At 35.7% G+C, this 118,050-nt stretch overlaps 3 protein-coding genes and 2 pseudogenes across 3 annotated transcripts; 3 read left to right on the top strand and 2 right to left on the bottom strand.

Annotated features, from left to right (window-relative positions):
* Window positions 1–2,273: 2,273 nt before the first annotated feature.
* LOC146168195 (uncharacterized) lies at window positions 2,274–6,391 on the bottom strand (annotated as a pseudogene).
* A 239-nt stretch (window positions 6,392–6,630) lies between these two features.
* Window positions 6,631–23,198, top strand: LOC146168194 (progranulin-like). Its single transcript, XM_083389127.1, has 5 exons — window positions 6,631–6,945; window positions 10,901–10,980; window positions 12,899–13,007; window positions 19,340–19,485; window positions 19,567–23,198. Exons 1-5 carry the CDS (start codon window positions 6,843–6,845, stop codon window positions 19,699–19,701), a joined length of 573 nt encoding a protein of 190 aa, XP_083245253.1. The 5' UTR covers window positions 6,631–6,842; the 3' UTR covers window positions 19,702–23,198.
* A 9,219-nt stretch (window positions 23,199–32,417) lies between these two features.
* LOC146168193 (gremlin-2-like) lies at window positions 32,418–34,804 on the top strand. The gene has a single exon (XM_083388888.1). The coding sequence runs from the start codon at window positions 33,145–33,147 to the stop codon at window positions 33,895–33,897; it is 753 nt and encodes a 250-aa protein (XP_083245014.1). The 5' UTR covers window positions 32,418–33,144; the 3' UTR covers window positions 33,898–34,804.
* A 384-nt stretch (window positions 34,805–35,188) lies between these two features.
* On the bottom strand, window positions 35,189–112,777 carry LOC146168191 (uncharacterized). Its single transcript, XM_083390678.1, has 23 exons — window positions 112,337–112,777; window positions 97,276–97,331; window positions 85,301–85,352; window positions 82,649–82,773; window positions 76,287–76,417; window positions 76,042–76,171; window positions 75,920–75,969; window positions 70,833–70,940; window positions 69,553–70,675; window positions 68,024–68,084; window positions 65,398–65,530; window positions 65,167–65,260; window positions 49,720–49,781; window positions 49,551–49,648; window positions 49,356–49,485; window positions 46,007–46,076; window positions 44,451–44,584; window positions 44,268–44,385; window positions 41,697–41,783; window positions 40,607–40,658; window positions 39,255–39,401; window positions 38,873–38,963; window positions 35,189–35,848 (listed from the first exon to the last, which is right to left on the bottom strand). Exons 1-23 carry the CDS (start codon window positions 112,741–112,743, stop codon window positions 35,789–35,791), a joined length of 3,519 nt encoding a protein of 1,172 aa, XP_083246804.1. The 5' UTR covers window positions 112,744–112,777; the 3' UTR covers window positions 35,189–35,788.
* Window positions 57,353–59,078, top strand: LOC146168192 (uncharacterized; annotated as a pseudogene).
* Window positions 112,778–118,050: the final 5,273 nt, after the last annotated feature.

Raw genomic sequence — 118,050 nt, 5'->3', positions numbered from 1 at the left:
ATTGTTGCGCACTTCAAGGAATATTTGCGCAGTAGAAAATTTTCTTAGAGGGAACACTGACTGTAGGCTACCCATCTTGGAGAAGTGAGGTAATTCATCAGGCAAAGACTTCAATAAGACTCACAATTGACCCACTTGCTTCAGTTTGCTTGGTATGTTTCAGACCGATGTTTGTCCGAAGCTTTATAGAAAAAGTAGACATCGTAGAACTTCCAAATTTCCAGACATGGCGTAGAATGGTATGTAGGTGCGTATTTGAGGAGACCGCACCCCTATGTGCCTCTAAATGGGACAAAAAAAAGTATGAAGTTATCGTTTTAGTTCTTGTTGCACTGGGGCTTGGCCCCTGACCCCATACAGTTGCCCGGCGGGACGCAACCGCGTGAGTTCTTGTTGTTTGCAAAGGCTTCTGGTCAGATATGCTACCTGTCATAACCACAACTAGAATTCCAATCAAAAGTATATTGTTACAACGAATTAAAACGTTATAAAAAGCATTAGTGAACGTATATTAATTTTCAAGTTAATGTGAGACAGACAGCCACCGCCTATTGCAGCGACTGTCGGCTAAGACTTCGCAAAAGACTTCTCTAGAAAAAAGCCCAAAGCCGCTAAGAAACGACATGTATATAGCCAATACGGTACGTAGGAAGAAAAAGAACACGAATGTTACGTCATATTTGGCCAATAAGACTGGCCGGCACTCTGAAAACATGGCTAGGCATTACAACGGCCATTCTAAGGCCAATTTGCAGCGGGAGTCAGACGCCAGCCAAACAAGTGGCTTGTTTTGCAGAACGTGAGAACACCGCCCGCAAGACTGACAGTTATAGATTACGAGATTAAAGGTTACATGTCAAGTTTGAAACGAGGCGAACTGAAGCAGGAAAACTCAGGAATTTTACACACAACAATACGGAAAACTTTGCATCATCAAATGTGATATTATATAACTGAAGAATATATTTGGCAAACGAAAGCTGAAACGCGTAATCTAAAACCCTATTTATCACATCGTAAAATCACTTAATGAACTTTAAGATTTGGCTTATGGCAGTTAATCAATTTGGGTGTTTAAGTGTTGATAAACACGTAACAGTTCTTTTTGGCTATTTACTTCTATCTAGTTCTTTTTTGGTTGGTATGTTCAGACCGTTTTTTTTTCCGAAGCTTTCTACATCATCGTAGATCGTTTTAATTCTTTACAGCTATCTACTCTCACCTAGCGACAGAATAACTTTAATACAGAATTCCTTTAAATCCTTTCTATTTTCAGTTCGCGAAGTGACGCAGTGTCTGGCATCCTGCTGCGCCTTATTGTCCCGCGCGTGCAACGTTCATTGTGCGAAGTGGCTCGTCTTAGTAAAAGTGGGCGCGTGCGCCTTGCCTTTTAGAACGATGTTTCTCTCAATAAAAAAACTTATTGCTCTTAAGAAACAACATATTTTACCGCCGCAAACTTATATGTGAAATCTGGAGGCAGTGTAGGCCTACCCCTCTCTGTTTGCATCTGTTTCGCATGTTACTCCAATCAAACATATCAACACCAGGCCTGCACAACTTAAAATTGTACAAGGGTCGCAGCAAGCAAATTACTAAAGTTGAATGCATTATTAAGAATGACGTTATACAGTCTCGTCATAACATGGCATCATACACAAATAAATCTTTAAGAACACTGTGTGGTTATTTGGTTTAAATTCGCCAAACTTTCGATTTAATAGGTAGCGTATTAGGCATATAAAAGAGTTTTGAATATTGCTCGAAACAACACATTCAAAGTATGTTTTAAGAGTGATTACACAGACCAAGGCATGGTAAAAAAATACCAAGTAAAATTGGCGAAACTGTAGCAAACTGTCACGAACACAAATAATGTGCCGGTTATTTTGAGAAATACTTCGACGTTTTTTCAGTCTAAATACCCAGTGTTAACTTTCGGTTAGCTTGGATTTTCATTTGCAATCAAAACACACGTGTTTTCACTGCCACGTTTAATGTGGAATTACCGATTTTAACAGTTAAGCATCACGCCAATTGTGGGGCATTATGACGTAACACGAAGGCTAGTAGTAAACAAAATAACAAGTTCAACGCATAGGAAGAATGTTAAATACAATTGTTTATATACTAATTTGCGACATCACCCCCAATTCAAGAGAAATTATCCCAATTTCTGTCAAGAGTTAACAAATTAGAAGACAACGAAAAACACTGCGAAACGAAAACAATACAGCACATCACGCACGACATATAGTATACCGTTACATCATTCAGTTAAGGCGACTCATAAAGTCTGCACCAACGTTATCCACACCTTTAATACACTCGTATTTATTACGATAGTTTTGCAGGAACATTGCCCATCTCATAACGCGATCATTTGCAAATTTCGCGCTTTCCAAATACACCAATGGTTGATGGTCTGTCTGGAGGACAAAGCCAGCACCATACAGATATATTCTGAACTTCTGTATTGCCCAAACAATGGCAAGACACTCCTTCTCGATGGTGGAGTAGTTCTTCTCAGCGTCGTTCAACTTCTTCCTGGGGCACCGGAGTTCATCATACCAAACGGCATTTTAAGAAACTCAAAACTTCCTTCGGTGGTCACAAATGCGGTCTTTTGTATATCATCTTTTGCAACAGGAACCTGCCAGTAGCCCTTCGTCAAATCGATCTTTATAAAGAAACGATCACCTCCCATTTTTTGAAAAAAAAATTTTTTTCTTCTTTAAACTGTCGTTTTCTTTAAACTGTAAGTTTCTTTTTCTTCTTTAAACTGTCGCTTAACTTGTATGGGACAGCGTAAGGCTTGGACCGAACTGGTCGTTCATCCCTTAACTTCACTTCGTGTTGAACGAAGTTAATGTTGCCAGGTACGTCGCTAAACACACTGCTGTAATTCTTAGCCAGTGCAGCTGACTCTGCTACCTGAGTGTCCGTCAAGTTTTCGCCGTAACTCACGTCGTCCACAGTTCCTTTTTCGGAAAATGAACACAGCTCCAGTAAATCGTCATCATTTTCTACTTCATCCGTCAGCGTCGCGCAACACGCATCAACATTTTTCGGCTTATCACCTGAGTCTTCAATTCGCGCGATGTATTGCCTCAACAAATTAATGTGAAACGTCTTCCTTTTTCCCCCAACATCGAGCACCTAGTCGCCAAGTCCGGTCCTCTTTTGCACAACAAATGGACCCTTTCACTGCATAAGCAGTTTATTGTTATCCGTAGGCAATAACACGAGAGCCGCATCTTCTTCCAAACTTCTGAGCTTTGATTTTTTTGTCAAAGTACTTTTTATACCTCACGTGTGACTTTTCCAGCTCCGCCTGTGCAGTTTTAATGTGTCCTCCATAGGCTTCTCTAAATCAAAAACATACCTGTAGCTTCTCGCACATTGGGTTCCGTTGACGCGTTCGTCCACAATTCCTTCAGAATAGACATGGGTCCACGGACAGTCCTCCCATACAGCAATTCAAACAGCGCAAAACCTGTAGATTCTTGCGGCACTTCACGGTAAGCAAATAACAGCGCGTTTATGTATCAATGCCACTGCTTAGGTTGGTCGCAGCACAGGCGCCTGAGCATTCTCTTCAATGTTTCATTAAACTTTTCCACCAGCCCGTTACACATCGGGTGATACGGAGTCGTTGTCAAATGACGTATTCTTAACAGTCTTTACACCTCCTTCATGCAGTCCGATATGAACTGAGTTCCCAAGTCGCTTAAAATTTCATTTCGAGGCGACTGTACATATCAACTAAAGCTACCGCCACCGCTTCAGTTGTGATCGCTTTCAATAGAACCGCTTCTGAGCGAGTCGCATAGTCCACTAGAGTAGGTAATAAGCGGTGACCGTCCTCACTCGCTGGGTAGATTGGACCAATCAAATAAACTGCCACACGTTTGAAAGGTACATCGATCAGGGGCATCTTTTCCATCGGTACCCTTCGAACGTTACCTTTGCTCACTGCCCGTTGGCATATGTCACACGACCTACAAAACCGCTTGACGTCATCCTTGAGACCGGGCCAATAGAAATCGGAAAGGATCTTATCAGCCGTCTATTGAATGCCCATGTGTCCTCCCATCATGGCGTCTTGAGCGAGCTCCATTATTTTCCGGCGCAAGCTAACTTGGTACAACCAGCTGTCGGATCCACCTTCCACCATTAACTTTTGGGTGCTGATAATTCCTATACAGTAACCCTTCATCCATTCCAAATACAGTAACCTGAAAAAAATGAAAATGATGAAAAAACTCGATATTACGCATAACAAATGTTAAATTTGAAATATTTTCAACATTAAAAATTTTACTATTTTTTCTTTCTATGGCACTAAAAGGCTTGTAGAAATGTCTTGATAAAATTTCGTTCACTTGCACTTTGAATTGGGCAAGTGACGGGCGTTTAAATATTACCGCGATCGCTTATGAATTTTAGGATCGGTTATCGACGATAAAAGCGTATGGCCTCAACTATCACCGAGTCATGTGTGGCATCGTTGGAAAGGTGTTATCAAGCGCTATGTGATTTTGTTGGTCTCTAGTTGCGTAAAATAATTTTTATTAAAAATTATTGCGAATATTAATTTTGAATATTAATATTTTTTTTAATTTTTAATTTTTTAATTTTTATTTTGTAAATATAGATCATTCTTATTGTTGTGGCAAAATTTTTTTTCTAAAAAAATGAGATTAAATATGTTTTTTTTGCCTTTGAAATTTCTTCGTTTAGCTAGTGTGCTGGCAAGCTTTTGGTCAATGGAAGGCGTACGTTGACGTCACAACCAAAAAAAAAAGTCCGAGTTTTAGACAATTGAATGCACTAATTTGACTTAACAAATGTGCATAAAAAGATTAAGTTTTATTTCAAATTACTTGACAAAACGGCCAAAGTTTTGTAATACCATGAACTAGTTAGAGAGTTATGCCCCTGGCCCAATCACCGCTGTTGAGAAACCCTGGGCTAAACTATTCAGTTTATTAAGCCAAAACATTATTGTAAAATCGAAATAGCACTACTTGTACATATACTCACCTAATATTTCTCATACGCTACCAAAATATAAGTAAACAAACGCCAAAATAACATTTATCGAATGCAAGGTTGGAAAATGAGGCCCGTTTCCCGCTTGGACGCGGTCATAGCTGCGCATTTCATGTAAAATGTGGTCAGCCTCAAGAAAACGCTCAAACGCGCAAAACTCATGTCGCGCCATTTTAAGCCGTGCAAATTTTACAAATAACGTTATTACAGCCGCGCAAATTTTGGCGGAAATGCTATTACAGCCGCGCAATTTCAAGCTGCAATATTGTCTCCCCCGCGCAAAATCCAAAGTTTCCAATCTGGATCGAATATAAACAATAAGGCTAACAAACATAAAAAAAATAAATTGTATAAAGTAGTCATCCACGCACAAGTCACATACAAAGTCCCCATGCCCAGAATAGTCCAAGCACTTTTCAGCGCACCAATTTATACATTTCCTGTGTTGGATCCAGTCCTCTTGTGGGGGATCTTTGTTGGATTCTCCACAGAGCATGCAGTAGTATTTGTTTAGTAAAATATTTAATGAGAGCTTTAGGCCAATTTGAATATTTTCTTTATAAGTTTTGAACAATTTTTTTCCAGCTGAACAATTGACTTTTTCACCGTAGAGCTTGTCAAAATTTCTGATTGTCTAGCATTTTTTTTTAATTTTGGCAATAGGCAGATGGATAAGTCGGCGCTGGTCTAGAATCCTACCACATTTATTTTACCACCAATGAAACTAGATGTTCAAATTGCATAGTAGGCATAAATATGTAGGAATAAACATAATTTTAATACTTTACCCACCCAAACGCTTACTCTTAAACTTACCCAAATATTGTTAGCAATATAATCCCCCAGACTAAAATGTGGTAGGATTCTAAAGAGGGCCAAGAAGTCTACTGTTGAAAGCCTTTTTGGGCATTTTGATGATGTGAAATGTCTAGCATATAGACAGGCTCTAAAGGTGGAGACCTGTTTGTTGTGATATTATGATCTATGGTTGGACTAATATCAACTTTGTGCTTACTGACTGAAGTAAATTCAAACTCAATGGCTAGAATAATTTTGTGGTCAACAGGATTAACATTCTGGCTTTTGTCTGCGTAATTATTTTCTTGTATACTATTGATTCCCATGTTTATCTCTATCTCAATTCTCAGTCATACATGCTGCCGCAAATTCTGTATCTTTAAATACATCAGGGTTGTATCTGGCTCAATCCCTGCTGACCTGAAGCCATTTACAGAATTGGTCATGGAGCAGCTTGTATATACGCTGAGCCAAACAGGGATGTTATATTTGAGTCTTGAACTCGCTGACCCACATGACTTACCATCCATTTATCCATTTCTTGAAAATAGTAAGTTTTCAAAGGTGCTTTATTGTACATCTGCTTAGGGTAATTTGACAATCAGGGATCTGAATTAAAAAGTAGCAATATCTGCATTGAAAAGTAGTAACAAAAAATTAATTTATGGATTTATATTCGGTGACCTGTTTTACTCCAAGCTGGGAGTTTGGTGCATCTTGTCACCCCGATTTTGGGGGCCCCTAAAAACATAAACAACTCAAATAAAATAATATTTCAACCTTGTTGGAAACCAGATTTTGCCAGATGAGCTAGAGCTTTTACGGTTGATATGTAGACCCCAAACATCACAAATGAATTATGTTTGTTTCTAATTTTCTCCCAGTGGGAATACTACTTTGGTAGTGTGCTCCTCACTTTGCTAAGAAATTGAATTTTTTTTTTATACCCAAAAACTTTGTTATTTCAGATTTTAAACAAAAATTGTTCGATGTATTATCTGTTTGTATGTCAACTGTTTTTTCTACCATTTCATTGTGTGCCTGTTCTTTCAAAGAGTGTTCATGTAGTTCCTTTAACAACTAAAATTGTAGGTAGGTGGAAAATGTATTCAATTAAAATTTTCAAATTACATTGTGGTAGTATTGAGAAGTTTAGACAGTGTGAATATCATAAAATGTATTTTTTTTGCAAGTGACTTCCCAAGCATTCTAGAATAATAGGTTTCGCTTGAATCTAGAATAACTACTCCATAATATTGAACCCTAGTATATTTTATTAACTATTTTTTTTATTCTATAGTGACCAAACATAATATATCCTTTATAACAAAAACAACTGTTTGTTAAATAAACCATATTGTAAAAAACATAAAACATAATAGAAACACACTTCCAAACTAAAAAAAATCCTAAATTTGATTTTGTTTCAGTGTGCACTTTTTGTTAAAATATCATTTATCACAAAACTGATTTGCTAATAAAAAAATAAATAGTTTTAAAACCATTCATCTTTTGTACTGCATAACATTATACAAAAAAAACTAAAAAATGATCCGAACCAGGTTGTTGTTGAAACTTACTAATTTTTTGTTGCTCTCATAGGTAAGTGCAATGCACACAATGGACTTTTACAAATTTTGTCTATTTTTTAAAACTTTGTTGTGTTTTCTACTACTATGTAATCTTTTAAGCAAACAATATACTGTAAAGAATACAAATCCAGTACTTTATTACCATTGCACAATAACGCTGTGCGTAACCTTATTGAAAGTTGACCTTGAGTAACCCATAGCATGTTTGGTCTGGGGTCAGTGCGTTTTGCGATATAATCAGCGTTATCATCTGCTAAAACCAAAAATAAGCATAGTGCTCTGTGACATTATTTTGGCTAAATTCTTCAGTTTAATGATTCAAACTGCCAAAGATTGTAATAAAAGCATATAAATATCAGTTTTTCATGTTTAGCATCAAAACAGACAGTTGTTTTGAAGAAAAAGTTAACTTACAAAAAAGTAATAGGTTAGTTTTATTACAAGGCACAAGCTACCACCATGTATGCTACAATAATTTTGGAATTCTCAACGCATTGCTATTACACCATGTGATGCATTGTTAGTATAATCCGGTCAAAGAACTCTTCTAGGATAATTTAATTAAATAAAGTTTTTCGCTAAGCCACAAAAAATGATAAAAAACTTTCTTGGAAACAAAATCAAGCCAAACTAAGCACACACCTCAAAAATAGACATGTTTCTAAGAATAACGTACATAAGTGTTTTCTAAGACACTGAACAAGTACAAATCTTGAAATTAAGCACGGAATGGCAACCCTGATGGATATAATGCTACTTATGCAACTTACATTTTTATGGAAATTGCCAATTTCTGTACCTGGCATTACATGTTAGTCGTTGCCCAATAACACTAAAATTGACATGTAATAATGATGAGGCATAGGTTTATATTGAAAAGTAATTGGCTTCCAAAAAAATTCTTGAGCCGCCATACTTGGCCTAAATCAACCACTATAAATGTTTTGCCGTGCAGCAAAAATGGACATCAATCCAAATTTAGTTGACCAGCTCTTTTTGTTATATAATGCAATTGCATTTGCTCATAAAATTACTAAAATGAACAACTATCTAGTAATTTAATGAATTAATAATTTATGTGTAATAATCTTGTTTGTATTATGGATTGGTACACATCCCACTAGACCAGCGGTTTGCAAAGTATAGGTCGCACACTGCCACAGGGACAATTTAATTTTTCTGAAAATGGGTCTGTTTGATTCCTTCAAAGTTTGAACTTTGTTTATTCCAATAGGGCTGAATTATTCCATCGTAAGCATTTATTTGGGTTGATATTGTTGAATGTAATTATTGCCTCATAAGTAGTTTTGGTGGTATTCAAGTCGCTTCGTTCAACAAATTATAGTTCACAAGTCAAGTTTAAGTTCGCATTCAAGTTTAGCTAAATACAAAATTTCGCAATTTACAGATGTTTCAGCAATAACTCAAGGTGTAAAAATCAAGTGAAGATAAAAGCGATAAAACATAAAAAGAAATGAAAAAAGAACAAAAACTAGCAGCGAAAAAAGGCGATATATGGGTCAGTGCGTACCACTAGGTATTAAAAAGATATAAAGGTGCCGAGGTTGTATCTAGATTAAGTTCTAGTTTGTGATGTTAGATCATCAGAGACTCCAGCAAAAAAATACGATATTTGTCATGCCGTGAACCCAATATTTCCGGTTTGTTGAAATTATCCTTATGTGTAAGATTGGCGAGCAAATGAGCACAAACTTCCAACTTAGGTGACGACTGGTGTTCTTTCATACGCGTGTTTCGTTGCGTTTGGCGGATGTATGTCTGGTTGCAGCTGAATAGTTTAGTAAATGGGTCTTCCCAAAACCATAATTTTGACAGCTTTTATTATGTAACTATGAAAGTTTTTCACTTCTGTAAATCTATCCCATTAATTTAAAAAATTTTCCGGTTATGACCAAATAGATGCAATTTTCTTTGTGTTTTGAACCATAATCCTGTGTTTTATATATATATATATATATATATATTTTGTGCACTAGTGGGTTAAAAAACAACAGTTTTTTTTTTTAATTAAGTGTTTTATGATGTAACTTTGTGACAAAACCCCTAACGTCAGTTAAGTAATACCCTAATAAACCATTGTAAACCGTTTGTTAGGACTTCACTAAATTCACTTTAAACCAGTGGTTCTTAATCTTTTTTCAGCTGTGCCCCCCTTTGTTAGTTTTCCTATGCCTTGCGCCCCCTTCGAAAAGCAATTCGGCATTTTTTAAGTAAATATCACTGAGACAACAAGAAAATAGTGAAGTGTGTTGTTGTTCGAACAAATTTCAGTTTTATTGAGTTGAATTGTCTAAACTCCAGGGGTGACGAACCTATTTGCTGTCGCGGGCCACTTTATCAGTTACCGCTGAGTAAGCGGGCCAAAACCTGTTAAAAGCAAAGGCAAGCTAAGCTTACACTCAACAGCCTGCTACTGCAACAGACTGGCTCATGGTGTTAAATTATTATTAGTATACTTTATGACACAACAATGAATAAACAGTTCAATCCTGAATTGATAGTTACTGTATGGATTTACACAACCGTTTCTACATTTCATACATGATCTACGCATTATTCATTCCAGCTATCAGCCTTTTTTTTTTTTGACATCGCATCGCTAAGAGTAGAAGCGGGTCAAAGAATTCAAGACTGTTGTGGTACACTTGCGGGCCACATGTTCATCACCCCTGGTCTAAAATGTATAGTTTAGGAGAATTTTCGCATTGGACACGCAACAAATTGCTCTACTCGACTCAAGCTGATTGTGACGAACGTGTTGTGATGGCATAGACTTCACAGTTCTAAGGCTGTGAAGTTGAGCGAAAAAATTAAAAATTGCGTTATGGTGTTTCAAAAGATGTAACGACACACAATACAACAGCAATATTGCAAAAACATTATAGATTTGCGCAAAAAAGTTCGCGTCCCCCTGTAGCCAGTTATCATGTATAAAATATGGATCGAAAGGGGGATAATTTTTATCGTTTATCTGTAAGTTAGCAAAACTGTAATTAAATAGGGCTGTTATACCTTCGATGATATGTGTATTACTAATAAACATAAAACATCCAATGGCACTCAAAGAGACTTTCTGCTAAAAAAAAAGTCAACAAAGGTAGAAAATAAAAGATTCGCGCGGAGTTGAGATTTGAATTTTGTAAGAAAAAGAAGCAACATTTATTTTTTTTGGCTTGCATTCACTTACATGAAAAAAGTTTAGTGGTAAAACTGATAACAACTGCCCTTGCATAATGATAGCTTTTAAACCTCTGCCCTTGCGTAATGATAGCTTTTAAAAACCTGTAACCAAAATTAAACATTTTTCAGCTGTTAGCATTACCATGTTCTCAAATTTTGACATACAGCAGACATAACTATATGTAAATACATTTGTTTAACAGAATTTAATAGACCAGTAACATGTTGACAGGTAGCATTTATTTTTACTTTAGCTGCAAATGAAGTTTTTGATATTGGAACAACATGTTATAAGCTGCCATCTGGATTGTATGGATATTGTCCCACACCACATGTAAGTTATTGTTTGTTGTTGTTTTTTTACTTTAGCAATGTTTTTCAATTGTTATATCAAATTTATGTGGAGCTATGTGCTGTGCCACTGTCTATGTTTTTGGCAAACAAAATAAATAATGGGGTTTTTATTTTAGGTAAATCTAATACTGATTTGCTATGACAGGGTGGTCCAAGGTTGTCAGCATGGCGAGCCACAATAATTCTTGAATGTTCTTTGCGGGCCATATACAGTAGGCTACATGCGTGACACTGGCGGATCAACGATACTCGTTTGGTCAGGGCTTGGAACGTTAAATGGTGACGTCACAAAGCTTTTTTTTCAATAAAACGTAACGTTGTAAGACATAATATAAGTTACAGAAACCTGCTTCTCTCTCAGAAATTGTGCGCAAATGTGAAGATGAAATTGATTGTTTATGAGACCGAAAAAAAAGTGCATGCAAAACACGAAAAATGTGTAGGCCTACCGATAGTTGACAAAACTTTTAAATTAGAAGACGTCACTGTAAAAACATTCGTAAAATATAAAAACAAAAAAAACATTTCGTAAAATAAATATTTGCCGAATAAAAGAGCCTAGTGTTTATCTCGTTAAAATTTTAACACAATTGCCAATTGCAAAAAATTATCGTTCCGTGTAAAATATGTTTTTAACTGGATTAATTTGGCAAAAGTTTCTTGGAAAGGGTTGGGGCGTTAGCCTATATCAGGGGTGGCCAACCTCCGGCTCGCAAGAACATTAGTACAATAATATTTTAAAGATTCGTCTATTATTTGCCTTAAAGAAAAGATATAAAATTCATTGTAGTTGTTTGTAATATTGTAAACTGACTAAAATGTCTTTCATTGACCTGGCAATGTTCCACAAAATATAGGTTTCTTTGTCAAGATGGAAGATTTCAGTCTGTAGTGCAAATATTTTAAAATGCGGAAACATGCCTGAATTTTTTGACGAAGGTACAAGCTTACATGATATTGTCTACTCTAGGGCTCTAGGCTATGTTTATTTACTTTCTGTAAAACCACATGGGGTCACATGTAAGAAAATAACCCCAGAGTAATTTTAAGATAACATTTATAAAAGTTGACCTATTGCAAAACAATATAACATTACAAATAGTTAGTTGTTTAAAAGAATGTGGATCTGTCATATTTTACTGAAATGTGAGTTAATGCACAGGCCATACAATGCTGTTTTAGATTACTTACAGAACATAAATTTTTAACTTAAAAATGTCTGTGAAAAAGTGTGAATGAAACGACTGGCAAAATGCAGAAAACTACAATATTTTCTCATCAAACTACAATATTTTCTCAAATGCTTGTTTCAAGTTTGTTCACAACTAGCTGGCCTTAAATATTGTAATAATATTTTATTTACAAGTTAAAGTTGTAGCAAATGCTTTATGGTTTTAACCTAAACCTATTTTAAGTAAAAAAATAACCTCTTTTACATGGGCAGAATTGAATACCACTCTGTTTCTTTCTTACTTACACACATGCATTTGTTCAGCTAGACTTATTAGGAAAGTCACAAACCAGCTATACGAAGCAGGCTACACAGACAATTTGTTATTCAAGATGTTGTTGGTTTAAACTTTGGTTATGCAATAGTACTAATCAAAGCTTCCGATATCTAACAACAGGATTCTACAGATAAGAATAACACCTGCAAATAATGGCAGCTTTTAAACACTTTCCAGGCAGAGGTTTGCCTTGACAGTAGTAGTAAATTGAACAAAGTTCCAAAATTTTGGTATATGTAGAAAGTTGGCCAAAAGTTAAGGCCATAGCCTTGCCTTATTACCCATTGCTTTTGTACTAACATGTCCATGTGGCTTCAACCGTACACAGGCCACATAATAATGCTAATGGAATAAAACTAAAAAACATAGATTTGTTTTTCTCATTGTTAGGCAGTATGCTGCAGTGATAAGATACATTGTTGTCCTCATGGATATATTTGTTTTTCTGGTGGAAGAACATGCAACAAAATGCCAGTTGAACCCCTATTGCATGAGATATGTGAGTTATTGTTATTAATATAAAGTAATATACTGTTTGACAAACATTTTGAATATAGGCAATATCTGTAAAGATAATATTACTTGAAATAAGAAACAAATGAAACACCAAAAAAAAAAAAAAAAAAGTTTGACAAGCAGAAACCTGCTGTCAAAGCCTTCGGGTTTCCTACAGCAGTATGGCAGAAAGCTGGCGACTTGGCGTCTAAGTCGGCCGAAGAATCAGACAGAAAACCGAATAAATTGGCCAAAGGAAAAGTTTTTTTTTTTAAATTATTATTATTATTTTTTTTTTTTAATTTTTTTTGAAAGATCGATTTTCCAAAAAGAACTTGTGCTTGTTCTACACATATTCAATCAAATATGTTTTCAAAATGCTTTATATGTAGGAACATTATGCTCTAAAATTGGCAATAATTAATTTTTTTGTGCCATTCTGGAAAAAAGTTACGAAAGTACGAAGCACGTTGTTTAGCCGGGAAAAGACAGTGTTAAGCACATAGATTGTTCATTAGTTTAAAAAGTACTAAATTGTTGTGTATTTGCAGTTTTACTTTGATTTGACAAAAGTACTTCTTTATTGAGTTAAAAAAGCAAACATGATTTTCGCGCTTGGCGCGAACTCCTGCCTCCTTTCGCTATGGTTGTGTCTCTCAAGAATATACATTTTTACACCATGAAAACTTTAAGCAAGACAGATTTCTTGCAACTTCTTATCAATTTTTGTGCAGTAGCGGCCATTAGAAGGCTGCAGCCGGTTATCGCGTTCTCCTGTTATTCGCGCCTTGTTACCTTTTTTCGCCTCGTTTTGCTACCTTGGTTTTTTTTAAACTAGAACACATAAATATATACATAACAAAAGGTCACATAGCAAATGTGAAATAAAAATACTCTAGGAAAGCCGATTCTTTTTCTGTTTATTTATAAATTGCAAAAATGGAATTTGAGTAGGTCCATTTTAGTCTTGATGCTATCTAAACAAAATCGAGCATTCGCTAACTGCAATTTAGGTTTCCATATATTAACAGAAAAATCTATTTTTTTTAAAACATTCTCAAAGCTGGATAAAACTCATTACATTCCTGCTAAGATTTTCATTTCTGTGGTTAAAGTTTGCGAAAAATCTAATTTTGTTCTAGAGCAGTGGTTCTCAAACTTTTTTGAGCACGACCCAAATCTGAGTTTTATGAGCATCTCACGACCCAAGCCTCAAACATCAAAAAATGTACTTTTTCTGATATGTGTGAAATAGAAAAAGACACAGACAACCAGATGTAGTACACAGTTCTATGAAACAATGATTGATTTATTTTAGTGTGATTGGTGAAACTGAACTTTTTTCCTTTATAATATCAGCGTGGCTTGTTTGGTTACTAAAAGCTTACACCAGTTTTAGCAGCTACTGTAGTTGACTATGGCTATACTGTAGTTGGCTGCCATCCAAACGTTCATAAAACCACTTATGATGCAATAATCCAGGTTACAGATTTGAAGACACGTGAAAAGCTTATGATGCAATGATACAGTTATGGTTGAATTGAAAATATTTGAAAAATAAAATGAAAAAAGTTTGTTTGCGCAGGATTGAATCACCATATAGCGACCCATTTTTTGACCCCGCGCGACCCATGTTTGGGTCGCGACCCATACTTTGAGAACCACTGTTCTAGAGGGATATGGCTATGTGCCCAACCTAACTGCCCCTTGCTATTGTGTTTTGCTTTAGTTTTAAAATTGGCATTTTAGGAGTAAAAAACAACAAACAAATTATGTAGAAGTAAAACTGTGTACAATTAATGAGGCATAATTGAAACTTGTCGCGACACCCAGTTTGAAAAGCTTTGGCCTAGTGCATTTAAGGTCGTTTTGTAAAGCAGCCAAAAAAGTAGTAAAATATTTTTGATTGGTCAAAAAATGTTACATCCCACAGCCAGCAACCACGTGACGCTTAGCTAGCGATTTAAGTGGTTGGCAGATATAACTCCTGTTTCAGGCATAGACACCATGCGTGGGTGTGCAGAACGTTTTAGGTCACCCTGGAATTTGACGAAACTCCTACTTGCATTAGTGAAAACTACAATACAGATATACAGATACGCCTCCAGTAGCACAGTATAGCTTCACCAACAATGTGCGAAGCCTGAATTACAGCATTGAGAAGAACCACCTGCGAGGGTGTTTATTCACACCTACAAATCTATAAACTGAACGCTGAAATGACAAAATACAAATTCTGCGCTAGGAGTTGCTTCTGTGGTAAAATATGCGCCAGGCAGGGGTAAAAATAAAATCATTTTGTTACCGGAACGCATTTAATATTCTGAGATAGCGTCACTAACTAACGTCATAACGGAACGTCTGAAACAAGTAAGCTTAGGAAACCTGAGGTTATCGTTCAATGTTGTGCATGAATATGTTGCTGAATTCCTAGCCCACCTAGACATATTCAAGGAGATAGCTAGATGGCCTGACGAAAAAGAAACATGGCCTAGTACAAAAATGTCATGTTTACCGGTACGGCATACCTGCAAAAATTATTTTGCCGAAACGGCGTTCCGGCTTACTTTCGCCACTTGCGCGAAGTCATCCATTAACCTAAAATAGACAAACCGTCAACCTGTTTTACTGACTTTAAAACGCCGCATAACACACGTAACATTTCATAAATGTTGAAAAGCCCTGTGAGGTTCGGGACCGAAAAACACTGTACCTCTCGTTTTCGTTATTAGATTAACATAAAAATACAACTTTTCCTCTTTTAGGTTTAATTCCAAGTGTTATCTCTTATAATAAATGGCAAAGTTTGTCCGCCAGACGACACATGTTCGCGGTCGCTGACATGTAATCTTAAAGAGTCCGACATATCGCAACGTCATCGTCGCCTAACAAAAGGAGCGGCGACGCCAAAGTGTCGTAAAACTTTTGACGTAACCGCGCAAAACTTTTTTCAAGCGCAGTTACCTGCGTGGACATGAAATTAAAATAGGTATATTGCCTTGATAAAAATAAATTTTATGTTTTCACCTTGAGACTCTTCATGTTTAAGCTACAGCTTAAGGTTCTACGTTTGTGAGTGGTTCCCTAACGATATATGGTAAGGTTTTCGTTACGTGAAATATGTTTGACGTGCTTAGCCGTTGGGTATTTAGTCGTTCCATTTCAAATAAACACACAATATTGCAATTTGGATACATAGTAGCCTACTGTTTTAACAAAATGTAGAATTTATGGAAATTTAAGTTTCCGATTAAATGCCACTTCCACCACAGGCTAAAAGGTATGACTCCCAATTGTGAGGAAGCATTTCGTTAACCCATTTCAGGGACAATCAGCAAAAAATAGTCAAGGGACGACCAACGCATATGCTGTATAACAATTAGGCTAATGTTTCCCATTAATAGAAATGGAAAGTCCGTACGTAGCTCGAATAAACTGATTTGGGGGGCACTTGGAAAACGAATTTTGTAAAGAAACAACATTAAATTTGTTTTGCTTGTGCACTTTCGTGAAAAAATGTGTGCAGCTGCCCATTATAAAAAACACCTTGCGGGAACACTGATCCAGCCATTACTTTTTCACATAATTAAATGACATGTTTAGGTTGGTTGCTTGTTACATAGCAACCCCTTTTCCAGGCCAAAAATAGACGATTCAGGGTTGTTCCTAAGCAAAAATTTACGGCTATCAATCAGCACTCGCCCGGACGAAATAACACTCGCCAAATTTGTTGGCACGCAGTCTGCAAATTTCCATTCTAGCGCGGTAATTTCTTGGGTTATCGTTAACCTGGCGTATGGTTTCTATACGTAAACATTAGTTTTTATAAAAGTCTGGTCGTTTATTTCCATGCATGGATGAACAAATTAATGACCCATAAAGCAGTTTACGCTTAAAAGAAAGTTTTTAGCCGAAATATTTTTTTATAATCTATAATGAAAATAAATAATACTGACAATTTAATAGCCACGACATGCCTGTTTTCCATTTTTTTTTTTTCAAAATGCTTGCGCTCTCTTTTTGTATTTTGGTTTACTGTGCTTAAAGGACGTTTCACCGCAGGTTGCTTCGCGCCACAAACAAAACGCCATATTTCGCCCAACACTAAGTTACTGGCTGAACCGCAAATAATGACTAAATAATTTTAAATTTACAACTAAACCATTCATTCGCAAACTTAACAACCACATGCACCAGAGGTTCTGTGTTGCGCGACGCCCTATAGTGGGTCGTTCGATTTTCCAAGGGCGTCGGCAAGCTTTGGCTTGGTTGACCGCTATGAACTTAAGAGATTGCAACAACATACTTACGTAGACTAATTGCTAATTCTCGGGTGTAGTTAAGTAGGCGGTATTTTGAAATACCGTAGTGTTCAGTGGGCTGTTTCGGTCCCTCAAAACATCTTAAAAAACACTACTTACAAATAAAATAAGACATTTGTATTCGAACTTATTGTTGCCAAAAACTACAGCAATTGCTTATAATATTCCTATATAAACAATTCAATAAATATAGAAAAGTAAAATTCTTATCGCTGGGTACATCGCAGGTTCAGTAAACTCTTCAAAAAGGCGTCAACGACCAGGTTAAAGATTTAAAAATTAACAACGTAAAGGTTAAGCATTAAACCTTTGACTATTTACCACTGCAGCAATGAAGTCTTTGATTGTTGGCCGTCTTTATTACGATCATACAACGGGACAAAGAATCTTTATTACGAGCTTCGAACGTGACTTCGATTAACCTTATTATTTGTGTAGTGTTGAATATATTTGCTCCTTAGTGTATAAGGAAATAACTGGCGCTAAGTAATATTTCGCTTAGTGGTGGTGCTTAACACAAGTTGTCCTTCACCATCTAATTAATTTTTTCGCCGAATCCACTCGCCAGTTAGGCGAGTGGGTGTCAATCAGTACTCGCCAGGAGCGATTTGTACTAGCATTGGCGAGCGGGCGAGTGCTTAAGCCCAACCCTGCGATGATTCAAATTGAAAAACAAGGAAGATGCACCCTTTAACTCTTAAGGTAGATAAAAAGGTGCCATGTGGCAATATTTGTTGGAATTTGAATAGAAAACATAAACTTTTCTAATCTCTATCAGAAATGGTATAAGAAAAAGTCAAGTGGCCTGCTCCCAAGTGTCTCTTTCTTTGAGAGAAAAACGAATCAACAAGCGCGTCGTCGCAATACTTTTTACACATTGTTATACCAATTTTCACTTTTAATCACAAGACGAATTTTTTCACGTTGTACGACATTTGGTACCGCGATTTACGTGTTTCCTGACTACATTGAATATCAAGTCGATACTGCTGCCGCATGGGTCGTATCCTAAACATACTTTGATTAAACTTTAGCTAACCTATACACGGTTATCGTACAACAAACCTTACCAAGAATAATTTGATAGTGATTTAGGCTAAATCATTATGGCTTCTCACAATGTGTTTAACCACACAAAATTTAGGCAGAGTTAAATATATTGCGTTTTTTGCAACAGTTTTAACAATTAGTACCGGGATTACATATTTGCCTGAATGTCACGCAATTATGCAAGTCTAAACAATTGCTGCTACAAGTTTTTCTCGATCAGTAAATGTCAACCGTTTTCGTTACTTAAAAGATGTGTGACCATTTCAAAAACATTACACTACATTCAGTGCCGGATTTACCATTAGGCTACTAGTGCTATAACCTTCGGCGCTGCTGGAATTCGGACCCTTATTTTTTTTAAGGTTAAATTTTTGCAAGGCTAATAGTGATACAGATCCAGTACCTGTGTATGTATGTACTTTTATTACTTTTTGTAGCTTTGTTTGCCAAACTAGACCCTTGTCTAGTAAACAGTCGTAGGCCTACAGGCCCCTAATTCGGCCCTGACTACATTTTACTTTGGTTGCATGTCAAATTATCACAATCTTTTTAAACCTTCATGTGTTTTCGTAGGAAATAACATCAAAGGAATAACATCAAATTTTGTATGTTAAATTAAACATCTTTGCACTAAATCTGAATTTTGACAAGAAATATTTGATATTCATAAAAGCAAATTTAAAAAAATCACACGACTCCGTAGTTTCCAGACCTAACCAATCACGAAATGACACTTGAAAGCTGATAAAAAAATGTGTATATACCCCGATCTGTAAACTTTTGTTGGTGATTGATTAGTACGCATTTTGTTCAAAGTGAAAAAGAACACCCTAAAATTTTAATTTTTACGCCTATGGCATCAATCGAAATTTGCAAAACGACCACATCTGTACAATATCCTCTTATTGCCTAATTTTACAGGAGTAATTTTTGTTACAAATTTCCATCATTTTATTGAATTTAGCTTTAGTTGCTGAAAAGCTCATGATGCCAAATGGTTGTAAGACAATGAGCAAGTGTACCATGTGCCCGGATGGATCAGAGTGTCCTAACTATTACACTTGTTGCCAACTTAATGGAGGTGGCTATGGTTGCTGCAAATATAATATGGTAAGGCTTTTTTGTTGAACAAATATAATTAGAGCCTGTGGTACTGAGATAGTGTAAACCACTAAATATATGTTTGTGTAGGCTATTTGTTGTTCTGACCACTTTCACTGTTGTCCACAAGGAACGCAATGTGATTTAAAGAAGCAAGTTTGTCGTTCTCAAAACAGTAAACAACTATTTGATATGCTTTATCTGCCAGCTGATCAAACGTTATAATCCGACATATTTTTTTAAGATTAAAGTTGTATCTTACTGTAATTGACTCCTGGAATACGATTTTTTAGCTTATAGTTGTAAATTCGCCTTTCTTTGTTAGTACTGTTATTTTTCAGTGTTTTTCTTGGAATACTAGAACGCTTGGCTGAGTTATAATGGTGATAATTTTAATATAAAAATGCTTTTTCACCCTGGTGCGCCGTCTTAATTTTTTAATCGTGTCGCAAAATGATTCGTTTTGTGTTTTATATTATCCCCTGACATCCGCATTCCAACTTATTGTAAAAAACATGTGGTAATTGATTATTTTTTTATGAAACATTAAAATAAATAAATTAACTCTGCTTGGCGTAAAAATTTTTGAAATCGCTTGGTGCGTCGCGACCAACATTATTTTTCAAAGGCGCCACAAGAAAAAATGCTTTATACGGTACGAAACCAACTTTAATGCGATCAGTGGCAATCTGCAAATTTCGCCTAAAATTCAAATTTTGCGCAGTTTCTCATTTAAAGTTTTTACCATGTGCGGCTTAACGCAGTCGGCATGTGACGCAGCTAATACCCAACGCAGTTGCTCTGGTGCTATACAGTTTAACGCGTCTGCTGGAAAATCGCAATTAAACACCGCGATATTAACGCCATACTTGTGCACAAGTTGTTTTATTAAAAGCGGAGCTATGCTGCTTTTTTCTAATTTGCAATAAATCTGTAAGCGGCCTGACAATATAAAGGCAATAGCAGTTTGTTTAGTTTCGATTTAGTGGAGTTACTTAGTACGGTGGTCATTGTCTGTCCCGCATATGAAAAATATCACCCGATCCGTTAGAAATTAGTGCATTTCTAAGCAAAAAATTCTACGACGTGCATCCAAAGGATCAAAAAGTCCGACTTTTAGACTTTGAGGTCTCGGACAATGCACTAATTTGACTTAACAATGTGCTTCAAAAGATTAAGTTTAATAATACTTGACCTACCTAAACCCAAACGCTAACCAGCACCCTAACCCAAATAATGTGCATTGAATTAATAATTGCATAAACGCTTTAGGCTCCAATACCTCAATTTGTGACGTAACAATCCTATGGTACCATAAACGAGAAACTATCTTATGCCCACCCGAGTTTGAGCTTTTTCACCAGCATTCAAATAATTATTACATTAACGCACATTATTTGGGTTAGGGTTCGGGTTAGCGTTTGGGTTAGGGTGGGTCAAGTGTTATTAATGCCATCTCACACTTTTTGTAATCTTTTGTGAATGTTCAACGAATATTTTCAATTTATCTACGCCGGGAGTTTACCTTAAGGTCCAAATTAGTGCATTGCCAGGACCTCAAGGTTTAAAAGTCTAGACTTTTCTGCCATTGGATGCCCTAATTGTCGTAGACCTTTTTGCTTAAAAATGTCGTACCATTTCAAAAACATCGCGCAGTATTGTAGTTTGTTTGCATGTTAAATCCTAAGAGCGCGCTGCGACTTCTCGCAAAACCTCTTGACGTATCTAGGGTAAAACGTTTCCTAACATTTATAGGGCAATAACCTGCGTGACCGTAAAAATCAAAAGTACAATGCCTTGGTAAAAATAAAATTTCGTGTGGCAAAATTTCTACTTTTATGTTGAATAGCTTTTTGTAGTTTGTTTAACCAAGTAAATGGAGACTAAATTCGCAAAATATTGCGTTTATTGCAGCGATTTCCTTAAGACACTTACACAGACAACGTACAGCAACCTTAACCGAGTATAAAATACGCAACATTTCGACTAAGTTTGCAAAATATCGCGTTTATTGCAGCGGTTTGAACACTAAGCAAATTTACTTTTCAAACGGGATTTTATTTCGTTGGATGCAGTATGGTACCTACCAGGATTACGTATTTGCTTGAATTTCGCGCAATTTGAGCAGTTGCTGCTACCACCTTTTTACGTTTGTTAGTGATTTTCGATCGACATATGTCACGGGTTTTCGTTACGTAAAGCCAAGGTTGTGTGTTAAGAAGCTTCATTTAAAATAAAACACACAGCGTTGCAATTTGGTTTGATGTTAAATACTCCAATATTTTTTTTGATCATCGGCTATAACATGCTGCTCCAGGAAGGTTATACAATGCTGGTAACACGTGATTAGTGATTAAACCAGTCACAGTGCGTTCGCGCCTTTCCTGTAGAAATCTTTTTCAGACACAAAACTGTATTTTTAGGTTATACGTTAATTTTTCGTTTTAACACTGCTTTAACCAAATGCAAAAATTTATGAGACTTTACGGAGACCAATAATTAGATCTTTAGAGCCAGGGTAAAGTTTAGGCATAAGTAAACTGTTAAATGCTGCCGTTTAAAAATATGTTTGCATTATTTATGCCCTTAAGAAGATCTCACGCTATCCGTAACACTACTTTTGCCTCAGAGCCATTTTTAGTAGGCCGCGAGTTACTTTTGAATAGTTTAGTTTTATCATGTAGTTGTCAGCCGCGTGATAGCCGTACATTCATTGCACTTTGTTTTAGAAATACATGTGGCTTAGAATTGTTAAATTGGCTCAGCTTGGAACGGCCCACGTGCCAAATGTGGTCCTGAGTTTTACGTCGTGGGCCTTTCACAGCTCTCAAAAGGGTATTTTGGGCTGCGACAAAAATAGTTTGCCGACCACCGTATTAACCAGTTAGAATAACTGGTAAATATTCTATTTAACCTGGGCAATGCCGGGTGTTTCGTCTAGTGTTACATATTACAGTGCTGTTTGTCACTATTTTTTTTTAAACAAAGCGTCGTGAGCACGTTGTTCATTTAAAATTAAAATATCCAAACTTACATCAGCTAATTAGTTTTTTTGCTTAACGCGATATGTAATGAGCATTATTGTCTCTATTATTATTAAAATTTTTGCTAACATAAACTGCTTAACTGGGTTATACAGTTTTTCACGAACTTTAGCGATATAAAAAGCTATTATTAGACGCTTTACGCGAATCTTTATGTTTGCGGAAATGTATTTTTTGTGTGAAAAAGCGTCGTCCATCTTTTTAAATGAAAAGTTTTGCTAACTAAAGCCAGATGCAGGCAATCGGGTTGAGCTTGGCGCACTGAGTTAGGCTGGACAAAGCAGGGTGTTTAACGTCCTTGTGTTAAGATGTCGCATTTTGGTTTAATTTAGTTACACAATATCTAAAAACAGAGGTCGGCAACCTACGGCCCGCGGGCCGGATCCAGCCCTCCAGTGAAAATCATCATGCCCGCAAACTCTGTACACAAGGCCATGTCCCATATTTTTAACTGTTTTAACTATACGAAAATGCACAAAATGAGTCGCGCTAAAAGCACATTACACACCTTGCCAGTAATTATTGTACTACGCTGAGTCGGACGGGGGGTAAAGGGGTTATGGTGGGGCTGCAACCCCAAGAACACATATTGTTGCTAAACCATATTTGTTATCCGAATGAGACATCACAAGTAGTAAAACTCAAGACCCCTTTCAGTTGTGTTACAGAACCCTTTCTCTTTTAACATGTACATAACGCATAACATGGATATGTCTTAATAAATAGAAACACAATGAGTTACTGTGTGTTTTTGTTAGCAAAGCTATTTTATTAAAAACAACTCAAGTATTTGGGTTGCGAGACCTCGGTAGCCTACTAGTAATTTTTGTTCGCGCCAAAAAGTATTTGCGGACCCCTGCTAACTATAGACAAAGCTTCTGTAAGAAATAAGAACATAGCCTACCATACCGTAGCGTCTCGCCTAAATGTCTTGTTGAAAGTATACGCAACTAAATTGAAATGCGAAAAAGATGAAAAAGAGAAGACATTTGGGCATTTTTGAGCGTCCTCGGAGGACCATTCACTTTAAGAAAAGAGGACATATTTTAGGCCTACTATACTTGGAGTATTAACATACAACAATAGTTTTCAAAGTTTATACCAAATGGGAAGGAAAAATAACCATACGCTTGAAATCCATAAAATATCATTAGGCCTACCAATATTATTGGGGGCGGGCGTCGATGATTTTGTAAGGGGCATATAACCTCTTACAATATATAACCTTAGAACCACAACAGCGAAAAACTTTATTTAAACTTGCCACCTAAACCAAAGAGCCACCTCCAATGTTCAAATGAGTTAAAAAAAAATATGAAAAAATACTATATTTGTTCCTAGGATTTTTTGGCTTTGGTGACCGCTAAAATTATTGAACACCCCGCAAGCAGGTTATATAAGTGTGTAGAAATAACTTTAGTTGCTAAAACAAAGTATATAGGCTATATTTGAGAGAATCGATGGATACATTTTTTCGAGGATTTTGATCTCAAGTTAGCTATGTTTCCACTCCTTTCTGTATTCTACTTTTAAAAGTATTGTTATTATACTAGGTATAGGGCCCAAGGGATGTTATGCAAATCGTGGCAAGTTTTCTGGGTAACAGTTGTTATGTGTAAACGTTTCTTGATATAGGTGCCCACTTATTTCCCTAAACAAGTTTTTTACAACTTTATTCAGCAGTGTAGAAAAAGCTAATTAGATAAATGCAATACCGGTATATACTTTGTTGTTGGGTTCAATTATAGGCTCTTAAAGTTCTTCCAATTTATACTTTTTAATGAGTTGGTTGCAATCCATCTAAAAAGTTTCCGAAATACTTCCTAATAAATTATATTTACGCAAAGCTTAAATCATGCGAAAAATCACATCAACTTAAATATTTGGTAATATAGTGTATTTATTTATTTAATTTGTATCTCTTGTGTCCATATATTTTGGAAACGCAGCAAACTTTGGAAAGATTTAATATAACTTGTTGTTCTAACCCGGTGTTTCCCAACCTGTTTTACACTAGTGCCCTCTTGGGCTCCATATTATTTCGTATCGAACCCCTCATCATGCTTTACAGTAAAGTTTTATATTAATCATTGTCTAACATTATACTTTCATTTCGATGAGCTGTCGGTTATGTTTTAGATTGTCTAAAATACATTCAATATAGGAATTTTAGTGAGCATGTGTATAAATTGAACTAAATTATTGGCGTAGGTGCATAATTCTAAAAATTAGAGCATGTAGGTAACAGGACAAATAATTTGCATACAAAATGATTGCGTGCCGGTTTAAACACAGTGATGCAAACTACTTTGCACTACTGCAGTAAAACGGCTGACGATTCAACATACAGTTTCATAGCAATCCGGTTTTGTCGTTAGCTCAACATAAAAGATTAATTCGTAATATACATAGCAAACATTATTTTACAAGGTTATGTTATTACCGGTACCAGAAAAAAGTCAACTTTCTACACCAATACTTTAAATCAGGGGTCGGGAACCTTTTTCTAGTCGCGGCCCAAAACCAAACTTAGAAAGATGTTAACTAAGAATTATGTAATTAAAATTTGAGAACAAGTTCTGTGAATTAGGCGGGCCTCGGATCTTTTTTTGCACTTAAAAACGTGTTTAATTACATTTAAGGAGGCAGTAAAATGTTGGCGCAAAGCGCGAAAATTTGTTTGGTTTAAAATTTGAGACAACACGTCGTCATCCGTACTACAAATGAAAAGTGCAATAAAACTATTTGGAGGAAACGCGATAACCTCAATAGTAAATATAGTTCAGTGTTTGTTAGTGTTTTTAAGTAAGGCTGCACCTGGCGAGCCAAGCGGGCCCGATTGATATACCCGCATTTCTTTTAAATTAAGTTCTTATTACATTGCCGAAAATAAAGAATGAAAAAATGTTAAAAAATATATGTCCAATATTTTTGAATACGTTTTCCGTTTGTCTGCGCACTTCGCAGCCTTCCACGGCGCAACGGTAAGAAAGCGCTGATATATTTCAAAAGACAGCATCAAAACGTAAACAAACCGGAGGTAGAAAGATCAGTCGCGCGAAGCACGAAAATTTTTAGCACTAACGTTGTTAAAATGAAACGTTTGTTAAAAAAATAAGTATTTGAAATCTCGTGTCTATAGTTTGTCAAAGAGGCGGCGAGCCAGACGAATTACATTGGCGGATCCGGCCCGCGGGCCGTAGGTTCCCGATCCCTGCTTTAAATATACAAAATTTGCAGCGTATAAAACGGTGAAACGCAACAACAACCAACAATCTTACATTAGAAAGCCAATTTTACGCCAGAAACTACTACAAGTTCGCATTACTAACGTATGTTTTGGCGTTTCACTTGTACGTTTTATGGTTTCTGCGCGGCAAAACAGCTGTGGAGTTATAGGCTCTGACAATTTATTTGCCAAAAGTAACTTAATGCCATTTAATAATCATTAATATGATTATTACACTGGTCAACAAATTTTCACTTTTTTTTCTAAACCAGAATGCGAGTATTTCATCTAATCATCTTAGATGTATTTTTCGCGCTGATTTCCAAGATACTTTTAGGTTTTCTCTAGCACAGGGGTCGGCAAACTTTTTTGCAATGCGGATCGGTTTAAAACTAAAAACCGGCCTTAAAAAAACAAATGTTTAGTTACGGAAATTTATTTACAACTTTTTTTAATGCGCAAAGAGATGTTCCCATCTGGGAATTATTGAACTTAATGATACCCGCGGGCGGCCGACCTGCTAAGCAATTTAACCCAGCCCGCGGCCCATTTCAATAAAACTTTTATGCCTTTACGCTTTCTCTTAAATTACACTTGTATACAGTGGTGGAATTCAAATTTTGTCAGCCAGTTCTATCACAAATGTCATATTTTTCGGCTGGTTCTGTTATCAAAAGTCATATTATTCGGCAAATAAACTAATTATTTTTTATATATACGGCAGAACTTCGTTTTACGAAGATAAATAGAAGACAGTGCAATAGCAAAATAAAGCAGCAGTCGTCTTATGAGTTGTACTTATTACGCAAAAATTCAAATTTTAGACAAACAATCACAAAAGGAAAATTACTAAAACTATAAAAATTACCACCATGTATAACTGTTACGAGCGAACTTGACCATCGCACATTTTGAATAAAAACACGTGAGCTACTTGGATCTCAAAAATCGGTGTATCAGTCTATCAGATAAGATGCAAAAATCCATTGACAGTAATGCTAACCGGTTGGATGATCTCATAAAATTTTGTGAGTCGATCGGTTCTGTAGAACCGACTGAATCCGACCACTGCTTGTATACCGTTATTACCTATTCCTACTCTTACCAGCTTGTCAAAATAAGGGTTTTTAAAGCATTCTTTTAAAATAAGTTACACGTTGTATTACCGTATATAAAATTGTATTTTGATTCCTTTTTGACCAGACCCTACATGACATTTTGACTTAAAAATATAAAATAATGGCAATATAAAAAAGTACGAAGCACAGAGCAACACCTAAAAAGTATAAAATAGACATACGTACAAGAATGCCAGATTGGCTTTTTTGACAACAAATTAAAAAAATCTGGCATATTTTAAACGGGGTTGATGTCAGAAAAATCATCAGGCCTTTTGGCCTTTTTCTGTCATTTTTATAGAGGCTAAAACTATAGATCAGTGATTCTCAACCTTTTTTAGAGGTTTGCAAAGAGCCGCATAAAAAACAACAGTAGGCATATAATCAAAAAACATTAAGAAAGCAACAAGAAAACAACAAATATACATTACGCTAGCCTAGGCTAATTAATTAACACTGTTTGCCATAGCTTGTCGATCAGGACTAAATATATTGTGACGTAACAAACCACAAAATTATTTTAAAGAGCCGGATGGAAGTACCCAGTAACATTAGTACTTCGTACTCGGTATCTTTGCTGATACAATTCATTAATTCTTGATTTCTCTTACTTACTTTGTTGCAATTCTGCTACTTCTAACTAATTTTTCACTCGGTTAGAGAGCCGCAAAATGTTCAGTTGAGAGCCGCGGTTGAGAATCACTGCTATAGATGCTTAAACTTGCTAAAACTAATTAGAAAGCATACATTTTTTCGAAACTTTTCCTGCTGAAATATCAAAACAATAAATTATTTTATTATAATGGGACATTGTTTGCATGAATTTGGCCACAGCACACTAGTTGTTTTGAACCTCACGAGAACTTGTTACTAATTGTGATTTTTGATCATACCAATCAACCATGGAGCATATTTGAACGAAATTTAGTAATAATAAAGATACATTTAATTGTTTTTGACTTTTTTTCAAGGTGTTTACGTACAGTTCGGGTTTAAATCAAAACTTTAATTTGGCAACCCTGCTACGGACCGGAAGCAAACTCCTCGGCGGTTGCCGACCACTGCTCTAGCACATCACAATTTTAAAATATCCTCAAATTTAAATTTTACGAAAAATCGCATTGGAAACAACTCACAGCTGTGTTACATGGCCCGTACAACGTCTGACATAACTTTTTTATACACATAACTCAAGTTATCACCATAGAACTTCCATGATGGAATTTTCAACTATTCCCCCCTCCTAAAATCCTTGGTGACGGGTTTTATTGCTTAGGTTTTCTGGAAAGAAGTTCAACTACGTGTGCAGAAAATGCACTTGAAGTGACATATGCATAACCCATCTATATAAGCTAAGCAGATCATTAACACCGAACGGAAAAGAATGCAATTTGCATCTTCTAAAAAGTTAGAACACTGTCACCAAATGTTAGCCAAGCGCGTAATTCCACCTTTTTGCAATGTGCATCCTTTAGAATAATATTTTGTTCCATCAAGATTACTTCTGTTTTGCTTAGCTTAGTAGCGAAAACTTTTTGGTAGAGAACTGCTAAGCATAGAACATCACTTTTCTATTCCTCGAGCAAGAAAATTTTAAGGGGCGTAACGTTTGTGATATCAGCTACTTACGGTTCTCTTATAGGCTTGTAGTCGTATAGTAGTGCAACTCGCAGCATGTAGGTTGTCTAACTTTTCTTTTGTGGCCCATTTAAGTTGCCAAAAAATTCTGTGGCCGTATAGTTTTAAGAAATAAAAACTGTAAAATAGGTTTAGAACAAAACACAGCAGAACAGATTATTCATTCAACCGTGCATTAGTGAGATACTTGTGGCTGAACAATAAATTTACATTCCGTTTTAATTCCTCCCAAAGTCGTTATTCCTGTAAAATGAAATATAGTGACACAAATGAAACTAAATCTAGCTTTTTTAAATTGGTCTGTGGCCTTCCTCAAATGTTCTTATGGCCCACTGGTTGAGAACCGCTGTACTACATCAATCTCAAGCAAGTGGATTTATTTTAATCCTAATACAAGCAGTTCTGACTTTTCTTTTGAAAAAAACACGCATCTACAGTTTCAAATGCTGTTTAAATCTGTCTGGAAAACACAATTGGTTTTATACTTTCGTTTTGGTTCTTATTAACTCTATTCAGTCTTCAACTTTATCAGACAGAATTCAAGACTTCCGGAAGTGAAACATGCATTTGGGCATTATGTGGTATAGGTCTCCTTGCTGAATCTAACAGCTTAAGTACAATTGTCAAACTTAATGAAACCTGAAGTGCTTCATTGCTTGGTCACTCAAATTTGAAAAGCATATGCAACAACATTACTGATTAAAGTCTGGCATTACCGAACATTTCGTCATTTTGATTTTTTCTGCTGTAGTACTACGAGAACTTAAACAACATGTACTGTATACTAAGCTCGGATGCTGTTTTTACATCTGGCTACTTAATTACAAAAAATTGTTGATACCTTTTCAGTTTTACTACACTACATTGCTTTTTTAGAGATGCCAGTAAAAAACAGATAAAATGGTGTGTGAGTCACATTATAGTTGGATTATGTCACAGTGCGCAGTTTGCCTATTTTAATAATACAACAATACATAGAAAAAATTAAAATGCGAATATTTAAAAAATCTGATGTGCTAGAAAAAAATTAGAGCATTTTTAGAATCAGCGCCGAAAACACATTAAGAATCAATCTATCACATCTCCGTTTAAAATTTGCTGTTGACCAGTGTAATCTTTTTATCCAGCCATGTGCCACCTCCCACGTCCCTTTGTAACTGAGAGTTTTACCAGTAAACTAAATTTCTATGTGCTTCGCACGATTAGACTTAAAATCAATACCATGTTCGACTGTTCGTGCACTAGTTCAACCGAAAACTGCATATTTTTGTATTAGCGTGTCGTTACTTGTTTTATGATGTTTAGTTATTGTTTGGCTCGCGGTAAGGTAATTTTAATATAGGTTTAACAAAATAACCAATTTCCTGCTAAGCTACTTATGGTACAAATTTAAGTTAAATTGCGAAAACCATTTGTGGATTAATGGTTCAAAAGCCAATGCTTAAAAAATTTGTCATGCACCCTCTTGTTCTGGTGCATGCATATTTTGGTACACCCTGGGGTTCACCGTTTACCCAGGGCCGGATTAACCACTAAGCTACTAAGGCTATAGTCTCGGCCCTGGGAAAATTGGGCCCTCAATTTTTTTAAGGTTACATTTTTGCAAGGCTGTTGGTGATATAGATCCAGTACCAGTGCAGTACAGTTTTTGCTTAGGCTAAAAACGAATGACTGGATCGAATGAATATGGGCCTTATGTGTGAGATAAAAATCGTTTCATATATGCTGCAAGCGCGTTAAGTACTATCTACGTTCTGTGCTATCAAAAAGGGGAAACACACAATAAAACCTAAAAAGCAACAATGCCTACAGAAGAAACATCTATAAATCCATAGTTGGCCTATCAAGACCAACACATAATAAAGCCAAATACGCAGATTACTGTCCAGTACAGAATAAGATAAAAAAATGTCAATAAGACCTAAATCTGTCGAAATACGTCCTAAATTCACTAGAATAAGGCCTAAATGGCCAAAATAACGCCTGAAACTGTATGTAGAGGGTATGGGTCGATCGGGGGATGTAGGTCTGACATAGGACGTTTTGGTGAGGAAGTTTGGATGACATAGTTTGACCTGTGCCGTTAGGGCGCCGCTGTTTTTGTATGGGATGTTTGGCCCTCTTTGGGGTTATTGGTGGTGTTAATGGATAGGGGTTAAAATTATTAGGGGAAAGGATGGGGTTTGAGGTTAGGTTAAGTGTTGTTTAGGCATGATTTTAGGCATTTAGGTCTTATTCCTACGGGTTTTGGACTTTCCAATTTTAGACGGTACCGGTACTACGACTTTTAGGTATTAGACTATATTATTCTGAACTGTGTTTTAGTCCGATGTTGATGTTGTTCTTTTTCAGTCTTATGGTTTGAGTACCTTTTAATCATAGAGAGTGATGTTGTTAAAGGTTGAATGTCGATGACATCATTCATAAGGTTGGTTCACACTAGACGCTTCTGGCGTTAACGTAAAAGTTTTTAAAAAACGCTTTCGGTTGTGGAAGTTGGAATATTTTAACTTTGACGCTTTCGGTTAGGATTTAGGAAATTTGCCGTTAACGCTGGCAACGCTTTAAAAGTGAACTAGACGACGCTAACGCTAGAGGCAAAACGCATCTAGTGGGAACCAATCTATACGTATGCTATACCTGTAATGCAAGGAAAATGTAATTTTAAATATAGGCTACATTGTCATGCACTGTGAGTCTATGACACTTAATTACAATTATTACTTGTTTTTATGTTATGTTTGTGTTATTTTGCAGTAAATAATTTCAAGTTTTCATTTATGTGTTTTTATTACTTTTTGTAGCTTCGTTTGCAAAATTAGACCCTTCAAACAACCTTAGGCCTACAGTAGGGACATCCTTAATCTGGCCTTGCGTGTACCCCAGTGGAAGAGCACTGGTCTAGGGATCAAGACTATGTTCAATCACCTTTGTAAAACGACACTGAATTATATGTAAAACAAACCCAGAGTAATATTAAGATAACATTATTATAAGTACATTTATTGTAAAAAAAACACTACAAAATAGATAGTTGTTTAAAAAAACAATACGCAGTAACAAGCGCGATGGAAGGAAGCCTAAATACAGTATATAAAAATATTACCTAAACAGCAAGATGAAGATGTATAATATCCTCTTATCTAACCCGCTAATCCGTCACTAACTCAGCCGGCAATTCCAACCCTAACCTCAATTCTAACGATACCAAGACCTACCCTTAACCCCAAACAAGAAAATTTTCGTTCGACAGTTGCTTATTTGTGTTTTTACATAATTCCTCTGCAGAAATTGGTGCTTATAAAGGTCTCATTGGTTGTTTGCTTAAAATGTTTAAACCGACATAAAACATAAACAAATTGTGTCTGGCCTTTTACACTTGGATAAGTACCGCTGGGTGGAAGTAAAGAGAAAAATATCAACATGCAACGTTGGAAAATGGTAAATTTGATAGAGTAAGACGTGACGTCCAAAATTATCCTTAATTTGTTAAAATTACTTGTCACCTAGCACACACAATTAACGTTTTGGCCCACATCCACGGATTTAACAATAATGGCATTGCTGAAATAATATAGGCGTATCATTAATATTCTCTTTTTAGTTGTGTTTCCTAGTTTTTAATATTTCATTAAAGGTATTTTTCAGTTATATACGATTTACTATTTTATTCCGAACTTGGTAGGTTAAATTTTAAGCTTGAGGAAAAACGAAGTAAAAAAGAAACTTTGAAATAAATCGTTGTAGTCCTAACGAAGCAACGTGAAACACGGTTAAGTAACCATCACGTTGAAAAAGGCACACTCTTGGTGTACAACAGCGTTGAAAGTAAAATCTGTAAGCATTTTAAGAAGCGTTTCTTGTAAAGAAAAAAGTTAGTTTGGAACACGATGACTCTTGATACGGATGTAATGATCCTACAAGATTATGCAAAAATATTTTATTAACATCTCTGCAGTGTTGTAGATCAAAACAGACTAGCCGGTACAATTGCGGTGCGGTAAAATTTCTTATTGTGTGTAGCAATACAAGATGAATTGGTATTCATTTAATTAAAAAGAGTTCGTTTGTAGGTGTAGAACGAGCCTAGTGTTTAAGCACTTAATAAAAAGTAGTTATTCTATGCCGACTGTAGTTGGCTGTTGCTATGACTCCAAAATGCCACATGTCAATGTCAGAAACTTCGGTGGCACATGTTGGTAGATTAAATGCAATTTCATTTGCATCTTTCTTCAGGACGCAGTTCCATCGATTAAGTGGTCTTGTAAAATCCTAATTCGAAACGTATTGTTGTAGTAGTTGAAAGCTCGGTTAGGCCGTTTTCGTTGCTTCACTGGTTTCAGCTGGCTCCACTGGCGACAGAGTTTCGAGGTCTTGAAGTCGCCTGTCAGTTGAAAACCGATTGTCGCATGCCTGAGAAGGCTTCGGTTACTACTGAATCTAGCTTGTGCCACCAGGTCAGTTTTTGGCGACTCGAGTTGTTTGGTCTTAAGGGCTACATGACTCGACATGTTAACTAGGCCGAAGGTCAGACCGAACTTTATTGTATTTTATCTTACATGTCGCTAATTAAATAACTAATATTCGTACGCACCTAATAAATTGTATTAAATGTTTTAATCGTAGTTGTTGAAGTAAAATGAAATCGTTAGAACCATGCTACAGCGTCTGGGTAAAAGTGCTTCAAACTGGCAAAAAATGTTCTTTTATTTTGCTTCTCGCCTGCTTGTTTCTTATGGTGATTGTTCAACCAACTTCAGCGAAGCGCAATCGCCCACAAAGATCGAATATTCCTTCTCCAAGTAAAAGTTCGGGAACAAACGTGCAAAATGGCGGTAATTCAGAGACGACAAGCCCGCGAAATACACCAGATGCGGATAGTCAAAACGATCTTAGCGTGTTAAAAACTAGCAAACGCGCAAAGACTCTGACGGAGAGGAAGTTTTTGAAGAGTGATTGGTGTAAATCTCGACCTGTACGACAACATATTAAAACAAGAAATGGGTGCAAAGGGGAATTTATTAATCAGTTTTGTTACGGACAGTGCAATTCGTTTTACATCCCGAAAGATCTGGAGATCGACGGGTCGCAAATGACACAAGTGGAACCAGATTATTTTAAATCTTGTTCTTTCTGCAAACCGAAAAGCGAGGAATGGGTGAGCGTACGTCTGCGATGTAGGAAACGCAAACGAAAGCCCAAAAAAGGCAGAAAGCGACGGTACAAGAAGATAATGATCAAGCGAATTAAGGGCTGTATGTGTATCTCCGTTCCTGAACTTGAAAAATTGCAACCACCGACGCCAATTCACCATCCCGGCCTTTCAAGTGTAGTCTCAGCACGCGTCACCAATTCGACAACGGCGACATCGGGCACGATTTCAAATCGCTAGTCAGATTAGATTTTAGCGAGACGCGTTCCACTTGAAGATGCTTGGGTTGAGCGGTTAGGCGCAATGCTTCGGTAATTAACGTAATTTTATTTGCGAGTGCGGGCGGCACATGGAAGAAGTTGAAGTGGAGCATACTCCAGCAAACCTTCCGGAACCTGTACGCCGTGCTGACATAACAATTCGCTTAAAACTAAAGCGGTATTGCGATAAATTGTATTACATTATTCAGTAAATGAATATTTTCATTTTCTAAATCCAAATATTTAACGTTTGCTTTAAATTTTTGAAATAGCACGGTAAAAACAAGGTAAACAAGTCAATTCGATGTTTAAACAAAGTTGAGAATTATTCTCACGCTTCTTGTAGTGCTCTTACATTGTTAAGTACCCTCGGTACTCTCACTGTACCGATTAGCCATATCACTGTTAGCATGTCGAACGGTGACAATGGTAATTGAAAAAAGAGCAACTTTAATTACGTTTGTTGCAAGACAAGGGTCGTTAATATAATATATTTTGTTCGCACGCCGGTATTTGTATCCATAAAACGAACAAACCCACTACCTAGTCATATTGGCGCCGATTAGATGCTACGATAATAACATATCACATTCCACAAATCAACGACTGAAGGACGACTTATGTTTGCTTAAGGTCGTGAAAAGATAGACAATCTTAACTTTCAAAATAAATTCCTGTCAAAAACTTTTTCGACCAGCATTGTCGATTTCGGCAACAGTTAATTTGACGCAAATGTCAATGTCTTTAAAAGCAAACATTACTTTGATAAATGGTATTGCGATATTCGTCTTACATTAGTGTACATATTTTTTATTTGATTATCTATTTTCTTCTTCACTGTCGCGGTATATTATTTGATTTTTGTTTTTAATAAAAGCGTCGTTGTTATCAGAATGAAATTTGTGTTCTCAAACAAAAGTTTAAGACAGTGAATTGTCACATCTAATTGTTAAACGCGCGAAATTATCTATCAACTACATTTGAAGGCGAAATGCATAATTTTATACAACATTACATCTGCTGACCTTAATTAGGGTGCGCGCTGCTCAATCTAGTTTTTGTTTAGCCAGGAATGATTTTAGGTTTTCTTGCATGTTGCAGGACCAATAAAAATCTATACAGCCGAACAGGGTTTTCGGCAGGGCCTATAAGTTGACCGAACAGTTTTATAATAATGTATGGCTGCTAATATTTTAACTGGGTGATTTTAGATCAGTGTTTCGCAACATTACTGCGGTGCCAGGCTTTCTGACACTTAAAAGCATTAAAGGAACAATGTGTTATCCAATTTATTACGAAAAATGCTTCGATAAACATAAAGCGTAATGCCGTTCTGTAAAACCTAAAATACAAATGGAGATCATTATAAGGGAAAGGGATTTTAATACCGTAATTTGTGGGATTAGTGATCCCACTATGGCATGTTTGAAATGAAAAGACAAAAAAACGTTTTCGAGACAATATATGCGAAACTATGCAGCAATATAACATATAAGCAGAATAATAATAATAACAACAATCTAGCTGCCCAATAAACATCCTGACAACAAAGATGTCCAAAATAAAACCACACCAACTGGCAACTGTCATATTACACGAAGTTCGATGTTCGATACTAACGGTAGTAATATTATATATAAATCCGACAAAACGGGAAACATAAAACGTAAAAACCAAGGTATTTCTCCGGTCCTCACCATTACAATTAGAAAATCATTTAATGTTGCCAAACAAAATTAAATAATTCTTAGTCATTCAGATTCACATAGTCAAGCAAAACAAGTTTGAGATACGACAGTGGCAGTACAGAAAACAACAATTATTAGTCGAAGGGTTTAAATATAACTATTTGTCGCTGGTAAAGTTCGAAGTTATTTGTCGCCCGAACGTTGTTTTTGTTCCGCCTCAATATGGGTACCCAGGCGGGATTTCTAAAAGAAAACGTTTAAATTAAAATAGTACACAAAACAACATGATGGTATAAAAGAAGAATAAAAAATATCTGCGTAAACTTTGAATTTTTCGGGCTATTAACGTAATAAATGCGGAATTTTCTAAAGAACCCTGCACACCGCACCGTCAGCTTGGCGATAGATAAACTGAAATTCAAAACAGTTACTAGTTGTGCTCGAGTAATGTTACGAAACAAACAATAATGACTACAAGGGTTAGAAAAGTGTCTCAAATAAAACGTTAGTTATGGTGAAAATATTTAATAGTTTGCTCCTGACATACCCATTTCAATAACAGTGTTGTTGATGTCTTTCAGCAAGTCATAAAGACGTGCAGCATGATGGTTTTAAATGGTGCGCTTAGTGAGCTTTAACTTTTATCTCACATAAACGTATACGCAAGGATTTGTTTTTAATCGCTGATGCGGAAAATCGTAACAGTTCTAGTAAAATTAACTTGCTCGCGTACCCCCGAATTTTTATCTCGTTCCCAGGTTAAGAACCCATGTTGTAGCTGTTCAAATTTAATAATGAAACCCTGGTACATCCTCGATATGCCCATGCCAATGTCGTATGTGTATTTAACAGGAATGGCGACTATCGTGCGTGATTGTTTTTTTTAATATACTCAATATAAGAGTACTTCAAAGTAGCAAACACACAACAATCTATGATCGAAATTGAGTACTTTTTAAAATAATAACAATCTATGTGCCTATAGGACAGACATTTTGTGAAAATGGATCTTTCAAAAAAAAACTTTTTTGCACCAATTTGTTCGGTTCCAAAACAAACTTGGAAAATAAATTGAACCTATAGTGACTGATTTTGACTGAGACAAGAAAGTCTATACTGTTTTGCTACCATTCGAAGTCATTGTCGTCACTAACGTGCATTAGGGCGAGGAGATATCTTCTTTTTCAAATATTCGGTTTGCATAAATTGATGCGATTTTTATTTTAGGGCAATTTTAGTCATCTATTAGTAAAAATATTTTTTGTTAAATATATAAAATTTTTATTGATTTTGTTAAACTTTGGAGTTTGTTGACGTAATACAATAATATTTTTTATAAGATTTGTTTGTGGCATTTTGTCCATGATAATACATAGGCATAGTTTTCTTACATCGATTTGAGCAAACAGAATCCCCATCCAGTCCACATTTTGGGCATGACCGTTAATTATTTAATTCTATGTATTTAAACTCAACCTTAAAGTAAAAAGCTCTATACAACAGATGTGGGTACACTTCTTGATAACAACATTAAAAGTCGTTTCTAGGGTAGTTAAGTGCTAGATTGGAATAAATCCTTGTTTGGGTCTTTTCACTGATTTATTTGCATTATGGGCAAAGCATTTATTTGCCATTTTCTGCTTTAAACGTAGTTTTAAACATCTAGAATGCGTCCAACCAGTGATTTATTTTTGGTGTTATAAATTAAATAAGCTAATATGTTTTCTAGACGATCAATATGGATCGCTTTTAACCCCATTGCAAGTCGGTTGGTTTCTTGCCACGAGTATACTGGTAAAGCATAATGTAAACATGCAGTATAGAAGTTCTGCTCTCCAAATTAGTTTACGCAATAATACTTAAACGACATTTACGTCATTCAAAGGGAATGGTTTGTCATATGTAAAAACACAGGAATAAAGCGACTGTTGGCATTGTTTTATTTTTGGCTGACACTTCAATGCTGTTTGGTTAAAATCTTTCTTAAAATTTGCTGCGGTAGATACATTTGAAGTCGGTGAATAACTATGAAAAAACTAACATTGGTTTATCTCCACTACTTGGCGTTACACCTAAATATAACCGTTCGGGCTTGTCAAAATACTTAGTGGACCTTTTAAAATCGAAGTTGATTTATTTTTAATCTTATATATATAGTTTAATTTAGAGTCCTGTGTTGGCGCCTTCACAGCATCTATCTATCCTTGTTGGGCGCAAATAAAAATGGGCGATAAAAAAGTATAGATGGTGATCGTTGGTATAGGGTCGCAGTGCCACGGCAACTTCGAACACCAATACACGATGTATGATAGTGGTTATCAACAATAATAGCCACAAAAAGCAATCAAAGGTTTTTCACGACTTTAGTTAACGTCTTTTTATCTAATGAAAAGATTTTGCGCTTATGAGACTCAAGTGAAACCTGAAACTCGACTGGAAAAATACAAACAGTGTCAACTGTCCAGAATCTCCAAAAGCGCATCACACACGCCAATCAAAGAAACAAGTTAGGTTTAGTGTAACGGCGGATGGGTGGCGCCTGGTCCTGTGTAGACAAGCACGTCACAATAAGCACCACTTTAATTGTCGCCTTTACTGCCATGACGTCACTAATGTACGATGTTATAAAAACAAACGAGTACATGAAACTTTGGTGGTCTGTTTGACTGACCTCGTCACTTTACAACAAGGTAATACTACACACTACGTGAAATATGTTAGGAAGTGTTTCACAAACGAATGTCGGACAGGGTTTCTCGTTTGAAATAAAATCTACAGCACTTCACAAGACCATAAAGACGTAAAACAATTGTCCTGGTAACCTTGGAGTAATATAGTTTTTGTTGTTTTAAAACACAGAAACAGCCAAGTAAAAGTGGCATATTAAAGGTTGGTAAAAGGCGTGGCGCCATTGATGCGCGTATGCTGCTGTACTATATATGCTACAACTTGTTCCCAAAGCACATCAACTAAGGATACGCTTCTTTAAAATGTAGGGTAAACATATATCGTGCAACACAAAAATGCCCAGTAAATATTTTAATGACTTATACTTTTTCCGAGTGATTGGCAATCGAAAAAATTAAAACCTTATTTTTTTAACTTTAAATCGCTCAATAAACAAATCTTTAACACTTAGCTAATAAACCACCCCTTTAATGCTACCCAGAATAAAAAAAACAGCATTTATTAAATTGATAGCCAAACAGGTTACAGTTCACAAATGTGGATTCAATTTAGTGAAGAGGAGTCAATATGAAAACATACCAAACTACGTGCTCTAGAACGCTTCTGAACCACTGTAGTTGTGGTGGACTTGGATCGCATGTCATCAACACTTTCCTTCGCACACTGCTTTCTAAACAGATAAATATATTTGTATTAGGGCTCCATAAATAGGCGACACGAAAACACCTTGATTTAGAAAGCAACGGCCAGGAAAAAGTGGAGTCTTGTGGCAATTTGGTGCCAAGCAAAAACAAACGTTCGTAGCGATAACAGAAAAATTCTTAGTTTGTTAGGCTTGCTAAGCCAAAATCACAAAAAAAACTAAAGCCTTCGTGTTTATCAAGGCTTACAATAAAATAGTATGAACCTTCAGAAGATTACAAAAAAGCAAAGCAAACTAGTTGGAAATAATAGCACTTACTTTTTGTTTAAACGGACTCGTAACTGTGCTGCCCACAGTTCGTCAACATCCGCACAAAATGATATCCAATATTCAAAAAATGATTTAGGGTCAAGAGAATTTGATTTGTGTACATCCGGTTGAAAATAATTGACAGTATGTTGAAAGCTGCAACAAAGAGACAAAATAATAATGTAGAAGTTCTATTCCAGAGACTAATTCGTCAGAACAACGCGCGCAAACTGCGTGGAAAATTGGGACAAAAAGAACAAATGTGCTGCGACGTGCTTAGCGTTGACAGAACGAGTGTAGATTTTGTCTCGAATTTCGTGGATGACGCCGTCGAGTCGAAGAAGACCTTTGATGGTGAGGCGTCGCCACAGCGGGTGCAACCACACACCAAAAGCACCACAACAAACATCAGAAATGTTTTGTGCATAATATAAACCAACTCACAATTTAAAAAAATATAAAAATGACGTAACACAATTTTGTGATTTGCCGTTATACTTAAATGAGTGGGTCTCAAATTTTATTTTTTACATTCATTGCCTAAAGAAATGTCGTTTGCACATGACAACAAGGAACAAACAGCTAGCAAACCGCACATATGATAGTAAACTTTATTTGATGAGTATGGGAAAGTCCCGTCTAGTGAAAGGTTTTTGATGAAAGGGAGATAAGGAAAGTGAATCCAAGCAGGCGTGTCTGTTTACCAAATGCATTCAGTAACCAATGCCTGACGCCAGCTTAAACCCACTTAAACGACAATTTCGTGATGCTCGCCCACACGACGCTACTCAACCAATTACTTAACCATGTTTCTGCTAGCCATTATGACTATAAAAATGCGGTAAATAAAACTAAGCTATCGAATTACAGAAAGAAAAAAACAACCGATTAATTGTGAACATTTCTTTATACCTATTAATTATTTGTAAAGTAAAAGCAACATTTAGAAACATAAAATAACATAAAAAACGGATTGGGAGAGGGTGGGCAAGTGCGGTGAGATAATCTGCACGAGACAGGTCATTATGTTATTGCTGGTAAGCCTGTTAGGCGGATGCTTGCCGGGCGCCAGTTGCCATGAAAACATCCGATAAAACCGCAGATTGTGGCGCCGCTATTCCCAGCAGAAAGCTGCTTAAAACTAACGGTCGGTCTATCGATCAGATTCACCGTGTGAGTCTTGATATGGGGTATCAGCATTACACCATATTTTTATATATTCCAACAACACAAGGCAAAAAATCAAATATTTAGCATACAGACTGTGGATATATACTTATTAGCTTAATATAAAATTGTTTTATGTAGTATTTTAAATAAACTTATAAAACGAAACTGAACACCTTAAAATAAAAAAATACCTTTGTCGTGAACTGCTTAGTTTGCCCTCAACGTCTTTCAAATTTAAAAAGGCTGCAAAAAAATGACGAAGATTAATATGTATTACAAAATGTAAATTGTGTAAGTCATTATTAGGATTTATTACCAGAATAACACTACAAAAAAGAATGTTGCATATTCCCAGAATATCATAACACAATGTCAAAGTTATCTTATTTGTCAGTTATCTATTTTGTTAACTTTACGCGGAAAAAATCGTGTGATTATTATTGCTTAAAGCAGTAAATTTAAAACTACGCGGCAAAATCACAATCAGCTTCGGTCGGGATTTTTATATGACGCTTGCTACAAAACGTTTAGGACGATAAGTGAATGAAAGCGCAGGTATGTGCTACCGACCACTCGGCGCCTATTGCGGACCACACGAGGATAAGTGGAATCCGTTTTCCTACCTCCTTGCAAGCGCGCTCTGTAATTAGTAGTTAGGTGACGTATTAGGCGTGTGCGTTGGCGGTCAAATTAGCTGCATTTGCCTCGTCTTTTAGTTTATGTTGGCGCGCGAGTTTGTGGCACAACTGAAAGGCGAATTTTTAAGGCATTCCAAAAACGTTTCGCTTGTACTAATACTTAAAACTTACGGGAGGGTTGTATGGGCCGGCAGATTTTATAATGAAGAAATGTCAAACGCAAAAAACAACGTAAACGAACGCGAGGACGAAGCACACTAAAGACGGAAGAAAATGCCACTTCGGAGTGTGCTGCAGTTAATAAAAAAAAAAAAATTACAACACGGTTAGTCGGTTACACTCATACTCTCGTTTTTTAACAGCGAAAATTTATTAAGATGCGAGTTGTTACAAAATATTAACGTAAAGAAATTTAAAAGGAACATACGTGGATCGTGTAAGAATATTTTTCATTAGTTTGCGCACTGATCCCTTGGTAAAGACAGGCGCCAAGACACAGTCAATCGTCTAGCCAAGGAGACGTCACCTCCGCAGTCATAATCACGCAGCATTCTCACATAATATTTGCATCAGACAAAAAGCTAATAAATATTATACAGTTACATCAATTGGTAAATGTTAACGAAAATAAAAGTTGACATACCATTTTTAAGAAACTCTTGCATAATATCGGAAAATGGTTGGACGTTATCGGAATCGGCTTGCACCACCTTCACACATTGATTGCAATCTAAAAAAAACGAAATTGTTGTTTAACTAACATTTTTTTATATTAAATTGGAATAAGCGTCCAACTTGTGGAGTCAACATTTTTTTATATTAAATTGGAATAAGCGTCCAACTTGTGGAGTCACTTTGTTTTGCTTTGAGAGCCTATTTGAGGCAACCTATTTGGGTGAGAGAACCTATATTAACAATAAACGTTTTTATTAAAACCTTTATTGAGCCCTAGGTGGAATAAACGGAAAAACGCATTTTTGTTTTCTAGGTGCAACAAAGCGGGCGGTGGCCGAGAATTTCTAGATTACTTCAACCTGTAACAACGCCTTGAACTTACAGTTTACATTGTAGGCATTTTGCTCAATGCCTTGAGAAGGTATCAAAATGTCCACATTCAAAAGCTTTTTTTACATAATGGTAAAAAAAATAATACAGCATTAAATGACCACTTTGCCGCGACGTTGATGTCGGTTACCCAAGTGGGCTTATTCTGGCTTGTGTTTGATCAGCGAACTTGGTTTGGGTCGTTTTCGGGTGTATAACAGTCTGTTGCAGCGTTGGTCTTTTCCCACGAACATAAGAGAGGTTCTTGAAATGGCTCACTCAAATAAGGCAAGGTGGAGGGCCAGTAGCCGCTCACATCGCCGTCGTTTCAAGTGCTGTTTTCGTGTAAACAATTATACAGCGTCTAATAGTATTTTTATACCGCAGGGCAGACAAACGGAATATCTTCAAGAATCGAAAAATCAACAAAAACAGATAAGGCAAACAAGACTAATTTTATTTTACTGATACTTTTTACTAAGAAGCTGTCGCGCATCTGCTACGCTAGTCGAACGACGAAAACAAAAATAGAAAACAGTTCCGTTTCTTAGTGCTAATGAAAAAAGAATATTGACAAGATTGTCAATGAAAATTGCTAATGATATGTCAAACGCTCGTTTAGTGTGATTTGTCAATGAACTAACTATAAAAAGTTCTACGAAAAGACAATATGGAACGATCATGTAAACACGGCACAAAGAGAGCGTGGCGAGAGCGATAGTGCCTGGGCGGCAGACTAAGACGCAACTTGAGACAGTATGTCTGTCGCCGTTTGTATGTTTACCGGCGTCTTGTTCGATTGATGCTGGAATTTCATTCCTGAACTCCACATTTGACGGCGATAAATAGCCTAAAATACTTTTGTTTACATTGTAAATCGTGGGCTATACTTTAAAAAAGGAGACGATTTTTCAAAGACATTATGTGATACCAAACATATACAATATTTGTAATAAATAAAATAGTTTGGACATTAAAAAATAAATGAAAATATGAAAACAATTTATGAACGTTTAAACTGCATTTTATTACATTGTTTTTTTTCTTTTGTTAAATACCTCGATATCGAAGTACGGCAATTTGTACACTGCACGCACACTTTCAAATCAGAAACAAGGCGCTTTAAATTAAACAGTAATAGCTCTTCACAAAGCATTACTATCCTTTTCGGATGATCATATGACATGGTTTATCACTTAATCACAATAGATAATAAAAGTAAATGACACTGGCTCCATGGTCTAGGCGTGTACGTGTACACTGGCGAGCCCAAAAACCGAGTCTGTCACAAAGAGTCGCAACCTTATCAGTTTTTTGGAAGGAAGCTCGCTATTGACATTTTAGATTTTCTGACAAATATTTCTGACAAATGGTTTGCTGGCTGTATTTTGACTGTGATTAAGCCTATCGTTTGCCTTTCCTTCAAGAATTTTCAGACATTGGAAACCAATTTAAATTAGATTAATTGCACCCCGGGCGGCATAAGTTTCGTTAAGTGAACCAGCAGCAGCATGCAAGCGGCGGCCACAAAACACCATTTTCCAATATTAGTATTGTATTCAATTAGGAATTTTTCACATGTCAAACCGTTAAAATGTCCCCCGTGGAGAGTTTGGCAGGCGTGAAGCTATTTTTATTGAAATGTTAGGACAGTTTCCGGCACACAACGGGTGGCCAAAACAGAACAAAACAAACTATAAATCACATAATGAGGTCAATAAAAAATACATTTGGGCCACCCATTCAAGTAAAAGGTACATTATGTTTCCGTTTAAAGTGAGAGAACATATAACTTAAATCTCATGCTAAAACAAATTAGCAAAAACATGCAATCTAAACATCTTATATCTCCTTTGTAGAAGTTCATTGTATCCCGATATGCGAATAGCAATATTAAAACTACCCAAAATATATTAAAGGACACATGGGACATCAAACTAAATGTTAAGTTTTCTAATTATTTTAGTTTAAAAGAATGTCCATCTTCTCAACTGAAAAACGAGAACTGTGCAAGTCATAAAAGAGAACTGTTCACATACTAGTACAGGGAGCTGATATACAGTAGAAACATACCCGACAAATGGTATAAAGAAATAGTTTGAATATTTTTTGGGGGAATATAAGTTAGTACAATACTTTAAACAATTTCGTTTTAATCACCCAGACTTACCTTTAAGATTAAGCCTTAATTTGGCACACTGTTTTGCAATTTCGGCAAAATCTACTTGTGATGCCCTGATTATTAAGACAGTAGGTGGTAATGGGGACATTCTTGTTTCATCCTCAGGCTGTAAAACATTGAGCTATATTCACTAACAATGAGATTGTAAGATTCTTACAAAATGCCATTTACCTGATCAAACGAATTCAAATAAATTTTTATGACGTATGATAAGAGGTTGAGGTTGTTGAAATTTGACTTAACTGATCTTAGTTTGGCAAGAATATCCAACTGGAATCCATGCGCATCGCCACGCAATCTGTTGCCTACAAAAACAAATATTACTGATTATTATCAATGTTAATTGGCTGCATCGTTTCTGCTGAAATGGCATACACGTGAATACATTGGCAATCTTGTATATATCTAATGTTGTTAGATGATAGGCAAAATTAGAAAAGTAACGCTCCATCCATCTGGTGCCAAAAATCAACAAAATTACAAAGCTTTTTTCGTCGTTGGTGCGAAACCATTGTCAATAGTGGTCCTATCAGTACCAAGGTAAACCAGCAACGACTTTCTGGATGTTTTCTTTAAAAATATTTTTGGTAGACAGGCGCCGGTCGTCCTTTCAACGACCCTGTTTTCTCTAGGGCGATAGTTTAAATTAGTGGCACGCGACAAATGGATGTGTATGGGTCGACTGCCGACTGTCACCGTATATTATTGGATAACCACAACATGCGCTCTATTGCGCTAGCTGATTTTTGGCTTGCGGATTCTATTAAACCTAGTTTGGTTTCCTTCCAAAACCACATGCGAAATAACAACGTCGAAGTGGATACGGGCAGTATGAAGACTAGAAGAAATCCACCGTCTTCCTTGAAAAAACACCAATCAATTGTTGCCAAAATCAACAATCATTGCTTGTATTCAACAGACCCCACGTTAGCACGCTTTGTTTGTTTGTTTACGTCAAAAACGGCGACACGGACCGAATCGGTGGTGTGCTGTTGTTAACGCTAGGATCATCATATTTACGCGAAAAGAAAGGTAAAACTCAATGCTATATCATGGTGTTTCGAATATTAGAGGCATTTTAACAAATCGTAATAGAATTTTTGAATAATCGCGGCGATAAGCGGAATGACACGGGTCAATAAATATACAAAAATCTGAGCAACATACAGATTCCATATTGGTATATTTTAAAAGGGTACTGCCATGTTTACAATTATCCATGCGTCAGGTTTGTAGTAAGTAACACAAATTAAGCTGCCTAAGTCTACATTTTACGTCGAGCATAGTTAAAATCTGCCATTTTTAGGTGATGCGTTGACAACAAAAGATGCTGCTTTGGGGCCATACGAGTAGATAGCGCCCGCCTGCGGAAACTATTGTATAGTATGTTTTGTAAGTAAGTTAACAGGAAGTTACAAAATCAGTAAGTTACTGAACATGTACATTTTTATTATCTTTCATTAACAAATGTTTTTCACTCTTCCATATAAAACCCAGAGTTCAACAGAATAGTATATGAAATATCTAACGATATAGTATAGCAAGCTTCACATAGTTTCCCCGATGACAGCTTTTTTTAAACCATCGGATAAAAAAAAGACTCGGTGATTTGCTTCAAACGGTTTTAAAAAAAATCTATACGCAATATAATATTCGAGTTTATAATAATAAAAGCGTAACAAAACACCACTGTGTTCGTAAAGTAGAATATGAACAAAATTGTTTACCTGAGTTGAGAAAGTTTCCGACAGAAAGAATAACAGACAGAAACCTCACAACGGAAATCCCACAAAGGCTCTAAACCATATAAAACATATTGGTACAGGTGTGATTTTTTAAATATTATATACCTTTTTTTGCATTGTTATTTTCCGATATTATTGTTAAAACTATCGATGATTTGGGTACACTATGCACGGATCTGTAATGTAGCTTAATAAAAAATTGCAAAGCCAAAAAGGTCGAGTAGATCGACATCATCTTGCTTATTAAGACGTTTCGATACGAGCTTGTATCATCTTCAGCTAATGTGACTGAGAAGCAATTAAAGAATCAATTATAAGAGATGGGACGCAATTGTTATCAGTCTGAGTTTCGAAAGTTGGAGCATTATTTAGAACCTTCAGGTGTTGAACAGGTACAGCGGTGTTGATAAGGTGTCAACGTTTAGCTGCTCAGTCACATTAACTGAAGATGATACAAGCTCGTATCGAAACGTCTTAATAATCAAGATGATGTCGATCTACTCGACCTCTTTGGCTTTGTAATTTATATCTATGATTTAATTTGTATATACATTTTGCTTAATAAAGTGCAACAGTAAAAACAATTAGACTAATATGCCTGACTATTTGAACAAGCGGCTGGTGAATTAACTAGCTATGGGTCGCGTTGTTGTGTGCAATATTACAATAGGATAAATAAGGTACTGTTAAAAATGTACTGATGTGTGAATCAGTGTCCCCAACCGGGATTAAACAAACCATCATCTGCTTTTCCACAAGATTTTTTTGGCGGATTTACGTATGTTAAGTGAGGCAACAATTCAGGCAACAATTCAATTCATTTCAACAGTAAAACTTAAAAAATGTGATACGGCGATTTTTAAAATAATTTAGGCCCTCATTCCGAAATTGCCCTCGTTTGTTTCTTAGTACATCAAGTTTTCAAGATATTGCAACATTCTGCTAGTTAAAGGAAGATTTCGCACTGCTTCGATGTTTCAATAGTGGCGCAATTCATCAAACGTTCGTCTGTTCCTGCCTGTTATTTTGGACAGTGTAGGAAGGTGTAAATTTTGCCCACATTTGTAAATAACAAGCAGTAATTTCAGTGGAGTCATACATCGTTTAGTATGTCTGCAAGAACAATCATGGGGGAAAAGATGTAGAAGATGTACTACCTGCCTATTGACTAAAACAATAAGTGGGCGCAAAATCATATATGAACACTTGAACAGCTTAGTAACTGGCCACAAAAACGAACGCCATCGATGGCTTTTTTCTGTATCATGATTGCCACATTCAGGACTGCTTTTTTGCCTGGTAAATGTGAAAGGATTTTCTTCGGAAAGTAAAACTAAAATTAAATATCCCAACTTATGTTCAGCAAGGAGCCACATGACGCTTCAATGCTGTTCCTATTTCTCTTCATGGGAGGTGTTGAATCTGTTTGTGATGGAGGTATTGATAGTACTGGTGAAGGAGTTCCAAAAATCACAAAAGTTCAAAACCAATTATTTTTTCCCATACAGCAAACTACTTGTCTTTTCAAAGAAAGGTCAAACTTTTTGCATTAAGGGTACAAAAATAACTTGCTTGCTAAGAAGTAGTAGTCATTACACAAAGCGAAACTTGGATTTAACCAAAGCATTCACAGTAGATGGGCCTCTAAGTTTGATCGTTAAATTATTGCATAATGGAAATATAAAAAACGTTTATTCCTATAGCAGACTCTGTTGATCTGAAAAGTATCGAAGTCGTTTTTTAAGCTATTCAGTACAACGCTTACAAATAGAGCAGCATTTATGGAGACCTGAAATTCATTGCATTTTGGTAGGAATGCAAGGATTGACAGAACACTGCTGCTTCCTGTGTTTGGGGAACAGCCGCGCTATCAAACAGCATTATATCATAAGAGACATGCCTGTAAGTAAAACGAACGAACCTACTTGGAGTGGCTAACATCGTAAACGTTTCTCTAGTTAGAAGTTATTTGCCACCTTTTCATATCAAGCTTGGTTTGATAAAGAATTTTGACAAACAATGGGAAAATGCAACTCTAATGGGTAGGCCTTTTCACGAAAAACGTTTTCCGACATAAGCCAAGTAAACTACAAGAAGTAATCTTTGAGGCTCAACTATTAGAGAAGTACCAAAGGATCAACATTTTGAAAGATGATTGTCTATCTCCGATCCGCGGCGCATTTTTCTTAAAACCACTATTTGTTTTTTTCTTCGGTAATTTTGACAAAACATCTGCACCTCTGCAGTCTATCGTAGACTGCTTTTTAAAGAAAATGTTCAACATTAAGTCAGTAAATCACATAAGTAGAAACATCGGGGCTTGTCAATTGTTTGGTTGCAACATACATATACCACTTTTACCAGGGACGGGTCAATTCATGGGTGATGAAGTTTTGCATTTTAAACATGATATCCGTAATTTTACTGCGCTTCGCGCGACGTCATTTGCGGACGACTCTCAACATTTTAACAGGTTTCTTACGTCTTGACCAACATTTTATGTTTCTCATGCATCCCGCTGTCAAAGATAGTTGTCCACCACTGGAACTTGTTATCACGTACTAGGCGGGCTATAAAGTGGTTGGGTACTGACTATTTGGGATATGCAAAATTGTTTTCGTTTCAGGCAGAAGTTAATAATCTTTACCCTTACATTTTTCTGAATTCCCACTCGAACTTTTTACAGAAAACTAGGTGCAGTTAGTGATAAAAAGGTGAACGATTTCACCAATATATCATGCTATGGAATCCCGGTATTAGGGTTTTAAAATGAGGAAATGGTTGGCGACTACTGCTGGACAGTATACATTGATGACTCCAGGCATGTAAACAAAAGAAGGTCAAATGCAACATTGAGTGCGCATGCAAATAATTGTAAAAACGAGCATTTTTGTCGGTATTGTTATCGCCTCTGTTCGCACTGTATACATTTTTCTCAGTTAGCGTCGTAAAAGATCACTTAAGCATTAATCTACAAAATACAATTTAGGGTTTTATATTCTGAATGCCATTTTGTGAAACACACCTACTACATTTGATCGGCCATATTAAACAAAAGCGCTAAGGCGTAACCGGGAACGTCTAGAGATTTCAAATTGCTTAAGAAAGAGGGCCTTAATACCGCATAATACCAAAATACGGTTAAAAAACGTCAGATGTTGTACCATAAAATGTTTCATCGCTCTCAACCGAACTGCATTGTTTCCATATGAGGTTGCGGTGGTTTAAAGGGAGGTATGTATTGAATGGAAAATAGTATAAGAAAGAGGTTAATAGGAAAACCACAAGATTTAGAAACATTATCCACACTTAAAAACAATATTTATAATACCTTGCAGGCTTCGTCTATGAAAGAAAGTCTTGTTAACAATTCGTCAACATCGCTTCGAAATTGATCCATAAACTTAATGCAGAACAGTCGGTCGGTAAAATGGGGATCCTCCCAAAGGTTAAGTAAGAATCTGTCAAGAAAACGAGATTGAATTAAAATTAGAAAAATATATATCTTCAAAGAAGTGCTACAGACTCTTCCGGCTTGTCAAGTGGCCGTTTTTCATCATATTTATCAAACTGTTGTTTATTGACGAATTCCGTGATGGCTACCAGTTCACCAGATTGTGGGCGCTAAAAAGATAAACAAACTGTTGAATGACAAGCAATCGACATAAATCATGGGTTTACAGTGGTCTACTTACTAAATCGAAAATTGCATTAATGCACTCAACATCAATCGTGCTGGTATCCAACTCTGCCACAGCTGCAATCAGAAGAGTATTAACGAACACATACTATTATACTAAACATAACAAAATTCACACTTCTTTTCGTTCCATGACTAAAAGGGAGTTATAAAATTGGCTTTAAAGCAGTGTTTCTTTAAACCTTCGTACCCTAAGCGCTCGTACCCTTTGAGCTTTCATGAAATTTTCTCGTACCTCCTACAATGGCTGACGGAAGTAAATAAAATTGTAATAATACGAATTAAACTAATTGTATTTATAACTTACGTGTTGAATGCATGCATTAAAACAGTATTGTAAATTTAACAATATTTACAACGCACAAACAATCAGTCAATTTACTAATGGCGTTTTTGTTGTTGCTTTTCATAAATTACGCATTCTTCACAAATATGCCTAAATAGCGCATAATGTCACACTGCATGTCGTTCCCCCTTCCACTTTGATGCTTCGTACCACCAAGGGGTAGACGTTCCTCTGGTTAAGAACCCTTGCTTTAAAGGCTAGGATTAAAAATGGCAAAATCTGTACTAATTGGCTGCAACCGGGTTCCTTTGGAAGAGCTTACCGAAAACAGTCAGCCTAATCAAGATTATGGTACAAGAAAGACCAGGCTAGAAAAACAAGGTCCCCAAGCACACGACTCCAGCCAAACCGGGACCATCGATTCACCAACTGAGCTACATAGCTGAGACGTCTAGAAAATACCATTGCAACATTGCCTGGTGCATCCTGTTCGTACAAATAACTCCATATTGAAGGGGATCTAATGTACCATGTCAAGTCCATGAAGATATATACAAATATGTGTACAACAACTGTGATTTACACATTCTTAGGTCGTTTTCTGATCAACGAATGCAGATTACGTAGCACAATACACCGGAAGCCTTTGACATCCTAAATCAGTGGCTCCAAACCTTTTTGCTGTCGCGAACCCCTTTTCAGTTTTTTTTGAAACCTCCGCGACTCCCCAATTTAGTCATAAATACAATTTGGCAAAATGTTCATATTTCTAAATAGATGTTTTAAAATTGGCACGAATGCTCGGATTTAATCCAAAAGCATGCACAAGTAACTGAAGCAGGGGTCGGCAACCTTTTTCTAGTCGTGGGTCAAAACCAACTTAAAAAGGTCTTTGCGGGCCGCACAAAATGATAACTTTGTGTTATTAAAATGTTAGAACAACTGTGAATCAGACGGCCTTCGGATCTATTTTGCACTTGAAAACGTGTTTAATTACGTTTAAGGAGGCAGTAAAGTGTTGACACAAAGCGAATGAAAAGTGTAATAAAACTACTTTGAGGGAACGCGATAACAACATTTAAAGTAAATCTAGCTCAGTGTTTGTTAACTGTTTCAAGTCAAGGCGCACCTAGCGAGCGAAGCGAGCGCGATTTTTTTTTTGGTATAACGGTATTACTTTTAAATTTTTTACAAGTTTTTATTACATGGCCGAAAATAGAAAAATGTTAAAAAATATATATCCAACATTTTTTAATACTTTTTCCCATTTTGCGCTACGCACTTGGCAGGCGCAACGGTAAAACCTTTCCACGGCGCAACGGTAAATCGCTGATCTAGTTGAAAGGGCAGCATCAAAACGCAAACAAACCGGACGGAAAATGAACATTCGCGCAAAGCGCGAAAATTTTTCGCAATTACGTAGTTAAAATAGTCAAAAAGTATGTGAAATAGACTCGTGTCTAATTTGTCAAAGAGGCGGCGGGACGGATGAATTACATAGGCGGGCCCGAGGGCCGTAGGTTGCCGACCCCTGAACTAAAAAAACAGTTTACGGTTTACTTGCGTCATAACAACTTCTTTATCATAAAGAAAAAAATATATGGTGTGCTTTTAACAAAAAACTTTAAAATTGATTTCCCGTAATCTCAAAAATATTTTTTTACTTCTTTATAGATCTAAATCAAAAGTGATCTCTAAAGTGAAATTACCGATTAATATTATATTTGATTAGTGTACTTTTTAAGTTTGTTTTTATATTATCTCGTTTGTTTCTTGGAAAAGTGTTAAAACATGTTCTTACAGATAATATAATGGTGTGTATATGTTGTCACAAATTTTTGGAGGTTGAATGGCCACCGTTCGTATTTGTATTAGGCAAGACAAAGTCATTATACTGGAGTTATACCTCAGCGATTGGTTGAAGGCAAAGTAATGGTGACGGTATAACTGGTTGGCTGAAGAAAATGTCATTATCATAGTACACGGCGAGGTCCCTAAAATAAATTGTGTGTTGACCAGTGTTATCGTATTTATCTGCGTGACTGTTAAAAATCTAAATCTTTGTCTTCGTAAACCAAAATTCAAATTTAGTTTTGGGTTATGTTAAAACAATATATAACCTAAAAAGCAATGTTATTAGTTGTGTCTGAAATAGATCGACTATATAAGGTAAGGAGCTTGCAAAAATAACATTAGGCATAAAAGTCTTAACTTGGAAACATTTGATTTTTTCACCAAGGCGATACATTTAATTTTTTCACCGAAGCGATGACTTAACTTGATCTTTACGGTCACGCAGATAATTGCGCTAATTATATGTTTGAAAAATTTTGCATGGTTATATATACAGGTTTTGCCATAAAACGACAAATTTCCTCATATATCCACAGTGAATAGTGTTAAGGTACAAGCGTAATGTTATGCGTCCATTTAGTCTAGTAGAGCGTTTAAATACGCGCCTAAGGGCTCCCAAACGACGAAAACGCTCGTTTCTTTACGCACTTTGCTTTAGTATATGCCTTGTCGAAGCTGCTGTAGCACTGCAATTCGCATTTCGCACACCCAATGCTGTATAGATGTATTGATGCTTCTGGAATGTAAATCACCAGGGGCGAATCCATAAATTCAAAAAAGGGGTTCAGAATTTTTAACTTAGGTAATTCCCCCATTTTTCGTATGAGGATAATGGTTAATGACGTAATAAAATGGTGACGGTAATGACGTCATAAAATAGTGATTGTAATGACGTCACAAAATAGGAAAAACCCAATCAGAAGAGCCAATTAAGGTCCAGCGAATGCGCACCTTGAGACGCAAAGTGAAAACGTGCGTCGTCGACACCTTGCCAGACGCCAGCTGCTAAACCGCACCGAGCTTGACTTGAGTTGAAAACATAAAAAAGACCGGAAAATAAGATAAGTTCCATGCATGGTTATTACGTAAATTACGAGCACACCTTTCACCACTTGCAATACAAAACGAAGATATTTTGCCAGGGTGTTACTATGTCACGATTATCGCAACATCTGCCGCATACCTGTGCGCCAAGTCAGTTAAAATCCAAGTTTTGATTAAGGTTTTTGATTTAAGGGAATAATTGCGTCAATTGCACACTCATCAGTGGTATTAGACCAGGGGTGGGGAACCTGTGGCCCGCGTGACTGTTCCATGTGTCCCGCGTCAAAATTTATTTACCCAAATTATATTGAACCAACAGCTCAAAAAAGAGCAGGCTCTGCATTCTCGGTATATTGAGAATGGCCTTCTATGACTAGTTAATCCGTCATAGAAGGCCATTTGTAACAATAACAATGTGTACGTCACAATGTGACCGTCATAATGTTACCAGTTATTGATAATCGGTCAGTTATGCTATTCGTGAAAAGAGTTTTGTAGAGTTATACTTCTCAAATTAGCAAAATTTTACGTTGTCTAATGGCTTCTGGAAAGAAAAGAAAGATTGGTGATGAAGGCAGAATGTTCCAGAAAGATTGGACAAACTATTTCTTTGTTGAAGTAAGTGGCAAACCTGTGTGCATTGTTTGTGGTAAATCTGTAGCAGCAAAGAAAAAATCAAATTTGCGTCATTATGACTACTGCCATGGTAATCTGAAACAGCTAACATGGCAGGCGAGGCAGGATAAGATTAGTGTCTTTAGAAGAGAGTTACAAGCGCAGCAAAGCACTTTGTCAAGGTACTGCAAACAGGATGAAGATATTGTCAGAACGAGTTATAAAGTTACTGAACTGATAGCGAAGAAGCTGAAACCACATGCAGATGGAGAATTCGTGACAGAACGCATTGCCACCGCTGTCAAGCTACTAGCGCCGGATAAGGTGGAATTGTTTTAGAAAGTCAGTCTGTCTCGAACAATCATTTCAGATCGTATTAAGGAAATGGGTGAAAATATTGAAAAAACATTGAAAGAAAAGCTCAGGCTTTCGATTTTTTTTCTCCAGCCCTGGATGAGTCGACCGACATAACCAATACCGCCCAGCTAGCAATTTTCATTCGAGGAACAACTTCAGACTTTAAAATACAAGAAGATTTTTTGTCATTGGAATCTATGCATGGAACAACACGTGGTGAAGACTTGTTTGAGAGGCTTGTAATGGCAATGCGCAAATTGAATCCACCATTTGAAAGGTTGAGTGGTCTTGCAACAGATGGTGCTCCAGCCATGGTGGGTTCACAAAAGGGGTTAACTACACTTGTAAAAAGAAAAATGACACGTTACGGCCTTGATGCAAGTGATTTAGTGGTATGCCACTGTCTCATTCACCCAGAAAACTTGTGCGCGAAGTCAGTTCAGCTTATTAATGTCATGCCAATAGTGATAAAACATTAATTTCATCAAAAGCCGAGGTTTGAACAATCGCTTGTTTAAGCAAATACTGGAAGATCTGAATACTGATTACCACGACCTTGTCTACCACTGTGCAGTTCGTTGGCTGAGTCGCAACGACATGCTTACACGCTTTTACTTGTTGCGAAACAAAGTCGATCAGTTCATGAATAATCAGGAAAACCATGTCAACTCACTGATAGCCAATGGTTGTGTGACCTAGCGTTTATCGTTGACATTAGCAAGCACCAATACGAGCTGAACGTTAAGTCGCAGGGACCGAGTCAGCTTTTGAACTCCTTGTTTGCAAACGTGAAATCATTTGAAGATAAACTACATCTGTGGAAAGTACAACTTGAAAACAATAACATCGCACATTTCCTTACCTTGCAAGAGCAAAAGCCTTCTACAACAGCCAAATATGCCCATGTATATGTCAAACTTATGGAGACATTTAATGCAAGATTTTTGGACATAAAGAGTAAAGAAATGGAGTTAGATATTTTTGTCTCTCATTTCAATGTGGTTGCAACTAATGTTCCTAGTAACTTCCAACATGAAATAGTACAGCTCCAGAGTGACGGTACGTTGAAGCGATGTACCAAAACATTCCACTGCTCAACTTTTATCAACGCTACATAAATGCTGATGATTTTCCAGTCATGCGGAAACATGCTTTGAAATATGTGTCTCTGTTTGGAAGCACCTACCGTTGCGAGCAGTTTTTTTCCAAATTGAATCTAACAAAAAGTCGGCTTCGTTCCAGACTGTCTGATGAAAACGTGGAGATGTTAAGAGTTGCAACATCTTCCGTGTCAGCAGACATCACACGACCCACCAAAAATAAAAACTTTCAGCCATCCCACTAGCTGTGAAAGTGAAATAAATCATTGTCTACTTCGCTGCATTTTTTATCTGTAAATAAAATTTCGAAATTTTTAGTGGCCCGCCTGTGTTATTTCTCATTTTATGTGGCCCGCAATACTAAAAAGATTCCCCACCCCTGTATTAGACTATGCTTATAGAGAATAATTTTTGCGGTAACCATCATTTTTTTTTAAATTGAGACTACAAAACGCGACCGACAGTCCGATCGGCATCTGCGCTTTTCCGACAGCAACTCGCAGCGTAGCATCTAATCAGCATGCCTTCACTTTGGGACAAGAGTCAAGGAAGTATTATTTAGTATAAATTGAACTCAGATCTCCAGTACAACAATGTGGCTCCATGCCAAAATTTACTAAGATTCTTACTATTTATTGGACGATGGTTTACCTCTTTTATAGCTCAGTGTGATTATTTTAACAAAAAACGCTCAAGGGTCCAAGTCCTTTATCGGACGCAAAATTTTCCATACTTCAAAGCAGGGCTACGGAGTCAGAGTCGGACTCGGGTAAGACCGCATAAAACTACCCAAGTCCCGAGTCCGACGTGCGCATGCGCAGTATCAAATTTTAAAACTGTTAAGGCGGCAAAATGTAAGTTGTAAAAGTGTAATAGCAAATGGTGAAATATTTTTTAACCATGTAATGCGGGTGGATCAATTATGACATCAATATGAGTGGATTGCAAAAAATCCACCTTAGTTTAGTTGCGTAAATGGGTAAAATACAGGCTGTAGAGTAGGGCTACCATATTTTCAGCACCTTAAAAGAGGACATTTTATTGCCTGCAAGTAAAACGAAAGTAGAATTGTTACGTTTGAGAAAAACGTGCCATATCCAAGTATTGCATTCAGCTTCGAAATTAACACGTCCTTTTCTGAAACACGGATACTTCTGGCGTAGCTCATCAGTAAATAGAGTTTTCCTTTTCAGCATTATAATGTATAGCTTATATTTTGCTTTATTGTTGTCTAAATTTAAAGAAAGCGTCTGCTGAGAACCACATGATGCCATAGACAAGTGGTTCTTAATCTTTTTCAGCCGTGTCTCCCTTGGTAATTTTCCCATGCCTTGCGCCCCCCTCTCTACGAAAAGCACTTCGGCATTTTTAATTGCATATCACTGAGACAACTTGAAAATAGTGAAGTTTGTCGTCGGTCGCAAGGCGCGAAAAAAATTGGGTTTAATTGGCGCTAAACTGTAAATTCAGGAGGATTTTAGCATTTATTTTTTCGCCGGAGTCGGACTCGTTTTTTTTTAACCGACTCCGCAGCCCTGCTTTAAAGAAGGTGTGGATGCGCGGTTTTTGCCAAACACATTGCACGATTCGATCATAGGAAACGTAACGGAGGCCAGGGACCCTGACGATCCTTATTCAATGTGGAACGAAGGTTGCGCAGCAAAGACTCGTTCACAGAAAGCGCAGCAAGAGCGCAAACCTTTTGAAAAGGTGCAAAGTGGTCTGATATTGATAAGGTCAGTTTGGAGGCTGCCCAAAGAGACGACACGGCTCTGCCAGTCTGATGAGAGGTGGACGAAGAAAGGGTTAATGGACAGTTTACTGTGTTTACTGTGTTTACTATGGATGGAGGGTTGCTGTATAGAAAGTATCAGCCTTCCGAATTAAGTTAATGGTGCCAAGTGGATCCGATAGCTATTCGATCTCGCAATCTGCGCCGGAAAAGAATGGAGTTCGCTCATGATGCCATCATGGTGGCCTAAATTGTATGTTTGCTAAATATCCCTAAAGCCAAATGCTAGGCTTGCCGAATCGTGCATGAAATCTATCACTATGTATCAACATATCTCGACGTATATCGACGTATATCGCCTTTTATCAATTAATATCTGAATTTTATTCGCGTCAAAAAAGGGTTCGGTCAACCAAAAATAATATATCTACTATATAAATGGCATTGTTTGTCCGCCGGATGATTGTCGCGATATGTTCGCCAGGTCGGTCGCTGGCACGCTCCCTCTTTAGCGAGAAGGCGGGCTATGAGAAGGAGTGGCGACGTCACACTGTGCGGCGCTCGAGTTAGGTAGTGAATCATCGCCTAACAAAAGAACCGGCGGCGATTCCATGCAGACACTCGAGGAGTGCACATCTAAATGGAGAAGGCGAGTACGAGCTATGCGCAAGCGGCAGTAAAAAGCGCAGGGAGTGCGCTAAAAAGGCCAAACTGTCCAAGTTTTAAATCTGAAAGAATGCTCGAAAGAGACGACTTATGGCAGTTATTGAAAGAGGCTGATTTCCCTAAAAAGAAAGTTCTTGGAATTGCAGAAATGAAAGGGACGCAGGTGGATGTGACCTGCACAAGTAGACAAAACGTCTTAGAATTACAACGTAAGCTGGCCGAAATATCCTACATTAAAAATGTTCGTCTTTATGAAAGTGACCTAATTAACGTGGAAATTGGCTGGGTTCCAATACCGTTTCAGAATGACGTAATAGCAGAAACATTGAGTCAACATTATGGAGAAGTTAAAAAAATGATACACAAAAAAGACAAGGTTGGATTGCTATCGGATATGCGTATTGCCACTATAAGACAGATTTGTCGGAAAACCCAATTCCGAGCTACATACGAGTCAAGAGCTTCGAGTTTTACGTAACCTATCATGGCCAACAATTTACATGCAAGTATTGTGGTGACGCTGGACACAAGCAAGCGAATTGCCTCAAAAGGAAAAATGATTTTCCGGAATTACAAAGAAATAATGGCGGAAGAGTGGAGAACGAAACTAGGCCAAACCTTATCAGAACCAGTTCACCTGCGGCGCTGATAAGAATTTGCCAAGCAACCAAAGAGAAGCGGGGAGAGATAAGGCAAACAAGCAGGATACCCAAAGTAACATTGAAAGCAGAGAAGAATTCTGACGAAGATAATGCACCGGCCACATGGTTTTCACTGGGCCCTCCTAACATTGAAAATGAGGGTAAACTGATTATATGTAGTTTGAATCCTAAAAAGAGATGCCGTGGTAGTCCCGAAATGCTACCAAACAGCAAATCACAAAGCATGTGTGAAACGCCGTTCTCTCTCGTATGCCCAGAATGTCACACCGAAAGTTGCCTGGCACCAGAAGCAACCTAATTCTATTGCTACAAGTGCAAACACGAGTTCAACATATCAAAAGCCTGCTGCGACGAAGAAACTACAATTTTGGTTCCCATCCAGAAAAAGGCTATTAGCTGCCCCAAATGCACAGCGGTGATGCGTTGGATGCCCTGCTGCAAACAATTTCAGCCGGAGTTTATGACGAAGGACAACCTATTTGAATGCGTACAATGTAACAGGTACTCAATTGCATGTGTATGTAAAACATTTAATTCAGTTCCGAATCTCACAATGAGCAAAGAGTGCTCCAATGGCTCATGTAACTTCAAATTAATCAACTGTAGTTGCGGTAAAAAAATCAAATGAATGTATCGAACAAAGTAAACCATTTCGATGCCCATGTGGACTCGAATATGATTGGGACTTAGAACTTGGGGTTGAATGGAATTGAGAGCCTAAGTGTATTTGTATTATTTTTGTGAACTTCTTTTTTTTTGTCTAATGTCTATAACTATTGCGTCTTTTAACGTTGCTGGAATCCGTGATACATCAAAACGGAAATCCATTTTTAAGTATATAAGAGATAAAAAATACCATATAACCTTAATACAGGAAACACATTGTACCTATGGGGATGAGAAACAGATGGAATGGGGAGGAGAAATTGTTTGGGCTCACGGTACAAATCGTAGCAAGGGGGTAGCCATTTTATGCTCAAAAAATTTAACATATTCTATTAATCAAACGACAGCCGACACATGCGGGAGGTATTTGATATCAACCATCAAACTTGGGAATAAAGAATTAACACTAACTAATATTTACGGGCTAAACAATGATAACCCAGCCTTTTTTGAAGACTTTTTTACAAACCTTATCAAAGCTACTGACGGACATGGTAGTGTAGGAGGTGATTTTAACATCATCCTAAATGCGAGTTTGGACAAAAGTCATGGGCCCCCACATGCAAACAAAAGATCGCGGGCCACTGTGCAGGCTCACATGAATTCCCTTGAATTGCATGATGCTTTCCGCCATGTGCATGGGTCGAAAAGAAAGTATTCTAGAATTCAAACAAAACCATTGACAGCGACTCGTATAGACTTCTTTCTAACTTCAAAATCATTATTGACTAACGTTATAGACGCCAACATTTTCACAGGTATTATCTCCGACCATAAAATCGTAACGTTGACTTTAAAGCTAGCTCCAAATGAACGCGGTAAGGGATACTATACTGGAAGTTCAACACGCGCTTGTTGAATAACAAACAATATACTGACTTAATAAAAAAAACTATCAACGATTACATAATAACCAACCCGGCAAATCACGTCAATCCCCATGTTAGGTGGGATGCCCTTAAAGCTGTCCTTCGCGGCGTTTCGATTGAATTTAGTACTAGATTGAAAAAAGAAAACACTGCTCGCCAGAATGAACTGGAGAGAAATCTAGAAGCGCCCGAACACGAAATAAGTCGCGCCAACAGTCCTGCCGACCCGAGGCTTGCAGTTAAATTAACACAATATAAATTCAGATTGAATCAACTAGTAGAAAACCAAACGAAGGGTGCGATAATTAGAAGCAGGGCGCGTTGGGCCGAAAAGGGTGAAAAAACACAAAATGTTTTTCTTAATTTAGAAAAACGTCATGCGGTTAAAAAATCGATCAACCGTCTTAAAAATGGTGACCACGTCTATACAGATCAAAATACAATTTAAACAGAGTTATCACGCTTTTTTGAAGACCTATACAAAAGACACAATACGAAATGCGTGCAATCACAAATCGACCTTAACCTGGCAAACCTGAACCTTCCGAAATTAAACGCTTCCCAACTAAAAACGACTTGCCGGTTGAATTTTACCAAACGTTTTGGCCAGATATAAAATCTCTGTTTTGCGAAGCTTGGGACTACACTGAGAATATCGGTCAATTTAGCCAAAGTTAGTCGCAAGGGGTCGTGACCTTAATACCAAAACCACAGAAAGACCCCTTACTTACAACCACTTACCGCCCTATTTCGTTACTAAACGCTGATTATAAAATTATGTCTAAAGTTATTAACAGCAGAATTAAAACATATATTGAACTGTTGATTAATCAAGACCAAAATGGTTTTATGAAGTGGAGGTACATAGGCGATAATCTCCGTATCCTCTTTGACATCATGGACTCCTGCAACTTTTATGAAATTCCAGGAGCGGTACTTAGCTTGGACATTTACAAAGCGTTCGATACAATAAGTTGGGATTTTATTTATTCTGCTCTAAACGCGTTTGGGTTTGGGGATAAATTAATAAACTGGATAAAATGTTGCTACTCTCGACCAATTGCAGAATAACAAATAAAAATTTTTTATCGGAAGAGATTATAATAGAACGAAGCGTGAGACAAGGTGATCCCCTATCACCAACACTGTTTTTACTATGTATTGAATGTCTGGCGAAGGCACTGCGCGAAGATCCTTTTCAAGGAATAAAAATTAAACACACCGAATTTAAAGTTTCCCTCCTCGCTGATGACACGTTAATATTTCTCAGAGGCGAAGAAATTGATTTTGATCGGGTATTTCGTGTTATTAATCTTTTTACTGAAATGTCAGGTTGCGCAGTCAATATGGAGAAATACCTTGCGTTCTTTGTAGGTCCAGAACAGTCAAATGAACAAAAACCATGGCCTAACACGTCAATCTCGGTCAGACTTGGACAACACGCTATCTCGGACCTCGGTGTGGAAATTCCAATTAGAGATAAAAACAGCTGGTTTCACTGAACTTCGGTCATTTTATTGGAAAGGTCAATACAATTTTAAACATATGGTCGTCCCGCGGTCTAACTCTCTTGGGTCGTATATGTATTTAAAAAAGCCTTGTAATACCAACGTTAATTTACAAATGTAGTGTTTGAAACTTGAAAAAAAATGAGTTATCCTTAATGCAGCTAGAGTGCTGGGTTAGAGGCAACCTGGGAATAAACTCAAAACAAAGCGAAAAAGTTGTCACCCTGCAAACTATACGAAAAATAATATCAGACCTCAGAGCTATAATCCAAATTGTCCATCTAGGTAAAACGCACAGTAGGTCACTGTGGGTTTCAAGGAGCGTCAAATTAGAAACCCAACATTTTACTTGAAGCCTCTCATCGATGCGGGAATACTCGATCACTCAGACTTACTCGATTGAGGGAGAATATCTTAAGTATGACCAATTGGCAATAAAATACGACTTTAAACCGAATAACGAAGACTTTAAAACCTTCATTAAAATGATTGCTGCCTTACCACCCAAATGGGACCATACTGACGATATTTCGAAAAATAAAGGGTGTTTAGTTAACAAATGTACGGAACATTTTCAAATATGTGACACTCCAAAGGCTCTTTACAGTAAAATTAAGCAGTATGTATCGGTTTCCCCCGAAAAGCAACAAAAATGGGAGCGATACTTAGGCTTTCTCCAAATACAACTCCTTGGAAAAAACTGTATTATAATGCCTATAATTCAACAATTGAAACCAAGCTACGCTCGTTTCAAATCAAACTTAACCTACGTGCGATAGTAACAAACGAAGCATTACACTCCTTTGGGAAAACTGACTCCAACCAATGTGTTTTCTGTCAAAATGCCCCTGAAACTATTTCGCACATATTTTATAATTGTCTTCATATTGAAAGCTATTGGGAAGAAATAACATCTTGGATTCATTCAAAACTTTTAATTTCCTTGCAAGACGACCCTGTAACTCTCCTGTTTGGAACTGGTGTTGACAATGATTTGTTGAATTGCTTACTGTTATGTGCGCGCTTCGTTATATACCGTTGCAAGTATGCAAAGACATTATCGACGATTTCTATGTTTGTTTTTATGATCAAGTCTATAAAACACTCTGAGTATATCTGCGCTTTAAATTTTAAAAATCTCGAAATTCATAAAGTTAAGTGGGCTGGCCTTAAGCCCAACCTGTCGCTTCTTGATAGGTGCTACTTTTTATTCTCGTCCGTCTTTCTATTTTGTTGTTTCAGCATATTAATAATAAAAAAAAGAACCGGCGGCGACAAAGTGCGCTAAAAATCAAATTAAGAGTATTGACTTAATAAAAAAATAAGGTATAGGTTTGTCAGCGTATCCCGATCGATATACATATCACAAATTTGGTTATGTTGGAGCCGATTGGGTTAGCGCTAATTAACTAAACCAGTGCTTCCCAACCTTTTTCAGTTCGCGACCCATTTTTAATGCAAGTTTTATTGTTCGACCCACAATGCGATATGTTCAAACGAATGAAAAACAAATTAACAAAAAAAGAACCACTACATACAAATGCAATTTACTATTAATGCGAAAGTTGAGCTTGCATATTGCCATATTGGATATTTTTAGAACAAGTCGAGGCATGATTGGAGACAACATAGTGAAATAGTTAATGCGACACAACATATCTAATTGTTACGTATTTGTTACATTGTAGCATAAATGTTACGTAATGATAATGCAATAATTTCCCAATAGAAAACTGTAACATTTAGAAATGCTTAGCGACCCACCTGAAAAAGCAATGGGTCGCGACCCACTGGTTGGGAAGCACCGAACTAAACCATCCCGAGAATGATGTGGCGCCGAAAGTACGAATTTGTTAGGGCCGACAATCGCCTTCGCTAAATCACAATGTTGTTGCCACTACAGCACTGGTTGTATCCTTAAAAGGTTTTATTTTAAATGTGATTCGACGACTTATTTTAAACACAATAAAGAACATTACCTTTTCGATTACATTAAATCATCCGTTATAAAGCGGGATATGAGCACACTGACACGTTATGGATCAACATAAAATGTGTAATGGTGATTAACAAGGAACAGCCTGATGGCCACCCGAGAACGATTTGGCACTGGGATTCCATATTTGTTTTAGATATGACGCCAATCGATTAATTGCCGCTTTCACACAGGTCGTTTCCAAATTAGGTTTTACTGGAATTGTGGAAAAATGTTTTTCATTTTACACATAATCAGCGGCTAAACGCCTAGGGACGATCAGCTGCCAGTGCCTATGCTGTTTTACTATTATAAGCTATCCGATCAATGCGAAATACAAACAAACACATAATATAACTTTTTATTTCTTTTACTGAAAGTGCAGCTCCACGTAGTGCAAGATCAGGGAAATTAAAAAAGCTTTACAATTACGCACTATTTAGCACTCTAGCCAGGATATTACGCTATCTGTAATATTACTTTTTAGTAACATGGTAAATTTCCTTTTTTACATCATCGGCAATAATACGCGGCTCAAGCAAATGACGCAGGGTACGACATAATATGTAATATAGTTATTGATAGGCCACAGGTTAATGAAATCTTACATTTTGTTTAACCTATAAGCGAGAATAATTTGACCTGGGAAATACGCATTTGTTATCGACACAGCGCCTTTGCCAAAATGTGGGGCCTAATACTTCGCTGTTTACATACGGGCAGCATCCTACTTCAATTGTGAGTAAGTATTTACTCGACCCGTTTTACACACAATACAGCCACAGGACATTACTTTTGGTTACATGTTAAATTACACATTCATTTACACTTACACGGAAACACCATAATATGCGGTGTTGAATGTGATCAACAATCAACAGCTTAATGGCTTCATACATTTTTAACCACGCAAAATCGGGGCATTGCCCGAAAGCAAATAATATATCGCGCTTATGGCAAAAGGCTGCATAATATTTTTACAAGTAAATAACCCCTATTTAACCTGGGCAACGCCGGGTATTTCGTCTAGTTGTTTATAGACAGCGTTTAGCTGTTCATTTGAGTTGCTGAAGGAATAGAATCCACAGCCGCCAATTTATTGCTTCCTGAATTGCATTTTTAAATCGCTTGAACATATATTTATTGTGGAGAAAAAATATTTTAACAATTTTAAAGCCCCCCAAAAACCTATGAAAACACCCATAAAACGTTGCTCTGTTTAGTTGTAAATCTATTGTTTTCTTTATAAGCCATATATGAATTTCTCTCGCCATCATTTGCAGCCTTGCAGGCAGTTTATTTTTGTGTCACGTATTTTTTTTAACGCACCAAAGCAATTACCAGATATCGATCTACCAGATCTCTTTTTTCATTAATGACCAACCCTTCCTTCGTCTGGCTTGTTCATGGCGGGGTCATAGATCCGTCCGTCAAAAATGGTGTATATATATGTTACAACCAAACATGTAAAAAGTCGCCCTGGTTTATATTTTAAGAAAATTGGGCCGCGGGCCGGATTAAATTGCTTTGGCAGGTCCGGCCCGCGGGCCGTATTTTGCCCAGGTCTGCCTTAGAAGTTGATTACAGATAAACACATTCTGCTACGTCATCCAATCTAATCTCGATATCGTACGTGGACAACCTCAGTCCTTAACTATGCCATTTATGTACTGCCAACCTAATATGACATGATAAGATCACTTTTTGAAACCAGTTGCTGAACCAAAGCAAACTTAATTTGCCTCGTAACACCAGTGTTTATAAATAATCCGTAGTTTTAATAAAATAATGTGTCTTTGTAGTAAACTGCATCTCTTTATTTGTTTACTACTTCTACAATTGTTTATAGCTAAAAAGCAAAAGTGAGCAACTAACAAATAAAAGTAGTATATTGTCACCGAAATATTTCCCGGTAAAAAGCTAAACATTTATTAAAGCCTGGAAAATAGTCGTCTTCGTGTCACTGACCAACACTAAAATCTGTCAAGGGGAACATACTTTTGTTTGACAGGCCGCACGTCACACGCCTCAGGTATAAATTAAAATATTAAAAAGCATGTCTCAATAGAGAGCCACAACGATATACAGTATATTACAAATCAACAAACCTTTTTTAATATCTTCAACATCAACATTTAGAGTGGAAATAAAGATAGCAATTGCCTGGGACCGCTTAACTGTCAACAATTTTGTTGGTTTCTTCTACAAAAATCGTAAAAATTAATATAAAGATGTAAATCGCTTTGTGACCAATACAACTAAACATATTACACAACTTAACCTAAGTTACCAAAGCCATCAAGCACTATCCTCATTCTGATGAACAAACTGTAAACTACCTTTAATTGTTTTGTTTCGTTTGCCATCTTTGTGTTCATTAAATCTTTTTTTTTATTGACATTCCTTCTACAAAAGAGTTGCATTGCCTCGTTGCGATCAAAAGTTGTTTCTTTCACATTATTCCAAAAAGAGCTGATGGAAACAAATTATATAAGTGTTTGTGGGTTAAATTTAGACAATAAATGGTCTGAGTAACCGCAAAAAATACTGGTAGAGTTTTATTTACATTAAGGGTGTTCATACATTCTGGCCAGGGTCCAAAAGCTTGTTCAAGTACAGGCTAGCTTGGCATTTATTAAGTGTGGCCCGTGGCCCCTAGGTGGCCATAAGGCAGTGTTGTAGTGACTTAGGGCAATGACTTGACGTAAGACTTAAGTGCACTTATGTCACTGTTTTCAAATGACTTGACTTGACTTTAAGCCTTTTGGACAAATGACTTTGGTTTGAAATGAAGTGTTTTCATTTAGCATATTTAATAAAACTGGATTATATATCCTATGTGTTGCACATAGCACTTGGCTTGCTCTAATTATGACTTGGCTGGAACTACACTTGTTAATTATTCAAAAAAGTCATAATTTCGACTTGACTGGGACTCAAGTCATTTCAAAAGGAATTGTTTACAACACTGCCACAAGCCAATCTTATTGTTATTACTAGTCAGACTAAAACTAAAACTTTTTGTTTTTATAATGACTTGACACCTCTTCAAGTGAAGTAATGTGAAGCATTTGTGCAATTCATGCAAGTGGTGAAACAAAGTGTTGAGAGCCCACGAAGCGAAGCAATGACTCATGAAAAATTGAGAACCATCGGGCTAGCCAATTATGTTTTACTGTTTAGTACTTTTTAACATCTAGGTGGAATTTAAGACCTCATATTTTCAAAGACTTTTCTTTTATGAAGATATGTAGTGCTTGCCATTACCTTAAAAAAGGAAAAAAACAGACCTTGGAATGCAACAGTATTAACAATTTTTATTTTAATAGAACGTTATCCAGATTAATTTGTGGTATAGGAAAAAAACATACAGTGCATTTAACTCATGTCTGAATCTACAACTAAAATATTGAAGACATATATTTAGTTTAGATTACGCCTAAAGCGGCAATGGTAAAGTGCAAAAGATTGTCAAAACGTCCCATTAAAGCAAAAATTATGGGTTGGTCAGACAAAAAATATCATGGACTGGAGTTAAATACAATCCCATTTAGCTAAAAAAGGGTCATTGAACACACCACAGCATTTATCTCTTTGCATAAAAAAAACTTTTTTATTCAAATGGCCTATTATGCTCTAGCCATATTGTATGACAACATTAAATACTTAAGTGTAGGGCAAAAAAGAGTAGAGCTAGATAAATACATGCAAAATGCTATATCTACATAATAAAAAGGGTCACAAAATTGTACAACATTGATTGATGTGTGATAATTTTAAACTTTATATAACCTTTGGTATTACTATAGTTTTGGGTATTTTGCTTTGTTGCCTTGTTTAAAAATTTTGCAGTTATTATTTTTTCAATCAAAATTAATGCCACTCTACCATTTCTTGTAAATTTGTTTCACACAACTTCGTTAAAAAATATTTTTGAACATTAATTTTCAGGGCGTTATTTTTATGGGTGGCTCATTAATTGGGTCATTATAAATAGGGTTATTTACCAGGTTATTTTTTGTAATATTATGTATTACACTTGGGTTTATTTGATTTACGGTTTTCAATATTTGTAAAATTTTTTTTTTTTAAACCCCCTTAAAAAAAATGCACCCCCAACCCTAGGACCCAAACCACAAAAATCTACAACCTTCTTGATCATTTTTTTATCTAAATTCTATTAAGTACAAACAACAGTTTTCTTATAAATCAAGTTTTTGTATTAATTTGCCATAAAACCACCCGATTGTTGGGTTGTTCACCCCTGAACAAACAAAGGATTTGTAGTATTATTTTTATGGTTTACTAGCAATTGAGTTTACATCAATAAAAATAGCAATTGAGTTTACATCAAAAAACTTGACAATATTTTCATCCTAAGCTGCATAGGAATCAGCATGACCTTTAAAGTCTTTCTTCTTCTAAAAAAATGATCAAACTTTTTTTTTTAATTTATGCTTGCATTTCATACCTAACAATTCACTCTATTCCTTGCCTGTGTTTTGAAACTTCCTACAATACTGTCACAAATTTAGTTTTACTGTTTGTGTAGGTAGTGTGATATAATTAATAAGTTTACCCTGGAAAACCCTTCCCCATTCCATATTGCGCCGCTTCCTGATCCCTTAGGATCCCCAAAATATCCTAAAACGACTCTTAAACTTTGTGGCAAAAAATTGTGCTGACCTGTGTTATGAGCGAAGAGGAAAAATTAAAAAAAATCGAATTTGATATTTGCGATTTATTATACTAGATTTAAAACCTACTATTCGAGAAAACCTTGGTATTCCACTTTGAACGTTCCACATTGCAACAATAAAAACTGTATAGGAGTAATATACAATCCTTATAAAATTGTTTTCTAGAAGTGTACTTAGAGCTTGCATGGACAAATTGAACAAAATAAACATGGATATGTTTGCAAATGGCAATATGAACAAAACAATCTGTGATAATTAATCTTACTTTGAGGTATCCGATGTGATTTTTGTCCAATATAATGACTTCAATGGAATTGATGGGTGATCTACATATAATAAAACTTTGATTTTGTTCAAAATGCTAACATTTATCATGTTGTATTCTTTTAACAAACGGGACAAATGAAAAGCAATAAATGTAAGGGGTCTAACCACAATAACTTAATGACCCATGTTGTTAATTCAGGGCTGTGGAGTCAGTTAAAACAACCGGAATCCAACTGCCAAGTCTGATTTCACCCAAAAAATGAACCCTATTCTGACTCCGGACAAATGTAATGATTTTGTCAAGACTGAGTCTGGCTCCGACTGTACAGTCTTTATTAAAACAATCCACTCACAAGGGTTACATACAATTCAGCTTATCCCACAATATGTGGTTGATAATATTTTACCAAATGCTATTCCATCTTTACAATTTACATTTTTCTGCCTTATTGGTTTTAAATTTCGTGCTGCACATGTACATGTTGGACTAGGACAGGGTTGCACCACAGTTTACCTATCGCGAAGTGTTGGTATAAGTACATTCCAATACTAGGGTGGTATCGGATATGTTTAAATACCAATTTGAGACGACTTATTTATGTAATCCTAAGAAGCATTTTGAAAGAACATGTGCAATTAGAACTAATGCTAGTCCTGTGAAAAAATGTGTTTGGATTGTTTCAAGGTGACAAAACATTTCTTAGGAGAATTCATGCATTCAGCAAATAAAAAAAAATAGCATGAACTCCACAACTCAATGGTTGTACCGAAATTATGAAAAGTTTTTCAGAGGTGCCAAAAACTTGGAGCAACTAAAACAGATTTGCACAAATAACAAGAATTACTTTATAGATAATTTGGCAGAAGTTGCAATTTCGAGTCCATACAGCGCTAGGTTGCATAAACTTGCATATCAAACATTTTAAGGTACCTTTAGCCTGAAAATATCACACAAAAATTCTTTGCATTTAAATATTTAAAGTAAGCCGTTTTTTGGGAAGGGGGGAGTGCGTGCCTTGGCCGGGTATCAAATCAGATAGCGGCATACTCTATGTCCAATAGGAAAGGTATCTGAATATAATGTAAAATATCAGACATCCATATAGCAGCCAGTTACACATTTTTTCTCTTACATTTTGTAAATTTATTCAAAACAATGTACTTGTGTCCGCAATATTCATTTATTTGACATTGTTTTTAATTTTTTGAAAACACTACCCCTTTCCACAAGCCTGGCAGATTTGCCCCTTTTCCCCTTTTTGCAAGTTGCTTATTGTTTTTATTTCCGCTCAACTTGTTCCAATTGGATACAATAACTCCCAATCCGACAAGCCATGTTGTGCTGTAAAGCTTATGCCAAACAAGGTTTTATTAATGGTTGGAGGATGTGCACCCCTGGACCAGAGACTCCGGTACTCTTACATGTTTTTTTTTCGGTTGTAAAACGAGTCCAACTCCACAGCCCCGCTATGATATTGTTTCATATTTATAATGCTATATAAAAATAAAATAAAGTTACTCAAAAACCTTTTGTTTGTAAATTTTCTTTTGCTCCATCTGATAATGATGATTTATTACATATTAGGTTAGGTGGTGTATTGCATTTTTGGGGAATAGAGGTTATGGTGAATGGAGGGGGAGGGGGTATAGTGAATGGAGGGGGAGGAGGTATTGTGGTTTGAGGGGGAGGGGGTATTATGGTTTGAGGGGGAGGGGGTATGGTGGATTGAGGAGGAGGGGGTATTGTGGTTTGAGGGGGAGGGGGTATGGTGGATTGAGGGGGAGGGGGTATGGTGGATGGAGGGGGAGGAGGTATGGTGGATGGAGGGAGAGGGGGCATGGTGGATTGAGGGGAAGGGGGCATGGTGGATTGAGGGGAAGGGGGCATGGTGGATTGAGGGGGAGGGGGTATGGTGGATGGAGGGGGAGGGAGTATGGTGGATGGAGGGGGTGTTATGGCTGGAGAGGGTATTATGGATGGAGGGGATATAGTGGATAAAGGGGGAGGGGGTATGTTGGGAGGAGAGGGTATGATGAATTGAGGGAGCATGGTGGATGAAGGGCATGTAGTGGATGAAGGGGATGTAGTGGATGTGGTAAATGGGGAGGGTGTAGTTAATGGAGGGGGAGGGGGCATGGTAGATAGAGGGGGTGTAGTGAATGGAGGGGGAGGGGGCATGGTAGATAGAGGGGGTGTAGTGGATGGAGGGGGTGTAGTAGGAAGGGGAGTAGTATACCAAGGTGTGTGACTACCGCTGATAGGAGAACATATCTTACATAAGGTCTGATTGTCTGTTTGAATACAGGGTGTATTGCTATGTGAAAAAAGACAAGGGAAAGATGTCGCAGAAAGGAATCCTTGACTTGAAAAGTTAGGGAGAACATTCTGTACTGAGAAAATATCAGAGCTAAATCGAGGAGAAAAAGAGGGGGGGATAGACAATAAAGGACATGTGCCTGGAGTATGATTAAACATGGAAATAGGAAAACCAGGAATTGTTTCAGGTAGTTCTGTAGTCGATGATGGTTTTGCTGCAGTTGACAATCTTCCAGTCACAGTTGCGGAGCAATATTTTTCTTCAACGGTTTGACAAGCAGCATCTCGTTTTAAGTTGCATTCATTGTTGCGATAATCCTCTGTTTGGATAGACTACAGCCATGAAAAATACATTACAGTTTCACAAATTACCATTTAGCCCAAAAGTAAGCCTGAGTTCAAATACCTTTTAGTCATAAAAAGGAAACACAGTTTATTGGTGCCTAGTTACGCTTGTACATTAAAATACAGAAAACATTAAATACCTCACCTTCATTAAATGAAGGACACTTCTTGTTTGGGTGGCACAATTAACATGACTTTCTCTAACTTTGAAAATAAGAATTTGTTCCTTATCAATAGTTGAGGATGTTTTTTCCTAAAAAAAAAGAACGAAGAATAAAAAGTAAGACAATTAACAATCTCATAGCGAAAGGTTAAACCACGGATCTTATCTTAGGTAAAATACCACTAAAGATAAGATTTTAAAGATCTAAAATAAAATATTGCGTTCTTGATATTGTGCAGGCTTGAGAATTTCCCTCGCTAATTAGCAAATAGTTGCCTGACTTGGGAGTGGAAATTGTAATACAATACCAATGCTGTTGTTTGTTTAGTATATTGTAAAGCTCAAACTGTACAAAAGTAAAAATACTACGCACATTTTGTGAATAATGTTGCGGGAAAGATATATTAGAGTTGGTAGGACAGACTTTGACAACTAGACAATTCTAGTTCTAATATAATACCTGTTTTAATGTCACTTTGTAAATTTTTTGTTTTTGTTTCTTTCTTAGAACAACTTTCAGACAGGTGAAATATCCAGTCTGAAAAGTGCCAAACTAAGTGAACGAATCTCTAACACTCACTTTACTACTTTAAAAAATATGCATGGAGCGGGGAGGAGGTACTCAATTGATGCACAAAATTCTTTTTTACAAACTAACGTACAAAATAAATTTTGTAATAGTTATTGTTTATAAAATTATATTTATGGTTGTTTGAAGTAGAATAATAAAGGGATCTGCACATACTGTGTTTTGCGTTACGTGTTGTGTCAAGCAGTGCGGAACAACATTTAACCATTCAGCTGCTGTTAGCATGCCTTTCACAGTACACATTAAATGCAACAGGCGGCAGCTTCAGGTTATTGTCAGTGCTAGCTAGTTTATCAGTTAAGTATACTTTCCTTTGTTGCAATAAGCCTTTTTACATGGCACGAATATGCGGGTTAACCCGCATACTTAGCCCGCATAGTTTGACGAACGAATTGCGTCATTACGGTTGGCTGATTTTTTACGGGTTTATTCGCGGCAAGTTTAACCCGCTGGTAAGAGGTAGGTTAACATGCAAATATGGTTTTGAAATCAATGTATTTAGGCAAATTTTGCTTTTAACAATCGAACTAGAATACTCTATATTCTGAGAAGTTAACTGTAATATAAAAAATCGATCCAAATTGATATTTAGTTTTGGTCAATTAGGAATACTGCTGGTCCACCAAGTCAGAAAGACAAGGTACAGATTTTGTAAGCATGTTCATTATACACAGAATAATTTTTTAAATAAGTGAAACTAAAAGAGCGTATTGGCCAAATGAAGAAATTTATATATTACTGGAGTTAGTTCATGAAAAGAATGTGCTACGCAAAATTAACAGCAGGACCCTAAGAAACCAAATCATTTTCAAAGATCTGCAAAATGAGTTGGAGAACTGTTCTCATAGTTCTTTGGCGAGATATCTTTCTCATTGATAACATTAGTTTTCTGTCACTTGTCGTTTTTTAAAATACATTATTAAAAGGTCACCCTAATCAGGTAGTTGTACAGCATAATAAAGTGAAGCCAATTCATATTCGAAAATAACTGTAACAATACTAACATATAAACAACTGTTAGAATTTAGTAATAATATTGTGGAAACAACTGCAACACAGTTAAACAGCGCACATCTGTAACCCGCTTGTATGCGGGTTAAGTCCATGTGAATTGAAGCCCTTAGCGCGGATAGAAGAGAAATCGTAAAAAGGCTTAATGTATGACGATGATACAGATATGATTTGGCTGTTGATACAACAGTAGCAACTACCAGCAATTTCACTTACTGCATTAAATAAAGCAAGGTAAGCTTGGTATAAATTAAGTGCATGGTGGTTTCATCTAATAGCATAAAAAATAAAATATATCTAATGTTATATTTTCATATTTGATTTCATCACCTTAATCCTTATTGGTCGGAAATCAGATTTTTTAAATGCAGCTTGTAGAATCGTCCAATTTGTTTTGAAATTTATGAAAACTATAACATCAACCCGCCTCTAAAGTGCCTTATTGTCCACCAGAGAATCAGTTTGAGGATTTTTTTAGGGGAGTATCTGGGTGAATTTAACTTGGTAGAAAAAGATACGGACAGACCAAGAAAGTTTTTACAAATATTTTTGAATGGATACAGACACCTTTGATTAGTTTTTCGAAAGTTAAAGCATACATTGATGAAACGGACACACACTGGAAAAAGGCTATTTCACCAGCAGAAGGTTTGCTATTACATGAAAGTACACGTTTCATAGCGTTTAGTAAGATTTGCTACATTTTATTGAGAAATTGTGAATAATTATAGCTACTTAGCTCCAGGTGATTCACAAGCAACCATTGCTCTAAATCTAAGCTACAGGTTGGTTATACTACAGTGGGCCAAATAAGTATGGAAACATGTGAAGTCATTTGGAAAGTGTTGCAACCAGAGTCCCTTAACCATCCACCCCATCTTTTGAATCTGAATGAAAAAAATTGCTCCTAAATTTTATAAACTTTGGAACTTTAGTTTGGGTGTGGGTGCAATTAATGGCAAGCATATTGTCATACAAGCTTGCTTGACTGGTTGATCGCCACATCTCCCCTGGTCGACCGTGTTGATCATGAGTCAGATTTATAAAAAGCGTTCTTCAAGAAATATTTATATGAATAGAACTTGGATAAACTTAAGCAGCACAACACACAAGTATTATAAATAGATTGGTTGTTAAGACTACCATCTTTTATCAAAATCTGTTTTATGTTACCTTAAGGATTCGTTAAGTGGAAAATATATACTGGTAACGTCATTACAGTAACTGTTGCACAAATGAGCAACATTAAAATGATCAAATGTGGCGTCTGGGCAAATTTAATACAGCTTTTGACATAACAAATTGAACTTTATCGCTGGATTGGAATGTAAGCTCTCACATGTTTCCAGAATGCAAGCTCTTAAATTTAATACCAGCAGAATTGTATTTGGATTTTTGTGTAATGAAAAAAACAATTACCAAAACAATGCAATAAATAAAAGAAAAAAGATTAAACAGTTTGACTGTTAGGTGGAAATCATCTGAAACTCTACACTCGCGGATTGAGTACACAAAAATTGTGAAATACTGATCATGAACTCGTTTGCTTTGGCAGAACTTATGCTTTGAAGTTTAAATGAGACTAGTTTCCAAAACCAATAATTTAATCTTATTTCATGGCAGTTGGGAATGTATTGTAGCCATAGTTTTCAGGTTTTTTTTTAAACATGCTACAAATGGTTTTCTGTAAATATAATCATTGTACTTATCTGACAATAAACAAACTTTAAAAATCTCTGTTGGATTTGCCTTTTTTCTTTTTACTAGATTGTGATTCCTGACTGAATTAATTTTGTCAACATTTTTAACAACTTTATTTTTTAGTGCAATCCTTTCGTCCACATGTTATCTTTTTTTAACTGGTCTTTGCAAAATTTACCTTTTAAATCATACCGATATAAGGGCATCACAAACCATTTGGATTAGTATTTCATTAAAACTCATTTTTACTGGTGTATCAACAAAAAATAATGGAAAACCACTAATTCATCTTAACAAATCAATAAATTTTGTAAATTTATCCCATATACAACAACAAATATCAGCACATTATGCAAAAGTTAAACAAGACTTAACTCTGCCGTTTGACGCATTAAAGAGCAAACTTTACAGTTGTGTCACTTCTGTTTTTAATATTCATGCTTTGCCGCTTAACGCTAGCCCAGAAATGCAGTTTTAAATCAAAGAAAACTAAATCATACTATTAAATACTATTTTTTATCATTTTTTTAAATTAATATTTTTTATGCACTTAGACAAAACAGGGATGGCTAGAAAGCACTGACATGGCTAGGTAATCTGCTGCACAATAATATTGATGCTAGCAGGCTAAAAGAAAGTGCAGACAAAAATGAGCTTAATGCTCCAGCCTTTGCCGTTGTTAATTTGGGAACTTTGTGTACAGTTTTTTTCAATTAAGCGCAAAAATTTGGGCACCTCTGCCCATGTAGTAAAAACTTAAGAGGGAACGCCGCAATGATGTATTATTTAATACAATGTCAATCTCAAGCTTCTAGAAGCATTTTACGCCATAAGGAATATGGATGATATTATTATGGTATGTTAGACATCTTAATTTTTTCAGGGGCCTTTTTTGAGAGTTCCTGGCACTAATTTCCTCATAAAGTATTCAGCAATAAAAATCTTCTGTTTGAATTATTTTGAGGTTTGGCCTTTTTTCATCTAGATTAACTTTTTAAGTATTATCACAAGAAAAAATGTAAATGGTTAACATGCATTAACAATAATCAAGGTCTATTAAAGCCATGTCAATGGGAATTGTAATTCACAGCTAAAGAAATACACTTGATACAAATAACATGTTGTAGACAAAAAATATGTTTTTTTCCCATATAGTGTGTACAAGACCACTCAATAAACACTTTACAAATTCTCCCTGTTTTATAAAACATTGTTGTAGTTAGTTAAATTATTTAATCAAAAAAAAAGTAATGTGATTTGTTAAATAGTCCAGTAATATGCTGCAAATAAAACAAGTTCTGAATCCCAGTAATATATTACTAGCATTGCTTGATATTGGTATCCAGTTGGGTAACCCAGTAAGAGTTCAGCATGTTTTATGAATAAATTTTACAATTGTAAAACAAAAAGGCATTTAAGGAAATTACGAAATCTTTGCAACCGGCATTACATGATAGCCGCTCACTGGCTCATATGTTATTGACACTAAATACTAATTAAAAGGAGTCGCAATTGTTTAGTGATTGTTGGCCAAAAAGTACTGATGTGTCACTAAATGAAAATAAATCCACCCAAGTTACAGGTACTTATCCAAACCGTCTCTTTAGTTAGACAAATGTTTCCATTTCAAAATTATAGGTTTAAATTAATTTTTGATGGATCCATTTACCCAATAAAAACAGCAAATTAGGATGTAAATATCTCCGGAATAGAATCCTTAGGATCTGATATTTAACAATTAACATTTCTAGTGATATTAACAACATACCTCAATATTATGACAGTTGTTTTCATTGGTAAATGTCTGTTGCTTATTATCTGAAAGTCGAATAAAAATTACCAAAAAACATTAGATAAACTGTTAACAATAGGCATGTTACAAATCCTTACTGTTTCCTTGTTGAGTTTGCTGAGATATTTTAATATTTTCATTGGATGAATATTTTACATTACTTAAAAACTTTGGGCATCCACTCTTATTATAACTTTCAATTTGTTTATTCCAGGAATATAGCAAGTCCTATAAAATATGTAAAACAGCTGTAATATATCCAAAACAACTGCAGGATGATATATAAAACAAAACAAGAACATAGAGTAATATTTGACCAAATTTGAGTAAATGATTTACTTACAACTTTGTTTCCAAATGGATTTTCAGAAATCAACAAGTTTCTTGCTACTAAATCTAAGAAAACTTTTTTTGCAAATAATAGCATTTCAGTATCTTGAAGTCCGAAAGATAACCATTTCACCACACAATTTTCTGTGAACATATAAAAATGACAAAGTATTAGGTTAGTTGTAAATGGTTTAACACTCATTGTGTTTGATATTTCACCATGTGTGCACTCTGAATAGCTAGCAAGGAACAAAAATATTATATTTTATAATTAAACAAGCAAATCCTCCTCTGCCTCTATAATTCAGATATGGAAACTCAATAGAATTGAAAGAAGATAACTCCATCTCACCAATGATATTTACAACATTATTAGACAGTGATGTAACAAAATTGGAATTACCAATGCAAGTTATTGACAATAATTTATACACCGGTTAGGAATTTCTTGTTGCTTTGTCGAAAAGTGCAGGGTTGAACTTTTTTTTGAATAACCACTGTTTTGTTTTTCAATATGGCCACTGTATTGTGAGTAAAATCTTTTTTTTAAACAAGATAAAAGCAAGAAAGCCTTTTAACAGATTAACCGAGTCAGTCAATCAAGGTGCAAGCAAGGCAGGCTAGAAAAACACCTAGCCTGTGGTTAAGGTTCGAACTCCCAACCTCCGGCCATATTGAGACTTTCGCTCTACCAACTCAGGTACACAGGCTCACCTGGGAGCATGTTGCGAAACAACCTGACACCATTCACTTATTATGTATTCTGTTCGAACAACAACTTCATATTGAAGTGATCTACAGTAACATATCAAGTGAATGTAGTGTACAAATACTGTTTCTCAACTATTATCCGAAGATTAAAAAAATACTTCAGATGGGCTAGATCACGTTTGTACACAGACTGTATGTATCGTTCATTAAGATAAAAGCAGTGTATATTTTTGCTCTTCATGCAAACCTTTTATGTGGTTTCTATGCAGCCTTAAGCCGAATGGACTCAATTATCACCACAGTGCCACAAGTTTATCAAAATCGCCTCATTAATACGATACATTGGGCAATTTCCAAATTTTTTCATGTCTTTAAAATATTTTGCAAATTTTGCCAATTCAAACCAAATAAACAGAATGTTTTTAAGGCTTCATGTGATTAAGAAAATATTTAGTTGCATATTGATGCACAAGTGCGCTCAAGAACAGCAGGTTTTTATTATTACTTGTTTGTATGCTTAGTTATGAGATAATCATTTTTTGGAAAAAAAGATTATAAACCACTGGTCTATAAGATTCCCCCCAATATCTGTTTAACACTGCTTAGCACATTAAAATACCTTGCTGTTACACTCCTAAACTAATCTTAACAGAGAGATATAAAACAACCAACATTAAAAAGCATTTAGCTTTTCTAAAAAGGTTGATCTTTACTCTTGTTAATATGTATGTTTTATGTGTGCTAAACTGAACATAGATGTTTATGGAACATTTTAATTGTATTGCGAAACACAAGTGTACATGAAGGACATGAAAGTTTAACTAGCCAGTAATGCAGTGTTTGGCAAACTATTGACTGTTGCCAAAATGTTGACCTTTTAGCAACTTTTAGTGGGCAACAAGCTAATTATATAATCTTTTAATTTTATCATGTAGTTGTGTATTACATGATAGCTGTAAATTCATTAACTATATTTTAAAATTTGGTGTGGCTAAAAGTTTTTGGCTTATTGTTGCATTACATGGTAAAGTTTTTCTAATTTAAAACAAATGCATTTTTTTCTTTTTAAACTAATTTTCACATGCATATCTGCGCTCATGTTTGCATGAAAACATCAGGAGTTTTTCAGATTAATTGTTTTAAGACGTAACTTTGAAATATCATTTTTAGAAAAACAAGCCTCCCCAAACAAAAATCATATGTCCGACCTTGCTGGCATAGTAAGCTAGTACCAAGTTTCAATTTTAATATCATAGTAATCTTTGCAGATAACAAACTTTTTTTTTCTTTTTATTAAAGGGAGTCAAACCGTTTGACTTTTCCCGATGAGTTTCGGTTCAGAGCAATTGAAAAATTCCGTTTCAGCTTCGGTTGAACCAAATTTATTTTAATATGTTATTGTTACTTGACAATTTCACTGTGGCATAACATTACATTGGTGAGTAATTGGTTATCTGAACAATGGTAACACCGCACTAAACGGCTTCATTTAAAGCAAGCATAGTATTTGTTCTGTCACCGCTGCTGGTCATATGTCCAAATTTGTTAATTGCGATTGTACAACTAGGGGCCACCAAAGGCGCACCTTCAGCGATAAAATCGTATAAGTTATAGGTTCCTCTTACCCGTTAAAACTGGCATAATTGAATACAAATTTAATTTGGCACAAATCCAAGGAATGCAATATTCTACATTTATAGCCTGGTCTTGTGCATGTGCAAGCAAGGCCAGGCTATAAAAAAACTAGCCTGTGGTGAGGTTAAAACTCTAGACCAATGACCATACTGGGACTGTCAATCTACCAGCTGAGCTACAAAGACTCAGTAGGGAGCAATTCGAGAAACAACCATAGCACCATTGCCTCTTGCATCCTGTTCATATCCAGTGTCTGGCTTTGCTTGCACCAAATCCTTAATTGATCAACTGATTTTGTTTAGCCTTCCTGAACGCTCTCGACTTGTGTGCCATAATCATTGGACAGTTCAACTTCTAAAGGGCCATGTAGCAGTTGTACACACTTGTGAATGACTGTTTTATTGACTTAATATGGTACTTTATATTCCTTCTATATGAAATTGGGCATACAAAAAAGTTTGCCATTATCGTTGGTAAGTATCAAAGGTGCAGAACTTTAAAATTTCAGAAAAACGGAAAATGGCCGCTCTAAATAAACCGATAAAGAACAACATATAGTGGCCAACTACTCTCCTAACATATAGTGGCGAACTACTCTCCTGACCTAAGCGCTGTCTGTCAATGAACAATATAACACTTTCACGATATAAAATAAATATAACACTTCCGCAAATTATTATTCACATAACTCAGTAATAATGGAGTTTTTCATTTCTCGGGGTCCAATGTGATAAAAACATTCTAAAAAATATAAGACAAGCTGAGGACACAACTGAAAAATTACTTCTGGTGATGAGCATTTTGGGTCAACATTTTTTGTTTTTTTGGTTGCTCTCCTAAATTTAAATGATGGAATGTGGTAAGGAATGTATCAACCTTGGCATGTTTAGGTGATAAACAAGGCTGTTAAGAAGTAAATTAGCTAATAAAACAAATATACAGTATACATAATGGCCATGTTAAAGTACAAATTAGAGCCTGGAGATGCACTTGTCTGCTTTTCTTAGTCTAACCGGTTACATAGATAAGATAATTTGGGGCGAACTCGAAAAAAAATTCTATGATCGAAAATGTTTACTTTTAAAAATAATAAACAATCCATATGCCTAACACTGGGTTTTTCTTACGAAACAACTTGCTTCGCACTTCTGTAATTTTTTTCAGAATGGCAGAACAAAATTTATTCCTGCCAATTTTAGTGCGTAATGTTCCTATATATTCTGCATTTCAAAACTATATGTGATTAAGTTTATTTTTATTTTTTTATTTTTTTTTTTTGTGAAATGGATCTTATAAAACAAAATTAAAAAAAATATTTATTTTTTTAATTAATTTTTTTTTTTGCATTATTTTCTTCGGTTTTCTGGCTCATTCTTCGGCCAACATAGTCGTCAAGTCTCCAGCATTCTGCCATACGGTGAAAAATAATCATGTTTCTAAAAAATAAGCACATTTGTATTTTCCAAGACACTCTTCTTAAAAATAAGCACAAATTGCAGAAAAAAGAAAGGAATGTAATCTTGCATATGTGCCAAGGTTAAAATGTCGATTCGTTATGGATTTAATTCAACAAGCGTTTTACAAGGTTAAAATGTTGATTCGTTATGGATTTAATTCAACAAGCGTTTTACGTTGTTCCAGTTTCAGAGATTATGACCTTTCATTTCCTTGATTTCTGTTTACTAAAGCGACAGACTGTAATGCAATATTACAGCTAGACTCCTGAGGCCCCCACTGCTTCTCAATGTTGTGATCCCAGCACTTCATGTATCACATCCATGAACAAAAAGAAAAAATACATTAAATTGACAATATGAACTGCCATGTGTGATGTATTCTACTTAAAGCTGGGCAAAAACATTATAAGCAACAGTTGCTACTACTGTAAATTCAGAGTCAGATGTTTGTCCAAAAGAAGTACTAAATTGCTATTTGTTTTCCATAATATATATTATCTCATTCTTTGTCATTCCACAACATCAATAACTTGTTTGCAAAAATATTGCACTGCATTGTTTCTATCAAAAAAAAATTACCAGCTAAAACCAAATAAACCAACATTTTAGTTGGGAGTAAAACCATTCACACAGTACGCATTGTAGGTATGAGCAAAGCCAACTTCAAAATTGTAACAGTCTTTTTTGCTTTTGAAACAAAACTTATGACTAAAGTGTACAGTTCTTTTATATTCTGTTACAATGAACTTTGTGTGGTTAGTGTTCGTGAGTACAACTAGATAGATCAGCCTAATGGCTTTAAACTTTGTTCAACAAATCAAACTTGGAGTAGAGTTAAATTAAATATGTTTAGTGGAATGGTAATTCTTTTGCCTTAATAATCAGTATGCGAAGTTGCAAATTATTATGTACCATGTTTAGTTTTTCATAGTAATTTACCTGATAAATGCAGTTTTTCACTAATGACTTTTCAAAGAAACTGCATTGCTGATTTAATTTATTTATTGAAAACTAGACTAAATTACCGGTGTAGCCTAGGTTTAATAACTGGTAAAGGACTTATGGCATTGTTCCAGCAATATTAGGAATTTACCGCCTTGAAAAATCATGAAATCTACTTTTGTTATTAAACAAAATGTAACAATCCACCTTCTGTGGTTCTTCATCACTATTGCATGTTATATTTTAACACGTCTGCGTTAATTTGCTGAATCTTTGTGTTAAAGTCTATAATAATAAAAAATGATTGTGGCAATTAACATATAACTAAAGGTAGTGTTACAACTAAAAAGTAGAACATCTCTAGATATTTACAAAAATGTTATGTAAAATGGCGTAATATTTCTACTTTATGCCAAAATGTTGCACTATGTGGCGCTACATAGTCAAGAAATAGATGTTTTATATCAAGTGATGCTTTTCATTTCCCGGTGATCAGAATGCATGTAACGTTCACCGTTAAACAGCATTAGTGCTGGTAGTCCCTCGACTGTTTGCCGCTGGTTGTGTCTAAAATGAGTTGACTAAATGCTTTCCCACGAGGAGTATAACTTATGAGGATACAGCCAGTGTTGTGAGAAAGCAGTAATAAAGCCTCAGCACAGAACTTAATTGGATGCTCGCTTAAGTAACTCTCCTTTCTCTGCAAGTCAGGGGCGTATCCAGAAAATCTAAAACAGAGGTCCCGAATTTTCAACTTGGGGAATTAACCTATTTTTTGTCTGACATCAATGAATAATGACGTCATAAAATAGTGACAGGTATGAGGTCTAAATTACAAGCATGTCTTTTGCCACCTGCAATACTGAACAAAGATACTTTTTCCGGGTGTTATTATGCCATGATTAGCGCAACATCTGTGCCTAGTTGTGTGCTAAGGCAGGCAAAATGTAAGCTGTGGTTGAGGGAAAATAAGGTGTGTCAATTGCACACTAACATGGTCTTGGAATGTGCTTATGAGAGAATAATTTTGCATTAACTATAATAACTTAATTATGGCAAGTTCTTTGAAACGCGGGCGACAGTCACCATTATACTACCTTTTAAGAATCTGCTTCAGTTAAAAAAATTACGATGTTACACCAATATCGGATATTACCGCAGACAACGAGGAACATGAGCTGCGCCTAGCTTAACGTTTTTTAGCATGAAAAAAAGTTTGACTTAGCAATGTCAACTGTCGAATACGCACTTGCTAATCAGCCAACCTGAACAAAAACAAAGAGAAAAATATCCTGCGTTTACAGTTGGGCAAATAAGAGACGAAAAACGGCATTTTGCGTTTGATTTTGGTTTTGCATTAGTTTAAGACAACACACAACCCAATTCCATTAAAAACACTTCCGCTTCAGACAGTTTGTTAAAACCTGACAAAAACAGTAATATTACTTAAAAACACACCCCTCCCTCTGGGTACGCCACTGATCTCTGTTTATTCTTAGAAAGTGAGAATTGGCAGGCAAGTATGAAGGTCAGTAGATATGGCTACAACAAAATGTATTCTAAGCTACTCCATAAATCCTAATTGGTAAACTATAATAGTATATAAGCCAAAAATTAAATTAAGTTATACCTGAGAAATATTCTTCTTTTACTATATTTTGCAGAAATTTCGGAACTTCTGTTATGCAATTAATAACAGATGTACAGCTTTTAAACTGTTTATTTTTGGTTTCTGGCAGAAGATTATCCTTTTGCCTAATAAAACAATAAAATCATATTTTGAAAACAGTAATTAATTATTAGAGCTACTTTTCAAAAGTGAAAAGGGGTATATTTATTATTAGCTACAATGTTTGACTTTTTACAATTATTTTAAACATTGAAACCAGTGTTTTCCAACGTAGGCATTATTGGTCCCTTGGAAGCATTAAACAGCTACAAGGGGCGTTCTGAGACTCTTCTTAATTTGGTAAGCGCCAAACCAACATAAGATGGCGTTACCAAACCTTCACTTCACTAATTATACCATACAAAACACTCACTGTTTACAAATATCTGTTGGCCGTATCAAGAAAATAAAAAAGGGGGTCCCAAATTTTCCACTTGGGGAATTCCCCTATTTTCTCTCCAACGTTAATGATTATTACAGTCATAAAATAGTGAAGGGTATGACATCATAAAATAGTGAATGTAATGACATCATAAAAAATATGCAGACTCAACCAACTGTCTAGCAAAAGCAAATCTTGAAGACGCAAAGCCCACATATGCATTGAAAGAACTTGTGCAATTGTTGACTTCAGGCGAAAAACTAAACCAAGATGGTAAAATATGTGTGATTGATTTTGGTAGAATTAAGTTTTGACTATCAGCAGAGCAGTTTCCTAAGTTCCATGTACGGGGCTCTGCTAAATTACAAGCACATCTTTCGCCACCTGCAATAGTAAACGAAGATCATTTTTTAAGGGTGTTAACTGCGCCCAGTGTGCCAAATCAGCTAAAAATATAAGCGGCGGTTGAGAGAAAATAAGTTGAGTCAATTGCATGATAAACACATGGTCTTAGGATTGCTTATAAAGAAAAATTTTGCGATAACTATCTTTACATATAAAAGGCGACTTTGAACCGTTACAGTTGACCACCTTTTCAGAGAATCTGCTTCAGTTGCAAAAATTCTGTTGTTACACTAACATTGAATAAGAACGCAGACAGCGAACAGCGAGAAACCTTAGCCTAACTCAACGTTTTTAGCGAGAAAAAAAAGGAAGATCGTTTAACTTAGCAGTGTCATTTGTCAAATACACCCTTGCTAATCAACCATCCTGAACGAATAACAGAAGGCGAAAGAGCAAAAATATCATGTGTTTATGGTCGACCAAACAAGATAAGAAAAACAGCGTTTTGTGTTTGATTTTGGTTTTGCATTAGCTTAAGACTTGTGACCCAATTTCATAAAAAACATTACCGCTTCGAATGGTAAGTTGAACCCTGACAAAACAAAAAAACGATGATATAACTTATAAAAAAAGGTGGGGGGGGGGGGGGGTAAAAAAACCCCAATCCCCACCGGATACTCCACTTATTTTATAACAACATGTCCTGTTCTTACCTTGCATACCAGAGTAGTAAAGCAATCTGATACCACGAGCCTTCTTACCTTTTTAAACTCATTTTATGTTCAATTACCAATAAAGTACACATAAACAATTGGTGACAACATAGGTGAGCTGTACTGCGCAGTGACCCTTATATCGTAGTAGCATGCTTATTTTTTGCTTTTAAAAGATGGTAACCCTGTTTAAGTCCAAGAGTTGGTTAGTGTACAGCAGTGGTAAGTAAGATGTGTACTGACAATTAAATTGGAATAATGGCGAGAAAAATAAAATATCAGACATAAAACAAGGCTTCAGATTTGGAGTCGAACTCAAGACTAGGGTCCCAAAGAAGTTGGTTTATTCACCTGAAGTCATACTCGGGAGTTAAGTCTCAAATGAAACTAAAAAAATACTTTTCAGTCCACATGTGAAATACTAAATTTGAAAAATACAATGCCGCAAACTGTAAATTGTAAAGGTAAGAATAGATTATGGTACCAAACCATGTATTGTGGGTGGTAGAGTTGTATGACACCCATAAGAGTGGACTGCTGTAGTATTAATGGACATCCAGCATATTTTGGTTACAAAAATTAGTGTAATACAGGCCGTATAGTCAGTGGAGGAGGTTGTTTTTAACTGTCTCAACAGTCCTGCTGTAAATTAGAAAAAATAATTATACAGTTTGACGTTATTTGGAAGCAATTTCCTTAAATACAAGCAATTGTTAAAAGACTGGTTCTTTGTTACAACTTTTAAGAAAAACTACATGACTATATATAAAAAACTTGGGTATACTTAATTGCTATTGTATTAGTTTGATTTGCCTCTAATAATTTTACCTTGTTTTGTTAACATATTTATTAATCAATGATTACACATCATCAGTGGCATATCCAGGGAGGGTTTTTTACAGGATTACAAACATTTTTTTTTAAATAATTTGTTTGTACATTGCTGGAATGTAATGCATGAGAGGATTAGGTTTGAAATCTTAAAAAAAGGGTTTAATTGTGCAAAAAATGCACTTTTGTACATTTAGTTTCCTTTTGGGTCGCCATAAAACCTCTAGGGGTATTCTAAATTAAAACCCACTATTCAAGAATACTAATATATTGTTCTTTGAACATCGCTAGACATGACATACACAAGCTATTGGTGATATGTTAATACTTATAAATGGTGACCTTTTGTTTTCTTCAGTTGACCTTGGATTCACTCTTCTACATCCAATTACACCTGTACAGATAAACAGAAGGAAAACATAACAAACTACATATTTGATCCCACACCAAATTAATGAAGCTAATTTTGGCAACTAGTATTAATTAACCAAAATTGTATCACATGCAATATGATATAAAACAGAACCTTATTGACAACGTTATAGGTCTGAAGTGGATCCTAAGGATTACATTAAATACAATAATAGATAGATTTTTTTTTTTTGGAACTGAAAACAATATCTATAAATTCCTGTTAAACCCAATTAAAATAGATTAAAATTTTACTTAATTCATAATTGATTCATTCAAATTAAGGTAAACTGATGATGCTATTCATTTACTTGGCGAAATATATATTTATTGTTTTCTTTTTGTTTAGCTTTGGCAACTTTTGCGTCCCGAAGAACCTCTGGAAAGCAGAGTTTCAAAACAATGGTGCAATATTGGATTCACCAGTACAAAATTACAAAGAAAATTATGGTTGTTTGTTCCAGGATGCAGTAAAAGAACGTAAGGTACATCGAGCCAACTGCACCCTGTTTGCGGAAACGCAGAGTACATCGAGTCACCTGCACCCTGTTTACGGAAACGCAGAGATATAGGACATTTAAACAAAGAATAATATTCTTAGACATAACAAAAGCTCAAAGAGATTGAAAGAAAAAGCACAAACAATCACAACAAATATTCCATGTAAAAAGCATCACAAAATATTATGACCAGACGACATGTATGCTATATGGAGCAAGATCAAATATTTCATAGATAGAGAACAAGACAAAATAAAATAAGTCGAAAACTATATAACTTCTTAGCACGCATTAGTATTAAACACTGTACATGGCGTTAAATTTATGTACATTGCGACACTCATTCAAAATTTGGTAATTGTTTCTACTTGTTTAATTAACCATATCTCATTTTTTCGCTGGTCAGGTGATTTGCTCAGGGTTTATTTTGAAAATTTAATCCACATGGTATTCCGTTTGTTTACATTTATAACTTAATCCATGTGGTATGTTAGAAAACATATTTCTTTGACCTTTTTTTACAAACAACTTAAATGGTAGTTTTTTTGATTCTCTCTCTTGTTTCACATAAATGGACATTTTCTAGCGGAGCCATGTAGTTTCCAAATATTTCAGGTAGTTTGTTATTTTTAAACTTATGTACTGTTTTTCAAATCTCTAGTTTGTAAATATCTTTGAGTTTAAGAATTGTATGATGTTCATAAAGGGGTAGTAATGTTGTTTTAGGAGGGGAGTTACTAATGACTTTAATTGCCTTATTTTGCAGCACTTTTAAGTGTCTGAGTGCTGATGGGTGTGCCCTACCCCAGCTTAAAATACAGTATTATAAATGTGTGTTGACCAGGCTGTAATAAAGCAGATGCAATGCATGTTTGTCTAGGTAATATTTTATTTTCAATATTAAACCAATTGCTTTTGAAACTATTTGTTCAATAATTTGAATATGAGGTAGCCATGTTAAATTTTCATCAAAATGAAGACCTAAAAATTTAGTTTTGCTTAATTGTTTAAGGTAGGCCTACCATATGTCCTCTTTTAGGAGGATTTGTCCTCTTTTTTCAAGAAAACTGAATGGTCCTCCGAGGACGCTCAAAAATGTTCAAAATGTCCTATTTTTTCGCATTTCGAGTTAGTTGCTTATACTTTTAACAAGACTTTTAGGCGAGACATTGTATTTATTTCCAAAAAAATACTGTAGCCATGGAACATGCTGAATTGCTGGTTTAAAACAGGTTTTCCAACAAATTGCCCTATCAGCCCTACTTCTTGATTGTTATTATAAACATTGTGCCAGGTATGAGTTTATGAGGCCTAGCCTACTATCAATGTTATTGTATGGCAGACTACGCTCTTATTTCTTACAGAAGCTTGTCTAGTTAGTCTATAACAGCGGTTCTTATCCGGGGGGGGGGGGGGGGGGGGCACACCCCTAGGTGGGCGGCAAGCATTTCTTAGGGGGTGCAAGCTGTCAGTTAATATTTAATTTTTTTGCAATGATTCTAATGGTTTCGTTTGGGTTGTATACCTTTGTTTTTTAAATATCCTTGCATGCAGATTTGCCAGAAGCAACCCGACAGACCACCTAATCACACCTTACAAGCATCTGAGTGATTTCATATCAAATTACCCAATTTGAATCACATTTCTGACCGGACCCTTTTAAAATTTAATGAAATTCACACAGCAGCTTAGAAATGACAAAATAACTAAAAGTTAATTTTATAAAAATTCGTCAAGTACTTTTTGAGATATCGCACTTCAAAATTGGCATGATTTTGTCACTAGGTGGCGATATGTATTTTGTGTTTTTGGTAATATTTCACTCATTTCTCATTAGAATTCTACAATCTTGTGCTCTTTTTGAAGGTAAAGGTAAAGCCTAACTATTCATACTTTTGATTTACAGGATTACCAAATGAATTTTCTTTACAACGAAGTAAACAAAATTATATCGTTAACTTTTGCGGGTTCATAACATAAAAATCTCATCTTAATTTTTTTTTTTTGACAAAATGTTGACTATATTATAATATCGCATGGCACACAAAAATTAGAGTGAAATTATAAAAGCCTAATATAAAAGAGGCAAATATATAAATGGTATTTTTTCATATATTGTTCATACATTTTAGTTTCCTATTATTCACGTGTTATTTAAATGTGCATTGTGAGCAGTAAATCTGCTCTTTTAAGTAGAATATATTTTAATCTGACTTATTTGTACAACCAAACCCAACAAGTTCTAAACAAACACAAAAAGAAAGGAATATATATATAGCTTTGAATATCAAGTTAAAAGCAAAAGTTAAGTCAATATTTTAAAGAACAACATTCAAAAGGTAAAGTTGGCTTTATGAAATTCACTACATTGCGGCGAAAACATGTGGTGTTACCTGGCAGGAGCAGGACTCACAATGTCTGTGTGTATATCATACATCGAAACATAAAACTTATGATGGAAGAGGCAGAAATTGCTCTGCGAAATTTTCTTGAAATTGTACTTTTTATCATTTTCAAAGTTTTTTCAGATGTAATTCTAGTAAACAATTGAGCGTTTTTTAAATGACTGTGAGGAGTGCCATCACAAACTGCAGCATTTAAAAACTAATACTGAAGATTATTAGGATGAAAACTTTATTGATAATTTATTACATAAATCATGGCAGTCAACTGACCGAACAACATTGGAAACAATTTCCAAATCAACAGAAGACTTTGTGGAAAATTTTGTTTATAAACTTTAACAGCTGCAGAGTCATGACTTTATTGCCCAGCAACAGACCAGTTACTTACAACACTTAAAAAGTACAATTATCCCTGATTCTGCAATTATTGTTGGTGATTATTCAGATAACTATTCATTTGCAAGATGCAGTAGAAGGCTTTCATTGGACCAACAGCCAGACCAAATACACCCCTTTGTTGTTTATTACAGACCAGAAAGTTTATTATTATTAATTGCTTGAAACATCTGGTAAAATATCTTAAATGCAAATTTCCATGAAACAACTACACTACTTTACTGATGGAGCAGCATACTAACATAAAAACAAGAAAAATTTCATTAATTTGATTATTCACAGAAAGACTAACTTTATTTCACAGAAAGACTTTACCTTTTTTGTCACATCTCATAGAAAGGGATCATGCAATGGGCCAGCTTACAACATATCTATTAGCAGCAAATTCAAACACCGAAGTATTTAATGAATTTGCAAAACACACATTCCTAAAGTGTCATTTTCCTTAGTGGCGGAGCAATCAATTGAAGAAGAAAGAGATTGGTTAGAAGACCGTTTTTAACTGGTTGTGGTCAGTGTTTCCTCTAATTTTTTACCTTGTGTGCAGGTGACCAAAATTTCCAACAAATAAGTGCCCAAATTGGATATGCGGCAGACTTTTTTTTTTGGTGTTCACTTTAGTAGCGCTTTTTCACCGAATTCACTTAACTTGCAAGTCCTATGAAAAGTGAAAAGTTGTTGCTTAACACACATAAATAATAATTACTTTGGAACTTCATTTTATTAGCTAATAAATATAATCTGTAACTATTTTTGGCTTGCTTTGTCCATCGGACGAATGTTTTCGTTGCAATGAAGAGCAATATGTGTGGGAGAGCATGAGAAGCGTCATAATAATCTTTATTAATTTCTAGCGTGGTGTAACCGCCCAATGGCCAAAGCAATTATCAAGCATAGTGCAGCGGTTTTACCAGTAAGCATTTTTAACTTTTAAACAGGTTACGCATTTTTTTTTTAAAAGTTGATAACTTTAATTAAAATAATATTTCGCCCTCGCGTCTTTCATTTTTATATTGACATAAATTCAAACTACTCCTTTAGTTGATACAACATGAAACATTGCTTTTTGGAGTATATTATAATTTTGCATTGTACACTGTTTTACCAAAACAGTGAGCCTAAAATTTTATATTTGAAAAGTCCTAACATTTTAAGGGTTAAAAACAGCATGAAATTTTTTGTTTTTGCAAATGAAAGCATATCGCAGATAATTGCAATAATTTTGTTTGAAAAAGCTTAAAAGCTATAAAGAGGCGAGGTTTTTTATATAAAGCAAGTACATTTCTATAACACAAAACACACAGTGCTAAACACCGATACCTTGACCAACAATATATCTCTAAGTTATAAAATGAAAGATTTGAGCTTATCGCAAAAAAATCCAGTTACTGAGAACTATGGCCTGGTGTATAACCTCTATGCACAGCTTAGATCCCTATCAACTGTACTACCTTGTTCAGACAAACTAAGCCCACATCCTTCAAAAAATATGCAACTATGAGTTAAATAAGCCTATAGACACCGTAAACTAATCAAACTTAGTAGCTCAAAAACTTGCAAATCACAAAATCACGAACCAAATTTCGCAGTTACTAAACTTCCACCCGCTCCATCAGAAATTATTGCAGTTCTAAGCAAAAAAATTATAACATATTTAAAGCAGTACTTGCGACGCTCTCTTTTTTGGTCATACGAAGCTCGAATAAAACTAATTTTGGAAATTTTTAGTCCAGACATAGCTCAAATAAAACTAATTTGGGCACTTTTTGTCGGTACGTAGCTCAAATAAAATAAATTTGGGCACTTTTTTGTCTGTACGTACCTCGAATAAAACCAATTTTGCCACCTTTTTGTTTGTACGTAGCTCGAATAAAATATATTTGGCAACTTTTTTTGCTGAAATAAAACTAATTTGGGCACTTTTTTTGTCCGTACGTAGCTCCAATAAAACTAATTTGGGCACTATTTTGTCCGTACGTAACTCGAATAAAAATATTTTGGCTCTTTTTTGTCGGTACGTAGCTCCAATAAAAGAAATTTTGGCACTTTTTTGTCCGTACGTAGCTAAAATAAAACTAATTTGAGCACTATTTTGTCTGTACGTAGCTCTGATAAAACTAATTTGGACACCTTTTTGTCTGTACGTAGCTCAAGTAAAATAAATTTTGGCACTTTTTTTTACGTACGTAGCTCAAATAAAACTAACTTTTATGGGCACTTTTTTGTCTGTGCAATAAAACTAATTTGGGCACTTTTTCGAAACTTTCGTGATGTAGAAATGGGGTATCTAAGGTATTATATTAAGTAATAATCTTTGTAAAACAGTGATAATGTGGGCTTCAAGGGACAACTGGAGGTCTAATTTTAGTAAAAAACAACTTTTAATTTTTAGTGCGCAAATGCACAAAAAAAATACGCTTCGCGGGAACACTGGCTGTGGTAATTAGTGGCACTCAAAAATCTCACTCGTACATACCGGTGAAAGATTTAAAAAGATGTCATGGTGAAGGAATATGCCTTGTCTAGTAAAAAGCTGCAAAAATGAGTGTCTTCCCAACATTGTTCAGAGGACATTTCTTCGAAAGATGTAGTGGGATATGTAACAGTCAGATAATGTCAATATCAAGTTTTTACATCCCACTGGTTAATCCCCTTCATTTGCATGTCCATTAACCAAGGTTCTGAATATGTAACAAGAGCAACCATTTTAAAGTGTCAATCTGAAAACTGCAGCTGGAAAAGTATACACATTGACCCAGAAAGAACAACAACGAGCAACAGAAACCCTTGTACTAAAGTTAAAACAATAAATCGTTCTAGTCAGTTTCGGACTATTACAAATTGTGTATTGCCGTTTTTAAGTGCCATATTTGCCATTTTTTTATTTGTGAACTGTATTTGTACATATGTGGCAGAAATAACTAAGGATTTGTCGTTGCATCTTATATATATTTCATTGAAGCGACATAGTACTGTATAATGATACCAAATATTACTACAACAAAGAAATGCTCTTAAATTGTGCTCCGTAATATTCCACTCCATTTTTTGTGTTTTATGCATCATTATAATATAGTCCACATTTTGTCCGAAAAGATTTTTTTTCGCATGAGATTTTTGCGTTATCGACCCTTGAAATGTTAGAATTTTTTTATTTTCATTTGGTTTTAATTCTAAATTTTTAAATTAACTCCTAAAGTTACAGCAATAATCGATTACGCCATGTTATAAGCCATAAATTGCAAAAATCCATTCAAAAATGACTGAGATATTAGCAAAAATGTTATCTCGAAAAGTACTCTGCCAATTTCAACAAAATTTTAAACAAAAGGTAAGTGCTTAGTAGGTGTACCACTTTTTGGCAAAATCCAAGAAGGTCATGCTTTATGGGTTGGGTGATTTCATATGATATCACTATGGCCATTTTTATTTTAACCTAAAAAAAATGTTTTTTAACTTTATTTTTATCAAATTTTAACTTTATTTTAACCTAACGAAATTGCTTGTTTGTAGAGGCCACAGTTCTTTCTTGTATTGATGCCAGTTACCCAAACATAATATTTTGTCGATTTCAGACCCAAATGTAATATTTTGTCGCAAAGTCAAGGTGTTTTATGGATTATAAAAAGTGCGTCGGGTTTTTTGGCGATAGATTTAGCTTGCTTTGGCATTTTTGTATTACAGAATGTCAGTAGGCTATTCCTTAAATCCAAACTGTTGATCTTCGAAAAGACCACGTTTATGAAGATGAAATGTTTTATAACAATTATTTAAATACGTAAAATAAATGAAAAAAATGGAAAATTTGCGATAAAAGTTACTGCTGATCCAAGTGGGCATTGTGACATTTTTCCTTTATGGGTTAATATAGTTTAATTGTGTCACAGTTCCTGATTTAGAATGCTTCCACGACGATTTTTACAAAAATTACTCTTAAGAAACACAAAAACTTTGTCAAAAGCCATAATTTGACAAATTTAGACTTAAATTTTTAACTTTATGGTAAATTTTAACTTTATTTTGATGTTTTGACCTATAAACTTCTTAGAAACAGTCCCCTAGGTGCTGAAAACAACTTTATTCTTTGATTCGTGGACAGACAAGGTTCTTAAATAATTTTAACTTGACTTTTGCGGGCCTAGATATCACTCATCTTGTCTAACTTGTAAATTCCATATAACTTGTTGCCAAACGCAAAAAAATTATTATTTTGCAAACTACTGTGTTTATTTACTCTTAAATATAATCTGTAATTATTTTTAGCATGGTTTCTCCATCGGACGGATGTTTTCATTGCAAGGAAGAGATGGAGCAATGTGAACGAGGCATCGCAATAATCTTAATTAATTCCTGCTAGACATATAAATGAGTCTCTATTAGGGATGCTCAAAGTAGGATTCGAATCCAATTCTGTCGTTTATTTCGGGTAATTGGAACCGATATAATTTAATGTTTATTGTTGCGCCTAATTGCACAAACGCGTGTGGTAAGTTGGCATGTCGCTGCGGCGACCAATTTATAGTGCTTGCTTTAATGTAACCTGGTAGTGCAGTGTCAGCGTTTTTTCGGGCGACCAATTACTTCGCGTCTGGCGATAACGTTCGTCTAATAATTAAGTGTCAATCAAGCGTTATTGGGCGAGCGACTAACGTGTAATGTCAGGAGCGGAGTTCGCAATTTCCCTAAATGCGTTAAGTTGCAAAAGTAACACGTGTTGGCCATCGAGAAAATGCGCTATAGGGTTACTTTAGGCCAATATTCAGCGAGGTTATGCAGTTATGCACAGCGTAAATTGTCAAGTATTTGTTATGTCAATAGTAACTTTGTATTCTTTGCAGTACATTATTTGACTGCATAACAGATCAATTAGTCAAAAAAGAAGCACTAAGACCCAACAATGCTTTTAAAAACTGTACCGAATTGCTAAAGAGTTCTGTGTGCAGTGTTGCATTGTACTCACTATTGGCAAAAATATAAGTTTTGGCAACAACCTGAACAGTGGACACGTATTACAGTTTACACAACTGCTTTAAATGACAGTTGTTAAGAATGTAAAACATTTTTTATTATAATGTACACATGTTAGCAAATTGTTTGGGCGATTTATTGCTGTAATTGTGGGCCCTGTATGGTAGAAAAAGATTAATCCATTCCCCAAACAAAATCGAGGTTAAATAATTTAATAAAAATATACTAGGATTCGCTATTCTGGATTCGTCATTCTAGATTCGAAACCTATTATTCTAGAATACCTTGGTATTCTACTTTGAACATCCCTAGTCTCTATATTGAAATATTGCGCTCGCTTGGTAGTTTGTGTGGCGGACTTAGCCTAGTGTAGCGCGATTCAACCACCCAACGGTTAAGGCAATTATCGCGCCTCTTTCAGCGGTTTTAACAGTACGCAATTTTAGATTTTTATTACGTTGATAACTTCTAATAAAATGAAATTTTGTCTTCGCGTTTTTGCTGTTTATAATGAGATAAATTCAGGTTTGACATTTAGTCAATCCATATAGGACACAAAACACAACAAATGTTGCTTTTTCATGTACCACCAGATCACTATCTTCAACTGTTTGATTTTATCTCTTTTCGTTTTTAAAATCTGATGCTGCATGCAGTTATACGGAACAACTCTTGTGTTTTGGAGCAAATTACAACTCGTTTTAAAAGCCATCCTGTCGTTCTGGAAAAGGACAGGTCTATGATTTGAACTGTGACAGAAAAAATGTATATTTATTACTTTATTCAGGATGTTTGTATTGGTCATAAACAGGCGTGTAGCGTGACCGTTTCAAAGGTGGTGTCCCGAAAATGTAAAGGAATTCCCCTATTTTCCGCCTGACATTACCAAATAATGACATTATAAAACAGTGACGGGTGCGTCATCGACACTCCTGCCAGGCGAAAAAACTAAACCAAGACCGTAAAATATGTGATACATTTTGGAAGAATCATAAACTATCAGCAGCGAAGTTTCCTAAGTTCCTTGTATGGGACGAGCGTTAAATTATAGGCACATCTTTCGCCAAGTGCAATGCTAAACGAAGATCGTTTTTCCGGGTGTTATTATGCTAAAATTAGCATAAGGAAAAACAACCTACGGCCAGCGGGCCGGATCGATGTAATTCATCCGGCCCGCCGCCTCTTTGAAAAATTAGACAAGAGTTCATTTCAAATACTTTTTGACTATTTCAACTACGTAAATGCGAAAAAAATTTCGCGCTTTTCATGAAAGATCATTCTACGACCGGTTTGTTTACGTTTTGATGCTGCCTTTTTAACTTAATCAGCGATTCTTTAACGTTGTGCGGTGGAAGGCTGTCAAGTACGTGGCGGAAAAACGGAAAACGTATTCAAAAATATTGGACATATATTTTTTTAACATTTTTTAAAAACTTGCCAAAAATTTAAAAGGAATACCGGTATCCCAAAAAAAATCGCGCTCGCTTCGCTCCCCAGGTCTGCCTTGACTTAAAACGGTTGACAAACACTCAGCTAGATTATCTTTAAATGTTATCACTTCCCCTCAAAGTAGTTTATTACACTTTTCATTAGTAGTATGAATGACGACGCGTGAACTCCAATTTTAAACCAAACCTTTTTTCATGCTTTGCGCCAACACTTCCTCTGTAAATGTAATTTAAACACATTTTTAAGTGCAAAAAATATTCGAGCCTCGCCTGATTCACAGTTTTTCTAACATTTTTAAAACACAATGTGCGGCCCGCAGGGACCTTTCCGAGTTTGGTTGTGGTCCGCGACTAAAAAAAGGTTGCCGACCCCTGACCTAGGGGGACTGGGGTATGGTGTGAACAACCTTCAGTAAGAAAATTTTTATGTTTTGTGTACTTTAGACGCTGAAAACGGCGATTATTAGGAGCTTACATATGTTTAAAGTTGTTTATTTGACGTTAGAAAAATTGCAACCCCTCGTTGACTTATTCACGTCCGATTGTCACATGATTTTAATTGCGCTCGAAACGCTATGGAATTGCAGTGTCAGAACAGCCTCTGTGACGTATCAATCACAAACTGTTACACTTTGTTGTCAGCAAAATTAGCTATGCCTATCAACAAATTTGGCGATATTGTAGCCTAATTTTGCCGATGGTATAAAACGTGGCTTCAAAATCGCCCTTTTTGAACTCTGTAAATTATTCAGCTTAAACTGTGCAAGAAAAACTCAAATAAGACGGCCATTTATTATCAAGACGGCCATTTATTATCAGTTTAGCGCAGTTGTTCCCAAACTGTGGTACGCGTACCACCGGTGGTACGCGAGAGTCTTTCAGGTGGTACGCGACTAACTTCAGCATACGTATAAATTTGCGAAAACTTCCAACTTTTAAATTTTTCAGCTTGGGTAATTTGTAATCTTGTTTTAGTTACCTTTGGTTTCGCACGTTTATGACGTAACACTTATCTTGTTCAATATAATAAAACGCTAATTGTTAGCTGGTTTATATGTATCCCTGCAGTCTAAATTATATATTTATGTAAAAACACGGAAGTCACTTTGGTTACCACTTTGGTAAAGGTAAAAGCACAAACCAACACTTTTTTTTTCTTTTTTTTTCAATAAACAGGGTTGATAATGAATTAAAATTTAAGCACACCATTCTAGGCAAATGAACCTAAATTTGAGCAATTACAAAATTTTTGTTCTAAACCTTTCAGTTTACAACTACCAATAAATCTTTGACCTGCATGTGGCAATTAAAAGTTGCTCTACTCTGTAAATCCTGACACCCAAATGGGAAAAAATGGACAGGTAATTGAAAGCCATCTAGCCTTACAAAAGGTTTGCCGTTTTTTTAACATCGAATAATGTTGCATATAGGGTTGTACTATCCGGATAGGTCTATATTTTATCAATATAAAAAAGTTAAAATTAAAAAAAAAATCAGCATTCAGTATTAATATTCGCCATAAAATACAAGATGAAAACATTTCCGCACCATTTAACCAACAAATTTGGGTAGGCCTTACCTTTCCATGATGCCACTGGTATAGGGCATAAGGGTTCAAATTGACATTAACCGATGTTTTTATTCGCCTAGGGAGCAAGCTTAATTCGAGATGAAACTGAAGAAATTTTTACACAGCGTTTTATTCAAGTCTACCTGGCCTAAATAAAAAAATTTTAGATAAAAATTAAGTTTAAGAAATTTCATATTTATCATTGAATGTGCGAAATATCGTGATTTTTGCTCCCAGCATCATTCCCCTAAAATAAGATTACATTTTTTCAAACCGTTTAACCAAAAAATTGACAGAGGCCTTGATCACACCTCACCAACAATGCCACACTCGATACCACTGGTATGGGGCATAAGGGTCAAATCGATGATAACCGATAGTAATATTCATAACCAATTGCGATGAGCAGTTTCACAAATGTGTCAAAAGTATATATATATATATGTATATATATATATATTAAAGAAATGCTAACATCAAATAAACATGTTTAGTAAACATAAGCTATGATGTTGTGGGACACACAATATCCAACTAGGCCGGTTGAACCACCCTGAGGTAGTACATGACCAAAAAAAGTTTGAAACTACTGGCATAAAGGTTCTACCGAACACCCTACTTGAAATGGAAGAAGCAAAATCCGACTTGATCTTCAAAATCTCTCTGTCTCCAACACTGAAACAAAAGATATAATTTTTACTGCAATATCTCTATGCAATGAAACTTAAACAAAATTGGTTGCGTTGAAATGCATTGATTTTAGTCGATATGAAATAATAAAAAAAAAATTAGAATGTATCGTTGTCTTAAATGAAGAAGGCAGTAATAAAAAGTTGTAAATATCCTTGTTTGTATATGATTGCTAAATAACAAAGATCATTAATTATACCAGGGGTCGGCAACCTTTTTCCAGTCGCGGGCCAAAACCAAACTCAGAAAGGTCTCTGCGGGCCGCACAACATATGTTAACTGAGATTTCGTGTCATCACAATTTTAAAACAACTGTAACTTAGGCGGGCCGCGGATATTTTTGCACTTTGAAAACGTGCTTAATTACATTTAGGGAGGTACAATGTTGGCAGAAAGCGCGAAAAGAGCGTTTGCTTGGTTTGAAATTCGAGTCCACACGTCGTCATCCCAACTACTAATGCAAAATTGTAATAAAACTACTTTGAATAAAAAACGCGATAATTTAACAGTTAATCTATTTGAGTGTTTGTTAACCATTTTAATCCGGGAACACCTAACGAGCGAAGCGAGCGCGATTTTTTTTTTGGTATAACTTTTCTTTTAAATTTCTTGCGAGATTTTATTACATTTTCACAAAAATAATAGTTAAAAAAATTATATTGTCCAATATTTTTGAATACGTTTTCCGATTGTCCACGACTCACTTGGCAGCCTTCCACGGTGCAACGGTAAAGAAACGCTGATCTAGTTTCAAACCAGCATTAGAACGTAAATAAAAACGGACGGAGAACGAACAAGAAATTTTTTCGCATTTATGTAGTTAAAATAGTCAAAAAGTATTAGAAATGGACTCGTGTCCAGTTTGTCCAAGAGGCGGCGGGTACAATAAATTTTACATGGATTTAGTTTGTTTTACAATTTGTTAAATTGTTTTGCAATTCCAATATTTATTTGTTTAAATAATATATGAAATAGCAGTTAATTCAACTTTATATGGCAGAATTCAATGTGCAACAAGCACAAGCCCGACTGAAATCAGCATTTCAAGACCTGTTCTGTTAGAAATGTGATGTTCAATAATTTTGTTAATATGGTGATAAATACTTGGAAATTATGCTGTTTTTGTGTTGGATTGTATTTTTGTTTATGTTGCACATTCACTACAGCAGCATCCGCAAGACATCTAATACATCCGCAAATTTTTATCATGTGGTCAATTTTGTTTGTTTCTCATTGCATAGTCACTTGGGGTACAAAAAATGGCAAAATTTGAAAAAAAAACTACATGCCACCAAACCCAAATTAATTTTTTTTATTATTATCATTTTCTTTTGGAGGTAAAAACTACATTCTTAGCTTAACCAATGAGCCATCAAGTATATTTTTATCTCTAAGTAAAGTTCTGCTGGTTTAAACAACAGTAGTTAAATTTGCATCTTACAAAGTCTTGCAAGACCTTTGCAAAGTTTGTGCAATTCTTATGCAAACAATTTTATGGCAATGGTCTTTATTCTGTGTCGTGTAATAACATTGATCTTATAAACAAAAAATACCTTACTTTGCTGGCTGTTTTATGCTTTCAGATTAGGGATGTTCAAAGTAGAATCCCAAGGTATTCTAGAATAATAGGTTTCGAATCTAGAATAACGAATCCAGAATAGCGAATCCTAGTATATTTTTATTAAATTATTTAACCACGATTTTGTTTGGGGGAGGGATTAATCGTAATATACCCTACAGGGCCCACAATCACAGCAGTAAATCGCCCAAACAATTTGCTAACATGTGTAATTGTGTGTATTATAATAAAAAAAAAAATAATCTCCCAGATGTTTAACATTCTTAACATCTATTATTTGAAGCAGTTGTGTAAACCGTAATACATGTCCAGGTTGTTTGCCAAAACAACCAAAATTAATATTTTGCCAATATAGTAAGTACAGTGCAACACTACACAATGAACTCTTAAGCAATTAGGTCCTGTTTTTTTAAACATTGTTGGGTTTAACTGCTGCTTTTTTGACTAATGTGATCTGTTATGCAGTTAAATAATGTACTGCAAAGAATACAAAATTACTATTGACATAGCGAATACATGACAATTACGCTGTGCATAACTTCACTGAATATTCGTCTTAAGCTGACCTTAAGTAATTCTATACAGCGCATTTTGTCCACCGCCAGCACGTTTTATAATGTAAAGTTACTTCTGCAACTTAACGCATTGAGGGAAATTGCAAACTCTGCACCTGACATTACATGTTAGTCGCACGCCCAATAACGCTTGATTGACACTTAATTATTAGGCGAAGGTTATCGCGAGACGTGAAGTAATTAGGTCGCCCCAAAAAACGCTGCCACTGCACTACATCGCTACATTTAAAGCAAGCACTATAAATGTGTCGTCGCAGAGACAGGCCTTAATCCAAACTTGCCACTCGCGTTTGTACAATTAGGCGCAACCATCGGCGGTAAAACATTAAATTATATCGGTTCCAATTACCCGAAATAAACGGCAGAATTGGATTCGAGGATTTGATTTTCTCATTTGAATATCCCTATTTCAGATATTTCGTTGTTATTTTCACCCCAATCGATTCTATAGGAATAGGGTAAAAAAACAATGCTTATTATTACCCCAATGTATTTTTTGTACTCCATAAATTTATATTGTTGTCTTTAGGTTTAAAAAGTGAACTAAATATGCCTAGCAAATATCTATGCATAGTGCATACCAAAGCTATTATATGGAGGATAAAAAAGTGCCCAAATTAGTTTTATTTGAGCTACTTATGGACAAAAAGGCGCCCAAATTTGTTTTGTCCGGGCTACGACAAAAAAAGTGCCCAAATTAGTTTTATCCTAAAAAGGGACGACCAAAAAAGTGCCTAAATTAATTTTATCTGAGCTACATATGGAACAAAAAGTGCTCAAATTAGTTTTATTTGAGCTACGTACGATTAAAAAAATGCCAAAATTAGTTTTATTTGAACTACGTACAACCAAAAAATTGCCAAAATTAGTTTTGTTGGAGCTACATGCGGATAAAAAAGTGCCCAAATTAGTTTTGTTCGAGCTACGTACGAACAAAAAAGTGCCCTACTTAAGTGATTGATATACGACCATTGTTCTTTTCGTGTGTGTGTATTTTTTTAAAACATATATATATTTCTTTTCCTGGTCATCCCTATGTTGTTTGCTGCCGACAACATAAGTAACACTTCATAACAGTGGTTCTTAACCGGGGGGAGGTGCTCTTCCCTAAATAGAGCCTAGAAGTACTGCTACAATATTATATATTTTGTGCAGTAATTTTTATGGTTACAAGTTACTATTCGGTTTATCATGTTCAGGGGCGTAGCGTGGGGGTGTGTGTCTAGGAGTATGACTCTCAGTAATTGGATTTGCTGTGCATGAATCTTTTTCTAAACAAAAATATAGCAATTATCTGCGATATGCTTTTATTTGGATTAAAGAACACATTGTTTTTTAAATCTTAAAAAGTTAGGACTTTCCGTAGATAAAACTTTTAGGCTGTTTTGGTAAAACAGTGTGCAATGCAAAATTTTAATATACCCAAAAAAGAAATGTTGTGTGTTGAGTCAACTAATGGAGTAGCCTGAATTTATGTCATTATAAACAGAAAAGACAAAAAGCAGTGATTAAGGTGCTGTCGTGTCGCTGAAGGTCACAGATGTAGCCCAAATGTCCAAAATTAGAGGAAACATTGAATCAGTGTGTGGGTAAGATATTAAACAAATCCTCAATGCCAACATTATGCATAAGGAATTAACAAAGTAATTATGAGAGGGATGTCTTCAGGCGCGTAGCGTGACCATTTCAAAGAGGGGTGTCCCGAAATTTCAACTTAGGGAATTCCCCTATTTTCCATCTGACTGTAATGAATAATGACGTCACAAAAATAAGCAGAAACACTTAACGTCCAGTAAAAGCGAACACGTGCGTCGTATGAGCACCCTTAGCGGGTACGGGCGGAGCCCGAAAACATTTATGTTTTGTGTATTCTAGATGCTAAAAAAAGTGCAACACCTCGTTGACTCATTGACGTCCGATTGGCATGTGATTTCAATTGTGGCTCTGTGACATGTCAATCACAAACTGTTGTACTTCGTTGTCAGCAAAATTAACGATGCTTATCAACAAATCTGGTGATATTTGTAGTTTAGTTTCGCCGATTGTATGAAACGTGGCTTCAAAATCGCCCTTTTTAAACTCGGTATAATTAGTAAATTATTCAGCTGAAACTGTACAAAAAGAAAACAAATAAGTAAGATGACCATTTATTATTAGTTGAGCAGGAAGCTATAGTTCGCCAACGTTTTATTAATCTATCTCCTTAGCGGGATCTGTTATTTAGACGATTCATCGTGAAGGGAGGCAGAAGTATCTAGGCCATTAATAATAAATAAATCAATTGCACAGCGTGGATTCGAAAGGAGTTAAATGTTAGTGAAGCAAAGCAATATTGTTCTAGTGGACAGTTTTTTTCAAAGTTTGTCAGTGAAAGCACGAGTTTTATCCAAAAATATGACATCTCCATAAAGAAAGAAATAAAAAGTAAGAAAAATCACATCGTATTTTGACACAAGGAGTGTCAGTGGTCGATTAGAATTGCCAGAAACGAGCCATGAAAAAGATAAAACACAAATCGAATCAGCAAGTATAGTGTCACCTCAACAACAATCGTCTGGAACTGGGTCTCCAAATGTCATTGGAAATTTCGTTGGAGCTAATATTTCGAGGGAGACAAAGCGGAAACTTTTGTTAAATCCGTGGATGCCAGACGAAACTTACGTATTCCCAAGACTAGAAAGAATGAAAAACAACAAAATCTGTTATGTGTCCTTCCATGCATCATGGCTTAAAGCGCATCCTTAGAGAGGGGAGACGTTTTGGAATAAATGGATAGAGATCAACAACGATTGCTTCCTGTAAAAAAGAACTTTCTTGTCTCTGTTGTAGAGAGTATAATATTCTGCGTCATTTAAGGCAGGGTTTCCCAAACTTTTTTGGACCACGGACTACTATTTTTGAATCTGTTTTATCGCGGACCGCAATACAAAGCAGAAAATGATTAAAACAAAATTTTATACCAAGTTCTATGTGTATTAGGTGAATTGCGAGCTTCATGCATAGACGACTTAACCGCACCGTTCGGCGAGTTGTTGCGTCTGTATGCAAGCGACGTGGATTACCTCGCAACGGTAAATGAGTTTGGATTACAGATAACAATGACTCTGCCTGTTACAACAGCGACGGCCGAGCGCTCCTTTTTGAGATTGAGGCTAATAAAAACGTTCAATAGAGCGACCTGCGACGAAGAGCGCTTGACCGGCTTAACGCTAATGAACGTACACGGGGATATTAACTACTCCGTGGATGATATTATACAGGAGTTCGTATCCTCGAGAAGAATAAATTAATTTTGTTTAAAATACACATTGTTGCAGCTTACACGCCTGTTTTCTCTACGTTGTTGTGAAGTCTGTTCGTTTCACAAATAAAATATTTTTTTGTTATCAGGCGTGTTTGAGATTACTTGAGTCGGTGACAGGCAAACTGCTAAATGAAATAACGATAACAGGTGGTGATTAACAGCGATAAGCACCGATGTGTTTTCCATGCCAGGTGCAATGTTTCCGATGTAGTATCGCAGCAATTACGGTTTTAGTTTTGTGATCAATGTTACTGGGGGTTTGGGGGTTCAGACCCCCCCCCCCTTTTTGTAAGTGACATTATCGTTTATGTTCGTTTTTGTCAGGGTTTAACTCACCGTCCGAAGCTGCGTGTTTTTTTTAGTGTAATTGGGTCACGTGTCTTGATAATCAAAATGAAATGCAAAACGCCTTTTTCGTTTCTTGTTTGGTGAACCGTAAACGCAGGATATTTTTTCTCTTTCGCCTTTCGTTATTCGTTCGGGTTGGCTGATCAGCAAGTGTGTGTTTGACAATTAATAACAATAAATCAAGCGGTCTCTGTAATTCATCGGGCCCGCTGCCTCTTCGACAAACTATACACGAGTCCATTTTAAATACTTTTTGACTATTTCAACGACTTTTCACCTAGATCAGGGACTTTTTTTGCCGTTGCGCCGTGGAAGGGTGCCCAGTGTGCCGCGGACAAACGGAAAACATATTAAAAAATATTGGACATATTTTTTACACCAGAGAAAAACGATCTTCGTTTTGTATTGCAGGTGGCGACAGACATGCTTGTTATTTAGCGTAGTCCTGAACACGGAGCTACCAAAATCAATCACATATATTTCACGGTCTTGTTTTCGTTTTTTTCTGCTGAAGTTAACGATTGCACACTAAGCGGTTTCGCAGCTTGCACACTAAGCGGTTTCGCAGCTTGCACCTGGCAGGAGTGTCAATGACGCACATGTTCGCTTTGCGTCTAAAAGTTTGCTTTTGCTGAACGTTAATTAGCTGTTTCTGATATTACTTATGACGTCATATCTGTCACTATTTTATGACATCATTAACGTCAGACAAAAAAATGTGAGAAGTTAAAATCGGGACCACCCCCCTTTTTGGATTTCTGGATACACCCCTGATTTAGGCACTTTTTGGCAAATTGTGATGACCCAATATACATATCAATATGAATAATGCACTGAATTGAGTTGAAAATTGTTACATAATGTATATTATATCGCATTAAAATTTGGTTGGATTGGCAATGAAAAGTAATAAACAGCAATTAGGTTTTGGTTAGGAAAGAGGATATTTATCCAGACAACAAATTAGGTAAATCTATACATAATTACTAATTGGTGTATGTGTGCTTGGCACTTTTTGTTATTCACCCAGCTAACAAAGTCATTTAAATAAATTAGAAAAGTAATCATTGGAATAATGCAATATTCGGAAAATTAAAATAGCCAATTCCCCCGTCTTCCATTTGATATACCTCTATATTCACCAGTATATCAAAAATATTTAAAATCCTATTGTTCTAGACTACCTGCTAAGTGATTTTCAAGAATTCTTTACAAAATAAAGTTCTAAAAAAAATTATTCAACAAAAAAATTATTCAGCATTGTTTTTTAATTTACACTGTGAAATGTTTTGAAAGATAGACTTCCTTTATTTTTTTATGATTTTTTGGTGTATATTCAAATTGAAACAGAGTCATTTTTATTAAAATTAGGTTTTTACGTTTAAAAATGGGCGAAATCTTTAACAAATGGCAATCTTCTCCCTTTGCCGCAAGTGTCCATTGTAACATGGGATCCACATGGCGTCCATGTCACTAATGAAAAGGGAGTTAGCTATGCAACTTGTGATATATTTTTTTAAATTGTTCAAGGTTTACAGCAAAGGCACTGTAAAAGAAAACATTGCACAAAACTAACTGGTACACACCAGTAGACCAGGGGCAGTAACCCCTGACATGTGTGCCAAAAGTTAAACGCGAGATGATTTTTGAGGGTACGCCTAATGATTTAACGCGTACGTTATACCACCTCAAGAAAGCGCAACCAATACATTACAGTATGGCAGAATGCTGGCGACTTGGCGACTATGTCGGCCGAAGAATGACCCAGAAACTGAAGAAATTTGGTGCAAAAAAATTCAAAAAAAAAGGGGGAATAATTTTAAGGAACAATTTTACAAAAAAAAAATTGATTTTTCTACAAACATTTTGCCACATATATTTTTGAAATACAGTAGAATATGTACGAACATTACGCACTAAAATTGGTAGGAATTAATTTTGTTGTGCCAATCTAAGTTATGGAGGTGCGAATCACGTTGTTTAGTAAGGAAAAGCCAGTGTTAGGCATATAGATTGTTTATTATTTTAAAAAATACTCAATTTCGATCATAGAATTGTTGTGTGTTTGCCGTATTGTCGCCAATTCTGTTAAATGGAGAGGTATAACATTCGCATGGACATAGATGTACCAGGTCATGCTTCTCCATCTAAGGCTTAAACAACTTTTTGGTGTTTTAATTAAGTAAACGCAAAAAATGTTCGCGCTTCGTGCAAACTTTGTCCTGTTTTGCTATGATTGTGTATCTGTTTTAAGCAGAGATGTTCAGCTCATAGCCACCATGCATACCATGGCATGTTGCACTCGACTGTGTGACTCTCAACCTCGGCACTAATATATTCGATTATAAATATCGTTATTTCAAGCAACATATGTTAGAAATTTCTCCTAACTGATTTTGAGCTGCATGTTTCAACATTATTTCTACTGAAAACAGCTTATCTATGTCATGTAACACTGTTAGAGTAAGAAAAGCTAGAGTGTTAGAGTAAAAAATTGCACTTTGGCATGCCCCTTATATATCTGATTATGTCACAAAAAATGTTGCGCCTAGGGCGCACCTTTTTCTTAACTAATTAACTTAATAACAGCCTTGTTTCTCGCCTAAACATTGCAAGGTTGATACATTCCTTAGGCCAGGGATGGCGAACCACTGTCCCGCGGGAAATACCGAAATGTTATCAATCACTTTCAGAAAAGTAGTAATGTAAAAAAAACATTTCCTTCGTTAGATAGCACTATACTGTATAAATTGAGGCTGCCCAATCTGTGGGTAGTGCAAAAGCGTTTTAGGGGTGACGAGTAGGCCTTCATTAACTGTAGCCTACTTCAGCAAATGCGTGCAGAAAAGCAGACAACTAAAAGCATTTTGTTTATCGCCGTAAAGGGTGGCGATCCTTTAAGGTGAAATTAAGAGTTCACAGACTAAAAATTTTGAAAATCCTTGCTAAACCATGCTGAAAAGCGTTTTGCTGAACTTGTGTAATCCCATAAAAAATGCTGCAGCATTTGTTAACTATTTAGCATCGTAATATTCGTGGAAATCCGAATTTAACCCAGACAACACTTGAAACGATGCAGCAGCAACGTTTAGCATATAAATGAATATATGACCCACTTGTGCGTTTTGTAAGGATTAAGGTCGTGTTTGTGACCCGCGCGATGAAAAAGGTTCGCCATCCCTGCCTTAGGCGAACGCATCATTTAAATTTAGGAGCGCAACGAAAATAACAAAGAATTTAGACCCAAAATCAGTGTTCCCGTTAATTTTTCACCATGTGCGCAGGTGCCCAAAATTTTGCGCACAAGCCGAAAATAAGTGCGCAAAGTGACCAAAATTTTCAACAAAAAAGTGCCCTAATTGGATAAGAGACATTTTTTTTTTGGTCTTCACTACACTGTTAAAAATATTGGGTACTAATCACAAGTACCCAATTCCAATTTCTCGAATTGGGTAATCATAACACCCTAAAAGAATTAGGTCTGAGCTTTTATACCCAAAACGCATGTACCCAAAATCGGTGAATTGGGAAAAGTTAACAAATACCTAATTAACAAATTGGGTAACTCTTAACTTCCTAAAAACAGTGGTTTCAGCTTTGCATAAACAAGACTCCAAAGCAATTTTTAAAACGTACAGTTTGGTTTATTTACAAAATCAAGTCAACTTAAATAGACAAAAATCGGTGAATTGGGTAAAATTAACAAATACCTAATTTACAAATTGGGTACTCTTGACTTCCTAAAAACTGAAATACACACATGCAGACTGTTTCAAGGATTCTAACCTAAATTTTGGACAAACAAATTCATCAAATGAAACAAATCGGGATACTATACATAAAGGGTGAGGAAAAAAATATTGGTTACTTCATTCAGTTTGGGTAGTGCATGAGTTTCCACCGAAAAACGGCAAAATAAATTGGGTACCTTAAAAAACAACCCAAGTAGAATTGGGTAGCGGGTTTACTCAATTTAATTTTGATTTTTTCTTGGGTAAAAAAACATGCTACCCAATTAAAGAAAAATATATTTTTGGGTAGTAGGATTTTATACCCAAATTCAGAGCAGAGATTTGTACCCAAAATAAATAAATTGGGTATAGCTAACATGTACCCAAATAATATCAGTAGAATATTGGGTAAGGAATGTTCACATAATTGGGTTTGGGAACTTTGGGTATTCTTAGATTTAACCCAAAACAGACTTGGGTAAAATACAAAAATTAAAACTAAATATGTTTAGCACCGGATATAAAAAAACAAATTAAACGATCATACATTTTATTGTTCATCGTAATGATCAACACAAAACTTGTTCGATAGTGGCTATGTTGGAAATATAACTTGATGACATTGATTAATGCGACTGTTTTAAGATAAAAAATCGGCCGACTGTAACGTCCTATTTCAGGTATTAATCTATTAGGCATACCGTTATGATTTATTTCAGTAGCTTAGAGCTTATAGCCTAACAGGTGTACAAATATTTAAATAACGGCAAATTGGTGCGTTGATTTTAAATTTTGAAAGTTGGTGCGAGACGTCACACTCCGTTAAGCGAGAGGCATTCTTTCGCCATTCGCGCGTCTAAAAACGCCTTTGTCTCGCCAAGCGCGAGTCTAAAAGTTAGTTTGCAAACCACATAAGTCATGTTTATCTGAGAAGTGTGATAAACATAAGCCAGTTGTAGTTATTGTGTTCTCAACTTTGAAAAGATTAGGATAAAAAAGAAAAGGAAGGTGGATATGTCTAGGTCAAGCCTTTTATGGTAAGTTAAAACATGTCTGTTTGTCTGTTTTTTATTTAATTTATATGTCAACACTTTTGTTAAAAAAGAAATAAGAAAAATATACCCCACTGATATTGTACTACTTTGCCTGTCAAGATTTTTGGTGATCTTATTATTGGATCCAGTCAAGTTTACACCAAAAACTTTATCGAGTAATTTATGTGCACACCTTAATCTTTTGGCGCTGGTCGTCATTATTTGTCGTTTTGTTACCCTAAAAAAATGGTAAGATTCTAATTTCTAGACCAGCGCCAGAATCCTATACCACAACAAATTTTTTTTTAGTTTGGGTGCGGTTTGGCATGTGAGTTTGGGTAGGTTAAGCAATGTTAATAAATAATTAATTTAATACTATTTGACCCACCCTTATCCAAATAAAAAGACTATTTCTCTTTTGTTAAATTATTGATTTTAGTTTGTATTTTCATCTTTCAGCAATCCCAAACTGCCAAAAAATGAAGTTGTGAAGTTGCCTCAGTGGATAAGAGTTACAAAAATCCATTAGAGGTACAAAATTAACATTTGCAATATTTTGCTATTTTATATGGTAATAATTGTCAATGTTGTTTTTAGATATTACCTTTAAATGTACAAGTGTGCTTTATATATATATAGTAAAATGCTTTACATGAGGCAATTTTGTTTACCTAAAATAGTTTTGTGACATTAACTAATGCACTTATTAGAACTATAGATGTCTGATAAACCAAATTCCATTAGTATTGGTACTTGTCATCTTACTAATTTATGCACTTTTCCATGTTTTTCGATCCACTGTAGTGTTTTCTAATTTGAAAGTTAAATTTGTGAGAAAATTTTACATTAAAAATCACGAAAGAGTCTTTCCTGTAAATGCACTTATAAATTTGATCAGTTTTGCTCATTTTAATGTAGTATATAATGACATCATTTGGTATAGGATCAGATCCCGGTACATTTTGCCTAAATTTTCTTGTATTAGACATTCCTAATTTTAAGTATAAAAACACAAATATGCATGTAGTAAGTGGTATTATTTCAAAGGTATAGGCACATACAATGTTTTGTATAGACTACTGCACTATAATTTCTTTTTAACTTTATGTGTTTTTTTACAGTCAAGCAAGGATTATTATCAGCAGTGTCCACTATGCTTAACAATGGACCTTATCTGGACAGGAGAAGCAAATTCACCAAACGCCAATACAAAATAAAGAACTATTCTCCTGGTATGGAATATGTTTATAGCTCCTGTTAAGTGATAATATACAATAAAATAACTCCAAACAATAAAAACAAATGTTGCCTAAAATTGATACTGTTAACATTACTTATAATTCATATATGTTTAGATTAGGAGAATATATTTGTCTAATGGCTTTTGAAACGGATCAAAAAACTTAGTTTGCATTAAGTGAGAGACATATTTTGTTTTTGCAGAAAAAGACAACCACATATCCTGTTACGAGGGCTGTCCAGGACTCCAAATAACCATTCATAGCAGTGTTTGTCAGTGCAGAAAAAAACTACTGTTGTAAAAATCGAATTCCACTTCTGTATATACCATTGTGTGTTTACTATGAGTGATGTCCCCACATGTATATTTAGCCCTTTATTTGTTGTAGTCTTTTTGGTGAAACCTTCTTAAATGTTAGTGATACATTGATTATAATTATTGTTTGCAAAATAATGCCGTTTTCATTGTAATTTTAAAGTATTTTTCCTTATGTTGTTTTTTCTTTTGTATTTTTATTTGTCAGGTTCCATTTGTTACAACAGTGTTCTTTCTAAATACACTTTCTTATTTGCTTTTTAGAAATTGTGGTGAACTCAAAATTATTTGGGTGAATTCTTTTTCTACCCAACAATGCTGAATTTCTCGACAAATGTACCGTGAATATTAGGTATGGCACGAACTAAAATTACCCAATATAGCATTTGGGTAAAATAATGTGATACCCAAAATATTTATTGGGAATCCTTACGAGCATACCCAGAAAAATAAAGGGGGTACAACCTAATATTACCCTAGAATACCATTTGGGTGGAACAATGCGATACCCAAAATATTTGTTGGGAATCCCCACGAGCGTACCCAGGAAATTAAATTAGGTACAGGCTTATGTTACCCAATATAATTCATTAATTATATTATAATTTAGGTAAAATAATGTGATACCCAATAATTTAGATTAGGTAGATATCAGTGGTACCCAAGTTATTTTGGGTATCAATTACCCAATAATATTTATTGGGAATCCCCACGAGCGTACCCTGTTTGACAAAAAAGTACCCAATAATTTGGGGTATTGAATACCCAATTTTGCTAACAGTGTATTTCTGTTAATATTGCCAATTTATCGAACTTGCAAGTCCTTAATAATAATTAATCACGCAACTTTGCTTTTTCGGGGTATATTGTAATTTGCAGTGTACACTATTTTACCAAAAAATGAGCCTAAAAGTTTTATCTTCGGAAAGTCCTAACCATTTAAGCATAAAAAACAGCTTGAAAAGTTCTTTTTTGGAAATAAAAGCACATCGCATATAACACAAAACATCCTATAACACAAAAACATACAGTGCAAAACACTGATACCTTGAGCTAAAAATATCTCCAAATTAGGAATAAAATAAAGTTGTAAAACGAAAGATTTGCGCGTATCGCAAACAAATTCCAGTTACTGAGAACCATGGCCTAGTGTCTAACCTCTATGCAAAACTTAGATTTCAGTCAACTGCACTACCTTGTTTAGACAAAGTAAGCCCAAATCCGTCGTAAAAGATTTAAATATGAGTTAAGTGAGCCTATTAGACACACCGAGAACTAATGAAAATAAGTAGTTCAAAACTTGCCAATCACAAAACTACGAACCAAATTTTACTGTTACTAAACTACCACCCGACCCGTCAGGAATTAGTGCAGTTCTAAGCAAAGGTATACAGCAATTAGGGCATCCCAAGGATGGAAAAGTCTGACTTTTAGACTTTTAAGTCTTGGGACAATGTACTAATTTGACTTAACAAATCTGCTTAAGAAGATTAAATTTAATAATACCTGCCAGCCGAGCCAAAACCCTAACGAGCACCATAACCCAAATAATGTGCATTGATTTAGTAACAATATAAACACTTTTCGGTTTTTTGTCCGTACGTAGCTCGGATAAAACTAATTTGGGCACTTTTTCGAAACTTTCGTAAAGCAAACATGGGGTACATAATGTATTATATATATATAATAATCTTTGCAAAATAGTGATAATGTGGGCTTCAGGAGACGACTGGAGGTCGAATTTAAGTAAAAAAAAAACTTATAATTTTTTTTTGCTTGCGCAAATGCGCAAAAAAAAAGCGCTTAGCGGGAACACTGCCCAAAATGCTTGTCACCTGAAGGCTGGCAAGATTCTGCCAGTCTGCCACATCATTATTATTTTATCTCTAAATACTAGCGCTAACTAAATGTTTGCACACATATAGAGTTTGTGTCACAAATTAGTGTCTTAACTGTTGTATTTACCATTATTTTTTTTGGGTGTTAAACTTGTTGTTTGCAACTAACCGTTTCCCTAAAATTGGCGTGATGTTTACTATGTTAAAGCAGGACATTCTACGCTAAAGTAAGCATGTGGTTGTGTGTTTTTGCGCGACTGAGAAACCAGGCTAAAAGCGTCGAAGTATATTCCAAAATAACGGCCACAGTATTGTGTTCGTGACAGTTCGTTTTTTTCAGCAGGGTTAGGGTATCTTTACAGAATTTACCTTATGAAATTAGGTTTAATGGCGTCTCCCGAGATACATACATTAAATGTCAGATCATTCGTAAATTAGATGTCAGTTCACACCAGGGGTGCAGAGTCTGACCCAGGACTCTAGTAAGACTATAGGTAAAACTACCATAGTCTGACGAGTGCGCATGAGCAGTACCAAATTCAAAACTGATAACTGTACATTGTTAAGGTGGAATAGCAAATGGTGGCATATTTTCCATGACCCTAACAAGTGGATTGCTGAAACTGAATATCCATCTTATTTTAGTTACGTAAATCAGTGAAATATAGGTTTTAGAGTCTGAGCCAGCATCGGTACTCAATGAAATTGCACATTTGATCAGAGTCGGATTATGGTTGTTTTTAACCGACTCCGGAAGTTGCCAGAGCAAAACCAAACATAGAAAAATCTTCGGCACACAGTTGTTAATATTTATTATTTATAAACTGGCACACTACATACGAAAGGTTGCCGACCCCTGCAGTAGACTATAAAACATTAAACCAGTAGACCATAAAACATTCATGATATTAATTTTAAAGATTATTCTGAGAAATTTACAGTTCGGTGCATATCAGTCAACAAATTATGCTTTCTTGGATAAATATTTTAATAAAATGATTAATGTTTAAAGTTGCCTTAACATACCCTTTCTTTGCAATTATTTGCTGCTCTCCTTCATGCATCTGTTGCAAGCCATAGCGATATATATAAGAATCGAATTTGGAGACTTCCTCCTTGATAGGAAGTTTTTCATCCACAAGTAAATCTTGACACTTGAAGTTGTGTTCAAGGGCATCTGACTGAATATGTTTTACATATTTGATCCTTTGCTGTTCACAAGCATTTCGCTTTTTTGTCAAACCTTCACATTCAAAATATTTTTGCTTGGGAAATACCACTGATCCGGGGTGTCCTGCGCTTTGATTTTTAACAATGCAGGAGCCCCAATTTTTTTGGGGAAACGAATGAACTACCAACTTATCTTCTGGAAGTTGTGCCAACTCAGGCAAAGGAAGTTTCCAGTATATATATCCATTGAATTCATTCGACATATTTATTGAACACCATTGTCATCCTGACATACTAGCCAGCTAACAATTTAACAGCAAATAAAACATGTTTACGTAGTTTTTGTACAAAAACAAGGCATTTCACTTAGCAAAAGAAAAATACTACAACTAATATTAAAGATATCACTTTTAGTGTCAGGTACTCTTTCACCACCCGATCCGTTAGAAATCAGTGCATTTCTAAGCAAAAAGGTCTACGACAATCAGGGCATCCAATGGCAGAAAAGTCTAGACTTTTAGACCTTGAGGTCCTGGCAATGCACTGATTTGGACCTTTAGGTAAACTCCCGGCGAAGATAAATTAAAAATATTCATTAAAAGTTCAGAAAAGATAACAAAAAATGTGAGATAGGATTATTAACACTTGACCCACCCTAATCCAAACGCTAACCTGAATCCCAACCCAAATAATGTGCGTTAATGTAATAATTATTTGAATGCATGTGAAAAAGCCCAAACTCGGGTGGGCATAAGATAGTTTCTCGTCCAATCAAGGAACGTGTCAGAAAAATTAGTTACAATACGCCACAAGAAAGGTCATAATTAAAATCTTTAAGTTAACAGGCAAATTTTATAAATAAAGACACTTGTGTAGTTGGGTTTTGCAAACTACGACCTAGCTAGAGAGTTATGCCCGTGGCCCCCCAATGACCTCTCCATGGCCCCCAAGCAGTGTTCCCTCTAAGAAAATTTCCTACTGCGCAAATATTTTTTGTAGTGCGCAAGAATATTTAAAGGCTGCGTTGGCAGGGGCCCGCGGAAGATTTATGTTTTTTTGTATTGAGGCGAGGCGTTAAAAAAAGATGACGTCAGAAACCGTGACGTTATGAAAAAAATATTCTCAATAAGCTTGTATGTGCAACTGCAATCGAGTTAAAGTTGTTCAAGGAAATGGCAACAAAGTGACCGCGCGTAAAAATAACCGAATATTTGGGTTCAATTGACAAAATGTCTAATTTTTACATATAGGATGCGTGATGCCTTTAGCACACAATCAAGAATCACGAGCTATTCGCTCATTTGCATTTAATAGGCCTAAGATGATTTTGTCAATTTTTTGCACCCCCCCGTATATTAAAATTAATCTTCTTATGCAGATTTGTTAAGTCAAATTAGTGCATTGACAAGACCTCAAAGTCTAAAAGTCAGATTTTTTAATCCTTTGGATGCACTAATTGTCGTAGACCTTTTTGCTTAGAACTGCACTAATTTTTAAAGATCGGGTTGGGGGTCGGTGGTTGTATATTTTGTTGGGGGGTATATTATCAGGGCTTAGTGAATATTTTATTTATTTTTTTCCCTTAACTTGTTTCTGCAATTAAAAACTGATATGGGCCGAAATCTTCCCCACTTAACTTCTGGCTTTGATGCGAAAGGGGTTAAAATATGGCGTCATAGTATTTGGGAAATGATCGAAACATATATTTGATAAATAGAATCTACGTAGATAATGCGTACAAGCATGTTACTACACTTTGGCCAGATAACATGTTTAAAAAGCAAATATTATCATTCTCTTAAAATAATTTAACGTCCATGGTTTGCTATACATTTGCCAACTTTTACTGGGTAAATTTTTACCATGGCTTGGTCCGAGCAATCATAGATATAACAGACTTTAAAACTGTAGTTTCGAGCAATATATAAAACAAATTTATGTGCCTAATAAACCACCTTTTAAATTGAAAGTTTTGCAAATAGAAATCCAATAAACGCAGTGTTCTTAATATTTATTTTAGTATGACGCCATGTTATGAGGTAGCTTTGTAACGTCCTCCCTAATAATACATTCAGCTTTATGTTTTGGTTGCTGCGCCCTGGTACAATTTTAATTTGCTAAGGCCTGGTGTTGATATGTTTGATTGGAGTAACATGCGCAACAGGTGCAAATAGAGAGGCGTACACTGCCACCAGATTTCGCATTTAAATTTGCGACGCTAAATATGTTGTTTCGTAGGAGCGATAAGTTTTTGTACTAAGCGAAGCCTCCTTTCAAAAGGCTAGTCGCATGCGTCCACTTTTACTAGACAAGCCACTTCGCACAATAAGTTTCACTCCTGGTGTTGATATGTTTGGATGGAGCAACAATTACAACAGGTGCTAACAGAGAGGTGTACACTGCCTCCAGGATTCGCATTTAAATTTGTAGCCGTAAAATATGTTGTGTTGTAAGAGCAATAAGTTTTTTGGCGCTGGTCTAGAATCCTACCACAACGTTGAAATGATTATTAAGCAATGCATAATATGTGGGTTAGGGTGTCGGTTAGTGTTTGGGTGTGGGTAGGTCAAGTAATATTGTTTAATACTATTACTGGACTCACCCAAACCCAAACGCTAACCGGCACCCTAACCAAAATAATGTTCGTTGTGGTAGGATTCTAGACGAGCGCCAGTTTTTTTACTAAGAGAACCTTCTTTCTAACAGGCAAGTCGCATGCCTAGTTTACGATAAGCCACTTCACTGTATGAACGTTGCACGCACCGGACAATAAAACGCAGCAGGATATCAGCAGCCGCCTCATCGCGACGCGAGCTGAATAAAGCAAGTGATATGAAAGCATTCTGTATTGAAGTTTCTCTGCCGCTCGATAGGAGTAGATAGCTGTTATAAACTAAAGCGATGACGTCACATTATTGTTTTTTTGTCCCCCAATCAAAGGCACCTAGGGGTGCCGCCTCATAAACCTCGACATCGCACCTTCATACCACTCTACGCCATGTCTGAAAATTTGAAAGCTCTACGATGTTTACTTTTTCTATAATGCTTCGGACAAAAATTGGTCTGAAACATACCAAGCAAAACATAAAAACCATACTAACCATTTAAACCATAATAAACAAAAAAGAACTAGACGGGGGTGTGGTTGTTGTATATTTTATCAGGGGGTATATTTTCAGGGCTTGGTGCTTTTTTTATTTTAAATTAAAACTTTTTTTTAAATTTTATTTTTCATTTTTTGATATTTGTTATTTTGTATTGCGTATTTTATATTATATATTTCATATTTTGTTTTTTATTTTCCTTAACTTGTTTCTGGAAGCAAAAACAGATATGGGCAGAAAATTTGCTAACTTCAGGCGTCCAGTCAGTCGCTTCATCGCTTAGTGAGCTGAACAAAGCGAGCTATTTGAACTAAGTCTGTATTGAAGTTTTTTTACCGCTAGATAGGAGTAGATAGCTACAGAGAGCTAAAACGATGACGTCATATTATTGTTTTTTGCCCCCCAATCGAAGGTCTCTAGGGGTACATACGCATAAAACTTTTATACGCACCTACATACCATTTTACGTCGTGTCTAAAAATTTGAAAGTTCTATGATGTATAGTTTTTCTATAAAGCTCCGGACTAAAATCGATCCGAAACATACCAAGCAAACCAAAAAAGAAACTAGACGGGAGTGCGGTTGTTGTATATTTTGTCAGGGGCTATATTTTCAGGGATTAGTGTTTTTTTTTCAATTTTATTTTTTATTTTATAATTTTTATTTTTTAATATTTTGTATTTTGTATTTTAATATTATATATTTTATATTTTGTTTTTTCTTTTCCTTAACTTGTTTCTGCAAGCAAAAACAGATATGGGCCGAAAACTTCTCTATTATGGGCAAACCGGCTAATGCCGGCAAGCACAAACACTCACTGTATTGACTAGACAAGACTGGATATATATTGATATAAGTTTTCGCATATATTAGTTGAAAGTTTGCATAAAAGAGGAAAGGCGACACGAGAAAGCGGAAATGATTTATAACCCAAGCCTTTTTGGCAGCGGGGAACTGCAACAATAACGCGTTCACACAGGTGAAATACTTTTATCTGTAACGGAAATATGTGTCACGATATAACATTATTCATGTGTGAAACAGCCGAATGCTTTGTTCTCAGTGTGACAGCGAGTATTTGGTAAAAGGCGTGAAAAAGTGACAAATCATAAATCGTAACATATTTGATAAATACACAATGCAATCAATTCCAAATTATCCACTAATTATTACTTATAACGCTACAAACTTATGCCTTTGATGCGAAAGGGGTTCAAATATGGCGTAGATTTTGGGGAATGATCGAAACACATATTTGATGAATAGAATTTACGTAGATAATGCGTATGGTCATTTTATTACATTTTGACCAGCTTACGTGTTTGAAAATCAAATATTATCATCCTCTTAAAGACCTAAAATGGTTTAACGTCTATGTTTGCTATACTTTGGCAAACTTTTAGCAATCACTGTTAAAACAGGCTTTAAATCTGTAGTTTCAAACAATATGAAAAACACTATTGTGCCTAATACGCAAACTATTAAATCGAAAGTTTTGCTAGTTGTTTAGGCCTGTTGTTGGTATGTTGGTTGGAGCAACATGCACAACAGGTGCTAACAGAGAGGCGTACACTGCCTCAAGATTTCGTATTTTAATTTGCGGCGGTAAAATATGTTGTTTCTTAAGAGCATTAAGTAATTTTACTAAAGAGAAGCCTCTTTTTAAAATGCGAGTCACAATGAAAGTCTTACGCGCGGGACAATAAAGCGCAGCAGGCGGTGAGTCGCTTCGTCAATTCACAAGCTGGACAAAGCAAGCGAATATGAACGAATTCTGCATGGAAGTTTTTCTTCTGCTAGATGGCAGTCGTTAGCTACAGAGAGCTAAAACGCAATATTTCATTTTTTTACCCACCAAGCAAAGGCCCCTGGGGGTGCAGTCTCATAAACTTCTACAAAGCACCTACATACCACTCTACGCCATGTCTGAAAATTGAAAGGTTCTACGATGTATACTTTTTCTATGAAGCTTCGGACAAAAATCGGCCCGAAACATGCCATAGCAAACCATAGGAAACCAAAAAAGAATAACGGCAAAAACAAGATATGTCCCCAAAATAAATTTTCGGCCCATATAATAAGAGCAAAAACGAGATATGTCTCGAAAAAAAATTGTCGGCCCATATAATAACAGCAAAAACAAGATATGTTCCGAAAATAATGTTTAAATTCTTCATGAGAAACCATTGCTGGTAAGTTAAATATGTTTTCTTTGGCAGATATATAGTTTTATTAGGCTATGTTTGAGTTTAGGGCGCTGGTATACAATCCTACCACATTGTTTAAGGTACTATCTCGAAATTAGTCAAAATTGAAAATTGCAACTGGGAGAACTAATATAACGCACACAGTTTACTTGCAATCAAAACTTGGTTTCTTTAACACAATTAAGGGCTTTTTAGAATGCAGCAATCAAACAATAAATAACAAAAATTATGTAAAGTATTGTATTTTATCTTAAATTCT

The sequence above is a fragment of the Ascidiella aspersa genome, chromosome 1 (genome assembly GCF_963924565.1).
Source record: "Ascidiella aspersa chromosome 1, kaAscAspe10.2, whole genome shotgun sequence".
Lineage (NCBI taxonomy): Eukaryota > Metazoa > Chordata > Ascidiacea > Phlebobranchia > Ascidiidae > Ascidiella > Ascidiella aspersa.
Note: the sequence above shows the minus strand (reverse complement) of the source record. Positions and strands in the feature narration are given on the sequence as shown.

Excerpts from the sequence above, each read along its gene's own strand:
- LOC146168194 (XM_083389127.1), top strand. The coding sequence starts at position 6,843 with ATGTATTATCTGTTTGTATGTCAACTGTTTTTTCTACCATTTCATTGT. Across the intron at positions 6,946-10,900 it reads TTTAACAACTAAAATTGTAG|CTGCAAATGAAGTTTTTGAT; the intron begins GTAGGTGGAAAA and ends TTTTTACTTTAG. Across the intron at positions 13,008-19,339 it reads ACCCCTATTGCATGAGATAT|CTTTAGTTGCTGAAAAGCTC; the intron begins GTGAGTTATTGT and ends TATTGAATTTAG.
- LOC146168193 (XM_083388888.1), top strand. The coding sequence starts at position 33,145 with ATGAAATCGTTAGAACCATGCTACAGCGTCTGGGTAAAAGTGCTTCAA.
- LOC146168191 (XM_083390678.1), bottom strand. The coding sequence starts at position 112,743 with ATGTCGAATGAATTCAATGGATATATATACTGGAAACTTCCTTTGCCT. Across the intron at positions 75,970-76,041 it reads GCAAACTCAACAAGGAAACA|ATAATAAGCAACAGACATTT; the intron begins GTAAGGATTTGT and ends TTCGACTTTCAG. Across the intron at positions 70,941-75,919 it reads ACAACTGTCATAATATTGAG|GAAAAAACATCCTCAACTAT; the intron begins GTATGTTGTTAA and ends CTTTTTTTTTAG.